The sequence below is a fragment of the Pholcus phalangioides genome, unplaced genomic scaffold (assembly GCF_987345545.1).
Source record: "Pholcus phalangioides strain wild (caught in Gottingen) unplaced genomic scaffold, Ppha-v1.0 ptg000017l_1, whole genome shotgun sequence".
Lineage (NCBI taxonomy): Eukaryota > Metazoa > Arthropoda > Arachnida > Araneae > Pholcidae > Pholcus > Pholcus phalangioides.
Window position 1 is genome coordinate 21,721,450 of NW_028301610.1, and position 144,179 is coordinate 21,865,628.

At 36.6% G+C, this 144,179-nt stretch overlaps 5 protein-coding genes, 1 long non-coding RNA gene and 1 other non-coding gene across 11 annotated transcripts in view; 1 reads left to right on the forward strand and 6 right to left on the reverse strand.

Annotated features, from left to right (window-relative positions):
* Positions 1-313: 313 nt before the first annotated feature.
* LOC149072541 (uncharacterized) lies at positions 314-27,455 on the reverse strand. 4 transcript variants are annotated; one of them, XM_089246297.1, is made up of 4 exons: positions 26,985-27,455; positions 24,933-24,999; positions 10,325-10,818; positions 314-3,870 (listed from the first exon to the last, which is right to left on the reverse strand). In XM_089246297.1, the coding sequence occupies exons 3-4, from the start codon at positions 10,509-10,511 to the stop codon at positions 3,644-3,646; spliced, it is 414 nt and encodes a 137-aa protein (XP_089102423.1). In that variant the 5' UTR covers positions 10,512-10,818; positions 24,933-24,999; positions 26,985-27,455; the 3' UTR covers positions 314-3,643. The 4 variants fall into 4 exon arrangements, with proteins under 4 accessions (XP_089102423.1, XP_089102420.1, XP_089102421.1 ...); XM_089246294.1 differs by having other exon boundaries at positions 25,114-27,455; XM_089246295.1 differs by having other exon boundaries at positions 24,933-27,455.
* On the reverse strand, positions 14,699-17,708 carry LOC149072542 (uncharacterized). Its single transcript, XM_089246293.1, has 2 exons — positions 17,647-17,708; positions 14,699-16,821 (listed from the first exon to the last, which is right to left on the reverse strand). Exons 1-2 carry the CDS (start codon positions 17,692-17,694, stop codon positions 16,408-16,410), a joined length of 462 nt encoding a protein of 153 aa, XP_089102419.1. The 5' UTR covers positions 17,695-17,708; the 3' UTR covers positions 14,699-16,407.
* On the reverse strand, positions 22,045-22,118 carry TRNAT-AGU (transfer RNA threonine (anticodon AGU)). Its single transcript has one exon. It is a non-coding gene; the product is annotated as a tRNA-Thr (tRNA).
* A 278-nt stretch (positions 27,456-27,733) lies between the features above and the next one.
* On the forward strand, positions 27,734-65,764 carry LOC149072544 (uncharacterized). Of its 2 annotated transcripts, none has more exons than XM_089246907.1 (10): positions 27,734-27,825; positions 34,396-34,473; positions 35,783-35,939; positions 38,212-38,316; positions 41,362-41,469; positions 43,797-43,898; positions 44,023-44,130; positions 44,259-44,360; positions 44,485-44,592; positions 65,550-65,764. In XM_089246907.1, exons 1-10 carry the CDS (start codon positions 27,801-27,803, stop codon positions 65,614-65,616), a joined length of 960 nt encoding a protein of 319 aa, XP_089103033.1. In that variant the 5' UTR covers positions 27,734-27,800; the 3' UTR covers positions 65,617-65,764. The 2 variants fall into 2 exon arrangements, with proteins under 2 accessions (XP_089103033.1, XP_089103034.1); XM_089246908.1 differs by having other exon boundaries at positions 65,559-65,764.
* An 8,513-nt stretch (positions 65,765-74,277) lies between these two features.
* Positions 74,278-76,123, reverse strand: LOC149072545 (uncharacterized). Its single transcript, XM_089247187.1, has 2 exons — positions 75,795-76,123; positions 74,278-74,582 (listed from the first exon to the last, which is right to left on the reverse strand). Exons 1-2 carry the CDS (start codon positions 75,886-75,888, stop codon positions 74,320-74,322), a joined length of 357 nt encoding a protein of 118 aa, XP_089103313.1. The 5' UTR covers positions 75,889-76,123; the 3' UTR covers positions 74,278-74,319.
* Positions 76,124-117,700: 41,577 nt separating this feature from the next.
* On the reverse strand, positions 117,701-118,567 carry LOC149072546 (uncharacterized). The gene has a single exon (XM_089247234.1). It carries the CDS (start codon positions 118,565-118,567, stop codon positions 117,701-117,703), a length of 867 nt encoding a protein of 288 aa, XP_089103360.1.
* A 23,418-nt stretch (positions 118,568-141,985) lies between these two features.
* Positions 141,986-144,179, reverse strand: part of LOC149072547 (uncharacterized) — an 18,713-nt gene continuing 16,519 nt past the window's right edge. Inside the window, exon 2 of the long non-coding RNA XR_016194407.1 lies at positions 141,986-142,244. This is a non-coding gene — a long non-coding RNA (uncharacterized LOC149072547). The remainder of the gene's footprint in view (positions 142,245-144,179) is intronic.

Sequence of the window (144,179 nt, forward strand, 5' to 3'; positions counted from 1 at the left end):
ACGACATACGGGGTTTATAAATGCGGTTGATAGAGTTTATGGATGCTGCTGTCAGGGCTACTTATTTTAGCGCGAAAAAAAGTCGCCACGTTAGCTCGGACTCCTCCCGTAATTTTCAAAGAACAAAAGCAGTGAATTCGCCCCCACCCGGGGCACCCGATTTACCATGGCCGTAATACGATATTTTTTCTGGAGAGGAAATGTAATTTTACTGCCCCTTGACTGTGAAATTCGATAATTTTGCAAAGGAATTTATTTCCTTTTCTTAAATATACCATTCCATCAAAAATTCCATTCGAGGCATTGCCCCCCCCCCCCCCCCTAGTTTTGGATTTGATCACGGTATGTAGCAACCCGGGCCGCAAGTACGAACGAAAATTTACTATCGCCCGGGGCCGGTATCCATTTTTAATAACGGAAAAAAGAGTAAACTCGGCACCCTTCCTCGTTCAACACCCGTGGAACCAGACCCCGCCCTTTCCTATTGCGGTCATAACAGCGACTCGAGACAAAAACGCTGTAATAACTTCCGAGGTCTGAAAAGGGGATTTTTTTTACACAACACCGAGAATGGAGCGCAATATGTCGATATTAAGTCAACAATCAGCATCGTGAAGATGCTCTAAATTAAGTTACGGCCAGAAGCGGATAAAGGTCAGTTGTTGACGGCCCCGGGCATAAAAAAAAATTAATATTACGCCCCTTAAATTATGAAAAAAGTATAAAGTAGGGGCCAAAGGCGCGGTCGCTGTGCCCACCGTTAAATCCACCTCTATGTACGGCTCGCATGCACGTTAACTGAGTTTTCATCAGCCTGATGACCAATTTTCATCTGATTTGGTTAAATAAACGTTGAATCCGAAGGTTTTTAATAACTGGCTGTTGCGAAGATATATTTTGGAAAGAGAGAAAATTCAACTGCCCCTGCGGGGAATCGAACCCACGTCCTTTCACTTTCCGGGTGAACGCACTAGACTACAGAGGCAACGAATCTCTCAATCTTTCCTTGGAGCTCGTGTACACTGAAAAGGACCGTACATGGACGGCCAGACCAGACTCAGGCCAAGCTCACAACTGCTGACGCTCCCAATCTAGATGGAGACTTATGGAAGGATGACGTCACTCTCCGCTACCACACGAAGGTTTTTAATAACTGGCTGTTGCGAAGATATATTTTGGAAAGAGAAAATTCAACCGGAAAGTGAAAGGACGTGGGTTCGATTCCCAGCAGGGGCAGTTGAATTTTCTCTCTTTCCAAAATATATCTTCGCAACAGCCAGTTGTTAAAAACCATCGTATGGTAGCAGAGAGTGACGTCATCCTTCCATAAACGTTGAATTGCAGGATTCTGTGATCTTATAAACAGTTCTCCTTTCGATCATATCTGGGGCTACGGTTTCTTGCTGAGATTTAAATCCAGTTAGAAAAATAGTACGAATTTTATTTCTAGATAGATCGCGATTTTCAGTCGGATGATTTTTTTTTTTATTCTAAGTAAATTCAAAATACTTGCGAGCTTCTTTAACGTTGGCCAGCTACAAGAGTATTCTCCAAAGCGTACTAATAATACGCTTAATACGTATTAATAGTATGCATCTTTAATATGCGCGCTTTGGTATTCTCCCGCTGCGCGTAAGTTAATTTCTGCACGGGCTCTCTTTATAAACTCGCTCAATGTAAATGAGCCTTTAAATCATCATTTCAAATGTTAAAAAAAATTAATAAAAGTAACGATAGAACAAACAACAAATGTAACTTGCTCGATGCTCCAAGAAAGGAATTCGGCCCTTAGGACAAACTTTTTAAAACTAATAAAATAAAGGATCAATTTTAAAATAAGATGAAAATGAAAGAACGAGTGGGGAAATAAGAAAGAATGGTAGTAGAGGAGGGGAAAAAATTCTTTGTTGTAAATACGCTATTTTTTTCCGATCGGCTTTTCCATAAAATGACGACTCTTAACTATAAGGAGCTTTCTTTCCAAGCGCCTTGAAATCAAGTTATGCTGACGTCACACGGTATGCTCCCGGGAAGATAAAGACGCCTTCATATATATATATATGGGTTCCTTGTACGATCATAGTTCAATGAAGGGAGGGAGAAAATTAGCGACCTTGAACCGGTAAAGTTCGTCCTTGAAGAAAAGAAAAACACTGACACCCGAAAAGCGCGCGAGACCGAGGTTTTTTTGCTAAAAAAAGTGGAAAAAGTGACCTGGGCCCGAAAATAGGTAATAAAAGTGACCAGCTTCTAAAAAAGTGACTTTTAGGGGAAAAAGTGACCCGTGCCGAGCCCTGCATTGTTTTACAACTAAAGTAAACATTCCAAACCCCATGGTTCAGGCCCATGAAACTATTGCACTCAACCTCCAACACTTTTTTTGTTTTTTTGGCTAGCTCTGCTAAACTTTAACACTGTTTGGTATATATGCATAGTCATGCATGGTCAAACAAGCAAATAGAATGATTGGTTTCAGTTTCAAAAAGGTCTCTTCGCGTTCTCCTAAAGTCATTCTTCCACTTTTCTGAGACTTCTTTTTGTCCTGGACTGGAGAATGCTACAAGGTTTTGGAGACCATACCTACAGAGGGACATAGATTTGGCTGACGGGGGGGAGAAGAGCTACAAGTGCTCTTGTTAATGCACAAGGATTGAGCAATGAAGGAAGACATGATTTCTTGAATATTTTTAGATTGGAGGAACGCAGTTGTTGGGGGTTATGATCAAAGTGTTTAAAATTTCCAAAGGGATGGATAGGATGGACCATGAGTCATTAATAGACCCTCAATCAACTGCTTTGACAAAGGGACATCAGTATCGTTTAGTGAGGGACAACTACAGGTCATGGTATAACAGGGAGTTTTTCCCATAATAGGGTTATCAATAAACAGAAAAATAGCTTACCTCCGGGGATGGTTAATTCCAACACAATTGACACGTTTAAGAAGTAGTACGATAACATATTGGGATAAATTGAGAAGCTATCCGTACTTAGTTAAGACAACCATAATCATCTTTTTTATGGACAGTGTTTTATATATTGGTAATTTTTTTTTAGTGATATATGCTTTTATACTGGATTGTTATATTTTGGTTATATTTAATATCCATATTTTTTGTGGATAAATTTTTTCAGCCACCTCGTTGGGCAATTTGCCTATTGTGGCCCTTGTGTTTTTATAATTTAATGCAGATTAATATAAAATTATTTCGAGAATGTACACACAGAGCATATAGAAAAACCAATGATACATACAGATCATACATACTACTTTCTAGCAGGGTATGTCAATTTAAATTTGCTGGAATTGAATCATGAATAAAATTCATGATTCAAATCAATAGTAAATATAGAACTGTTTTTAAATTGCACTCATCTGTTGCCATAAATTTTTATTTTAATTTGAATAATTTTGATTTTTTTAGTTATATATATCCTGTTTTCCATATTAATTTTTACTAGCATTTACCAGAATGGGTAATTTTTTTGATTGACTCCTTGGTGAATTTTTCTTTTTTTGTACTATTATATGATAACAATAAATTTTATTACTGAGACCCCAACGATTGCGTGGGATGAGCTGAACAAATAGTATTTGGTAAAACCTGACACGCAGCAATAGAAACAAATTTAAGAAAGTTTCCTATGGTAGAGGTGAGTATACGAGTAGGAATAGTGACAGCAGCATACTTCGAGTGTCTGCCATGAAAGAGTAAGAGATTTTTATACGTCTAGGCCCCAAAGAGTTGTCACCATTTGGCACTTCAGATCTTTCTGGTCGCTCAAAAATTTGAGAATGTTCCATTGGAATGGGTGACGAATTTCCACTTGGTGTCACCGCAGTCTTCATTTGTCCATTGCAGTCATGCACTGCAAAATAAAAATACAAAACATTAGCACAGAAGGCTTAGGATCAAATACATTGACAGTGACCCAGTTATAAAGTGCATACAGTCTAACCTCGTTGTAGGCCCCTCCCGCACAACGATTAAGTACCTGAATTTTTCCGTGAACAAATCTTCCATATGTAGAGATTACACATGCTAATTTGTGATTCAATATAATGCCACACTCGTTGTAGTGCCAGAAACTTGTGAGACATGGTGGCATTACATCTGGGTTTGACTTTCTTTTAAGTGAATTCAAAGGTAAAATAATACCAATTTCAGTTTTCAAACAAATTTTTGAAAAATAAATTGTTTCAAAAACAATTAATAAACAAAATTATTTTTACATCCTGGCTATAGGATGTACCTTTGCTTCCCTTGGTCTGTTACTTTGCTCGAGGGGAGACCACTGATTGTAACTTAATGAAATTATTGTATATAATTCATTCTTCTTTTATGATTCTCATGGTATAATACATATAAAATGTTGCAAATATTGTACATATAGTGTCATTTATAGTGTCTCATTAGCTTCAAAGTGTATGAACTGATCACAATAGGCATGAAAATATTTCACACTAATTAAAAGGAGCCTGGCAATTTTTCAATTAGTTGGATGCATTGCAATAAGGCAGGCTTTCCAATTCGCTTAACACATATGCTTGGATAAGGTTACTTGTATACATAGCGTATTCTTCTGCAACTTTTTTTTCTTTGTACATTAGAACCTCGTTATAACAGACTGAAAGTTATCCATTGTAATGAAAGTCCAGTTTACATAGGCGGAAATAGAACTGAAAGTTTGGGGGCATGTAATGTCAATTTATTTATATGCATATAAATTAGGTTAGTTTTCTCCCCCATTGACACTGGGATTGATGGGGCATTCCTTCCCCCCCCCCGTATCTTTACTCCTGCTGGTTTATAACATAATACTTATAGGGGTGTAATGCTACAGGGCGTGCATCAATGAAAGAATAGTAATTATCTGTAAACAGTGTTTATCATGTATCAAATAAAAAACAGCCTTAAAAATAGGTTGAAGTTGAAAAAGATGAATACGTGTATGAATCTTAATGTTTCTAGCTGGCAAGCGGTACAAGTCATGTAGAGGTAAGCACATCCGTATTTATGTAAAACAATGATAAATGTTTAATCGCTTGCTTGGAAATGCCTGTTAAAACAAGTCAATACTTTTTTAGAGATACTTAGAACAAGTTTTATACTCTTCAGATAAAAATTTCACAACTTTTTAGCTCTGTCGGTTATAAGCGAAGTCTGTTATAGTGAGATTTCACTGTATGCAGTTTTAATTACCTTGACCGTCTCATTATTTTTCACAACCATTGTAAGCAATAGTGACAACTTTGTCTCATATGCATACTATTAAGCCACAGTTAAGATTTGAGTATTCCTGCACCTTGTTTGTAATCAAAATAAACACTACAGAAACACTTGTTTGATCTCTAAAAAGCATTGGTGTTGTTTTTTTCCTCAATTTTAGCCATCCGCCACACTGTTAAAAATTTTTAAAGTAATTTGGCCTTCATGTCAGTAAATCGATCATTTTTGTCGCACCACGGTCATTTTCTGCACACGAGGGCTAATTAGACCGGGACCTACAATTTATTGCTGACTCTGAACGGCAGGTTTGTTTTTTATACTCATCGAGAGGTTGGTGCGCTAACCCCTCGATGGGGGACTCCCTGTGGTAGCAATTTTTTGCTGCGGTCAAGTCGCCATTTTTTGTTGTACCCCTGTGTCAGGAAAGTTTTCTGACAAGGACGAACTGGGTATCAAACTCGCGACACCTCTAAACATCGTTTGGTATTTTAGGTGAGTATTTTATTGACCGGGCTACCGCACCCTGTCAGTAAATCAGTAAATAATGGAATCTCCATAACTCTGGCGTGTCCATTAACATGTTGACCCAAAGTGGATGTTAAGTTAACAGGGTTTTGTTTGATCTCACCCTCACTATCATTGATGTATGCATCACGGTTGCTTGGTTTAAACCTTGGTTTTAACCAAGTGGTTTTTTTCAAAAAATCAAATAAAAGTGGCCTAAATATAATTTTTTCCTTGAAAAATATCATATTGGTACATTATTAGCCAAAATTTTTCATTTTTACTACATTTTATATTCTTGGGGTACATTTTGATGGTATAAGTGGTTTTTTTCAAAAAGCCTCATAAAAGTAGCCTGAATATATATATTTTTTTCATATGAAGTATCTTAGTTATTTAAAGTTATATATAGAAGCCAAAATTTCTCATTACCATATTTTCCAACCTTTGGCTACATTATGATGCTCTATCTTTAGTGAATTCATGAATAAAGATTGCATCACACATCTAAATGTAATATATCTCACAGGGTTTCTTTTTCCCTTCACAAAGAAGCAGCAGCAGTGACACCATCATGCTAGGGACACACACACGCACACAGAGATGGTCCTATAATCCAATAAAGACACCAGCTGTCCCTAAAGGACAAAGACTAGTGTACTAGTAGTTACATTACCTTCACAGACATTTTCATTTTCTTTCCCATAAGAAGTAGCACATCTCCTACTGTATATCACCCAGCCTTAATATTCAACAGTTTTTTTTTATACTTTCATGGTTAAGTCCAGTTAATCAAGGTTCTACTGTATAGTAGTAACAGATTTATGAAAAATAATCAGCTATATACAGGGTGATTATAATTAAAGTTTTGATTCAAAAACTATACAATAAGTGCTGGTCAGAATGACTTGAAAATTTACATGGATACTCCTGAAGCAATTGAATTTTCTTTGGCGAAAGAAAAAAGTGCAAGTGGTGAAAAAAGTGCAAGTAGATGATGCTGTACTTGGCCAGCAGTATAATCTATTTTGTGCAACCACATCATTTCGGAAGAACAACTTTTATCAAGATGCACATTGCAATACCAGCAAAGCAGCTGCTGAAAACCCATTTTGACAATAACAGGATTGCACGACACTTGGCCGGCCATCAGTTCATTTGACCTTAAACCTTGCAACTTCTGGCTGTGGGGGGGGGGGGTACCTCAAAATGTTATGAACAGTGGTCGGATTGCAAACTTTGGTGAACTGCAAGCTTCAGCACATCCCCTATATGTTAGAAGTTCCTCAAGAATATTAACGTGGGGGCGCGTTTGGTTTAATAAAGGTGAATTGCAAGCGCATCCACATCATGACCATGGCATACTCTGATCTGTTGTTGAACAAGAATTTTTGTGCTTTCACCTCATAGCCAGAACACGGTGGACAACATATTTAACATTTCCTGAGTAAGTTGCAGTTATTTGTTCAATTACTTCACTTTTTTGTGATGTTTCCCCGTGAATTATGAAATCGTGTAATGCTATAATTAAGTTATTTTGCCATGACTAGCTATTGTTTCCATTCTGTGAGCAAATTTCCCATGTGTTGGATAATGTCATTAATTTTACATTTTTAAGTATTTTTTCCCCTTTACAGGAAATTATTAATAAAGGAATATGCATGTCAATTTTCAAGTCATTCTGACAATCGTTCTTTTTTTACAGTGTTTTGAAATCAAAACCTTAGTTATAGGGTCAAGTGGGGTAAAGTGGTCAAGTGGGGTAAAATGGTCATACTGAACATAAAATGGCATAACTTAAGAATTTCAATTGATATTACTACCAAATTTCTGTTTTAACTTTCACTTGCTAGTAGCAAAGTTTTTCACCTAAAATATAAAGCCAAGCAACATTTTAGTGGAAATGAACATTTTTTTTGTTGTTGAAGCTCAGGTTCCATTTTTTGAGTGCCTGAATAACTTCTCTCTACCATTTTAGTTGCTAAAACGTTTTATAGATTGGCTGTACAGGGCACTCCAGAAGTATCTCAAGAACACTATTCCATGCACTGGTAAGTTGTAATCATTATATTTCATATTTTATAGTAATTTAAACAATGTGGGGTAAAGTGGTCATAGCATTAGGCTTAACTAACACTTAGTTGCTAGGAGCTATTTTGCCTAACATATAATTGAACTTGTAAGATTTTTTTTACTTAATTTACTTTTTACTTAATGTAGTTCAATTTTTTTCTTTTCCAGAGCAAACATGAACTTGGAAAGTAGGTGTTTGAACCTATATGTGAAAAGAATATACAACAGTACTCTGACATTCTTCCATTAGTATTGTTAGCTGTTGGAAAGAGCATTAGAGTATCATGTGAGCTGCAAGAACATGAGTTAAAGATTCCATATGACTTAAGGAAGATGGATCATTAACAAGTCAAGACAAGAAAATCCCGGTTACCATGCAAAGGAGACTAGTATTGAAGGCTTGAAATCTCTTGCTGAATGTGAACAACTCCCCCCCCCCACCCCTTTTGTAGATGTTGAACTTTCACAATTCACAACCAAGGGAAGTAAAGATACAGAATCAACTTCATGAGTGGAGTATTTGAACTTAGAAAGTGTTAAAATTAGCTAATATCAGTGTTGTGTCTGATGAGAGACTTGAAACGAGCCATATACTGACTACCTTGCCCTCGTTAATCTCAGCTGTAAACGAAAGGGTAATACAGAACTAAAGGGCAAAATGAAAACATGTTCAGGATAGGATAGGAGAAACCTTAATTAAGGAAATAGTTGAACTTTGACCGCCACAAAATAAATATGCAAAAATTACATTAAACTCCCATAGCCAAAGAAAAAATTTCTTGAAGATCTGAGGCAAATCTATAACTATTCAAACTTTATGAAAGATGTCAGAAGGCCGTGTGTGTGGGGTGCTGGTTTATTATGAAGAGAACAAAAACCAATAATGCAAATTATCAGACAAGTGATTAATAAGGATTTATTATCTGTTGAATATCTTGAAAAAGCCTAAATAATGAATTTTTATACCTTTCCAGAAAATAAGGACATAGATGAAATAAGAGATCAGTTGTATTTGAAGATCCTAATGAAGCCAAGATTTATAACCATAGAGTACATTAAAAGTTATAAATTTAAAAGTAGAAAATGATTGTTTTTGATAAATGTGTTAAATAAAATTTCAATGCCCACTGATTATTCTTAAAATTTCATTATTATTTGGTATGACCATTTTACCCCATGGGGTAAAGTGGTCATAAAAGTGAGGTCTAAAAAGTTGTAGGGAAAAAACTGTTACACTCAAAAAATATTTTTGAAAAATGTGCTAATATACTCTCTAAGAATGTAATGTAAAATATTAGCCAAAAGATATCCTATTTTTGAAAAAGTCATATGGTTATACCTCTTCAAAGATAAAAACACCTCTTTTTGTGACCATTTTACCCCACCTGACCCTAATCACCCTGTATATCGTAAATAATCATTAATTAATCTGCATTATTTATGCTTCATTAAATACATTATATTCACCTAATTTTTATTATAGTTTTTGCAAAATAGCTTCCTAATTAAGCATACTGAAAGTAACTGGAAAAAACATCTTTATATTATATGATTAACATTAAAAGAAATTTCAAACACACACAAAGTAATCCATTGAGTTAAGCAAAAAATAATTAAATTGCAAAAGTTGGTTTTTGTTAAAATTTAAGAAATATTTATTGATTAATTAATATGGGAATAGTGTTAATTACATTGATAAACATTTTATTTTAATTAATTATTAGAAGTTTGAATGATTTTTCAGAAATTTTATTGTTTTTAATGTTAATGCTATTTAAAACAAAAATCCGGTTTAAACCAAAAAACCCATTTTTTTTTTACCAACCCTGGTATGCATGTATAATTATGTGTATAGTTCTATCTCATCATCAAATAAACAAAATTATATATTTTTTGCAAAAAAGTTTCCAAATAATCTCAAATTGGAGTGAAAAAAAACCATGGCATGTGGCAATAATTGTGTTAAAAAAAATCGGGCTACCTATTTGTGATTTGTAGTCCACAGGTTTATTTTTCAGGTTCAAAACAGTGGGAAGTGACCCTATTCCCAGGTGTGAATTATCCATGCAAACGGGCATCAGAAGTGTTTCAAACCTGTGGGTGCTCGTCTTGAGCTTTACGTAAGAAATTTTAATTTTTGAATAAATTCTGTCTGTGTTCGGACTCAGGCCACATATTATCGTGGGTGATGGAATACCCACAGCACACTCCCAGCTCAGACGCCACTGCATGTAAACACAATGAAACCAATGCACAGGTAATTTGAAAAATTAATGGTAATAATACAGCACAAATTTTAGTTTACTTAAACAGGGTTTAAACATCTTGTGTTGAGTATATATAGAGGTTTCTCCCCATTGAATTTAGTTTTGTGCCAACTATGAGAATGTCATCCAAATATTGAGTTATCAGGGTAGTCACTTATCGAGGACCTACTGCACACACACACACACACTCACATCTGGAATTTCTCACGGACCCCATTGTTTATTATATGAAAAAAAAATGCTACATACCTGACAAATTTACTTCCTTGCCTATTTCACTCCAGGCTTTCTCAACAGCATCCTTCCTGGAGTAACTGGCCCTTGTGTAGTCATATAATTCTGGATACCTCTCAACCAAACCGACAAAGACCGATTGAAGACCTCCATTTTTTCTTGACCATTTGGGTGATTCGATTAGAATCCTACTTCTTTTCATGTCGCTCAAAACACCAATCACTCACTCTGCAATCGTCATGCGTAAAAATTGCCAAGCAATCGCGCCATTGGAGATCTCCAATGGGAATCTCGTCAATCAATCCACATGCATCACTAATCAGATGACAAGGCATTAAGAGACCGCAGGAGAGTCATAGTAACTCCAGCTGTTTAACCTGCACTTGATCACAGGCTCATCAGAAACATACAGCAACACATCAACGACAACAACCATACAGGAGAAACCAGCATGTCTTTCCGATGAGACAAAACTGTTCTCAGATGCATTCAAACCTTCAGAAAGTTCCCTAGAAAAATATTAAAAATAAATTAAGCGAAATGGTCAGGATTTGCTACAGATGTCAAAACACTGTCATAGCAAATACACCACGCAGTAGGAAATAAAATCATATGCACTGTGCAGCAGTGTTTTTCAACTGGGCCCCATGGGCCCTGGGACAATTATTTACTATTATTGCATGAAGAACACATTTAGTGTTGTGAAATTGTAATTTAGTACTTCAATTGTTTTACAATATATAAATTATTAAAATAAACACATTTTGGATTTCACGTGGAGGCATGGAAATTGCCCTTCGCTACAGGAGTCCTTGTTGTCTTGACATTCACTAAGTGGTCCACTTACATCAAAAAGGTTGGGAAACACCACTGCACAGTACAAATACATGCACTTTCAAAATGAACAAAGTATAAACGTATAAAACGTAGGCTAAGTTTACAAAAAATATTCTAACTTATTTCACTGTTCATTGATAAATGATTACGCAAATGTGTATCAAAAAATGGGTATGAATGAAATCTGCATGAATATAATAGTGTAACTTTTACAGTGCGTTTAACTGAAGCGTTGATCAAGTGCTCGTAAGCATGAAATCAGACATGAGCATTGAGCACCTGAGTGCTTCTGAGAAAAAAATTGCTAATGCATAACTTTTGCATTTGAAAACCTACTACACTTTATTGCTTGGACATTGTAATCTATACAGTGGATCCTGCTTATAAGGTTTTAAAAAATCTGGCATGAAAAATATTGTAAGTGGGAAAACACTTTGAATGGGAAATCTTAATAACAATTACAAATACAACGCCACAACAGGCAAAATGCCCAACGAGGTGGCTGAGAAAAAGATGCCCATAAAAATATGGATCTCATATATTTCAAAAATACAGCAACCCAATTAACAATGCAATTAATAAAAATTATAAACAATACATACACGTGATAAAATATTATACAATGCCCACATAAAGAATACTTATGGTTGTCTTATTCTAAGTATGGATAGCTTCTCGATTTACCCCAACATGTTTATCGTATTTATTTTTAAACGTGTCAATTGTGTTACAATTTACTACCTCCGGGGGTAAGCTAGTCCAGCTTAAGCAGAGGTCAAGTTAGTGAGGTTTCACACATTTGAATCCCTCTCCCTCCCAATTTTTAAACTTGGTTAGTTTCCCCTCCCAATTTTTAATCATTTATGTCATGTACGTGTACTTATATTTAGTTGCAAATTGCAATTCATTATCTATAAATTTATAAAAAAAATATCTGCACTTTTCTACAAAAAGTTTCCAAATAATTCAAATTATGGTCAAAAAGCATAGTGAATCAAAATATCTGTTAGTTGTGAATGAGCAGTGTAATTGCCGAAAGTTAGGAAAACCATTTTCTTTTTTTTTTAATTTCGAACTTTTCTATATCTGGAAAAAAGATCTGGAAAATTTTTTTTAGCTTATTCATCTGTGACTTTTGTAGTCCTCAGGTTGAGTTTCCAGGCTCGAAAAATGGAAAGTGACCCCAGGTCACGACCACCTAGATAACCGGCCTTTGCGTAGGGTTGTGACGTCACAAGAAGTAGTGCTAAACGACCTCGCCTAACGATCCTATCGGCCACTGGGAGGATACTTTTTTTTTTCTTCCTGAAGATTGAATTACGAAACCAGTCAGGATATTTTGTGAAAATGTTGAAAAATTTTTTTCAACTATATTATATGCTAATGATTTATTAAAAAAATAGCTCCATTTTCTTTTTTCTCTTAATTACTTTTTCTGTCAGTGATGAAATTATAATTTCAAAAAAAAGTACCATTCAATTTTCTTTTTACTGAGAAAATAATTTCATAAATCTATATTTTAGTCACCCCAATTTTTTACTTGACCGTTCACTTGAGAACTGGCCAGAATATAAATAAATTTAAAAAAAGAATCCAAGTTGATCACACATCTATTAACTTTCTATGAAACAAGTTAAGAAAAGCAAGGTCTCTCAAAACTCCAAAACTAAAGACCTTGAAAGCTGAAAAAAAAGGAAATTTCTTTGTTCCTTAACAATATTTGACCGAAACCAATAAAATATACCATGATGTGCAATTAGGAAAACGTTTATTTACATGCTTGAAACAGCTTTATTTTACATTTACATGAATACAAATCATTCCATTTACATGAATACAAATCATTCCATTTACATGAATACAAATCATTACATTTACATGAATACAAATCATTCCATTTACATGAATACAAATCATTCCATTTACATGAATACAAATCATTCCATTTACATGAATACAAATCATTCCATTTACATAAGAAAATCCGATCTTGTATACATGAAATAAATTCAAAAATGAAAAACATTCAAAGTAACATTTAAAAAAATCAATTTATTTTTCACAAAAGGCAGTGATTATGAATAAAATAAAACAATTCATCCTGATCATTTGTGGTACCTATCATGAAAGATATCAGAATCACGAAAATACTCATGTTGCTATACAAATATATATATATTATCATCCTCCTTACGCCAGAAACATGAATGTGTAAATTTCAAAAGTTTGGGAAAGCTTTTTTTCTCTGTCAGATGTCCACTCTGTTACGTCATTATTATGAATAATTAAGATTTTTTTCATCTATACCAGCATCTAATGATAACACGTGGAGATATGCTTCAAAATATGATAAAAGTTTTCACAAATCATTTAAATTTATAATGAAAAAAATAATTTAGACTAATTTGTCCACTCTGTTACGTTTTCCAAACACACAAAAATATTAAACTTCAAGTGATTGGCTATAACGTGAGATCAATTTCGTTTCGAAAATTCAACTTTGAATTTTTCATCTCAAAAATGTGAAATGCACACCTTTTTTGGCCAAAAAAAATATACACATTCTAATATTTCTGGCAAAACTTTGCAAAATAAATGATCCAACCAGCTGATAAACCCAAAGTTTGCACATTCATATTTCTGGGATAAGGGAGACAATATATAAATAAATTAAATTGAAACTGGGTATCTCCCAAATCACAGTATATTACATTAAGGAGCATTTTTTCATTTAGTGGTTATGTTTCGAAAGTGCACAGGTTGTTTCGTTTTGTCTACACAACATCTCTGCAACATATTTGAAAAAATAAAACCTATTTGGATAGTATGAACAAATAATGATTCTTTGCCTGATAAGCATAATTGAAGAAGGAATTAACGATAAAGGCAAATAGCAAAGCATAAGCCATGATTTCCTACCTCTGAAAACGACACCAATAGCATGTGTCTACACACATTTAGGAATTCACAGCTTTCTCCTTGCTGTCTTCATCGTTGGTTACTTCTTAAACTACTTGGAAAGTGTTTGCATTTTTATAATATCTTTTGCTTTGGATTGTTTTCTACTTTTTTGTTTTGAATTCATTACAAATAAGTCATTCTTTTTTTTACAGAAATTGTTCAAGTATGCATTAGTAGATGCCCATAGAATTGACTTTATATTATTATCCATAGAATGTTTTTCGCATCTATCAGGTGGAAAAATTTCTCTTTCAATCAACAAATTATACGTTATTTCATGTGCTATTCTCCTATGATCATCTCTCTTTAAAAACTCTCCCTCGAAAACAGTGCAGAGCTTATCAACAACAATATAATTAAAGAGTAGGGCATCCACAATTTTTTCTGGATACAGAAGTTTCCCATGACTAATTGCACGACTAATTCCCACTATTTATCAAAGAGTGGTGATTAGACAAGTCATTCACAATTAATGCTTCTATACAGTTCTCGCATTTAACTTTCTTTAACACATTTCTCACACAACATCCACCTATGTAAGCAATCACAGGAAGCTTTTCAACTGAGTTTTCTAAATCTTCATCTGATACAGAAACATTAAAACAATCAACATCAATGGGACTGGAATGAGAACAATTTTCTTCAACTACTTCATTGTCTAGAAATCCAGCTTTCAACAACGTTTTATTACGTAATTTTTTTTCCTACCTCAAATACTTGCCTTAAAGAGACATTGTACTAAGCTCCACTGAATTGTCTATACTTGCTAAAGCGAGACTCTAAGCAGTCTGTTTGGAATTTCCCTAAAAGTACATACAACATTTTCAACTCATCGAAACAATATTTACAAATTTCAACCAGCGAATACGTAGTTAACCTTAGAGCAGAATGAGTCTCTTTTGTCAATTTTCCCTTTTCACAACCCATTGCTTCCCAAGCATCTAACCAATCTATAAACATATGAAGAAATATTATTCTTTCGTCATTCTCAGATGGTGTGATAGGTGCCTGACATATGTCATTTTTTACAATACCTTTGAGTGGTGTTTTCACGTTCATTACATTCCACCACCTTAAAATAATCTTTAAGAAATGAGAAGTGCTCTCACAGTCAACAATGTTTGTTTTTTTATTAAGTTCTAGCAACCCCTCCGCCAATAGATCATTGAAAATCTGTAAAGCAAGTTTCACGTTTTGTTTCTCTATATTGGTTGGGTGCAACGCTGTGTAAGATAGACTGTAACCAAATTTTAATAAGCTTTCAGCTTCTGATGTGTGCACTTTTTCTAAAACAAATAATGATGCTGTGCAAAACTGCTGTGCACCTGTCTCTGTGAAACCTTCAAATGGAGGATAATACAGAGCTCTTTCAGGGTATTTTTGGTTAACCCAATTATTTCTGATGCACTTCAGCAAATGCACAGCATCAACAACATAAAATAATGGCCTATTCTTATCAACAGGGTGACAATGTACTATCTGCTGTTTAGGTGGACTAGTAAACATGGCCATTGCACTCCTATTAATGCTATTATTATCAGTGATAACTGCAATGACAAAAAAACCAACACCTTCTAAACCTAGGATTATTTTTTTGATATAAAAATGTAAAAATTCAGCATTAAATGATTTGACTGGCAATATATGTACAACATCTTTGAATGGAGATAAAATGCTGTTAACCATAAATACATGGGCGCTGGTTGCAGCAGCGTAGTACCATCAGTAGTAGACCCACCAATATTTCCTCCCTTGAAATCAAAACATTGCTTTATGTGTATTTCATCTACCATTAACACAACATATCTATCGCTGTTTGTTAATGATTTTGACTTTAGTTTAGCATACCCAAGAAAATGGTTTTTCTGTTCAAACTGTGGGTCTGCGTCCGAGAAACATATGCGTTGCAACGTGCTGGGGTGAGGTAATATAAGAAATCCACTGTCTCTAACAAACTTATAGGCATGAGGTGCCATGTATAGAAAAAGGGAGGAAAAAACTAACAAATCAGTGGAATATCTAATCTGTTTTCGATTGTCTTTCAATGCAAACAGTTTCAATTGTTCTAAAATAAAATGAAACATGTCTGTACTTTCCCCTAAAGTTCTTTTTAACAATAGTTCTGCCAATTTCAAGTTTGAATCAAATTTAGATACATCCCCTACATCACAAGTCTTTACAATATTCAACAAAGAGTTAAGTTCAGCGATGTTAGTGATTACGCATGCATTACATACCTCCTCAATTGGGGAGTTTTCAACAGCAGCGGAAACAATCAGGTTGTTGTCAATGACAACAGATCATTGTATTCTTGGTTTGGAAACATCCACTATATGAAGAAACATGATGTTGTCTTTGTTTTTTATTGGTGTCCAATATTCTCCGATATCGACAAGGTCAATTTTAGCCAATATATCAGCAATATTTTGAACTTTTCGGCTGGTTTCATAATCTTCATTTTCTTTCAGGCTGTTCTCCAATGCTTTTTTTACATTGGAAAACTCTCTTTTCTTTCTCTTCATCTCTGGACTTTCTCTGCAGGATGACAATGTAGAAGCAGACATATATGCAGGACAATTTGGATATAGTGATGGAATTGCACCATTCTGCAGTTTAGGGTGCTTCAAAGACGCAGTAATTATTTTCCCCAATTTTTCATCAAAATATCTTGCTTCCCTGATTATTTCATTTGGTTTGAAATGTTGTTCACATACCTACAAGACAAGAGAAAAAAAATCCTTATAATATTTCGTAACATTGGCCAAATTCATACATATAAGAAAATCTCATCTTGGGACACAGAGGGATTTTGCTTTGGTTTCGACAATATCAATAAATGTCCACATATTTAATATCATCTGGAGACAATTACAAGGGTTTAAATGCTTTGATTATATCTGACATGGCAGCTTATGTACAGCATATTCTCTTTGATAAGAGAATATTCTTATCAAAAATAAGAATCATTCTCAAGTTATTTATAGAGATCATTCATTATAATATATATATTATAACGGTATTCTTGAGAATCTTCTCGAATATTCTCTTCAATGAGAATGTTCTCCTAAAGATTATTCTCGAGAATATAACATCACTATGTATAACTAATCTTTATCAAGCCAATCATCAGTGGGAAGTTAAACCAATGTAAACTATCAACAATTATGAAAGATAAAACAATGATAAAATTGCTGAAATAGACAAAAAATTAAATAAGCAGAAGTATGCTATCTAAAAACAGCTACCTCATGGTAAACATGTTTGATGGAAAATCAGTGTTCAATGTGCTTAATCAATAGAGCTAATCATAAAACAGCAATACCAAAAAAATAATAATACTAACTTCTATTTTGTTATAAAATTTTTGTATTGAAGTAAAAAAATATATTTCATTCTTTAGACACATCCAAATTTATTAGTTGCATGATTAAATTTTGAGAGACTAGCCTTCCACATCATAAAAACAGTATAATAACGCTTTTCAACATAATCAATAAAATTGATGATTAATATTATAAACAATACAAAAGCGTTCTTACCCTACTACTGCTGGTAATTTTGAAAACTTTTCTTTTGATGGCGTGCATCCATTTGGATTTTTGTTCTTCTGATGAGGGGAATCTGAACACGGCAACTTTCGGTCCATTTCTATAATTGCCTCGACAATTCAGAACGACACACGTGTATGGCATCAGAAATGAATAAATATATATATATATATATACTTGTATATGAAAATATTTATGAAAAAAAACCGGGAATGTAAAGAAAAAAACGAATGTAAAAAAACCGGGGTAATCCAAATGAAATTATAAAAACAGGTGCGAGAGAGAGAGAGAGAGAGAGAGAGAGAGAGAGAGACGAACGGAAAAAAACATGTTCAAATCAATCATGCTAGGCTACGTAGGGGAAGAGCAAGATATAGCACTACTGTTGCTGACGTCACAGCTCACTTGATCACGTGTGCAGAGGCCTGTGTAATTTAGGTGGTCATGCCCATGTATGAGGAACTATGAGGTCTACTATAACGTCACTAGGGATACTCACTATTATTACAAATTTGAAAAAAAACCGTTTAAAACACCAGTAATCCAAACTTTTCATTAATCTGAGCAGGTCCCGTCCTAATTAATTTGGAATATCGGGGTTCTGATGTATATTTAAAAAAACTACTGTTTAACATAATTATAACATTATTCATATTTTATCAAGGAATACATCCAATTAATTTTACCTTAAAATATAATTTGGTGTGAAGATTTCAAAATTACAAAAAAACTTACTTAGAGTTGAGATCACGAAAACAAGTCGTACTAAGCAGAAAAACATTATAAGCGTGATTGACTATATACAGATAAACACAAGAAAAAAAAATCCAATATTGAATTCGAAGGAAAATTGCTTACTTTATTGTGACCTCAGAGGCTCCTCGTTTGGCAAGCAAATCATTGTGATATGATCGTCCACATGGTAATTGATCACCAACTTGCCACATGCATCACTTGGGCATTACAATGTATCTATAAACAGAAAAAATAAAACCTATTAGCCAATATTGAATTTAAAGAAAAATTGCTTTTACTTTATTGAAATATGCAATAATAAAAAAAATAATGCTAATATTGATACACAAGAAAATGATAACTTTCCTTAATATATCATTACACTTTAAATTCATAAACCCACTCATCTTGTAAAATTCTATTTGCATTATACTAACCATAGCCATAATTTTATTTAAGTGATATGAGCATATGTGCATTTTATTTACAATATACTCTCATCATAGGCAAAAATTTGTACCATACAACACTCTTCCCGATGTTTTCAATAATACTTATTAGAGAGTTTTACTGTATTACAGAAAAAAAATGAGTGCACGAGTAATTGGAGCAGAACGCAAAATAAGTAAAAGTAGAAATTGGTTCAAAATCCTGTTTGCATTTCAGTGCACTTCACAGAAAAATACCCACTAATGCAAATGACAAAAAAAGTTATCGCAAGCTTAATTAATTTTTATACTCTACTGAATAGTTAAATCATGCAATTTCCATGCAAGAAATACGAACAGCTTTGCACGTGATAACATACACAATTTGATTTACTTTATATAGACAAATATGTTGAATTAATAATAACAAAGATGGTAGAAAATGTATTTAACACTCACCTGTATTTGGATGTTTCTCAGGAGCTAAAACTGACAAAGATAAAATATTATTCAGCTGGATTATTGGATCGAATATTTGAAGTACTGAAAAAATACCTTCCTCTCAGCTAAAGCAAGCAGTAACATGAACGAGCAAACAAGAAAAAGTAGGACCCAGTTGGTCACTTAACTTTTGAGTGCAATAGCCGTCTATTTCTCGTTAGCCCCAGAGGTCGATAAAGGGGTCTAGAGAATGAATGAAGAGAAAAAAATTTTGTTCATTATAAATTTGACTAAATTCAATAAGTAGAAAGAGCCTCTGCCCTAGATAAGAGAAGGGTACCACGAGAAGAAAATATGGCCCAAAAAGGGTGATGGGTTGATTGTCCATTACAGTCTCGTTCAGCGTATACAGGGTGTCCCAGAACTAACTACTGCCAAAATGAGTGCGCTTCTGCAGCGTAGTAGTCTAGTGCAGTGTTCCCAACTATTGCGGTCCTGGGATATTCAAAAGGGGCCATGGGTGGAAATAAAGTAGAAAAGAAGGCATGACAACTGATTGAGGGGACAACAAAGAGCTGCAAAAAATAAAGCTTTTGAGTGATATACACTGGAGAAAACAAATAATCTATAAATAAGCAAATAGTTTCAGAATTAGTGAAAAAAACAACTTATAAACCAATGAGAGAAATAATTTCATAATTTCTGATAGAAATTATTTCAGAACCAATAAAAGAGTAATTGCATAATTATTGAAAGAAATGATTTCAAGATTTCCTTCTCAGTATAATAATTACAGATATAAATAATTAAAGAATCATTTAAAGTGATTTCAGATTAAAATTAATCTCAGAATCAATTAATTTAATCAGTAATTAATAAAAAAAACTTTTTCAGAATTAGTGAAAAAATTATTTCTAACTAATCAAAATTGGTAGTAAATAACGAAATAGTTTCAGAATAAATAAAAGACTGATTATTTTTATCCCAGTTTAAAAACTCGGGACCCCATTGGCCCCCTTCTATTAAGATGTCACTAAATTACTTGAGTTGGTGGTCTGCAGGCTTCGTGAAAAGTTTCATTTGGCCCACTGTATCTGGAAGGTTGAAGACCCCTGCATTTATGATATGACTATAGTAGACTGATATCAACATGCCACGCTCAGCACAGTAACAGTGGATAGATGAAGGCTAATGTAAGGGATTTGCTGATTTATAACCATTAGGGCAATGAAGTCATGGGTAAATGATCGCCAGTATAAGAGAACCACGGACATGGGTGGTTTTCTAGAAGAGTGAGCCGCGAGATAGCTAAAAAGTTGAGAACCACTGGATGGGAAAGTCTGCAGAACATCAATCACTTTGAAATCGTATGAGTATAGTAATAATTAATATAATTCCATAATAATTAATTTCAACACAACCACCATTTTAGTACATGAGAAACTCTAGAGCTTGCTGTTGGGAGGGGTGATTTTATGAATTGCTGAAAATTAGTAGTTATAAATAGGGTGTCCATATGCTCCGCATTTTCTCCTGTATTTTCCAGGCATTCCCGTTTTTTTTCTCAGTCTCAACTTTTTGAAAATATTTCCTGTTTTTTTAGTTGAAGTTTTCTTGAATTTGTTATCTAATCAAAAACATTGACACAATGTTTTTGATTAGATAGCAAATGTAATTTACAATGGATTTATCAAATGCAATATTATCAAGTAGAAGTTCATAAATTTCATGAATTACCACATTCCACTTAGGGTGGGGGTGATCAGCCAACCCCTTCTCAGATATGTGACTGTTTCAGTAGGAAATGAGTATGATTTTATGGCAATAGACCGGGTTGTGTACGAATAGTAACGTGAAGTGAAGGTTCTAGGATGTGCGGTTCTGGGTTTATTAGTAGGTTCATTGGCTATAAATGAAATTCCATTTTTAATGATAAATACTGAAAGTGCAGAATGAGACAAACCCCCCCCCCCCCCCCCCGCTGAGGCAGACACAAACAAAATGTAAATCTGACACCAAATCTTTGCTTCTTTGCCAAACTGGAACTCGTGCATAAAGACTATATGGGGGGATCCTCATGCATATGGCAATATTGAAAAGGGACCCCTCCTGTATATGATGATATTGGAAACAAAACTTGTTTAAATATATGTGAGAGGGACCCTCACGAAAATAACCATGTGTGTGGGGGAGTGACCCTCAAGTATTTGACTATATTTGAGAAGAGCTCTCACGTTTATTACCCTGTGGGATCATAACTTTGTGCAGAATCACACAGTGTGCCAGGCAAATTGATGTTGAAACTGTTTCAACATTCTGTAAATCTATCCCGGCTGTGATAACACCACTAATGTTGCACACAGTGGCTGACATAGAGGATTGAGTCATGGAGGTAGTATTGCAAATGGTAAGTGCCTGTTCAAAACTTTCTGTGAGCTCCACAGAAACACCTTTACTATCAGAAATTCAAAAATTAAATTAGAAGAGATTGACAAAATTTCCTGTGGACGAAGCTATAGGCCTGACATTAATTGTATCACACAAGAGCGCATCAAAAATTTTGTGCATTCAGATTGTATAAGAGGCTGATGAAAAAAAAAAACATGAAGATTCCCAAACTTTGGGCTCACGACATCAAGTAGGAAACTGGATTTTTTAAGGAAAAAGTTCCTTTTTGAAAAAAAAGGAAAAGAGAAAGCTGGTTAAGATAGGTTCTATTGTAGGCCTATATCAAAGTAAGTAACAACAGAAAAGGCTAAGGGAAAAATATTCTGTTGCATTATCAAGGTGCCAGTGGGACTTGAACCCACGATCTCCTGTTTACTAAACAGGCGCTTTGACCTACTAAGCCACAGCACCAACAATTTATGCAACAGGACATAGAGAAGAAAATAAGAAGGCAACAAATTGGAACAGGTCAGATGGCAAGAGCTCATATAATGATTGGTCAGGGCAAGCACTGATTTTACCAAAATGTGATTCAAAACAGATAAAAGATCAAGTAAACCAAATGAACATAAAAATAAAAAGTTGGCTTTAAATTGACTAATGCAGCCTAGTGTTTACAAGCCTCTGTATGAACCATACATGCTCAACCCGTGACCCTCCAAGTGATTTTATGATGCCTGTAATGATGAAAACCGTGCGAGTTCAGTTACCCTTATTAGATGCTATAACCTCAGGTTGTAACTTTCGTGCAACTCTGACACATAATTTAAGAAAATAAAAAACAGATTTTATTTATGGTTCACCTGCTTTTTTCTTTTTTTTCATCCTCCTTTCTACGTGGCACAGTAATAATCCACATTATATATCGGGATGATCTAAAGGGCACAACATGTACTTTATAACCACAGAATTGAACAGATGGTACACTGATACTACCCAATTTTCAAAAAAATATGAAATGAAATTTAACGAATATATAAATTCCACAGGGTTTGAAGTCATTGCAAAGTCTCAAACCCAACAGCAGTTTAACACCATACAAAAATGGAAAAAAATTGATGCCTGAAATGTGACTGTGAGCAGAATATGCAGCAGCAGCACCACGCGATGAAAGCGAAATGTCACAAACAACACAATAGTGCAGAAAACTTTTCATCTAATTGCTAACATACCTGCATGTAAATATGCAAATGAGGCATAAAAAGAGGGAACCTAGTAAAATTGCTACAGCTACAACCACAGATATAATTTTGCTTTTATTTTGTTATGACAGCTCATCTCCAAATATAAATATAAAAAAATTATAAGAAATGCAGCAGCCTACCGCAACGCAAATGTATTGGAATATTTGTGAATCAATAAATAATAACAGGGCCTAGCTTCGCGAGCCGTTATTATTGTCAACTTGATGTACCTGAGCTGCATTTGAATTAAATCAGAAAAACTGTTATTGTTATCACATCAGTATTATTATTATAATGATGTTGTTAATAATATTATTTCATTAAGCAGATTTATAAAGCCCTAATAGACAAGATAGTAAAATCTGGAGAAGGCAAGTGCAGAGATAATAAACAATAGTAACCAAGGTGCCACATCTGGCAAATTTCTGAAGGGTATCTAAACTCCATGCCACCCAAAAGTGCTATGACATTTGGAACAAGCATCTATTTTGGTATCCTAGTTTAAAAAAGCAACAGAGGCGTCTTAAAACACAAACCGGGGTTATTAATCTTAATTTATAAAAGATTTAGATGTAAATATATATGTAATGCATTCACTTATTTTCATTATATCTGAGAAAAGTATCAAAATTAAAATATGCAAAAAATAATTATGATCATTTTTGATAGTAACTAACTATAGTAGAAGCTTCCTTATCTAGACTCCTTGGGACCTGGGGTGATCTTGGATTTGGAAACTTTCAGGATTATATAGATCAAGTTTCATTTATTTCCCATGTTTTCATATTTAAAGCAATAATATGCCTCTTTAGGATATATTAATTCATATTTTCTACCAAAAAAAGAATAATGAATTAAAAGTACAGTTGAATCTCTGTTATATACCAGGTTGGCGCAAAATCTGCTTAGCGCCAGAAATTCAAAGAAATAAATCTCCCATAAGTAGGTATTACCCTGGTTCAACAGTGATTTGGTGTAATGCCAAACTCTTTATAGCACCAGAATTCTTTGAAATAAATGGAGGAGTTTAATCAAGGTTCAACTGCATACATATGAATATGTAAAATTGCATGGATTGCAGAATGGCCATATCCATAGTTTGCAAACAAGAGTGCATTCTAGTGGCTAATTCCCCCTTCTCTTTTAAAAACCAGAATATTTTGAAAATATTTTTTCATTGTTTCTATTCAAACAAAAAACGAATACGTACTAGAACGATAATGAGTAAGTAAAAAAGTGGAAATAGATTTTGAGTAAAAAAAAATCATCAAAGGTCTAAGTTAAACCCTTACAGCAGCAATACCGAGATATCTCATCTAACTTGATCCGCTTTATGTTGGCAATCCCAAAATATATCACTGGTTCTTAAAATACTCTTATTTTGACATTGACGAGCCCAGCTAGCTCTGTACAAGTCTTTCCCCCTAATAACATATTTTCCTTTTCCCTCATCCTGTCAATCAACTGCCAATGGGCGGAGTCACTGTTTGTTCAAAGTCTGATAACAGACAGGAAGACAGACTTTTTCTTTTCCCTTTGAGGTTGTATAATATTCTTGCGTACAGCATATAAATGACAGAAAACGATAGTTTTTTCTCTTCCTTGTTTTTATTATTATTAGTTTTGGTGTTGGTGAGGGGAAGCATTTATCCACTCACGCCCAACCAAAAAAAATTATTCTTGAAAATAGGTGGCAATTCCTAGAAGTGTTTCTCAAAGTGTGCATCACCCCCCTTTGTCAGGGAAGCTACGGTGAGCTGGAGACATTGATTTGGGTACTCATTTATGCTTTGAAGTGATTCTTATATATGTGAAAATATCTATTAAACTATTCTAGAGAGCTGCAGATGAATCATGAATTGGGCAAGGGAGCAGCGGCTGACAAAAGTCGGAGAACCACTGTTTGTCAAGTCCATAGCTTCACCCTTTTAATTATTTTCTCATGGTTCAGACTGCACCTGGCTCATGAATTGCACATAAACATGACTTATCAATGGTAAGCAAAGAACACAATATAAAATATGAACATCAGAGTACTTACGCATCAAAAGCAATCGGAATACATATAGGCTAATATCAATGTTCTGAACCTTGGCAACAAAACAGAACTATGAAGAGGGGAAAAAACATGAATGAGAAAAATAACATACAATTAAAAACTCCCATTCATATAGACAGTACAGTGAAAAGAAAAGTAAATATACACTGAAATCCGTCTTAACCTGAATCACAAGATAGTCCTGTCAATGATCTGTGCCTTGATGTACACCAGAACTGGACAAATCATTGTCCGAGGCATGTGAAAATTTCAACCAATCATGTATTTTTTTTCTGTCCAATGATAGAATATAAAATATGATTATAAAATAACTTGTCTTAAATTGAAATTTATTTTGGTCTCTTGACATTTCCTTTCATACAGAATCCACTGTACAAGAAAATTTATAAACTAAAATCAAAGAAAAATTAACATGATAAAAAAACCATATACAATGAAAATTTTTTTGACCTCATGATACTCGAGACCAGAGAAATGATCTTTTCGATTGTCACAGAAAAAACTACTAATTTTTATATAATAGCATGGTTATGTCTATCGTTCTGTCATTTTGATTGCCCTCCGAAATAAAAACCTTTTAAATGAAATGTAATTGGAAAAAGCACTAGTTTCAGAATCTAGCAAAAACTGTTCATAGAATCAGGACTAGCAGTGTATTAACAAAGTGTGGGGGGGGGGGAATAAGCAGGCATAGCTCAGGATGGAAAGTTCTGAGACGGCAAATTTTAGTTATTGCGGTCAAGAACATCAAATTAGAATGGGAGAAAAGGGCAAAATTTAAATAGCCCGCAGGTGCAAAGACATAAAACCGCAGAAAAGTAACAACATAACATATGACCCAGGGGAAGGACCTGATGTTCCCCAAAGCAGAATGTTTTACATTGTTTTGCAATGAGTCCTTGGCTGATTAGAAATGTTCTGACGAAAGACGTCACTCTCCCTTGTTAATATGACAGATACATAAAACTAGCTGAGTGAGGAGACATCGATGTTTCAGGAAAGGAAAATTAATCACTCCCCTCACGGGGACTCGAACCCAGGTCTCTCGTTTGCCAGACGAGTGCTCTACCGTCATATGGTGGCCCTGATGTCATCTGCGAGCTATTAGCAGAATGTTTCCACCGTCCATTGCATGGAACCATTCAGCATATAGGCTACATACCCTCCAAGAAGGGGAAATTCTGTCTTTACAGCTTAGTTGGTAGAGCACTCATCCAGCAAACGAGAGACTGGGATTTGAGTCCCGTGATGGCAGAGCACAATCACAAAGCGAAAACTAGAAAGATGTTGAAAAATACAGCAACCCAGAGGCCCATTATGACAGTCTTGGCGACTTATCGTGAGGAAAAAGTCACCAAAGTCGTGGCGGACCATACTGCATCTGTTCCCTCCATCGATTTGAATAGACAGTAGCCCGCATGCGTCAGTTGCTCTTAACCTCCATAAAAATTATGTAATGAGCATCAACTTGATCACATATCATAAGGGACACTTCATTGAACAATCAGTAACTTAATATTTAATTAACAATTAATGCGTGTAAAAGGACCTTTATTTTAATAAATTACTTAATCTGACTTATGAACTAAACGACTTGTAACCAGTCCTTATCGTCCACACACATTTTAAAGAACTTGATAACGGCTGTCTTAAGAGCATCATGAGCCCCCGGGCCAAGTGATTTTTCTGAGGCCCTACCAGGCAAATTCTTGAAAATTTCAACCAGATTTAATTTTTGTGAGGTGCCTGGGCCGTGCCTCGAGACGGCACTGCTTGATAACTTTTTAGTTTTTTTTTTTAGTTTATTTTTTAGTTACCTAATTTATCACTAAAGCCGAGTTTTCCTAGGAGCAGGTTATCTGTGTTGCATGCAGCATGAAAATGTGGATTGGTTAAAAAAAAACCCTGAATTTCAGGTTTTTAACCACACATTCCATCACGCTGCACACAACGTGAAAAACTTACTACTAGGAAAACCCAGCTTCAATGCGTCTAAACAGGATTTCAATTGTGAATAGGTAAATCATTACTTACAGCAAAGTATGAAAAATCCGAATGTTTATGGTTTTTGCCCCTAGAGCCCATGATGTTGGGAGGACCATGCATAGCACCAGGACAAGAGGGAAGCTCGCTAAATTGTAGCCCGAGGAAGGGGGTCCGGAGATCAGGGGCGGATCCAAGGATGCTCTGAAGACAACATTCCCTCCATGGAGTAGTCGGGGTCCAACTCATTGAAGCCTCAAATCTATGGATCTCTTGAAATCCATCCACAATAACAACACCTTTAGATATTTCAGCGAGCACCGCGTTGCTCGCGAGATATACCTTCGGAGTGACTAACTACCGCAGAGAGTCCAAAATCAAGGGGTTAGCGGACCAGCCACTCGGTGAGTGCAAAAACAAGTTCGGAACCGGCAATAAATTGTAGGTCCCGGTTTAATTAGCCCTTGTGTGCAGAAAATGATCGTGGTGCGAAAAATATGATGAAGAGAAACAAAAATTACCTAACAGAACGTAAACATTCGTTTTACTCGGTTACGGTTACTTCGATAACTATCATTTCGAGTATTTCTCTACTGTTGAAAAGTAAACTTTAAATTCCGGTGCGCATTTTCTGAAAAAGTAAAGTTTAATAATCCGGAAATTGCTAAAATTTCAATCATAATCATAAAATATATTTTTTATTTTTTAAAGAAACGATTTTTTTTGTTAACAGATAATGACAATTCGAGTGGGTGTTAGCCGTTACAAAGGCAATTTTCGATCATCTACTTTTTCCCGCCGTGGGTACTGTCATTTCAACACTACAGATCGTCGTTGTAACACAGCTCTTCCTCTGCTTAGTTCGAAATGCCACGCACTCGAGGTAACAAAAGTGAGTATGCCGTATTTTATTTCAAATTGAATATTTTGTATCATCCTTTTGAATATTTTGTAGTGTAGAATGGATTTGATTATTTTTTTTTTATGAGTTTCTGTCATGCACGTGTGTGTGTGGTTCACGTCGTTTCGTTTTATTTTTAAGATCGAAAATTCAATCAATCTCTTGATTTTTTTTGTGTATGATGTATTTATTATTTATTTCCTTTTACTCTTTGATTTTTACAGCATGTTGTATGCATTAAAATAACTACTTTCTCATTTCCATTACTTTCTTTATAAGTTCTCTGTCATGCACGTGTGTGTGGTTCACGTCGTTTCGTTTTATTTTTAAGATCGAAAATTCAATCAATCTCTTGATTTTTTTTGTGTATGATGTATTTATTATTTATTTCCTTTTACTCTTTGATTTTTACAGCATGTTGTATGCATTAAAATAACTACTTTCTCATTTCCATTACTTTCTTTATAAAATCACGTTGTTTCGTTTTATTTTTAAGATCGAAAATTCAATCGAATCTCTTGATTTTTTTTGTGTGTGGTGTATTTATTATTTATTTCCTTTTGCTCTTTGATTTTTACAGCATGTTGTATGCATTAAAATAACTACTTTCTCATTTCCATTACTTTCTTTATAAAATCACGTTGTTTCGTTTTATTTTTAAGATCGAAAATTCAATCAATCTCTTGATTTTTTTTGTGTATGATGTATTTATTATTTATTTCCTTTTACTCTTTGATTTTTACAGCATGTTGTATGCATTAAAATAACTACTTTCTCATTTCCATTACTTTCTTTATAAAATCACGTCGTTTCGTTTTATTTTTAAGATCGAAAATTCAATCGAATCTCTTGATTTTTTTTGTGTGTGGTGTATTTATTATTTATTTCCTTTTGCTCTTTGATTTTTACAGCATGTTGTATGCATTAAAATAACTACTTTCTCATTTCCATTACTTTCTTTATAAGTTCTCTGTCATGCACGTGTGTGTGGTTCACGTCGTTTCGTTTTATTTTTAAGATCGAAAATTCAATCAATCTCTTGATTTTTTTTGTGTATGATGTATTTATTATTTATTTCCTTTTACTCTTTGATTTTTACAGCATGTTGTATGCATTAAAATAACTACTTTCTCATTTCCATTACTTTCTTTATAAAATCACGTTGTTTCGTTTTATTTTTAAGATCGAAAATTCAATCGAATCTCTTGATTTTTTTTGTGTGTGGTGTATTTATTATTTATTTCCTTTTGCTCTTTGATTTTTACAGCATGTTGTATGCATTAAAATAACTACTTTCTCATTTCCATTACTTTCTTTATAAAATCACGTTGTTTCGTTTTATTTTTAAGATCGAAAATTCAATCAATCTCTTGATTTTTTTTGTGTATGATGTATTTATTATTTATTTCCTTTTACTCTTTGATTTTTACAGCATGTTGTATGCATTAAAATAACTACTTTCTCATTTCCATTACTTTCTTTATAAAATCACGTCGTTTCGTTTTATTTTTAAGATCGAAAATTCAATCGAATCTCTTGATTTTTTTTGTGTGTGGTGTATTTATTATTTATTTCCTTTTGCTCTTTGATTTTTACAGCATGTTGTATGCATTAAAATAACTACTTTCTCATTTCCATTACTTTCTTTATAAGTTCTCTGTCATGCACGTGTGTGTGGTTCATGTCGTTTCGTTTTATTTTTAAGATCGAAAATTCAATCGAATCTCTTGATTTTTTTTGTGTATGATGTATTTATTATTTATTTCCTTTTACTCTTTGATTTTTACAGCATGTTGTATGCATTAAAATAACTACTTTCTCATTTCCATTACTTTCTTTATAAAATCACGTCGTTTCGTTTTATTTTTAAGATCGAAAATTCAATCGAATCTCTTGATTTTTTTTGTGTGTGGTGTATTTATTATTTATTTCCTTTTGCTCTTTGATTTTTACAGCATGTTGTATGCATTAAAATAACTACTTTCTCATTTCCATTACTTTCTTTATAAAATCACGTTGTTTCATTTTATTTTTAAGATCGAAAATTCAATCGAATCTCTTGATTTTTTTTGTGTGTGGTGTATTTATTATTTATTTCCTTTTACTCTTTGATTTTTACAGCATGTTGTATGCATTAAAATAACTACTTTCTCATTTCCATTACTTTCTTTATAAAATCACGTCGTTTCGTTTTATTTTTAAGATCGAAAATTCAATCGAATCTCTTGATTTTTTTTGTGTGTGGTGTATTTATTATTTATTTCCTTTTGCTCTTTGATTTTTACAGCATGTTGTATGCATTAAAATAACTACTTTCTCATTTCCATTACTTTCTTTATAAAATCACGTCGTTTCGTTTTATTTTTAAGATCGAAAATTCAATCGAATCTCTTGATTTTTTTTGTGTGTGGTGTATTTATTATTTATTTCCTTTTGCTCTTTGATTTTTACAGCATGTTGTATGCATTAAAATAACTACTTTCTCATTTCCATTACTTTCTTTATAAAATCACGTTGTTTCGTTTTATTTTTAAGATCGAAAATTCAATCAATCTCTTGATTTTTTTTGTGTATGATGTATTTATTATTTATTTCCTTTTACTCTTTGATTTTTACAGCATGTTGTATGCATTAAAATAACTACTTTCTCATTTCCATTACTTTCTTTATAAAATCACGTCGTTTCGTTTTATTTTTAAGATCGAAAATTCAATCGAATCTCTTGATTTTTTTTTTTTTTGTGTGTGTGGTGTATTTATTATTTATATCCTTTTGCTCTTCGACTTTTACAGCATGTTGTATGCATTAAAATAACTTCTTTCTCATTTCCAAAAGTCGTTAATATAACATTTTCCAGATATTTAATAATATCCGTGATCGTGCAACTGAGGATGGTTTGCAATGGTCTTTCCGCTTTAAAGCACAAATGCGAGTCAGTTTCCGTTTTTAAAACAGAAAGTCGCCACTGGAAGCAGTAGGCTAGAAATTACTGCAGTCGATCATCATTGCGTCAAATCCCGATGTTTCGTGAGAAAAAATTCGGTAGTAAAAAGAGCGTGTTCTGTCGAATTACGAATGCTAATTTAGAAACTTTGCAGAATAACGAGTGTTAAATCGCCAAATAACGAGTGTCAGTTTTATTTTGAAAAGGGTTGAGGGTTAACGAAAATATTCTTGTAAGTTAATTTTGCTGTTCCAATTTATCTGTTCCGAATCCTATATTTTGCTGAATGTAACTCATTCTCGGATCATTAAATAATAAAATAAATGCAGTGAAGCCTCCGATAACGGATACAATTGAAGCCCATGTAACAGGATTTCAATATACAGGATGTCCTGTAAGTAATAAAGAGTTCTTTATTTCACAAACCGTTCGACATAGATGTATGGTTCTAATTTAAAAAATGCTCAAAATGTGTTCAAAACTCACTCTGTACCAGTTCTAGAGTGAAAATACAGTGTTATAAAATAAAAATCTAAACTTTCATAGTCCCGTCCGGTCTTCTAACTTCCAATTAAAAAGTTGTTGCCCTGTCTCTCTAGAGGTCAACAAAAAAAAAATCATGTTTATAAGTGCAATATTCACTGAGATATTCGAATCCGAAAAATGGAGGAAAGTTGGGGAAAGAACAGCATAAATACCAGAAAGGAGCGTTTATGCCGTTATTTCTCAAATCTTCTCCAATTTTGAGTTCAAATGTCTTAGCGAATATTTGACTTGGAAAAACATGGATTTTTTTCCTTTTTGTAGGCTTTAGGAGATACAGGGCAAAACCTCTTTAATTGAAAGTTAGAGGAGACAAGGACAAGTCGCTACTGAAAGCAGCAGAAATTACTGTAGTCGATCGTCAAATCCCGATGTTTCGTTAAAAAATATTCCGTGAGTGAAAAGAGCATGTCTGCCGAATTATGATTGCTAATTTAGAAACTTTGCAGAATAACGAGCGTTAAATCACCAATGTCGCCGAATAACGAGCGTTAAATCACCAATGTTGCCGAATAATGAGTGTTAAATTGCAAAATAACGAGTAAGATCGTCAATCTCGCCAAATATTGAGTGCTGAATTGCCAACCATCGTGTTCCCATTTTGCAACAATTTCTTTCTGAGTATAAACAAATTGAAAACTTGATATAGAAAATTTATAATATCTATAAAGACTAGAAAATGTTTAGCCCATTTGAAGGGCTGCTGTTCCAGACAGCACATAGTGCCCTCAGTAAGAAAAAAATCATGTTAAATAGACTGGTGCAAAAAATTTTATGACAGCCGCTCTTTCAAACAAGGTGTCAAAAGCCTGAAACACCAAAAACAATAAACAAGCTGATGAAAAGATTTTTTTTTAAACGGGGTGAGGGTTAATGAAAATATTGTTTATTTCGCTGTTCTAATTTATAAATATCTGCTCCGAATCCTCAATTTGCTGTTCTGAAATGGACTTTGTCACTTCCCACCCCTGAAGGAGCAGTAATAATTGAAAATTGATCTGGTTAAGAGGAAGAGATATCAGTCATTCTGAGTATTCATTACTCTGGAGGTGTTTTAAACTTAAGCCAAATTTGTCTAAATTAGCCATTTTTGGGAATAAAACTATAGAATAACTTGAATTATCAGTAAACATAGATGTCAATAACATTCTTGTATATTAATATCACTTCAGCAATATATTTTCTTCCATAAATGAGTTGAATTTGAAACTTCAAGGATCAGAAACAACTGGTTCACTCTGGCTGAAAATAATTGAAGATGTGGGCAACGTGTTTCAGTCATACTCGGATTATATTATGGAAGATGACTTGCATTCAAGCACCTCTATTCCAGATATTATTGAATCACATTTAAAGATGTTGCCATTGTTGTTTGAAAAATATTATCCGGAAGTAAAAAAACGAATTTGCATGAGGTTGCGGCAGTGTCGTCTCAAGGCATAGGCACCGCGAGAAATGGGGGCCTCGCAAAAATGAGATCTGGTTGAGATGGGCCCATGATGCTCTTAAGATGGCCTTGGGTGGAGATGAGACTTATTCTTTGTTTTTTTCTACCAGATATGTGTGTGAAACAGCTTTTTTTACTATGAATGTGCTCTAAATAAAACAAAACGTTTACAACTTTTTGATTATCTCAGTTTATCTGTTATTTCAATTCAGCCCAGGATTAACGAGATAACAGGAAAAAACAAAAGTCTCATTAGCGCCATAATCCATGGTAAATCACTTTTTAAAGTTCTAATTTTTAACTGAAGTATTTCGTTTTTAAATTGAAGTATCAATTTGTGCTGGTAGTATAGCAGTAAATTCAGAGATATTCCAATCAATATATTCATTTTCCTATTTCTAAAATATCTAAGGTGGGTGACGTGATAGCTAGAGTTTACCCTGACATCTTTCTGTTGCTCAGTTGATTTTTTTGGAGGAATTACTATATGCACAGATTTTTCTCATTGATTTTATGTCGTAACTGAGAACATAAATGCTCAATCTAATTATACTAAAGCGACCCTGGTATAATATGAATTTTCGATGATTAGAGAGAGAATGTATTTTTAAGCTATGGAAATATGCTTAACATAATTCATCTTTCTTAATAAAAACTTCGAGCTCATTAACATCCCTCACTAAACACATAAATAATGCAGAATTACTTATTAATAGTTGATTGTTACTATAGTAAAAGTTTGTATAATTACATATTTTTTTTAAATATTTTAAATTTTGTATGACCATACTGAAGTCCAGGTCTTTTCGAGTCATAAAAAAATAATTTGTGGGGCTGTGATGTCAAAAAGGTGGAGAACCATTGGTGGGGAACTTGGCATCAAAAAAAGTAAGCACTGTGTTGCCAACATTAATTCTCCCTGGTGCCTTTTAAAACGTTATTAGGTGTTCTTGTTGTCTTGAACCTGAGCAGAGTGACAAAGAAACAATCACCAAACATTGGTGCCAGAGCTTTCCAATTCTGAGAATGGACTGTCTTTTTTTTCTTAATCTAAATTCTATTTCAGAGAAATTTGGCTCTCGTCTAAATATGTTTTTTAGTATACAGCAAGGCTTGAAAAGCCTTGTATTGACTTGAAAAGCCTTGCTGTATACTGGGAATTTACCAAATATCTATATGTGTTAGGAGTTATCTATAGAAGGAGTGTGACTTAATTAAAACACTTTCACACAATTTAAAGATATATATTTATTATGAAATTGGAGATAAAGAACCTATAAGAACAGGACAATATGAACAGATCACTCCAAAGCAGAGCATGCAAAAATGTGGGGCATGGGTTACACAAAAATTCGGAAGAATTTTAAGAAAAGTAGAAAAACTATTATGGGAATCTTTACCACGGGAAATTTCCAGTCGGCCGAGGGTTCGTCGCAGAACAATGAAAAGCATTCTGCTTTGGAGGCATATCACGTGACTGCGGGGTTTGAACAACACAGCGTAATTGATCTATCTCCATGCTTCTTTCCTTTAGCTCAGACAGTGCCATCTAGTAGTTGACACTCACCGCAACCCAAATACACATTTTTTATGACATTGGGATTAGTTTTTCCATTTTACTTTTCAGAAACAAGTGGAGCAAAAGCTATGAAGACTGGAGGTTCTGCTCCCCCAAAACCTACCAAAGCTCCAACTCGCAAGTCAGGTAAGGTAGCTCACTTAACCCTTAATACCATGACCCCCACCACACATCTCTTATCAGTTTTTTTTTGGTGCTACTTCACCGAACACCAACTCTAGCCATATCACTATATTGCAATTTACTGCCATTAATGAGATGGGTTGGAAATGAAGGCTTTGTCTATCAGTGGTCGCCTCAAGTTCGTTAGGGAAAATATCTTATCTATATCCTTCCTCAGGTTCGAACCCAGGACTGTGACAGCAACCTTCACTGTGGTAGACGAGCATCTTTCCACCACGCCACTCTGGCACAGTTTCTTTGGTACTGGTACGATAACTGGCGTTCTCAGATTTCTAATAATGTTTAACTCTTACAGGGGCAATCCCGAACTATCTCGGGGGTATTCTCAGATCGGCCAACTCTCCGGATTTTTCATCCCCCTGCTCTCTGGATTTGTTAAAATTTTTCCGGATTTTGGATAGATTTCATGCGAACTTTCATGTTGTTGTGACGTCAATGACTGTAGTCGTCGTTAGGAAGAATGCCCAGAGGACAGCTGTGGTAATTTCTATCGAGCAACCGGAAAAAATTGTGGTGACCGTATTTAAGCAACTGGCAAAGAAGTGACTCTGTTTACGTAGTGTGTATCGGCAATCATTTATCAGGGGTAAGCTCTTGGTTGCCAAAATTCCTGTGTAATCGTTATTGCATTCCATTCAAGTTTTTGTTTCCTCTGATTAAATATGTCTTCAGAAAGAAAATATACAACTTTAAGCTATATAAAGCTTTTAAGAGTTCATATACCCAAGATTATCAACCACTGATAGCATTCACGAAAGAAAACATATTTTCTGAACAGTATTTAGATGTGATTCCTCTATTCTGCATGGAAAGACCGACATGGAATTATATTCTGCTCGGGTGCGATCCCGAACTTGCCGTGTGGGGGGTGGAACTTTTTCTTAATTGATTAAAAAATATATATCTAGTCTGAGTGTCCCCCCCCCCCCCCCCCCCCGGGAGAATTTGTGGATTTCAGAAGTTGGCACGTCTGTGTTCTTAAAACTCTCTCAAAATGGCGATCCCAGATGAAATTATTTAAGTTTTCTTCCGATAAAATGTTTTCTTTCTCTCTCTATCTCTCCTCCCCCCCCCCCCCCCCTTGTCAATCGACTGTTGTTTCCCTTTACCTTCAAAATTATATAGGATTATGATTACAGTATAAAAAAACGACAGGCTAGTCCTGTCCATCCAATAATCTGGTATTTTAGGCAGGTTTTCTTTGAGCGAAAAGCATGCTACTGCCATGTTTATTTTGTATTTTTATACATAGGCAAAGGCAAGAAGAAATATGGGAAAAGGACGTATGTCACCTGCCAAAAAACTCCTGCCTGGCAACAGGGTATAACCTCATACATTGAGGATTCCCGGAAGCGTGGGAAGAATACACCATCTGCTGCTGCTGGAAGTGCTGAGGATTTAGGAAACAGGTAAATACATATCCCTTTGTGTTCGATTTCATATTGACATGTTAGACATTTTAACCTCTGAAACGGCCACTAATGGGACCGAGCAAACACCATCATTGTTGGAAGGTTACCGTTGCAAAGACAGAACTTTTTTAAATTTTCTATTCAAAAATTTGTATAGCTGTGCCATAATCCTTGTACCTTAGAACATGCATTCCTCGGATCAAATTTCTCCTCTGATGCAATCAGCTATTTTTTGTTATTTAGAGCAGTATTTTCAATTACTGTGGCCCCCAACTTCTCAAACTGTTTTTATGAAAGTTAATCGTAAAAGAATTCCTCACAATTTCCCTTACTCTATAAACAACTCTTTGATCTCTGAGGTTTCCGATTGTAAATACCTGGGCGTTATAATCTCTTCCAATCTTTGCTGGAACATTCAAGTTGATTATATCTTTAATAAATGTCTCCAAAACCTCTTTTTTGTTTGTCGTAATCTGAAAAACTCCACCCATCATGTCTGTCACTTGTGCTACCAGACATATATTCTCCCTGCTCTCTCCTATGCCTGTGAAGCTTGGGATCCCCATACCCAAACCAACATAGACAAATTAGAATCTATCCAAAATAAGTCCACTCACTTCATTTTTAACTGTTGTCTTCATCTGTCTCCATATCAGAACTCAAGCGCCAACTCAATATCCAACCGCTCTCGTTTAACTTTTCTGTATAAAATCCTCAACCATTCTCAAAAATGACAGCCCATCTTTGCCTCTTCAGATTGTCACAAATTTAGCTTCTTCCCAAGAACTATTATCGACTGGAACAACCTACCACCAAATATTGTAGATTGTACTACGATTTCCGAATTTTCCTGTTCCATCAATTGTCATTTTTGTCATTCATAACTTCCGCAATCCTCTTGTATAGGCCTTGGCCAAACAATATTCAATAAATAAATATTCTATATCAAATGCTCTAGGACGGGCCAAATGCATAGATATTCTAGTATATATGTGTAATAAGAGAAGAATGGCTTCAGGTAAAAGAATAAAAAAATTTTAGATGTAAGAACTCCAATAAAACACATTAAATGACAAAAAAAATCATCTATATCCTGATGGTTGTAGCTCTCATATGCCTGTGAAATCTGGGACCACCATCCCCAAAGCAGAATATGCGGAAATGTGCGAGTTACATCACAGAACAACGAGTGCTGTTGCAGAACAATCTGGAAGAATTTTAAGAATAGTGTAGAAAAATGCTATTATGTATATGCACATTTTTTTACCGCAGAACATTTTCAGTTAGCTGGGGGCTTGTTGCAGAACATCGCAAAACATTCTGCTTTTGGGACCACCATACTCTCTCCAATATAGACAAATTGGAATCTATTAAAAATAAATCCACCCACTTCATTTTAAACTGTCGGTCATCCTCTTCCGTTACTGAACTCAACCACCAACTCAGTGTGCAACCACTTTTCGTAGATAGACATATTTCTCGGCCCCCAGTGCGGTTCTGTATTACTCAAGTTACCCGTGGCACATTCTCAGATTATTTAAGTGATCCACGCATATAATTACGGATCACTTGAGTGATGCTGGGCACAGTTCCAGAGCACTTGAAGGATCCGTGAAACATCAGATCAGAGATCATTAAAGTGGCTCTGTAGGGGACTTATCAATAGGTAGAATGTTGGTTCAGATCATAGGCGGAGATATACTTGGAAGTGGGGGGGGGCCCACGATGATGATGATGTCAATTCATATATACGTTAGATCAGTGGACTCCACCTTTAATGCTGGGGGGGGGGGCACTGCGTGCAGGTGCTCAATAACTATTGAAAGATTTTTTCCCGTTTTTTCTTTATTGGTTTGATTTTTTTTTTTTTTTAAAGCTTTATAGAAGAGATTTTTATCAAACTTCTATAGTGTAATACCGGCCTAATACATGTAATTTGTTCACTGTTTATCATAAAGTCAACTGTATGTATATATTAAATGATTACATAGTAATCTTTATTAGTAAATTAAAAACAGTTGCTCTAAGTATTAATTATCATCGATAAATAAAAGTTCTAACATTGCGTTATTCAGAGGTTAACCTTAATGATAATCCAATGGCATGCATTCTGTTTCAAGAAAATATGGCTGTTGTTCTGAGGTAATCATTGTGAAATGTTTTATTCTAGATATGTTTGTCTTCAAAATTTTTAGTTCATTAAATTTTTCATATTGCACATAAAGGTCATTTGTGCGAAAATGTTTTTTGAAAGTTTTGTTGGTTTTAGGTTGTTTGAAGATGATGTAGCTGAACCTAGCTGTTCATCGGTGATTCCAGAAGTTGTACTCCCTACCCAAGATGAGAATGGCAAAAATTGTGATGTAGAAATCAAGTAAGTGGATGGGATTTGTTGTCTTGATCAAATGCTGCTCTGGTTTTCTCGATTTGTGCCGCAAATGCCCTGCAACGATCATATTCGGTTTCCGAGGGCGGTCTGCACAATGTAATTCATGAGATAAATAAGGAATTGGATGTTATTGCTATATTTTGAAGAATAACATTGGCCATCTGAAATCAATTATTGAATCTATGGATTCAAAATATGATTTATTCATTGAGAAACTCAGTTCCCTTAAATGTGAAAATGCCCAGCTGATAGAAGGTGTTTCATGACTTGAGAATAACACAAGTTGTAGCTGTCGTGATGATCTTCTCACTATAAGAATACCTGTCCTGCACCAATTCCAGCTAATAGTATAGGCTTACTCGTCAATTCTGGAATGCCAACAGCTTGTCTGTATACGTCCTCACGCAAAAGCATATTGCACTGTCGTGTCGAACAGTGCACAAACTGTCAAATTTTTTAGTTTCATCTGTTTAGTAGGAACCTCTCCACCCTTGGTACTGTCACATATTGATATTCCTACGAAATGAGTATCTGGTGTTTTCTCTCTCTCTCTCTGTCCTTGTTGACCGATGTTGAACTATTGGTGTTCTGGAATAACTTGGGACACTGGAACTTTAAGTGGCCCACATAATACCACATCAATAACATCTTACTTGACTTCGTCTCTTGTTTTTTACAGTTCATCTGTTTCCAGGCATCCATCTTTCTACAGCGTCATCTTCCACTTCTTTGTTTCTGTCGTACTTGTCCTTGAAATTTCGGAATGCTGGTTTCTGGAATTTTTGCCATTCTCACTCACCAGCATGTGATGTCTTACACAGGTCTCTTAACACTTTCGTAATCATCAAGTTTTTCTGACAGTTTGAAAATTACTTCATTCGTCTAAATGATCATTTCAAAAATCCATTGGGCTTCGCTTTTTAATTTGATTCGTGATGGTCAAATCCCTCAACTGATCGAATGTTATTTTTATAGCTGATGTTCAGCCATCGAAATATGTGCATAATCCGCTGTCAATTTAAATCTTTTCATCAACAGTTCTTTTACAAGATGATAATTCTCCACATTCTTTTCGGCTTCTCGAGCAATCATTTGATTTATTTCATAAGGTAGTAGTCTTAGAAGATGAGTACACCCCATTCCTCCTCTGGTAGTGATACCCAATGAGCTTGTCGCTCAAAGAGCACTAGGTAGAGACTTCATCACTCATATCAAACATTTGCATCAGATTTTGGAATTCTCTGCTTGGACTTTTAGTGTTTTCAAACTGGATTGGGATTCTACCTCAATTTCCAGTTTCTCTATTTCCAGTCTCGTACGTTGTTCTTCCATCTCGTTTTTCCTCCATTGCTCCTCGATCTCATCTTTCCTCCGCTGCTCTTCTATTGTCATTGCGTCTCTCCTCTGCTGCTTCTCCTCTTTTCTATCACCTATGATAGTTTTCAGCAACTCTTTGCAAAACCCCTCATCACAATCTTCGCTTTCAAGAATTGCCTTCTTGATATCTATGATTTAGGGGAACCAACCCTAATTCACTCGCGAGCACCTTCAAGTCCTCTGATACCCTATACCAAATAAAACATGGCGACCTCATGTAAAATGCTGAAATCGTAAAGATATATGCGTAAGAGTTATAGAATAAATGAAGACAATAATGTATTATGCGTATACTCAAAATGCAATTGGGAACATCAGCATAAGGGAAACTGAAGTCACACAATTGCATGTAAATGACACTGCAATGCGCTTTCTGTCAGAAACACTTTTTTTTCTCATGGGCGCGAAACAGTTACCGTGATTCACATTTATCATGGACATGCCTTTTCGAATCTGGACGATTCGCTGCAAAGATGAAACCAATCGCGAAATCTCCACCACAGAATCGCGAAGACGAAACTGATCACAAAATATTCAGCACAATCTCGTGACCATAAAACCGATCGCGAAATATTCAGCACAGTCACGCGAAGAAGAAACTAATCACAAAATCTTGAGTCGGGCTGACTCCAAAGAAGACTAAACCTTCCTGCAACGTCAAACCTTTGCGCGTGGGTGACTTACCTGAATCAGAACGATTTGAAGACGGAACTCAAATCAAGACTATTCACCATCATATCCAAGTCAACCTGGACGAGCCCCCATTTTCTCTGTGGGCTCTTCGCAGAGAAAAACACAGCATCCATTTTTTGTACATTTATTACACGTACAAAAAATACAAGATCGCAAACAGGCATAACAAAAAAGTGGCCTTTTCTGGCAAACTCACTGTTGCCACACACAACTAATCTTTACAATACTATTTATTTTCCTGCGTGCCGCAGCACCATCTTCTGATAATACAAAGAACTAAACTAAAAATCTCACGTATATGTAAATGATCTTGGTCGCCTTGTACGCAGATGACACAAGTCTTGCATCCTCTTCCCCAGTTGAAGAGTTAGTTTTTGTCACTAACCATTATGCCAACAAAATTTACGACTGGTTATGTTGCAATTCTTCATTAATGAACCACATAAAAACCAAAAGTATCGTATTTGGACAAATTAACAAGCTGATTACTCTTGTTATCCAACCAGTCTCCCTAAATAACTTTGAAATTGAATACAAATTCTCAGTAAAATTTCTGGATGTGATTTTTAATTCACACTTTTACTTACTACACTCACTTAATGTCACATCGTCAGAAATCCTGAATAATCTAGCCACGATCCAGAGATGCTTCCTGGGAACAATTGCTCATCAATCATTTCCCTCTTCCCCCCCCCCCCATACTACTAAGATTCTTCCTGTTCATATACTTAACGATTATTTTTCAATTTTTATGTTCAAGGCAATAAAACTACATTTTCTCAGATATTTTACAACTGACTTCTATTAACCATGAATATAATACCCGTAGATGTAATATACTTTACCTCGCTACAGCTCACACTGATTTTTTTCAACAATAACTTGAAAAAAATTATTGATCCTAAAGTGAAATTTTTGTCATTTGTGTGAAAATGAATTCAAAAACTTTGTTGGTTTTAGGTTGTGTGGTGGGGAATTAGCTGTTCCTGTCCGTTTGACCAAGGTGTCAAAAGTTGTTCCACCAACCAAAGATAAGAATGGAGAAAATGGTGATGTAGAGATGGCCAGGTAAGTGGATAAGATTTACTTTTTCCTTTTAATCCCATTTAAAAAGTATTTTAAGTCTGCAAATTATAAATGCACTTTGTAACAACAAAAACTTTCTTTGTCCTGAACCTTATAATGGCCAATGTACCCAATTCGGAACGTACTTATGATTAATTTTAAAAAATTTTCTTTCACGAAAGTAGTTGATTTTTTCTTCCCTGAACATATAAGGTCCTGAACTTAATTTAGAAAAGAGAAATTTATTCAGTTTAGCTTTTATTGTATCAGTTTATTGTTCTAAAATTGCCAATTTTCAAGGCAAAATATCTTAAGTTTGTTTTAATTATTAAAATAGTTTTTTGTGAACATACATGCATCTTAATTTTTTTTAAATTGTAGAATAGTATCAAAAGTGAGAAATGCTCAATGAGACAAAAAAAAGTTCAAATTCTAGGGAACTTTTCCTATGATTGTTCCCAATTAGGAACATTGGCCACTACTGAATATTCAAAGTGCAATGCAGAGAAGTGGCATTCCAAAAACAATGTATTGCTTTTTCCCTTTAAAGGTGTATCTCAAAAGGAGGGAAAAGGATCAAATTTCACATTGCATTGTTTACATACAGCAATCCCTTTTTTCTGTGACCTTTTCCCTGCCCACCCTCTGTTTTGGGTGATTTTGTTGGTGCATACCTTCCAACTCTCCAGATTTTGCATCCTTTCTCAGATTGTAATAGAAATTAGATTTGGAAGGAATTTTTTTATTTTCCTTGAGCTTTCATGATGTCGTTACATCAATGACTAGGTCGCTGTTCTGGGAAACACCTATAGAGGGCAGCCATAGTTCATGGAACTTGCCTACTCAGTTGAAGACGTCACTTCCATCGAGTAGCCATCAAAAAATGTCTTGGTGACAGCATTTAAGCAAACTGGTGACAACAGGACTTCATTTACTTATCGACAATAATTTATCCTGAGTGATCTTGATTGCTGTATTATTATTATTATACTCTATCAACAACCGCGCAGCAAACACAATAACAGCCAAATATCAATTTTCTTAAAATTCATCAATTATAAATAAAATTGGCATTCTTAATTGAAAATAAAATTATTGGTAATTTCCAATGATTGAATTTTAATTATTCAAATAATTATTAAAAACTGGTAATAGAAAGGTTTTTATTGCCAAGATATTGGCAATCAAATTTAACACTGATATACAGTATAGTATTATAATATTAGTGATACCTCGGCTAACAAAGATGATTCGTTCCGGAATCACATTCATTAGCTGGAACATTATTTCCCATAGCTTTCTATGGAGAATTGTTTGATTCGGGGGGGGGGGGAAATCGGGAAAATCTCTGCATTTCAAAAGGTGGCACGTCCGCATTTGTGATTTGGTTAGCTCATTTGTGTGTCTGATACATGCAGATTGAAAAAATAAGCTTTTAGAAAGTTGAGACTGTGTGTGTGTTCAGCTTAATGCTAAGTCTTACAATCAAAGAACGCATGCTCTGAAAACATAGGCTCCCCTTTCTTTTCAATGCATTTTCTATTTTGGCTTAATCATTTATTTTATATTAAATGGTTCAAATAATACATCAGAAAAAAAATTTTTGAGATGGACATGAGTTAATTGGACTCAAGAGACTAATTCTGATTGGTGTAAAAATTTAGCTCCGGATGCAGCTATTTTATGATAGTGCATGCATTCATATCATAGAAAATGTTTGTTAGCTAAATCAGTATTCATTAGTAGAGGCAGAAAAACAATGAGAAAAATCTTTTAGCCGAAAAATTCTTAAGCTGAGCCATTCGTTGGGTATCACTACTTACAGAATCTTTTTTTTTTTTTTTTTTTCAAACACTTGTTACAATTTTACATCTAATTAAGAAAGTATCAGCCGTTATTTATTCTCAAGTATTGATGCATCATAAAATGTACGACTTATTTTTCCACCTTAGATGTTCTTTGCCACTTTCAGTAGCTCAATATGTTTCTTGTCTGAATATTAAAAATGGCAAAAAATAACTTTTTACAGTGATAATAATTTTAAAAACTGTAAATAACTTTTTAGAATATAAGTCACATATATCTGGACCTTTCACAGAAAATAAGAGTTAAAATAAAATTTGAAACTTACAAAATGATGGAACTTTTTTTCGATCTTTATTCCTATATAAACTTCATGTTCAGCACCCAAAAACAATCATGATGTTCGGAGGTGACTGTTATGAGATATTTTTATCTTGATAATGTTTAGTTTATTAAATTTTCCATATTGCTCATAAAGGTCATTTGTAACGAAATGTTTTTGAAAATTTTATTGGTTTTATGTCAAGTGATGAAGATGAGTTAGCCATCAGTTCAACTATGATTCCAAAGGTTGTTCCTGCCATCCAAGAGGAGAATGACAAAGATAGTGATGGAGAAATGAAAGCTATGTAAGTGAATGAGATTTTTTTTCCCCCTTTTAAATCCCATTCAAAAGTTTAGTTAATAAATTTTTCACATTGCTCATAAAGGTCATTTGTAACGAAATGTTTTTGAAAATTTTATTGGTTTTAGGTCAAGTGGTAAGGATGAATTAGCCATCAGTTCAACTATGATTCCAGAGGTTGTTCCTCCTACCCAAGTTGATAATGGCAAAATTTTTGATGGAGAAATGAAAGCTATGTAAGTGAATGAGATTTTTTTCCCTTTTAAATCCCATTCAAAAGTTTAGTTTATTAAATTTTTCACATTGCTCATAAAGGTCATTTGTAACGAAATGTTTTTGAAAATTTTATTGGTTTTATGTCAAGTGATGAAGATGAGTTTGCCATCAGTTCAACTATGATTCCAAAGGTTGTTCCTGCCATCCAAGAGGAGAATGGCAAAGATAGTGATGGAGAAATGAAAGCTATGTAAGTGAATGAGATTTTTTTTTCCCTTTTAAATCCCATTCAAAAGTTTAGTTTATTAAATTTTTCACATTGCTCATAAAGGTCATTTGTAACGAAATGTTTTTGAAAATTTTATTGGTTTTAGGTCAAGTGGGGAAGATGACTTTGCCATCAGTTCAACTATGATTCCAAAGGTTGTTCCTGCCATCCAAGAGGAGAATGGCAAAGATAGTGATGGAGAAACGAAAGCTATGTAAGTGAATGAGATTTTTTTCCCTTTTAAAACCCATTCAAAAAGTATTTTAACCAGGGTCAACAAGGTTTTGGACAGTACAGTATTTACCATGGTCTTTAAAGTACTGTCCAAAACCCTTCTATTAGTTATTTCTGTGTTTGAAGAGCTCTTTAACGTTTTAACGCCAATTTTTCCAATTGGGAACATCGTTTTTATTAATTAGAAAAAATATTTTTATTAAATGAAAGCACTTGATTCACAAATAAGGCAAGCATTTTGTAAAAAGTCCCATTCATTCGTGATAATGATCAGTGCTATTTGCAATATCTCTGTAGCTGATATATTGAGTGCAATTTGAAATTTCAAATTAAGTCAAGTATGCTTCTATCCACCTCATGGAGATAGACACTCATAATGATGAAAAAACATTATGATTAAAAATGTTTCTAACCATTTCAATTGGCTGTTATATCTGATGTCTCCCAGCAGCACTTTGGTCTTATTGCATAGAGAATGATGCCTGTCGATCATACACAAGTCCTATGATAATTCCTAAAATACTTTTACATTTTTGTTAAATGACTTATTACTCTTTATAGTTATATATTGCCAAGTAATTAGGTAAATGTGCTGAAATATGAAACTAATTATTTTCTACAAACATGTATTAATTATACTTTAAATTCTATAATATTTTTATACTGAGATTAATATTTGAGTGGTAATTGAAAAAAACTGTTTTAATGTGTGCTTTACTGGAAAATTAAATATTGCCTATCTTGGAAAGAGATATTTATAATTAAATGTTTAAAACAATATTGTTTTTAAAACATTTGATCTTATTTCACAACCAATGAGGTGAAATAACAAGCATTAATTATGTGCACTTCAACTAAAGGGTAATTGATGCACATTTTTTTTTTTTTCCCCCAGTTTCTTCCGCTGTCCCAGAAGAAACATTTCTTCTGAGAGAAACCCAACCCTTACTCTAATTTACCTGGGTCCATCAAAAAATCTAGGTCCTTTTTGAGTGAAAGTGAGTCCCTCTTGAAAAAAATTATCTTGATAAAAAAAACGAATGCCCCCCATAATTATATTGCAGTCGAATCCCGTTATAACAAACACCCAAGAGACCAGAGAAATCAATTCGTTAAAATGGAATTTTTTTATAAAGGAATTCCAGGTTACCTAGCTTTGTTCCTACATAAACGTATTTGAGGGATTAGAAAAGTGTTCATTAAAACAAGATTTTCGCTATAACTGTATTCTTTAAAACGGGATTTGACTATAGTTTCTTCTCAATTATCACCAATTGATATAAGTTTGGTTGCTTTTCTTGGCGTTCAAAATGTTTTCTGAACCTTATTTTGTATCTTCTGATGATTACATGAAAATATAAAGCTTAATTGTAACAGAATAAATATCATAAGGGAAAATATTTATTGGCCCTCGTAGGAGGCCAGTGTGCAAGAGATAGTTTAAAAATATTTGGGACAATGAAAACTTAATCACATATAAAAAAATAATTTCTGTTTTATACACAACTCTGCAGTCTCGAAACAAACTTTAAAATTTTTACGTACATCACATACATCAACCTTTAGATGAAATCATGATGCTATTTTTTGTTAATAAAATTGATTACCTTTATACAAATACAACGCCACAACAGGCAAAATGCCCAACGAGGTGGCTAAGAAAAAGATGCCCATAAAAATATGGATGTCATATATTTCGAAAATGCAGCAACCCAATTAAAAATGCAATTAACAAAAATCGTAAACAATATATACACATGATAAAATATTATACAATGCCCATAAAGAATACTTATGGTTGTCTTATTCTAAGTATGGATAGCTTCTCGATTTACCCCAACATATTTATCATATTTCTTTTTAAATGTGTCAATTGTGTTACAATTTACTACCTCCGGGGGTAAGCTATTCCATTTATTAACAACCCTATTAGAGAAAAATTCCCTGCGACACCATAACCTTGCATTGCCCCTCGCCAATCGATACTGGTGTCCCCTTGTAAAAGCAGTCGATTGGCGGTGTATTAAAATTTCATGGTCCATCCCATTGGAAATTTTGAACACTTTGATCATATCTCCTCGACACTTGCGTTCATCCAATGTAAACATAGTCAAAAAATGAAGTCTATCTTCATAACTCAAGCCCTGTGTGTCAATAAGGACACGCATTGCTCTTCTCTGTATCCCTTCAACCAAGTCTATTTCCCTCTGTAGGTATGGTCTCCAAAACCTTACAGCATACTCCAGTCCAGGGCGAACTAAGCCTCGAAAAAGCAGAAGAATGACTTTAGGAGAACGCGAAGAGGTTTTCTTTTAAAATGAGACCAGGCATTCTATTTGCTTTTTTGACCACCGCTGAACAATGTTCAGAAAACCTAAGCCGCTCGTCAATGAGAATTCCCAAATCAGTGACCCCCTAGTTGCCTCCGGGATAGTGATACCATTCAACTTGTGGTTCAGAACCGTGGGTTGTTTGAACCAAAATGGTTGGTCATGCTCCATTCATTTGCCCATGCTGCAATCCTGTTTAGACTGGTCTGGAGCGACTCCCTATCGCTTTGATTCCCAATTACCCCCATTAACTTCACATCATCTGCGAATTTGCTAGTAATCCCATCGATACCCTGATCGAGTTTATCGATAAAAAGTATGGGGCCAAGGACACTTCCTCGAGGAACTCCACTTGTGACGTCTGTCCAACCAGAGAATTCCCCGTTCACCATAACTCGTTGCGATCTCTTAACCACGATTCTATCCAATTCAGCAAGTTGCCCCCAATTCCAATCTCGTGTAAACGCTTCAAGAGTTTACCATGTTGGACCCGATCGAATGCCTTCTGGAAATCAAGGTAAACAACATCTACATTTTTGCTCTTACCCAAAGCCTTAGTCACGTGATCATAGAAGCAAAGGAGGTTAGTTACACATGACTTCTCCTTCCTGAACCCATGCTGATTATCTGACAATACATTATTCTTGTCTATCCACTTCACAAACTGCCTTTTGATAATTTCCAAAATTTTCGAGAGGGAGCTCGTCTGCTATTTTCATTAAAATGTTAACAATTACTGCAATAAAAATGTTTTGCATATCTAAAACACCTCATGCTTAAATTTTCATTGCACAGTGAACTGAATAGTAATGTGAAATGATCCCAAAGCCAGGCAAGATGCAAATAGATGAGTTCAGTCTGGATAATGGAGGTTCTACTGTATGTGCATGTCGTGTGGATCCGGGACAAATTGTGCAAGTTCTTCGAATCATTCTGTATTTTATAGGACAGGCAATTTTTCTCCATATTTTTCAGCTATTCGGAGGGATGATCGTTCCTTCCTTATTGGCGAATACTGGTGGACTGTTCCAGAGGCGCCGACATGACGAAAACACCAATGGGGGTTGAAAGTTGGAAATCGTTCCGTGTACATAGGGATAGGCTGAAAGACTCAAGCACATGAGCAGGAAAGGATGGGGGGGGGGGCATTGCATTCTATATTCATTACTTATTTGAATGGCTGTAAAGCAGTGATTTTCAAATTTTCGCTCCCTTCCTATAGTAATGTTTATCCATGGCTCCCCAGAATAGTTCAAAAAAAATATAAAGAACTGAACAGCCACACATTAATATAGCCAACTCACTATGGCGCCCTTGACAAATTTTACGTATATAACTTTAATTATTTGTAAAAAGATTTTTGGAAAGGATGGTAGTAGAACCAATGCATTTCAAATACTATAAACTACACCAGATTCTTTAATGGCCTTGGAATATTCTAAGGGGGGCTGATGGATGAAACCAAGCAGAATTCAAGCCACGGCACATGATTAAGGGAGCCTGAGAGACCTGTGAAAAAAGCACAGATGTGAAGCATTTAGGTGGTAATATAAAGAGGAAAAAGGTATAACTATTAGAATTCAGTCGAACAACCTGTAGAAATCCTCAAGAGGGAGGCTGAGAGAGGGTTCATGGATTCACCTTTACGTATAAATTTTTTTTTACACATATTCAAAAATCAAATCGATGAGTAGCAAATTTCCTTGCTCGTGGATCTCTTTTATATGTTGGGAGGGGGCAAGAAACACTTAAACAGTGCAATCTTAATGCATGGGCCCACCTGGGCACCTCACAAGTGAGATCTGGCTGATATTTTCTAGAATTTACCAGGCAAAGGCACAGGAAAAATCACTTGGCCCGATGCCCATGATGTTCTTAAGACGATCCTGTTGTTAAGCATTCCTTCCTGGAACAGCTCTGAAATTTCCCGAGAGAAAAAACACTCACACTCGGGAAATCAACTCTTTGAAACTCAGTGATTAGCTTTTATTTAGCATTACTGTATCTTGATAAATAGATTTATCATATAAAATCTATATGAGTTGCCCAGTTTCAAAACTTGTTAAATGCCAACCCCTAAAGATAAATTAAAAGCAGAATGAATTTGAAATTAATTGAATGATTTGCAAAAAAAATAAAAATTTTGACAATAAATATACTTTGAAAATTATTATTACCACTGCCTTTGTTTATGTGATTGTTTCAGGTTATAGTGACAGTCTATCATCAATATCTTAATTCTTTTTTTCCATGTCTTGTTAATGGTCTTTTTTTTTACAGAAGGTTAAAAAGAAACATATGGAGAGTGCATTTTTTGAGCTGACACTTGTTAAAATGTTAATGTTATGCTGCTAAAATTTTAAATTTCAAGCAGTCAGCTCGAAAAATTCTTTTTCACTTTCTGTAAAAAAAAGTGATTGGCACTTAATGAGTTTTGCAACTGGGCGACTCATGATAATAGATTTATCAAGATCTTCAGAGCATACACAGGAGCGAGAAAATTTCAGAAGCTAGTAGAAGCTGCAAAAAGTTGGAAAATCACTAATTCAGATCATTTCACACTATCACTGTCTAATTGGTGACCTGTGGAAACCTGGGATTCCAGATTTGGTATTTTTTCCTTTTGGGGGTCAGTGTGTTCATTTGTGCTCATTTCTATATGCTCATATGTTAATTTTTCATTTGTGCAGCATCAATGAAAATAGTGTTTGTATTAAAGAAATACTATTTAGCTTGCTGCATTGAATGTTTGGTTTGGTTCCGTTGGGTAGTCTATTTTCCTACTTTCGTCGCAGTTGCCCTATTTTATTCCAATTCTCTCCTACTATTCCTATTTTATCCCTTCCTTCCTTTTATTTATGGCCAATATCTCACTACGAAAATTCCGAGAAACCGCAAAATGTCACTGCTTTTCGTCCCTTTTTGATGTGCTTAAAGCGTTGTCGTTTCGCTCTGTAGGAAACTGCTTTTCTTATTGGTGACGGCGAGTCGCACTGGATGATTCACGTTGCTCGCGGCATAGAAAACCCGGCTTTACGGGACAGAGCCCGAGCCCCGTCTGGCTTTAGGGGGGGGGGGATTAGCAGCACGCCAAACCCAGTTTTTTTTACCTTTCAGAAATAACTTTCAGGTTTCTTTATCTTCGGAGTAAGTATTATGTCAGCATCGATGGTGGGGGAAGGTGTTCTGATTTACTGACTTTGATGACGGAGAGGGGTGTTAGGATGATGTTTACTTCAGCACCCACCCTTTATACAAATATGAAATATTCTTAATGGCATCTTACTCGGTGCGCCAAAAACGAATAAAACTTTTCGCTAGTTTGTGGGCACCTGAACTAACATTCTACCTATCAAGTCTTCTACAGAGCCACTTTAGTGATCTCTAAATACTTAGCGGATCCAAGTGCTCTGGTCATGTGCCGCGCGTCATACAAGTGATCCGTGATTATGCCGCGGATCACTTAAGTAATTTAGGAATGGGCCTTGATATGGGAATGATAACTTGAGTGTTATAGAACAGCACTTGTGACCGCGCCAGTGCTCTAAAACTGTGCCACATGTCACTCAAGGGATCTATAAATGTGCCATGGATCGCTTAAATGGTCTGGAATTATGTCACGGGTCACTTAAGCGATCTGTGAATGTGCTGCTTTGTTCATTTTTACAAAATTAGGTTTGAAAGGGACAGGCCACATTTGGGCCGTACATGTCAAGGGTTACCTATGGGCTTATGGGTAGGGTCGCAATGAATTTCTTAAAAAATTTGAGTTCTTGGCCTTCCAATAACATTGAAATTAACTGAAATTCATTGTAATAAGATATTTCCTTTCAAAATTTTAATTATTAAAAAAATATTTTTTTGTTCGTCTGGCGGGGGGGACCACGAGCCCCACGTACATCTCTGATCCACCCACTATGCGTTAGGAGGTGGGGGCAGAGCGCTGACGAAATTTTGCTGAAAGGGGGAGGATCAGAGTTTTGCTGACTTTTTCTAACAAGGGCAGAAGGGGTCAAAAATCGCTAAAAATTTGCTGACATAATGCTTCAACGGCCCCCCTTTTTAAGCATGTGCTCAACCCATGGCCTAAATATGGCCTCAAGTGGCCTCGGTACACTTGCAGATAAATTAAGTGGTTCGCAGCGCATTTAAATGACCCGCGGCATATTTCCAGATCACCCAAGTGGCCCGCGACACATTTACAGATCGCAAATAATCTGCGGCGTTGTTCTAGATCACTTTTAAGTGGCCCGCGACACGTTTTCAAATCAATGAAGTGGCCACACTGTTTACAAAAGGTTGAGTTAAGTTGTAATGTGCCGCGGGCCGCTTGAGTCATTTGGAAATGTGCCACAAGTCACTTGGATGATCTGAAAGTGTGCAGCGGGTCACTTGAGTGGTCTAAAAATGTGTCAAGAGTGCCACTAAAATAATCTATAAAAATGCATCAAGCCACTTAGTGTTAATTTATTGCAGACCATTAGGCTATATATGTGCCGCGGGCCACTCAAATGATATGTAAATGTTCCTCCAGACACTTACAGTAATCTGCAACTGAACTACGAGCCACTTAAGTGAACTGGGGGTTTGCTGTAATCTGGAAATTAGTCCTACTTAAATGATTTGATGGTCGTTCGTGAGCCACTTGTGTGGTTTTGTTATTTGTAATGGGCCACATAAGATAACTCTGAGGTGTCATTGGTTAGCATGTCTGTTTTAAGGCATAACTAGGTTCATGTGTATGCTATTGACGACTGCCGTTGTCTGAAAAAAAAACTTGTGAACATAATATGCAGGCGATTCTAATCGTTGTATCCTTCGGGTGTAACGTAACTCCAGGAGGTGTTACATCAGCGGTGTTCAACATTCAGTGGAGTGTTAACCATTTCATTGATTTCGAAATGTGCTGCGGGTCACTTGAATGACGTGTAAACATGTCGCAGGTACTTGAGTGGTCTGGAACTCTGCTGTGAGTCACTTAAGTGATCTAGGAATGTGCCATAGGTTATTTAAGTGAAGTGGAACAGCAGCAAGGGTAACTTGGGTAATCTGGAACTGTGCCGCAGTGATCTGCGAAAGTGACGCAAGCCACTTGAATGGCATGAATCTGTGCCGCAGGGTCTCTTGAACGATATGGAAGTGTCGCTTGGTTCATTTTTACAAAATAATTTTTGAAGTTGTGAGCCACAACAGATGACTCCGGGCCACATTCGGCCCGTGGACAATGGGTTAAGCATGCATGGGTTACATTTTTATGGCACCTAGACAGGTTTTTTCTCTTTCTTCGAAAAGAAGGGGGGGGGGGTATGGATCACTATCGATAGTTGGCTTTTCAAAAGTAACAGTAGCAATTTGATTAATTTCTTTTTAGTTTTATTTACATTGTTTTCGTTACCAAATTCTATGGAAATGAAAGATTTTTAAATTCATTAGAACTTAAGTTTCCTTCCTAAAATATCTATAGATAATACTATAATTAAAGTATATAAGGTGTGAATCTTAATGACACAACATTTTTAAATGCCACGATAATTCGGGAATTCCATTTTTTTCCTACTTTTTTTTTCAAATTTTCACTTCGAGGCCTGTAACCATCAATGGCTCTGTGTGACCTAACATGGTGGAAATACTGGCCAATTCATCAAACGGGACTCACACAATAATAAAATATACAAGTTGCATAGCAAACGGGATTGGAAAAAGTTTGTAGTACTAAGTAGTAGTACTTGAATAAGTAGTACAAGTAATGTGTAGTACTCAGATACTCTTTTGCAGAAAAAAACGAAGCACACCTAAGAAATAATCCAATCGTCTTGAAATTTTGCATGCAAATTCCATTATGCCAAGTGTGCTAATGATTAAATTTTGGAAGTCAATGAATGTTAACTTCACCCATTGCTCGTGTTTCTACTGGCAACTAGCATTGTATAAAACGATAAAATCGCAGGTGGTTTATCTTTTCCTGTTGTCAATGTTACAGCGTTGTCGAAGACCTTATAGTCAATTGGACAATTTCAAACAGGGTTGCATAATTGAGATGCGTGAACCTGGCTGGTCATACCGAGCGATAGGCCGCCACCTGCATCGTACGGACTGTGCGACAGGCCCAAACTGCCTCAATGGCATAATTGTCCACTATCCAACGTGCTACAGACTCATCCATACCACCCGTGGCACCTTCCATCTCACGGCACTTGGCTGAGGTGGAGTTATGCTCACTGTGGCCTTTAACCCCACAACATCTGCAGAGTCGTCCAGAGGGTTGTCGCAGCCAATCATCATGGCAAACTGCCATCACATGGTGTTCAGCAATCAAGGTGTTTACCACCATGGGAAAGTCCTGGAAAAGTCACGGAATGAGAAGAAAGTTACAGAAGTCCTGAAAAAGTCACAAAATTTGAGTGAATGTCACAGATGTGGCATTCAATATTTTTCTTCTTTCTCAGGTTTTATTCATTCTGCTTTTTGCCCTGGGCGGACAGTAAAGAACAATGCCAATGTGTAGCCACCCTACATTGGGGCAGACATTATATGGGTGGGGCTAGCTATATATACCCTATAAAAAGCTATTAAGACTGGATGAACAAAGAATAACTTTTCCTTCGCTTGTCTGGACTTTTTAACATCTATTAATATTCCCCCTAAAGCAGTGTTTTCAAGATCACGTGACAATTTCTAGAGGAGGGGGGACTGAAAATAGACCACGGCAGTAGGGAGTCCTCTTGGGAACAATATTGGTTTTCCATAGAAAGGACATGATCTTTCTCTCTTTCCCCCCCCCCCCCCCCACATCGTGGAGCAGGGCTATTGGATCTTTGGTGGGTCCACAAGACAGAGTTTTCACTGGGGGAGGGCTCTAGAAAATTTATAGCATGAAAAAACTATAATGGTGATTGTCCCGGACCTCTGGGCTACATCTCTATTAACCTCATCCTTCTGGGGGACAGGTGAAAGGGCACCCATTTTCCTCCCTCTTCCCCCCATGAAAGAATTTTTTAAAAATTACCATCTTTTTTTTTATTATTTTGATTGCGTCTATCTTTACCAACTAGCTATAGCGAACAACGAAATTGCTCTGTATACACATGCAAAAGAATGAGAGAGTTCAAGAGAAGACCGACATCGCACTTGTTCGCCATTAATTGTATTGCAACACGACATTTAGGCCAAATTTAAAGGAGTACTGCAGTGTTTCCAAAAGTGTGTCGTGGCTTCTAGGAGTGTTGTGGCAAGCTAAAAATATTTATTTACTCACCTATTTATGCTTTGAAGTTGTTTTATGTGGTGAAAATATCTGCCAAACTTTTTTGGAAGCCGCAAATGAACCATAAATTACGCAAGGGAGGCGGCTGACAAAAGAAACTGTGATGCCATCATGTGCTTTCGCATGCTGTCCAGACTGACACCTAGACATGACTATGAGCAAAAAACAAACGCCTGATATTGGACTTTGAAAAAATGTGGAAAAGGTAGGAAAAGAAACATGTGAAATCCGTCCTTCGGAAGGGCCCAGCTGAGTTGGTCTAGTCTGGCCCGTCGTGATTTTTCCCATGTAGTAAGAGGGGGAAAATTAACATCATGAAGGTCCCGGTCTAGTGCAGTGTTTCTTAACCGCCGGGCAGTGAGTGGTTTATTTCATTTTTACCCATTTATTTCTCATTAATTGTCTTATGTTATCACCAGTAGTTATGTGCACCTTGATAACTGATTCAAAACACTATTTTCTGTATACAGCAGGTGCTTCACTGATTAGTCGCTGACATTTGCCACGCATATGTAAAATACTTCGTTCGTTTCTGAAAACACGTACATACTAAATCGTTATAATAAGACTGCTAGAGGTTTTTACCACTGGCTCATAAATAACGGGTTGAAGGTGGTTTTCTATTGCCTGGAAATTCTTCAACTGCAAATACGGATATCTTCAGTTGTCTAATTACTTTAAAACCCTAAACCAGAATATGCTGAAATCTGTGACGTATGTCGCTGAACAATTAGTGCTACTGCAGAACAATCTGAAAGAATTTTAAGAAAAGTGTAGAGAACACTATTATGGTGATTTTTACGGCAGAACATCTCTGGTCAGACATGATACATATAATTTTCAAGAGCCATTACTATTGATTGTGAAAAAGTTGTGCAGGCCATCTCAGTTTTTGAAGGTTATGGTTTAATATCCCCTAACATTTTCAAAATTGTTGAACTTTTTGTTTAGTTAAAGTATTGTTCAAAATTAACTTTTTTTAAGGATTGGTGAAACAGAATCGGAAAGTGATGTTGATGCTTCACAGGAATTTTTTGGAGTTGAAGGGTATTTATATTTTTAAATTCATTTTTGTTGCATAGTCTTCCGGTAGGAAACCAAATTCTTCAGATTTTCTGTATCTATAACATAGCTGCCAAGTCTCCCGAATTTTTCGGGAATCTCCCGAATTTTAGCTTCATTGCTCGACCTCCCGAAAAGTTCTTAAATCTCCCGAATTTTTACAAAAATCACAAAAATCCCTAATTGTCCTTAAAAATTCCCTACTTCATTAAAAAAATCCCCGCTTATGAAAACAATCCCTAAGGAATTTCTTGTGGAGCATGAAGCCTCTTTTTTTTACCCCTTTGACGTCACACGACATAAATGGGGAAATTCCCTTTTTAAGGAAGTTTTAGAAACCCTTTGATGGTAACAAGAAAGTTGTTTGTCTTATCGTGCAGGGAAATGGCTTAGCAGCCAATAGTCCTGGATAATAATTGAAGATTATAGTGACGCGCATATGGTCAAAATTTCTTTTGTTGAAGTTACGTACGTGCGATATAACAAAGCATGAATACTGATAAGCAAAAAAATTTTTAATCAATTTTAAAGATACTTATTCCGATGAATTTCCTTTCACCAAACGTTCCAGAAGAGGGCCGATTTTTCCTTTTTGTACAAGTTGTGTTACGGGCATAAACATCGGTCATGGAAAGACTGCCATCATCACTGGTGAAATTTAAAAAAAACATCAAGCAAGTGTCGCAAAAAGTCAGTGTTCTTCAAAAATTGACGGTGCTGTTCATCTTCCGATGATTTTGGGGTCATTCGCGCAGAATGTTCGTTCGTTCACAGCGTTTCTGATTGAACACAATATTTATTTTTACATCATTGAAGTTTTGGCCTCCAATTTCACTTGTTTTTTTCGTAGGAAGTTTATTCCCAAGGGTTTAACTTCCATGTGTGTAAAATCCTTATTTTAATTTGACTTCAGTGTTTGAGTAGGGATTTTATTCCCTACATTTTAACTTTTATGTTTGGAAAATCCCTATTTTATTTGGAAAAATCCCTATTGTATTTATTAGGGAGTGGTTTTAGCATAAAATACGGGTTTGCGGGAAAATCTCCCGAATTTTCATTTTCAAAAGTTGGCAGCTATGCTATAAGAAATGTCCCTGGAAATCCCCTTAATTGTAAAAGAAAAATCACAGTTCTTGTAAGCATAGGCTATCAATGTTTCTTCGACAAAAATTGCAGGGTTTATGAGTGCCGGGGGTACCCCCTCGGGAGAATCTCTGGATTTCTAGATTCCAAAAGTTGGCACGTCTGCATTCTGCTACATAAATGCCGAAATTCTTCAATTCTGCGCCATCTTGTGCTAAAAACAAAATTTTTCCTTGAGAAACTTTGAAGTGGCTTCACAATAAAAGTTTATTTTTTTATGTCATTTGTCCTTCCCTCAATTTTATTTCTTGGGGACACAAATGGAATTAGCTTGAGGCCTCCCTTCTGAGGATTTGGCGACAATATAAAATTGTGGTCAAACTACACGAATTGCCGCTCATCCACGGAACAAAAAAATGCTCAATGGCTGTTTCCAAGTTTTTTTTTTTTTTTTTTTTTTTTTTTTGAAAAAAAAAGTAGGCTCCTTTGATTTATTCGTTCCTTACAGCTAGGGGCTTCCGCATCTGGGAATGGGGGTTTCCTAGGTCATCGTTATTTTCTATGGACACCCGGGTCCCAATGTTTCATAGATCCCTTTGTTAAAAATATATATAATAGCCCCTGTGTGCAATCATGTGAATTAATAGTAGGAAAGGCTTAAGACAAAATTCTCACATGTACAAAACATTTTGGTGCCCCTCTGGTATAATAAGTCATATGAGTAAAATTACCTGGTGGAAACTCGCAGATCTTTGTATATGCCACGAGTAATATAGTGAGAGATAACACATGGGCAGTTTAGTCATTAATTCTTATCCTGGGGGCTTTATATTCACCCACTTCGTTAACTTATGTATATTTATTGTATACTACCTGAGTTGTGATCCAGCTAGATGAAATAATACTGGTCATTCTTGTAGTTCTTTCATCTATTATTATGAAACAATGTTTTGAATACAATGATCTCTGAGCTTTTGAAGCGAACTGGTATGATATGCAAGGGTATTATATACAATTTGATTTGCGGTGTTGACTGTGCTTTTCAACGCTATATTACCGAGACGTAGTATAATTTAGTGATCTTAGACATTTTCAGATTATATATAAGGGGCCGTTCAAGTATTGCGTAAGCAAATTTTTTTGCCATTTTTTTACACCCCCCCCCCCCCCATTGTCAGCAAAATGTTGATATTTTATGAAACCAAAGCATGCTGGACCCATTTTTAACCATTGTATTCCCTTTTACATGTGCAGTATTGGGAGTTTGAATGGAGGTGGTTTGGTGAATATAAATCTGCTCTGCACTTTTTCCACTGTAGCCCCATTTAGAAATGAATGAAATGGAAAATAATTTGATCATTTTTGTCACACCACGGCCATTTTCTGCACACGAGGGCTAATTAGACCGGGACCTACAATTTATTGTCAATTCCGAACGGCAGGCTTGTTTTTTATACTCGTCGAGAGGTTGGTGCGCTAACCCCTCAATGGGGGACTCCCTGCGGTAGCAATTTTTTCTGTGGTCATGTCGCTGTTTCTGTTGTAATCCTGAAGTCTCCTGAATTTTAGCTTCATCTCTCAACCTTCCGAAAAGTTCTTAAATCTCCCGAATTTTTACGAAAATCACAAAAAGTCCTTAATTGTCTGTAAAAATTCCCTACTTCATTTAAAAAGGGTCTCCGCTTCTGAAAACAATCCCTAAGGAATTTCTAGAGGGGCAAAAAGTCTTTTGCATCATTCGTGTAGAATGTTTGTTCACATCGTTTCTGATTGAACGCAATATATATTTTTTTACATCACCATTGAAGTTTTGGCCTCCAATTTCACTTTGTGTAGGGATTTTATTCCCTATGCAGGGGTGGGAACTCTGCGCTAATTGCGCCGCACTGCGCCAAAACTAATATCTTGCGCCATCCTGCTCCAATAGCGTATTTTCGCATTTTTCTGCGCCAAATAGCGAATTTTGCTTCAGTATGCCCGGAATTTCGGAAAGGGCGCCAAAAAATTTTTGTTCCTGCTAGCCACGAAACGTTTCTTTACGAGAATAGCGTGTTTTATTCCACTATACTTAAACTATCGGCCCCTGATCGTGGAACTGAAGATGGCTTGCAATGCCTTTCAGCTTTAAAGTGCAAATTCGAGTGTTTCCGTTAAAAAAAAAAAAAGTCGTCACTGGAAGCAGCAGAAATTACTGTAGTCGATTGTCAGTGTGTTAAATCCCGATGTTTCGTGAAAAAAAATTTCATTCCGGGAGTAAAAAGCGCATGTCCGCCGAATTACGAATGTTAGTTTAGAAATTTTGCCGAATAACGAGCGTTAAATCGCTAATTTTGCCGAATAACCAGCGTTAAATCGTCAATCTCGCCAAGTAGCGAGTGTCAGATCGCCAATCTCGCCAGATAATGAGTGCTGAATCGACAAACATCGAGTTGATTCTTCCGAAATTCTCTCCCATTTTGCAACAATTTCTTTCCAAGTATAAAAAAATTAAAAACTTATAAAAAAATTTTTAGCTCATTTGAAGTGCTGCTGTTCAAGGCAGCAAATAGTGTCGTCAGTAAGCAAAAATCATCTTAAATAGACAGGTGCAAAAAATTTTATGACAGCCGCTCTTTCAAACAAGGTGTCAAAAGCCTAAAGCACCAAAAACAAAAATCAAGCTGACGAAAAGATGTTTGATAACAAAAGACATGCTGCAGTTTTATTTTGAAAAGGGTTGAGGGTTAACGAAAATATTCTTGTTAATTTCACTGCTCCCATTTATAAATATCTGCTCCGAATCCTATATTTTGCTGCTCCAAATCTTATATTTTGCTGCTCCAAAATTGCTCCAAATCTCGAATTTGCTGCTCCAAAACTGCTCCGAATCCTGAATTTTGCTGCTCCGAAATAGACTTAGTCACTTCCCACCCCTGCCTATGTTTTAACTTTTATAAGTGAAAAATCCTTATTTTATTTTGAAAAATCCCTTTTGTATTTAATAGGAAGTGGTTTTGGTATAACATAAGGATCCCCGCGAAAATCTCCCTAATTTTCATTTTCAAAAGTTGGCAGCTATGCCTGTGTCAGGAAAGTTTTCTGACAAGGACGAACTGGGTATTGAACTTGCGACACCTCTAAACATCTTTGGTACTTTAGGTGAGTATCAACCTGGGCTACTGTGCCCGAAAATAAATTGAATGAGACTATTCTCTTGGAGTAGGGTATCCTGCTCACATACTTAATTCTGCAAAGACTGCTACCATAATTAAAAGACCCTATGTTAAAGTAGCCTACAGGCAAAACCAGTCATCAGAAAATTATGAAATTTTGTGGAGGACTTCATGAAGTAATGCGAATTTGTTTCAGGGGGGAAAAATTAGTTGCACATGTTGCCACCATGGGGAGTTTTATTAAGAAATGACACATCTAGGCAAATGTTTACAATTTTAGCAATTGTTAAACACTTTTACAGTTTTTACTGTTACAAAACATATTCCACATGATGGCCATCATTTTCAGATACCATGTGAAATCCCAAGAGCAAGATGGCGTGTTCCACAACTGACCGAAATGTGCAGCACGTGGCGGGAAATGCTGCCTTTAAGGTTAGGTAAAGTTCTTGAATTGTCACGACTTACCAGATGTTTCAAATGATCTCAAAGCCAAAAATTGTGTGGATTAAGGTCTGGGGATCGGGGAGGCCGTAGATTAGGGAAGTGCCAGCTGATGACACGCTCTTCTGTAAAATGTGTTTTAAGAACATTCTTAACACACTGCAATGTGTGGAGGAGCTCCATCTTGCATAAAGATTGTCTACTAGGCAGTGAGGTGTTTGTAGAGCCAAAACAATCTCGTTCTGTAACAGCAATGCATATTGCATCCCGGTGATCGAACATGTCACTGGACCTAAGGAACATAACTCCTCGTAGAAGTAGGGACCGAGAATAAATGATGCAGTGAATCCACACCATACTGTCACTTTTAGTGAATGCAACGGAACCTCTAAGATAACGTGCAGATTTTCTGGTTCCCAAATTTAGCAGTTGTTAGTATTGACTGCACCATCCAAGTGAAAATGTGCTTTGTATGTGCAGAGGATATTTCAAGGCCATTCTGAATTGACCTCAACGCGAGCTAGAAACTGCAGTGAGAACCGGAGTCAAGCGTCATAATCATGTGGAAGCAACCGCTTCACAAGTGAAAGTTATGGACAGTTGAACGTGACCTATCCCAGTGGTCAGCAAACTCATTAGTCAACAGAGCCAAATATCAACAGTACAACGATTGAAATTTGTTTTGAGAGCCACATTTTTTTTCAAACTTAAACTATATAGGTAGGTACATGGTTATTAACTTAGTAACTTTATTAATTGAGGTACTCCTCAGCTGGAATTTGTTAAAAACGTCCTCGAACAATAGCAGTGTTGCGTATAGCTCTAATCTTGGTATTGTAAGCGATTTCAGGAGTGCAACCCTAGACTTACTACACAACAGCCTGACGGTTATGTCACCTGAACGAGAAATGCATCTGATGTAAACAGCTGCGCCATAGCGTTTTGAGATGCAGCAACGACCGGGCCGATAAGGCCAAGTGGGTCAATTATAGTAGCTATTCCTGATAATACAGCTCGCTTTGTGTACTGAGAAGATTTAGGGGTTACCTTGAATGAGAAGTAGTCCTTGGTGGTGTTCCAACAGAGTCCCAAGGTCTTCACTGTAGACGCAGCTCCATCTGGCACTGGATAAACCTGGGCAGTGGGTTTTGATGATGCCGGCATCAAGTCTTTCACATTTATACACCACTTGCGCAAGTTCATTTGTGCACACTGGGGTAGTTCCATCAGCTCCGATTGTAATCTTTTTAGATTTGGAACTTTTTCCAAGCGTCTCCAAAGGGAGTCTAGACTTCTCTCTACTGTCATCTTTGAATGACCAAGATGTGGATGCTGGTCTACCTTCAGCAGCATCTTGACAATGCTTCCACCATCGTTGTTGCAGGTGCAGAAATGCAAGAAGTCTTCCTCACATTGGATGGCTTCGGAACTAAGGCAAGGGGAGAGGTCATTTACCTCTTCTATTTCCCAGAATTTCTTTAAATAAGTGACACGTAGAAATATATTCCCATCTTGTGGGACTCTGTTTTCGGCGGGATCGCCACTGGCAGTCTCTTGAAGTAACAGCCCGAAATTTAAATTTATTCTTCCCTCTCTCAGTCATTGGAAGAAGTTTTCCGCTCCGAGCAATACATCAATCTTGCCAGGAGAGTGAAAATTGGCATCCGCATACTTGATGTGGTTTCGAAGACGGAGGGAGGCAACGTTGACGGGCTTCATTGGAGTTAAACCAGTGATCTTTGGAACCAAGAGAAGCTCCATCTCCTTAGCAATGGTTCTCTCCTCGTTAACAATAGTAGCTCGTATTTTCCTGCTGATGATGTTTGTTGCTCCGTTCAACCCGGACACGGAGGTGTGTGTTCTTTCTTCTTCCAGTCCCAGCGATCTTGCACATGAGGTGGTAATAAAATTCGATTGTGAGGCAGAATCGAGTAGTGCTCTGCAGGGTCTCTTTTCCCCGTTGACATCCATGATGCTTATCACCACCGTGGACAATAGCGTTTGCTTGCAGCTATCCGAAACAAAACACCCCGATGTTGAACTTGGAGGGTCAAGCTCAGCTGAAGGGATCATCTTTTTCTCTCTGCTATCCTGTTCCTCTTCCCAACCTCTTTCACTTTCTTTTTTCCCCTTTGAAGTATTGTCGCTTACTTCTTGCCTATGGAGAAGGGTGTAATGTTTTCTGTTACACCAGCTGCAACTATGCGATGTGAATTCGAGAGGCAATTGAAACATAGCCCTTTTTCTTTCACTAATGAAAGCATTTCAACGTTGGCATGTTCAGAAATTTCCGGCATTTGTAAATTGCATGCTTTCCGGAGCAAACTCTTCCGGCAAGATTCACGCTCTTTTGTTTCCAACACAAAATGTTTTACTCCGGCATATTTTGGTGCTTTTACTCTCACCGAAGAAGAATCGATGTTTGATCTTTCAATGTTCTCTAGCACAGCGCAACGTTTTTGGAGAAACTCTAGAAAGTCCTTCCACTCATGCACTTCATTGAAAGATAAGGACATTTCGTAACTCTTTCTTGTTTCCTTATCAACCCTTTGAAGCATGATGTTTATCAGAAGCGACTCTGAGAGCTTGTCGGTCTCCAATCCGACGAGCTTAAGTGCTCTAAGATGTTTGCAAAGTTCATCCACTAGCTTTCTGAGATCCTTCGAAGATTCTCTTTCTAGCCTCTGGAAACATATAATTGCATTGATGTGCCATTTCACTATGAATCGCTTGTTTTCATATCTCATTTCCAAGGCCTTCATCAGTGATGAGTAGGTATCGTCTGGCGTTTCCACGTGTTTTGCCTCTCCTTCTAGCGATGATCGTAGGTAAAGCAGTTTCTGTCCATCCGAAAGTCCACCGTTGTTGCCAATGACCGCTGTAAAGTGGCACTTGAATGTGTTCCACTCTTCAAATGAACCAGAAAATTTGGCTAACTGGAGCTCGGGGAGTTTCATTTGTAGCCCTCGCCTGCCTTGAACCTTTCCAGATGATTGTTTCTGAGCCTATGCTCACTTCATCTAAGAGAAATCTATCTAATCGAACTTTGATTCCTTCTATCCTGTCCTCAAGACAAAGGAGTTCTTCCTCTTTTTCTACCTCCTCGTCCTTCAGCACTTCAAAGAAGTCGTTTCGTAGATTTCTGGTGTCAGCCGCGATTTCAGCGACACTGCTCAATTTGAAAGATGTCCATCAGTTCAGCATCATCAGTTAGCTGTCCTTCAAGACGCGAGACTTCAGCCTTGATAGTCCCTCTTTTCCTATTTAGGACGGTGATGCGCTCCATAGTGGTTTGAATGATGTTTTTCCTCTACCTCCGGTGCTCCGACGGACCAATGTATTTTCGTGGACTGTATGTTTGTTTTCAATAGCTAACTAGTTCTCACCAGAGACAGAGGATCAAGTCAAATAAGTTCGCACCACTATGGAATAACAATATTAACAGTTTAATTCCTTAAAAACAGCTAAGAAACAATCATTAAGATGGGCGAACAGAGGCCCCGTAAAGTATGTGCGTGTCTCTCAAGAAGAGAACCTGAAACTTAACTTATTGAGGAGCGCTCTGTAACAGAGAGAAGAAAAGACCCACCTTCCCCTGAGAGGTCGATTCCCCCCACTCTCTCCCAAAGCGCCTCCCTACGGCGAATCACAAATACATGGATACGCACTGGCTTTAACAGTGCCGCAGATGAATAAAACTGACAATAAAATTTTGAGAAAAAAAATTTTTTCTTATGAAAAAGCTTTTTATTAGTGTCCCAAAATTTTTCCCATTTTAAAATGTCCACTCTGTTACGGTCATTTGGGAAATATATTTTTATACCAGATTAAATCTGATAACACTTGGGCTCATTGAAAGGTTTACTTTTGATGCTTGATCAACAATTTTGGATTTTACTTTTGCAAAATGACTTAATATTTTATGTCTGTAGTATCAGATTTTTCTCTCAAATGTCCACTTTGTTATGTCATTATCATAAATAATTAAGATTTGTTTTTTCATCTATATCAGCATCTAGTGATAGTATGTGGAGATATGCTTCAAAATATAATTTTTCACAAATTATTTAAATTTATAATTTAAAAAAAAATAATTTAGACTATAATTTGTCCACTCTGTTATGTCTTTCAAAAATTCAGCCAACGCAACATAATGGAAACTATGATTTAAATTAATGTTTTCTTAGTTGACAGGTTTTAACTTAAATTTAATAAGTTATCCCCATCATGGTTTTTTTTTCAGTTAAATACGAAAGTTATAGTACAGATCGTCAAAATCACTGCCAGGCACAGATCCAAGGAGATGTGGCATAAGTGGCATTTTAGTATGAATAAAGGTTGTTATATGACAATACATTCTGTATTTTATGGGGCAGAACAATTATTTTCCTATAAAATTATTTTTGTTTCTTGGCTCTAGCCTTCCCAACCCCCACCCCCAAATCTCACTGGATCACTAATGTGAGACACATAAATGCAAGATTTATACCAACATCAAATTACCATTCATTTCAACAAAAAAAATTTGAAGTAAAAGAAAAATCGTCCTGATGGTATAATATATAGGCCTAGCAGAGCAAGACCATTGTCTACTCTGGCCAGATTTTAAACATTTTACCAGACCAAAGTTCAAACTACGAAGGGGGGGGGGTTTAGAATTTGCTAATAGGGTAAACATTTTTCAAAGGTTATACAGTAGTCTCTGGGTCACCCCTATCGCATTTCACCCTGTTATGTCTTGAACGCATGTCTCATGTCTTTCTGACATATTGTTCTGAAAGACTGGCATGCATTCAATTCAATAAATCTGTTTGGGAGGATGACAGAGGCACCTCATCTGGTCACCCTACATGTTCTCTTAGTATAGGAAGAAAGGGGGTAAAAAAAAAAAGCAACTTTTCCCCTTAGAGATAGTTACTATAAAACTTCGCAATGGTGAAAAAAGGAAAGGATCACAAAGAACGTGTTTGGATTTATTCCATTGGTGTTTGGATGATATTACGCCCATGATCGTAAAGAGGTCAAGATGGCTTTGGTGGGGACTATGAGGTAATACTTACTAAAAGACCACAAATGCTCAACGTTATCTAATTACAACTGTTAATTAGTTACTGTCAAACCTGAAGGGTGGAGGCTATTATGCATGGCTTATGCTCATCCCCTTTTTTTTCTTGGTAAAATATCCCACTTGTTCTACTTTCTAGATTTTGTCTTTTCCTATTTTTTTTTTTTACAAAATACTGCCCACAAAATATAACTTTTTTTTTTAAATGAAGAGAATCATCAAAATATTACCAAATATATATAATACAAATGTAATAAATTGCAGTTAATTATTCTGCCAAAGCAGAAATTTTATGGTTTTTCTAGGTTATTTGAAAGTGTGTATGGACCATTTGTAGAATAATTTTTAATTTTTCTTTAGTTTGAGTAATTAATAACATCTATGTGGATGGAAAAAATAGTTTTGTATTTACAATGTCATAAGGTCTTGTACTACTCATTGTACAATAACATTCGGTTTTTTCCCGTAGCTTTTTGCACAGCTCATTCAAATACTAAAAGTAATTTTGTTGTTCTAATGCTTATTTTTTTATTTAAGTGCTTTCAGGGATGTATGGTTGGAAGATTTTATTCCTGACGATGAAGAGACACGTGACTACATATGATATTTTCTGCTCAAAGAATTTTCAAGAATTTTCTGAACTTTTTTCTTTTGTAAAATTTAAAATTCTTTCTTCAAAAATTTTCTTCATTGTCATTATTCACTTAAAAGTTTTGTATTGTGTGTTTAAGGAATAAAAAATTTGTGATTAATTTTTGGTGCATTTTGTGAGTAATATAAACTTATACAATCAAAATACTTTTCTTGAAATTTTATTACATCCATTAGTAGTATACATACACATGATCATTTAATAGAGGCCCCCCCCCCCCCAGATATGATAATGATCATATCTATATGGGGCTTTGGACTTGGTAGCAGATGACATGAAAAATTCCACTGGATCAGGATGAGCGCTTAGTTCTTTCTTTTCCTAGGGTGTATGACCCAACATCTTAGATCCGGGTCCCTCTATAATGAATTTATATTTTAAAAAAAAGGGAGATTTGGCTGAAATGGCCGATTGCAGCCAATCGGCGCACAACACATCCACACAAGCCAACCAATGCAGTTCTTCTGCGGCCGATCAAGTCTCAGAAATGCATATATAGAACAAGTCGATGACAATAGATGTACGAAGCCTTTCTCGCTTGACATGGAGACTTACGTCCAAATAACCTCAGATGTGGGCGAAACGTCAGGAAGAAAATCTCCTGGACCATGGCCTAACATAGGCGTAAACTTCTATAGGGCCCATGGGCCTGAGCCCCCCCCCCCCCCCAACATTTTTGAAGACGCGGCTCAGCCCCCCCAAAAATTCGTATGAATATGGCTTATTCATTTTGCAATGATGAAATTTTTTTTTTTAACCAAAAGTTGTCCTAATTATGAATTAGTTAATGGAAAAAATCTGCACAAAATTTTAGTTCTTTTAAAAAATCTGGATGGTCTTTGGCTTTCTTGTTCCATGACAATACGTTTATCTTATTTCTTCCCTGCCGTTCAATCCCCAATTGCACCCTCCATCGGTTCCAATCCTTACTGCCAGAAGGCACAGCTGAGAGGAAGATTCTTTGAGGTGTTGAGGGGGCTCTTTCTTCTTTGCCTGTGGCAAAAACTGAGTGTCTCTTCTTTTGTTCACTGCGACCGGAGGACGGCCATGGCGCCAACATGAAAATAAGCCCAAAGATGCATGGTGGGGGGAAGGTTGAAAATTGGGAAGCAATGATATTGAAACCGAAATAAATTACACTCTATAAAGAATAGGTGCCAGAACCTAGAGGCTGAGGCCATTTGAGCCCCCCCCCCCCTCTCCGCAATAAATTTTGTAAGGGGACTGAGCCTCCCAGTAATTACTGAAAAAAACCATTGTGCAATGCATTCTTCCTCTCCTTCGTACACGTTTGAGTCTGGTATATGCGGGAGGACCAATAACTTTTAGCCCCCCCCCCAATGTTTTTTTGAAAAATATTGGGGAAAAAAACACATTCTAAATGCCCATTCATAACAGATCTTGAGGACCGATGCCGAAACATTTTTCAAGCCCCTTTACAACAAAATTTGACTGGGGGTGGGGGTAGAACATAGGCGTAAACTTGTATCCGGCCCATGGGCCCGAGCTCCCCCCCCCCCCCCCCAACATTTTAGAAGAGCCGGCTCGGCCCCCCCAAAAATTCGAGTGGATAAGTTTTTCACACTTGGCTCAGAAAAAAATTTTTGACAAAAAATTTCTTTCAATAGTAGAAATCCATCTGCTCGAAATTTTATTTTTTTACTTTTCTTCAGAATCTCAACGCACTTGTTCTGTGACAATAGTAGTCTTATCTCCGAATCAATCCAGCATCCATTCATCCTAAATTGCGTCCTCCCAGAGTGGTGCCTGAAGGCACCAGTGTAGATAACTTGGGGGGGGGGCGGAACCTTTCTCTTGCTTGCACTGTCGGTAAACTCAAGAGCATCTCTTCCTTCTTTTGTTGAGTGTGACCCTTGGGGATGAGGACCCTTTGCAGAGTAAAGTGAGCCTATTGTTCTCAGGGAAAAACAGTCCCAGAATCCTTTGCGTTAGCTCCAGTCAAGGTTACCACAATAAATAGCTTATCGCATGGGCTCTTGTCGCCAAGAAAGATAGAGATGATTTGTTGCCAACTCTTAAAACAAAAACTTGCTCAAGAAAACTAGATGACCATATTTTCTGTATTTTACGGTATAAAAATTTATTTCATTTCAATCAAAATACGGGATTACACTATAAAAGTTTGATATGATAAAAGTCCTTTAATAAAACTTGAAAAATGCTACCAATGAGATCATGGGTTGCATTTTCTAGAATGTAACCAATAATCTTATTATTGGCATTTTTCAAGTTATATAAAAGTATTTTTATTAAAATTTTGTTGTGTAAGGCCGGTATTACACTATAAAAGTTTGATAAAAGTACTATTATAAAACTTGATAAATGCAGCCAATAAGGTCAACGGTTGTATTTTCTAGAATGTAACCAATAACCTTATAGGTTAGATTTTTCAAGTTTTATAAAAGGGATTTTATGACATGAATGTCGCTCTCCACTTGTTAATACAAGATTTACAGAAGACTGGATGTTGTGAAGATATTTGTTATTTGAGATGTTAATTTTTTAAGGAAGGAAAAAACTCATATCTGCCTCTACCGGGAGTCGAACCCGGGTCCCTCGATATAGCCCTCTGGTGGCTCGTCGTCCATGAGCTATTAGCTGATCGGTTTCACCGTCCATTGCACGGTTCCGTTCGGCATATATACGCTCTAGCGAAGGAAAATCTCTATCTCCTCTGTAGCTTAGTGGTCAGAGCACTCGTCCGGCAATCGAGGGACCCGGGTTCGACTCCCGGTAGAGGCAGAGATGAGTTTTTTCCTTCCTTAAAAAATTAACATCTCAAATAACAAATATCTTCACAACATCCAGTCTTCTGTAAATCTTGTAAAAGGGATTTTATCAAACTTTTATAGTGTAATACCGGCCTAATCCCGGAATTAGGGGGAATTTGTTTGCACTATAAAAGTTTTATAAAAGGGATTTTATCAGAGTTTGTAATACCGGCCTTAGAGAAATGTGTTAAAATATTTTTTTTAAAAATCATTCACTGCCGCGTTTTGGGAAATATGGTTGCATTACATCAGTACAGATCCGTAGCGTGCCTTATAGGGCGCCCCCCCCCCCCATGCAGACTTTTCTTACGACTCCCTTAAAAAGATCTATTGTTATGCTAAATATGTGTACATTTTCTGGCCCATTTGGCTTGGGCCCTTAGGGCAGTTCCCCGGTTGCCCCAGTCTTCTTACAAGCCTGAATCAGCGCCGAACTTACAAAAGTCAGCGGTCGCACATATATTACTAGGCCGCAAAATATCAGGGGTCGTAAAACGGGCGATTAAATGAAATTAAGATCTGATAAATGAAAAAAATTTGTTCCATTATGAGTTCAAATGCTTGGCAAAGATTTTTACATCATAATTTTATCGATTTATAGAAATGCCGTATGGAAAATATGTCGTTATAACCAAAAGCGGATTAAGGTCGTTTGAGATCTCGAGCGCAGAAGGAGGGGCCCAAAGCGTATCAATAATAAAGCGTCTTTAATACGCTTTGGAGGGGCCCCTTTAATCAGAAAAGGCATGGGTATTTTGCAGTTCTCTTAAGTCGGGCCCCGGGCGTGCCACTGCCATTAAATCGGCCTCTGCTCATAGCATACTCAAATACAGTAAAACCTCGATAAGTCGTCACCTCAAGTTAAAGAAAAATTATGACGGCTTAAGCGGAGTTCCGTCAGATTTAATGTGCAACGTTATGAAAATCGTATAAATTTAAAGTAATATGACATTTATTAAAGTATGAATCAAAATAACAATATTAATAAAATTTATAGATTGCGAAAGAAAAAATAATAGAAATTTTTTACCTTTTTTATCTCTTATTACTTGTGTAGTGAAATATACTGTACATTTAGATTTAAACTAGTAATTTTTAATTTATAGACTAAAAGAGCAACTGTTTGAATATGTAGCTTTTCTTCATAACAGAACTCTCAATTGCACATTAATTTTACATATACATCTGATTTAATTTTAGTGTTTGAATTCTTCATCAGTAGTTCATGATGCAACTACAAAGTAATCTCGAACACTTTTGACTTGGTGGAGGGGCCCTGGGCAGGGAAAAGTAAACAGAAGACCTCAACTTGGGAAAGCATGTCTAATTTTTTCAACAAAGATATTTTGTTTTAAATTTCAAGTCCTAAATTAGTAGATTCCATGCTTTCTATGATTATTTATTTCCCGCGCCTGCGTTGCACTTTGACTTTAACTTGATTAATTTGATTCTTTGATTTATACATAATTTTTGATTTCCTTGCACTATATGTAATCTTTGACATATCAATAAATTTTGGTTTTTCCAGAGATGCCCCCCCCCCCTCCCCGAAGTGCTTACGTTGCTTCTTGCGACAGAGCTTGGGTGTCTCGGGGTTTGTCCAGTTTCTCTAATGGAGCTCAGGCAGAAATGAGATCTAGCCTGAACAGTCCCCAACGTTCCAAAAACCTTATTTGGCAAATGAACTTCCCCAGCGTAACTTTTGTTACTTAAATTGTTCCGTTTGGGTATATAGGATTTTATGGTGACTTTTAAGCATATGGCAATGCTGTTAACAAGCTCTTTTTTTAATGGGAGCCATAAAAATATTCTGTTTCTCTTTCTCATAACTTTTTCATAGTACAACTTAACCGAAATTAGCAATGAGTAAATGAGGGTTTAATAACATTGTGGTCTATGAGAGCTGGAAGGGTCTGAAGAAAAATGACGATTTAACCGGAGTGACGACTTAACAAGGTTTTATTGTATGTTCGGAATATCATAGTGGAAGCTCCCATCACAACCAAGTCAACACGAATAGTATTAATTGTGGTAACTTTTCATGTAAAATGTGTATATTTTAAGCACAGTTTTTAACAAGCTCATTTCCCTTAGCAACAATAACCGAAAAATAGTATATGCTAAAAGAATTTGCTTTTTTAGTGCAAAAACATATTCAAAGGTTGTTAACCAAGATCTTATATAATGTAGCAAATTTAAATTTATTTCAAGTTATTTTTTTTAGAACTATCCCCATGGAAGTAAAAGTAAACATTCAAATTTTGAATTGCAGTCAAATCCCATTACACTGAAAAAATCAGGACAGAGACCATTTTACTGGTAGTTGCATTATCTCACAGATATTTTCATTCCCATAAGAAGCAACATTATCTGGTTCTGTATATCACTCTTAATATTCAATAATTTTTTTTTCATACTTTCACCATTAAGCCCAGTTAATCAAGGTTCTCCTGTATAGTAGTAACAGATTTATACAGATTATTATACAGGTTGATTATAATTTAAAGTTTTGATTCTAAAACTATACAATAAGAACTACTGGTCAGAATAACTTGAAAATTTGCATGGATACTTCTGAAGCAATGAGAATTTTTTTTGGCAAAAAGGAAAAAGTGCAAAATGTGCAAGTCAAAGACACTTGAAACGTAAGCGTATTCACTGAATGTTAAAGAATGGCAGCGCCATCTGCGAAGCGGAAGGGAAAACTTTCAGATTAATGGCCGTGGCTCCCCCTTTCCTGTACTGCTGATTACGTCATTTTTCCACGGATTTTCGCTGCTAAATCAGCCGTCAATGATGTGAGAATTAACTCATCACCAAAGAAAACTTTTCAAGCGGCGTTACTATCGAATTACAAAGGAAACCGATTCATCATTCAAGCATCGTGATTTAAAAATTAATTAGTCATTATTATTTAATATAGCTGAATTGCATTTCATGACCTCTATCTTGGATTGCAAATGGTGAAATCACCATAAAAAATAAAAAAACGCAGATAGACTATTTATACTTTAACTTTCCGTCCATAACCTTGGAATTATGTTATGAACAGTGGTTGAATTGCAAGCACATCCACATCATGACATACTCTGATCTGTTGTTGAACAAGCATGTTTACGCTTTCACCTCATTGCCAGAACACAGTGGGTAATATATTTAACATTTCTTAAGCAAGTTCAGTTTTATTTATTCAATTACTTCATTTTTGTAATGTTTCCATGAATTATATGAAATTGTGCAATGCTAATTAAATTATTTTGCTCTGACTGGCTATCATTTGCATTCTGCTAGGAAACTTCCCACATGTTGAATGAGTACAGTGTCGTTAATTTTATATTTTTAAATATTTTTCCCATGTAAATTCGAGTCATTCTGATACTGGCTTTTCTAAAAAGTGTTTTGAAACCAGAACTTTAGTTATAATCCCTAAAGCAGAATGTGCCAAAATCTGCGACGTACGTCGCAGAACAATTAGGAAGAATTTTAAGAAAAAGTGCAAAAATGCACTATTACATGTATGGGGATTTTTACCGCAGAACATTTCGTCAGCTGATATCTCGCCACAGAACAGTACTAAACATTCTGCTTTGGGGGTTATAATCACCATGTATATCATAAATCACTGCTAATTAATCTGCATTATTTCAGCTTCATTAAATACAATATATTCACCTAATTTTTATAGCAGTTTTTGCAAAATAACTTCTTAATTAAGCATACTGAAAGTAACTGGAGGAAAAACATTTGTATTATATGGTTAATAACATTAAGAATTGTCAAACAAAGTAATTTATTGAGTTAAGCAAAAAAATAACTAAACTTCAGAAGTGGATTTTTGTTACAATGTAAGAAATATTTGTAGATTAATATGGGAATAGTGTTAGTTACATTAATAAACATTTTATTTTAATTAATTATTAGAAGTTTGAAAAAACCTGGTTTAAACCAAGAAAAAGTTTTTTTCACCAACCCTGTTCTCCAGTCTCATGGAGTTTGCTAAAACAGGATTTGACTGCATTTTAATTTCGCCACTATAAAAACTATTTTTGCTGAGTTTTTCTTTCTCCCCATGATTTTTACCGCTACGGCAAACATTTGTCAACCCCACTGGCTATTGATGAACAGGTTGGGAGGAGACAAAACTATCACCTGTTTAGACTTTTTAATCCTTTTCTGGCACATACATGAGGGTGAGATGAAAAAAATTGTTTAGAATACCGAATTCTATTAAGGCTCAAAACTTACATATCTGCATGTTAATTCAATGGAAAAATAACACATAAAATCACCGATTCGCACGAAGGGTACAAATTAAAGGTATTATTGGCATGCATTTCAATCTTGACTTACTTCTTCGGCTTAGTTGTGTTAATATATTCTCTATCCTTGGATTGGGTCTTGGCAGCTGCTTCATCCTGGTGGGTCTTCTTTCATCTTTTTCCTCCTGGTCTTTACACATGCTGCCAGGATGTGTATTGCCTTCTCCTTAAGATAGTGTCTCGGGATGACCCTGTGAAAGAAAAATTCATGTCGATAAGAATCTGAATATGGTGCATAAATTATAATAGCTGCATTGTGTTTATTGGCATGCATTTTAATCTTGTATCTAATGATGTATTTGTTTGTGCCGTGTAGAATCAATAAAAATTACCTCTTCACCATATATTTTATGTCTCCTCTTGAGCTTCATTCATGTAGCCTAGGATGAAATCACCTTTAAAGTCTGGATAGTCTGAATTGAACTCCTGTGGCAATTTATAAACAACATAATTCGTTATTTCTGAGCCAGTGAACGCGAATCGTAAGTGGATGGCCCTGAAAAGGACAGAGTCTTTTCTTCGAAGGTTGACATGACGAAAAAAACTGAAAACTACGAAAAATATGAAAAAAATTGAAGTATTAAAAAATTAAAAATATAATCAGCGGTACAACCACCGGATTACAGAAAATAAAAACGTGGATGAAAATATAATCAGTGCTGTTGCCAACTTCAATAACGAAAAAAGGCAATAATAAATAATAAGTTAATCGCCAATAGTGCCAATCAACAATCGCGCCAAAGACTATATCGTGTGCTTATCTGTGATTGGTCACCTACTTTCAGAGCATCGAGGGACCAAGGGCAACTAAGCACTGGAATAAAATAAAATTTTACAATGGTGGGGGACAGCAAAATCATGTTTGCTTCCTTCCTCACGCAAGTCCCAGTTATGGCCCTGTAAATAATAATCTTCTCAAGTTATTTAAATAAGTCGTCCTCCAGTATTATCCTCAATGAAAATATTTTAGAGTGATTTATAAAAAAAACTAGCCAAAGCTTGAACATCTATATCAGTGACAATTTGATCGACAAAATTTTTGTAGTCCAAAATTTCATGATTCAACAAAATATTAGCTGTGCAAGCAATGAAAGTGTTTATAATGTTCTGGTCGAATTGACTGGCCATGGTTCCTTTGAATAGAACTAAGAATATCTTGATTTTATTTTTTAAACTGTATAAAGATGAACACCATAATGTTTCAGTATTTTTATGGAAAATATGAAACACACACATAACATTCTGACATGTACAGATTTGTTAGAAATTCTGAGGAATATGTATGATATGCATGTAGGTCTAGTAGTAGTTTTAGAAAAAGTTGTATAATTTCAACATTCTAAACAATCTGGTTCATAATGAAAATGAAGCGAGATCAAAATGATTGGCTTGGTCCTTTGATTGTTCAAATGTCAAACTTCCCTTCATAGGCGGATACAAGGAGAGGGCAAATGAAATAAAAATACATGAAAGAAAAAATGAATATGAACTCACTTGCAACTTCTTGCCTCTCTGCTTTAGTAAGATTTGGATCTTCTAAATCATTAGTATCTCCAGTGACTTTTCCAATGCTGTACTTGAACCTTTTCAGAGCTCACTAGAAGTATTATTTCTGCAGGACACCAGGCATCAATCTTTCTGCTACCTTGACTTTTACAACATCTCTGGCCAGTGGATTTGCTAATGAAATTTCCCGACCTATGACAGACAAAGGTCTTCCGCATTCCTCCTTTTATGCTATACTGATGGTGCCTTCGACAGAAACATTTCGACTGCTTCTCCATTTCCACTTTCCACAAATCAAAATCTGCAACAAAACAAAAAAAACCCATCAGTTTCAAAATTATAAATAACTTCATACCTGTCACTTTTAAATACTAGATTGATAACCTTGACAAAAATTACCAATGAAAAAACAACTTTGAGTTGGAGTATTTAGATTAAGGGTCTTAAACCTTCCTGAGCAGTGAGCACTATTTATGCCCACCATCAAATGAAGAGCACCTTCAAGGCAATTTTGACAAACATACCTGAAATTAACATAATTATAATCCTTGGATACAATTTTCAAAGATGTTTAATTTAAATGCTTATCAAACGCCTGCAAACAGTGAAATCAGACATAAGCATTGACATTTAGGTGTTTTGGGGAGCAACAGGGTAGAGATAGCTGGTTGTTTAGATGATTGAAATGAGCTGAGCGGTTCCAGAGAAAAATCAACCTGTGTGGGACTAATATTTTTGGCACTTCTTCTCACCAAAAAACTTTGAACTCCTTCAACTGGACTGGGATTTGACATCCCCTCGTAGACCGAACACATACTGCAGCAAAACGGTAAGAGCTAGAGAAGAGCATCAAAAACAATTGTTTTGTTGTACACCTCACATACTCGAGCAGAGAGACAAAGAGCCCACTCAACAAGGATTGGAAGTAAAAATAATACTTGTTTCCCTCGTGAGGTAAGGTTTTTCTCTATCTACTGTTTGGTTTGTTTCTCCCTCCCTCTTCTGCAGAGGTATCATCACCTCCTTACATTTCAGAACACTCCGGTAATTTTTGCTCTTCCCCACTGTGTTTACTATGTGTGGGCACCTCTTCCTCTGCCCTAATGCATTTTCTCCTTCCAAATCACCTGCTTATCTCTTCGCTCTACTACAACTCCAGCCTTAGGGCTATGCACTGTGCAAGAGTCTACACAGTCCAAGAGTTGCCTTTGGAAATGAGGATGGCATTTAAATCAGACACGGCAGAGTAAATAGCTGTTTACATAAATTCAATATTTCTCTAGTTATCGAGATGGATGCAAATAATGAAGGGAATGTGGGTCCTTGGGACAATTACAAGTTTTAACCTTTTGGGAGTGTAACAGAGAAATCACCTAGTCGTTAATCATAATATCCAAAATTTTCAAATGGTTTAGTGTCAGTAATTGTAATTAAATTTCTAAACTAAGAGCAGAGGCACACCTCCCTGCCTACGCCTCTATATATAAGGAACACCATCGACAAATAAACTCACCTTGGATGGATGAAAATACGTGCTCCTCATACTCTATCACCAGACCATGATTTTCATGCAGATGATTGCGGAGAACATGGTGCCGACCGAACATAGCTTCACATTCGGGGCACTTCAATTTTTCCACGGCTGTATCCGAAATTGAATGGATTGTTCGCACATGCCTTTTCAAGGTATTTGCCCAGGAAAACACCGACTCGCACAAATTGCATCGTAATTCTGAGCGATTCCCCGTATTCTAACGTATCAGAAGACGTATTTGGTCCTGATAAGGGCCGTTTATTTCCATGATCGGATGACATAACAAAGACGGCAACAGAAAAATAAATAGCAGAAACAAGCAAGAAAACAACGACAAACACTAGACAAAAAAAAATGGCTGAACGAAAAAAAGCAGAACGCGATTTTCTTCGCCAACCTTCAGTTCTACGCCTTTTCGCCAATTTTAGACGCCAATTTTAAAGCAACCTCGCAATGCTCACTTTGCTCTCTAAACGCTCCGTTGGGGATGGGGACATGATACAACACAAAAAAGAAAAAAAGTGGGAGGAGGTAAAGTGAACAATGATTAAGCTTATTAACAAGTTCTTCACAACAGAGGCGCTGACATGAAGAAATTAACATTGGGTGGGGAGAGAGCGCTGAAAGTTGCTGGCCGTCCCCTATATACGGGGGTGAAGTGCTTGGACCTGTCGTAAGCGTAACTTGTATTAAGTCGTGTGTTAAGTGCATTAAGTCGTAACTTATATTACCTGTCGTAACTTGTTTTAAGCCAATGGGATCGAGACTCCCCCCCCCCCCTCTTATTAATTTCGGAGAGCTGGCTCAATCTTCCCCTCTCCCCCCAAAAAAAATCGCATGGATACGTTTTCCACACCTAGACTCGGAATAATCACGTCAGTACAGTGAGTTTCGGCCTTACACGAAGCTGTGACATGTAAAAAAAAAAGTGGCGATTTTTCCACAAACACTTTTTTCCGGCCATTTTACAGGATGCGACCTCTATTTATCGGAAAATACTGTAATTTTTTCTATGTTCCATTGCAAATTAAATTGGGGAAGTTTTCCAAAAAGGATGTAGTATTTCTTACTTATGTTATTCGAAAAATTGTGTTTATTTCAAAATGAAGAATTATTCTCAAGGTTTTAATAGGGTTCCTCCTTTCCCGATCAATTCTTTTTTACGGACGAATTTCTATTTGTCCAGCCGGTGACCGCAAAGAGGGGGTTTTACATGCCCTGTTTACGTTCGCAGCACTGTTAGAAATTTTAAATATCTTGCGGCATCACAGTCGATCTCAAGGAGGCATTTCGATGCTTCCCCCCCCCCCTTTCCCGACAATAAAATGATCTTCACTCCTAGTTACAGCCCGTCTGTGGCATCTAGTGGCGTGTTTCCCGGGGGGGGGGGGGCACTCAGCGAGCTATAAGCACGGCCATGGACTCCCACATACTGGAGAAGGGCTTCTAGCCTGGGAGCTTTGGCGGACTTTTTATTCCATGTATTTTTTTTTTTTTTCCATGATAAAGGGGCCGCACTTTCTGCAGCTGACAAAGAGCATTTCAATAGGGTTCAGTTTCGTCTGCTTCAATGCAGGTTTACTGAATACAATCACCATTTCCTAATTAGAAGGACGGGGAGTGTATAGCGTGTCGCTTATGTGGGGAATATGTCACCTGGAGGCATCCGTCCATATGGGGACCCCCCTTCTGATCCTGAAAACTACATTCTTCTTGACGCCGCCGGTCAAGGCTTTAAAAGCTTTTGTGCTTAATGGATGGCCATCCGTGAAGGACGCCGACATAGATGATCCTAATTGGAATATAAAGAAATTACAGTGGTGAAGAAAAATCTAGACGAGGTTTGTGATTCTGCAAAATAAGAATAGCTGTGTTTGGAGCCACTTGAAGTAAACTCCTTGTTTTTCCCCTGAAAAAAAAACCCCCACAAATGTTGAGATAGACAGTTCCACAGTATTTTATGGTTTGTGTGGACCACATTCGGTTGTGCACGTACATTATAACCTTCTGTTAGTAAAACATGTTGTATTACAAGAAAACGGAAAAGTTCCTCGTGATTCCGCACAGTTTCCTGACAGAAAAAGTAAGCAATATTAAATATAGCTACACATTTTTGATAAATTCATGCATTTTAAACATTTTCTTTAATGATAATTTATTCAGAATCTTCAAAAACAATCTAGATTTTGCAGCCCTCTAATACTTATAATCAATAAAGCGTAGTATAAAATACTTTTTTTTCTGTTAGACATATCAATAAATTAATAAAACTTACCATGTTTTATTTTTTTCAATCATATTTAAAATTTATTTAAGAAAAATTTAAACTCCATTTGGCTTGCATACTTGTAAAAGTGACAATATTTGAATCGAGTTTTTAATAAGAAATTTGTGCAACTAAAAAAATTATTATTTTTCTAATTTAAAACCTGATATATGACTCAATATATGAGAGCAAAATAAATCTTAAATAAGTGACATGTAATTTGATTTTGGGGGAAATATACACTGTATCATAAAATATAAATAAATACAGGGCTCGATAAAAATCATTAAAAAATCTAGGCACCAGCCAAATTTTGTAAGAGCCAAGCATGGTTTTTTCACGAGAGAAGTATCTTAAATAATCTTTTTTCAACCTTTCTGGGAATTGATGACCCCTTCCCAGGGCCGCAACTAGATACTTTGTCACCTGGGGCAATTCGGAATTTTGGCGTCCCTTGCATGTAGAATAAGCAGTTAAAGGGTGAATTCGACTCACATTCTGGTCCAGCGTCCGGAGCACCAGATCTACCTGCTTTCTCTAGTTGTGGCTCTGCTCCTTTCCATGTTGGAAGACAATTATGAAATCGGAAAATTTTGAGCCATCACTAGATTCTGATTTAGCAATCACATATACAAAATTTTAGGCGCGAATACAGATTTTCCAGTCACCATGGTGACCTGGCACTTGGGGTTTGTCCAACCCTGGAATAAATAAAGATGCATATACTGTTCTGAATATATTTTTTGTATATAGTCATTTTCATGACCCCGCCCAGGGGATTTCGGGATTCATGAGATCTGGGGGAATCCTGGGAGGATATACTCAGATTTACGGCATGACTAGATCTGAATAAATTGCCTATGGCGATAGACCGGAGTTGTGCTCGTTTCAATGAGAGAGAGGGAGAATGAAAGTATATTTTTACTTGGACCGTGATCAAACTAGAATGGGGCTCAAGGGCAAAGGCTACGCCCCCAACAATCAAATAAATTTTTGTTAATTAAATGCTTTTGGAAAATTGGCACCAACTCAAAAATTCTCTGGAAGAAATTCCGTGCCCCCCCCCCCAATAGATTGGTTTTCTTGGGTACGCTCATGCTCAGGGGTAGTCCCATTCCAAGGGCGTAGCGAAGAGGAAGACTTGGGGGTCTGGTCCCCTCGTCCGAAATGTGAGAAAATGACCGAAAAAAGGGGAAAAAGATGACCAAATCTATTGTTCTGTCACTTTGGTCCCCCCTGCCGAACGAAATTTCTGGCTACGCCCTTGTCCCATTCACTTTGGTGACAATACATTAAATGATTGTTATACAGTCGAATATCCTGTTATAACGAACTCCAAGAAACCGGAGAAAACACTTCATTATAAAGAAATTTCAGATTGTTTGCATTGTTCCTATGTATACTTATTAGAGGGATTAGAAAACCATTCGTTAAAACGATATTTTCGCTGTAACGGTATTCGTTAAAACGGGATTTGCCTGTAATTAGAGCCCGAATTTTCCACTTAAAAAAAATGGCTAAATATGAACTAAAACTGAGAAAATATGTGCTAAAAGAACAAATAACCAAGCAAAAAACGCAAATGCTTTTTTAAATGCATATTTTCTATTTATCTCGATGCATATTCATTTGCAAAAACATTCTCATGCAAATGATTTCTACATGTATTTTATTTAAGAATTTCCAGTTATTAGTACTGTAGCTGCTCACTAATAGAAAGAAAAAGTTGCTCGAAAAAGAAGCAAACTACACGTGCACACAAGTAACAAAACATGAATAATGTCAAAAATGGGCGGATTTTTCTCCTGAGATTTTACTTCTTTTTACTTGAAAAAAAAGAAATGACAAGCAAATAAAGCACCCGGGCTTCGGGTAAGGTCCATGTAGCTAGAAGGTCCTTGGAGTTGAGCAACCAAACTATTTGAAAATGTCGAATTTCCGATTCGATAGACGATGTTGCCTGATCCATAAATCCATGGAAGTGAGCATGAATGTAATAAGTTCAGACTTTTAATTGTTCAGTTGGTCATCTAAACCGCTTTGATGATACGAAATTCTATGGAAAACGTCTTATACTCTTAGAGAATCAACTGATTTGAGATCAAAAATCAATTTCACATGACTAGAGTTCCGTTCAATCGTTAATATTAGAACGAAATGATCTCAAAGACGTCCCAATGCAGATAAAGCAGCAATTTTCAATAATTTTATGTCCTTACAGAGCGAAACGTGAAAATTCGTTTATAATGAGAACTACGTTACAGCGAGAACTTTTCTTGTGGTTGTGAGCTGTTGTTATAACGAACGAACGAAGAGGTTAATTTATATAAATGCAACAAACAGGACTAATCATAACAAATTTATAAATAGTGCAAAAAAAAAAAAAAATGAATAAATCAAAATTAAAAAGGTCAATTTCCCGTGACCTTTCATTAAATTAAGTTGTATAATAACCAAGAATGGCCACTGAAGCTGTGCTTTCCAAAGTGTGAAATATCGACCCCTGGGGGAAGGGGTCGATGCAATTGTCCAAAGGGTCGATAGAAGCTATGGGTTTAGTATAGGATCCTATGGGTGGGCTTGAGTTGGGAGAAATGAGAAAGAAATTTTTTTTAAAGAAGAGCTATGGAACACAAAAAGTTTGGGAAACTTTTCACTGAAGCAGCGGTTCTCAACCGGTGCTCCGTGTACACTTCCCGGGGGCTCCGCACCCACTCGAAGAAAATAAATCAGTAAATTCGATAAATGAATATAAGGAGAGCGTAAGGGGCTCCACCATAGAAATTTTACGCCGAATAGAGGCGACCACTGATGCATATTTGTGTTTGAGTACAGGTGATCATTTGTGGAGATTTTACTGTATTTAGGAAAATGTAATGGAACCCTTTGTATATATCTCCCTATTACGTTTCTGACCTTACTTATTTGTACGAGGTTTTGCTTCAGTTGCTATACATTTCTATACATTATCCCTGTATACAGGGCCTAATTTCTTCATGGGCAAATGAAGCCTTTATAACTTTGAGCCCCCGAAATTCAAACAACATACATTCACTGACCAATTAACATCTTTGACTCTTGTCGCAAGAGCCTCCTAATTCCTGCTTTACCCAGGGCCCTGCCTGTATACACTTCAATTAATCGACGTTTTCACTTCGATTCGAACTCCCAAGTCTTTGGAAAACACCTTTTCTATCAATCGAATCACATAATTTTTCAATTGGTGAAAACGTGTCACTGAAATACAGTGTTTTACGGTTTTCAAAAACCCATCATGAAGAAACGTTGTAAGCGGAAAAACTAAGCGGGATCGACTGTAGTTTCTCATGCATATTTTTTACTGAAAAAGTAATAAAATTTAAAACGATTGACTGGTTCAATCAGGGCTGCAACTAGATGCTTGGTTACCCGGGGCAAGCGCGCATTTTGACGCCCCCCTTGTAATGTTGAAGGAGAGGTTTTAGAATGAAATTTGCACCCCATCCGGTCTAGCGCCCGGGACATGAGACCCGCCTGCTCCTCCCTAGTTGTGGCCCTGTGTTCCATGGCTTTTGACAGGTACTGAAATAATTATTGAACGGGCTACGGTATGCTGATAGCCAGGGCTGTAACTGGGATTTTAATTTTGTAACGGTGTTCTCTGTCAAGTAAAGGACGTTTTACATAACGTTTAAATAACACTTTTTTTTCTGTTAAATCTTGAAATGAATACCGTAAAATTGCTTGAGACTTTAGCAACAGTAATGTTACGATAGTATTATAAGTATATTTCTTCTCAAGCATAAGATTTTGAATCAAAACGACAGATTTTCCACAAAATTTTTTTTCGGAAACGTCTGTAAAAAAAAGGTGGGGGGGGGGGGGGGGTAATTTTCGGAAAAAGTTCGTTTTTCAGTACTGCTTTCGCATTTATACGACGCGTCGTATAAACGAGGTTCCATTAGAGCCTGAGCCCCCCCCAACATTTTCAATAAGTTTACGCCTATGTGGCCTAATAACCCGGAAACTGTTTGCAAGTCATCTGTCATAACTGTTTATTAATTTTGATTCATGATTAATAACTAAATGTTATTTTCATGGAAATATACACTAGTTGGAACAAAATACACTGCTCAAAACAATTAGGGGAGCACATGGTTTTAACAAAATTATGCAAAGATGTATACCGATAAGTAACATAAAATGAATCATCCATAATTTAAAGCCTAGCAGGAAATGGAAGAAGAAAACTTCATATGCAAATCAAAGTTCACGACGTCAAAAACCAGAAAAAGGAGATAAGGGCAGAAATCGGGATGTTGCAGAAATGTCTGTTTTACTGCCGTAACTGTGAAATTCGATTGCGCAGTATTTTTTTTTGCCTTGACACCCATTTCCTCCTCTCCCGTGGGAGCACACCTAACATTTTAAACATGTTTTTAAATTTCCCATTTCTTCCTCGTTTCCAGAATTTCTTTTTCTCTATCCTTTGTATGAAAAAAATCTCTATAATACCCAATGTAAAAATCAGATTTTGGTCCCCCACCGTCTTCCTTATACATTACTTTGTTCACAACTCAACTGAGATCCACAGTAGCCATCTGTAACACATACTGCAATTAGGCTAAAGCGCTAGTGAAAAAGTTGAATAGTAAAAAATAATGATTCTTCTCGTCATGCAACATTGTACCAGTGAATGGAATGCAATAGAAGTGCAGAGATCCATAAAAAGGCTAAATGAATTGAGTAAAGTATGACAACAGGCTTTTCAAAAGTGTACCTTTGAATAGTACCAAACAGGTACAAAATGGGTACCTTAGAAAAGCAAACACCATGATAGAACATCTGTTCTTCCAATGTTAATGTTCATATTTGCTGTCCATTTCAGCATGTTTTGCAATCTCATTCGTTAAATATATCTATAGTGGTCAAAAGGACTGCTACCGTCATTCTAGGTAGAACATCATTTAACCACTAAACTAAAAACCTAGAATATCCATACTTTAGAAATTTAAGAGCCTCAACAAGATTAACCCATGGACCGGACTGCAGCCTTCTTCACATTATAAATTCACTGTAGAAGGACCCTAAGGTCACACCAAAGATCCCAGCATAGGGGATGATGTGGGGGAAGCCATTATTTTACATTGTATCATTCTTATGAGAGAAAAATAGATTCTACTGTTGGTAAGAGCAGAGAAAATCTATGTTTTGAGTACCAAGTATGTACATGCAAAATTGAGATCGTGTAAAGGGGAAATTTCTGCTAGGAAAATTATGAAACTATATTGCTCTACCAATGAATACTGTTTATGTTTTCAACAAAATCAAATCATTCTCTCTCTGTGAACAATACAATTGGCATCAAAAAGCTGTTATACATATGCATTTTACATAGCTCAGGATTTGGTGGCTATTCACGGTTTTTTCAATGAGCACATGCAGTCTCTACAAATTTCTCAAGCGTATCATACTTCAAACTTTGTCAACAGCCCATAAAAATCATGGTCAAGCCTCTTTTTAAAGTAAAAACTCAGGATTAGTCTTTGTCAAATATTCATAACCAGCCCTTTTGTTCAAAATTGCAAAAAAAAAAAAAAATTGGTACATGAATAAGGACTTATTGCAAATTTTGCTTCTCTGAAATATTTTCAGAATGCCACTGGAACCATGTGCCAAAGAAACTATCTTTTGCTGATCTTTGATTCAATGCAAGTGTTACCTATATAAGCTATAGAACATACAGTAGCCACCACTTATATGAATCACTGTTAAAAGAATCAACCGTTTATAATTAAATCAGCAAAACAAAAATGAAATGCTGTTTTAACATAAGAAAATCATCAGTGATAAAAATTTGATTTCCGCTTATAAGAAGAATCCAAAAAAAAAAAACATTTCCTCTCAAAAACTGCCACTTCTCATCTCAGTGGTGGGAACTTGTTGAACATTTTTGGTTATTTACAATGTTATTTAGAGCAGTGGTTCTCAACCGGGGGCCACGGATGAAAATCTTGCAAAAGGGGAGCCACGGCTACTGATACGGGGGCCACGAAGAAATTTGTGACATTAAATTTTTTTAGTCAGAGTGACTAAAAAAATTTAATTTCAAACAAAATGTATAGAATATCTTTTTCGTAATTTTTCCCCATTCAAGTAACATTAACATGAGGAAGAAGGAAATAAAAAAAAAGTGGTTCATGTAATCTCGGTGGTTTTACGACTTCGGGGTGATAGTAGGCCCTGACACAAACTATAGAAGAGGTTTAAGCAAAATGGAATAACTGTAAAGACAGAAAACTGTGTGTGTTCAGACTTTTCATTCAAACAGGGCTGCCATAAAGAAAGCAGGCAAAAATTTGTTGACCATTCATTGACATTCTTTTGAGTGCTGGTAGTAAATGTAATCCAAGAAGTAGATGGGTGAAAAATGAAAGCTAAATTGTAAAAAAAACCCCATCGTTTTCATGCAATTACAGACGGATAGCCATCTAGTTTAGCACAAAACTATCTTCAGCCAGCACTGAGTGGTCTGATGGGGAATATATTTATAAAAATCGAATAGAGAATGATTGCTCTGGGGTATTTTTTTATGAATTTTGAAAGAGGGTGCCAATCCATTGCCTCTGCTGAAAAGAAATAAAGTCGAATTCAATTATAACGAACTCCAAGAGATCAAATCATACATGGGGAAAAATACCCGCGAAATTTAAAATTTTTTAAAACTACATTGCTGTGATAATGTATTGGGACAGGGGCGGCTTAAGCGAGGGTGTAAGGGATGCGGCGCACCCGGGCGGCAGGTTGTAAGGACAGAGCCGTCTTAAGAGTATCATGGGCCCCCGGGCCAATTGATTTTTCAGAGGCCCTACCAAACAAATTCTCGAAAATTTCAACAAGATCTCATTTTTGTGAGGCCCCTTTTCACTTGAGGCGCCCGGGTGGGCCCATGCCTTAAGACCGCACTGTGTAAGGGACGGCAGCGTAGACTTTACTTAAGACAACAAAATTTAACACAGTAAAAATTTACGACATCACGCTTTTGAGTCCTACTATACCTCGACAACGGAAACGTTGAGAAAATAGACAAGGCCTCTGATCGTAATACCAGAAAGCTATCTGGGCGGCTCGAGACAAAATATGTACCCGTGTGGGACATATTTTTTGCGCCTCCTACCTATTGTTCCCTCCATAGCCCCTACCTCCTGCGTCAGGGAATCTTTCGTAGGGCCCATGCCCGATTTTCCACGGGGGCCCCTTCTACAGTTAATTTATAGAGTGAAAAAAGAAAAATTATAAGGATTTAGTCCCGGGCCTCAAGCTGGAGCCCTGTCAGCCCTACCCTTAGAAGGTCATGCCACTCCTTTTCGGCGCTTCATTTCCGATTTTGCGCCCCTCCAGAGCCGACAGTTTGGTTTTTTTGGCAAATTGAATTATTTTTAACCCATTCACCCCGGATTTAGCAAGCGGTGCTCCGTGTGGCCGCAATGGGTCGCGTGGCCAAGCGCCACCCCTGTACTCTATTACAAGGGCCATTTTGGTTCCCTCACCCATGGCCCCCACAAGAGCACGGGATAATTCTCATAATTTTTTGGCTTTTTCAGGCTATAAATTAACTATAGCAGGGGCCGTGAGAAATCTGACTGGGAGGGAACCTGCGAAAGATCCCAGCCTAGGGACCCCATACCCTCACTCAGAATTTGATCCATAATAGTCAAATGAAGGCAAAGGAAAATTTGGTTTTTCACTTGTCCGGCCCCTGGAACACCAGAAACACCTTTGAAAAATTTTTCTTAATAAAAATTACCCCGTTAAATATCATCTTCACAGGATAAGTGATGATGGCTCACAAAAATAAGTGCTCTTTCAAGGATTAAGTTATCTGGCATCTATTAAGAATGGTAAAATAATTCTAGAACAAAAAAAAATTTCTACTTAGAAAGCGGGACGTATGGTCACGCACATTTTGCAGTAACAATTATGTGCGGCTTTCTTCTGGAAAAAAACCCAGGTTTATCTCCAGGTGCCCTTCACCGAATCCCTATCAGCCTCCTGACAGGGTCGCCAGTAGAGGCGGCACATGAGACTTCGCACCCGGCGGCAGGTAAGCTCGAGCCACTCCTGTATTGGAACTTCCTCCAAGATTGACTCCACATCTTTAAAGTTTTTTTAAACGATACTGTAATGCTTCCTTTTAACTGCCCTACTACTGGCCTGCAGCATCCTAAATAATGTCAATGCAATTTTCCTATCCTGCAAGAACAATGTTGTGGACATTGGAAAAAAAATTCTAAAAAGGCGTATGACTACATTTAAAGCAATTTAAATCCGTTTATTAGAGACTCACTGCATCTGCTGATTTCTAAAAAATAAATAAATAATAAATAAATAAATAAATAATAAATTCTCACGTAAGTCTTCACTTTGAAATGTCCATAACCCGCTTAATGCGTCTCTTTGTATCTGTTAACCTAAAATTTATGGTTTTTAGTGTTGATAATACGCATGCAAACCCAATTCAGCGATGCGTTTTCACAATCTGCAAAAACTGCTTGGATTCGATAGTTGGAAATGTCTAAATGCCAAAGATCTGGAGTTCGAATCAAAATGAAAATGTAAAATAATTGAAATTGTGCTTCGTATAAATGGAATATTTTAATATTGAAAGCTATATATATAGAGACTAATCTCGCGCCCGTAGTCATACGTCTCATAAATGTGAAATTTTGTCATAAAACTGAGAGTGAGGCACGAATCCCCTTGCGCACAAGTGGAATTTCGAGGCATTTACGCACAACCGAGCCCGTCTTGGCCATTTTTCTTTTTCTCCCCACCCTTTCTTCCTTTTGTTTCCTTCCTAAATTTATAAAAGTAAAAAGGACACAATCATTATAAAAAGGACTGTTTTCAGATCAAATTGCTGAAGTTCAATTACTTTACTGCAAAAATGTCAGATTGTTTTTGGGGGAAATACAGTCAAAGCCAAAGCGTATTAAAGACCCTTTATTAATACGCTTTGGTCAAACCCCATTAGACCGGAACTCCAAGAGACATAAGAAATCAATCCGTAATAACAAAATTTCGTTACAAAGGAATTCCAGATTTTTATATTGTTCCTATGTAAACCTATCCGAGGGATTAGAAAAGTTATCGTTAAAACAATATTTTTCCCGTTGTAATGGCATTTGTCACAATGAGAGTTGACTGACTCAAACTATTTTTTTACGTGTATTTGGAGGCAGCATGGGTAACGGCGTATGGCACATTACTGGTGAGCCTGTAAATAATTAATCTTAAAGACATACCCAACTAGAAAAAGTATCCAAATCACGTGTCCAACTCAGACATGTCATTCATGTTGTAAGGGGTTGTATAGCTATAAAATAAAATAAAAACTCTTTATACCGTCCCCGTGTGCCAAAGAAGTCAATTAAGAAGTTGTTGCTCTGTCTTTCCCGATGCCAACTAAAATAATTTCACGTTTCTAAGTGCAATATTCACCGAGATATGCGAATTAAAAACTTGAAGAAATTTGGGAAAAAACAGCATTCAATGCGGGTAAAATGGTTTCCCCTCATTTAATGCTGTTTTTTTCCAACTTTCTTGGAATATCTCAGTGAAAATTTGAACTTAGACACGTTAAATTTTTTTGTCGGAGACCAGGAAACAACTTTCCAATTGGGTTTTGGGGCACCGGGTGTCCGCATAAAATTTTTATTTTAATAACTCTGTAACCCCTGGCAACATGAATAAAATATCTGAGTACTACACATTATTCGGGTACTTTTTCCAACTGAAAGTATGCCTCTAGGACCAATGGTTCGCCAGTAAAATGTCATATGTCCCGTTACCTACGCGCTCTGTATATTAAATATAGTATGGACTGTTATGTGAAATATTGTGTTGTGTTTAAGCCAACACGCACGTTGCTTCGTTCGCCTGCGATAGAGCGGTCACATTATGAACCAAAAAGCCACTTGAAGGTAGCTTGTCATCCAATGAAATATCAGATTTTCACCGTATCGAAATTGAAGTCAACAAACTGATCATTTTCGTATTTGAAAATCTGATTATTTATATTTTCCGATGGGCTTGAAATCCTGATAATGAATCATTATTATGTTCACACGAACAGTTTTGTCACTGTGTACATGATTTCTCTGGAATGAATGGTTCAAACAAATATTTAAAAAAATTTTCACACTCATTTTAATTTATTTTTTTTAAAATTCATAGTAGGGCTACAACATGAACCTATATCCTTGATACATGTATTATTGTTGAAAACGATGTGAAAGGTTGAACTTTTCAGTTGTGGTTCATTTGTGTGGCTACTCCCTCATTACTACTTTTATCCGCACGAAGAGAATAAAATTAATAAAACTGCTTGCGTTACAACTTTTTGCGATTTTTATCATTATAAGAAGGCATATTTTGGAAGCTACAACTGACATTTCTCAATGAAACCATAATCTTTTACACAAAAAAAAAAAACTAATTTGGAAATAATAAAAATTTCATCCAGTAAAGAGTAACTTGGTGACATTGTGCCGTCTTCAAGCGCAGAGTTTACATTGATTAAAAATATTTTTTTTTTAATTGGACTGACACAACACATAAAACATACAAATCAAACTGAGAAAAACACAAAACAATAAACTTCACAAAAAGTAACATTACGATGACACAGACCCTTTGTGACCCCTAGGGATTTATTCTATTTTTACTGTATTCTATTATGTTTATTTTGCTTTTTCGTTATTTTCATAAATTAAAATTAATCAAATTAAATTCAAAAATATTTATACTTCAGACAATTTTTTGAATAACTATCTTCTAATTGGAAAATGGGGGGGGGGGAGAAAGGAAGGGGGCCTGTTAGCCCTAGTTGTTCTAGCCTGTTAGTGCTTTACTTGAGATGAAGTTACCCCCAGAGGTTGCTAATAATAAGGCTTTTTGTATAGAGCACTGGTTTTTTTTTTATCAAATCCTGACCGTTGCATAATTTAAAAGGGAGTCTTAGTGTTTTTATAATTTTGCCACGAGCAGGGAATTTTCTTCCATGAATATTCTGAGGGGAAAATGGACTACTTACTGACGTCACACGCAGAAGCCTTCTATCTCTAAAAGCCTGTTTACACGAGACAAGTGCTTTAGTTGGTAACTTAATTTTAACTTACTGATTCTTCTTGAAAGTGTCCACACGATAAGTGGTAAGTAGACGCTCATTGGATAATTTTTATGGAGGTGAGCGCAGTTAGCGCATGCGTGCTTCAGTCTACTCAAATCCACTGAGAGAGAGAGATGCACAACGCGCAGGAGAATAATGGTAATAGTTTTTTATTTATCTGTCATTCAGAGAGGTGCTTTTTTTTAAAGCTCATAGCAGAACGATGGATGAAGATGATCAGGTAGAACTTACGAATACTGTGATCAGAGACACATTATATGATATTTTTTTTAAAGAATATAAATGTATTCACTTTCACTTACCCGAGAGGGGGAAAAAAGAATACACAACATATAAACTTATATAAGTCAACGAGAAGAAATATAAGATTTCTCTATTTCTCCTTTAAATTGTAAATATCGATTATATGATATTTTAATCGAAGTTAGAGAGGAGATGAATTATGTAAGCCGAAAATATGGGAGAAGATTCTTGACATTCGTAGGAAATTCTAAGGGTTAAAAATTAAATAATAAAAATTCATTGAGCAAAAATTTTTTCCAAATTTTTGAAATTATTATTTTTTTAATTTAATCTATAGAGATGATATCTTTATGTTAAATATTTGATCATGTATTTTTACAACAGACGGCAGCAAATTCGTTCTGGACGAGAGAAATATTCGAAATCCCCCTCTCCAGTTTTTAATATATAAATCCTCTACATCTGATATATATTTTTGAATCTTCAAATGTTTTCAACTCCTAACATCACGTCGACAGAATATTCCATTGCTTTTTCCAACATCGAATAATAGCTTGTTTGTTAAGGTAATTTTCATTTCTATAGTTCAACAAACACTCATGGCGAAGATATTTTTCAACAAACTTGAAGGTTATGTCCTCTGGTCACCTCACCATCCAATATTTCCGCGGAATTCTAGCGAAACTTCAAGGACGACGGAGTATGAACAGGTTCACGCTTGAGATCAAAATAAACCCCTCCGTGAGAGAGCAAAAAGACCCCTCCAAGAGCGGCAGGTCACGCCCACTGGCGCATAGGTCTACTTAACCGGAAAAAATAGAACCGTTCGTATTCATTTACCAACTAAAGCCTTGTTAACGGCCCTTATCGTCTGCATACATTGTATCGTACTTGGCAACTTAATTTTAAGTTGCCAACTAAAGCACTTGCCTCGTGTAAAAGGGCCTTAAGAGGTGCTGGTCAGCATAATTCAAGGATTTTTTCCTAAATATCAGAAAAATTGGAAGAATATTGGTTTTTCGAAAGGAGGACTTGATAATCGTGAAGTATTGACATATGAAAGATATTCCTTCTTACAAAGGATATTTTAAATTATTACAAGAATGAAAGAAAACAAAGTGCTTTTGCATCGGACAATATGATTTCGAGATGTGTTCTCCAGCAATCTCGAAAATCTTGACAGGTTGTGAATTTCAAATTACGCGGTGTTGCGGCGGATCGTTCATGTTTGATGCGATGTAGTTGAAACGAACCGTTCATATTATGTATAAACTGTATAGAAAAGACCCGCTCACGAAATAGCCGTTCTTATTGATATGTTGCGTATGACGTCACACACAAAATGGCATATTTTTCACATCATCTGACCATAATATATCGACCTTATCAGTGGTACATTGCGCCAAATTATGCCAAAAAACCGCGAGTAGTTGCCATTTATCACTCGTTGGGGTTGTAATACAATTTTTTATGAATAGGCTGGGAACACAACCACGCCAAACATAATGTCGCCAATTCGGACAAAAAAAGCGTGAAATTTCATTACAAACGGTAGGTTTGGTTATATTATTTATTTTTGATATTGAATTTCAAAAACAACTACAACGATGGGTAAGGCGGGTCATATTATATTTATTTATATTTACATCCTAGAAACATGGCCTATCTGGAGAAAGGAACGGTTTAGATTTGAAAAATGCATATCCAAAAAAAAATTCCATGATAGAATTAACCGACTGACGGTTTGAGGGTGTTGAGAAAATCGAAAAGGTTCAGGTAATTGTCACAAAACTACTTCGAAAAAAATCCAACCATTTTTCCTTTCCCCCGTACAAACAGCGGGATATCGGATTTAGTATTGTGTGGTTTAAAATTTTTGTTCCACCCACTGTTGAATGGTTCTTTGTAGGAAAGGAAAAGAAAAGGTGTGTTCTCTCGTAAAAGGATTCAAACTAAGTACAATACTTGGCTTTTTGTGGGCTCGTCTTTTTTTCCCATTCCTCTGCCGACGTATTTTTTACGTTTCAAGTAAAGACATGGGCAAAATGGAACTGATTACACTAGCGCTGATTTGAACAACTTTCAAATTATTTTACTTAAAAATTATAATAAACTTGCCGTATTCCCACGCATTGGCCGGCATGCCGTAAAACACGAGGGGCACCAGCTTTTTGAATGTTGCGGTCTTGGCCACTTTCGGCATGCCGGAACAAGTGAGGTTATAATAGGATCACAGCATGCATTCAACTTACGTTAGGTTACTGAAATTTCTAATTACAGTATATACATAGATTGTTCATTTACTTTGTTCACCTTGACTTTGTTATCACCTTGTTCGTTTTACTTTGATGCACCTTCGGTTCTCTACCTCATTTATTTCATTATTGAATTGTTTTTATAATTACACTAACACTGTTTGCTTCAAAAATTTTAATTTTTTTATCTTGGCGATTTTTTGGCGCCACACGTCTGATGGCCCGACGAAGAGTCGCCAAGGCCGTCAGACACTACGGATGCCGAAAAAAAACCATCAGCGTGCAAAACATAATAGAAACCACCAAGCTCAAAAATAGAAAAAAATATCAGTTAAAAAAAATTACACCTGGCCCATATTTTTAATAATAAAAAGATCGGGGCATAAGGAATTCCGGGCATAAATATTCTATGCATTAAAACTAAAACTCTGACCCTTTTTCTTAATAAATGGATCCGGGCATGTTGAATAAATAAATATTCTATGCATTAAAACTAAAACCAGGACCCTTTTTTTAATAAACTGATCTGGGCATGAAAAATTCTGTAGGTTCATTTTAAATAATAAACTGATAAAACACAAGGCATGGCAATGGATGAATAACTAATAAATACAATGAAATAATAAAACGGTATGATACAACCTGAGCAGTAGATAATAATCCAAATGATGTAAGCTACAGAAGGGAGGAATAATAATCAAAGAGAGAGAGACGCGCTGGAAATGGAACAACGGCTGCTTAGAATTTTTGAAAAAAAAATCAAAAGAAAAATCCTGTTTGGCGAAGCCAGTGCCATCTAGTATCACCCAGTGAAAACTGAAAATATGTTAAAAAATACGGCAACCCAGAGCCCCATTATGGGTGACTTATTGCGAGGAAAAAGTCGCCAGAGTCGTGGCGGACCATACTGCATCTGTTCCAAAAAGGAAGATATTCAAGAATTTTCCAGAATCTGTGAATGGAATTTATCGGCATTCTGGAAAATACGGATATTTTCAGCATGCTGGTCTGCCTCACTGTTTCCTGGCATGCTAGCTAATGTGGGTTAGTTTTACTAAGAAATTAGTTTTTCTCACTAATTGAATTCAATTACCGTGGCCCGCGTTTTTGATCATTAAATTTCTTCCTAAGTACATTATTGTGCAAATAAATGTTATGTTGGGTTGTTTGACCTCAAGACCTGTCAGACCTTTCTATTATGTGGACAATGGTACTATTGGAAGAGCCGTAGCCAGAAATTTCTTGCGGGTTGGGGAAAGGGAAAGGGAACTGACAGTGCAGTACTTAGTCAAAAGATTCCACAATATATAAGTAAAATTTTGGCATTTAGGAGGATGACTGGCAGTGGGGGGTGGAGCCAGGGGGTGCAGTGAATGCTGGAGTACCTACAGTATTCTATACCACTGATCTGAGCAGCCCCAAAATTCATTCAGGGATCAATAGTTTCCATGTAAACCACGGTTTCGTAACTCTTCCGACGTATCTAATGGCTGGGCCACCAGATCACTATCTTAGGTGGGGAAAAAAGAAGTCAGTCAACCATTTGGATGTTTCGTTTGTACACTGAGCACACATTTTATAAGAAATGTGATAAATGACCAAAAGATACAATAAAAAAATTGTATTTTTTTTAAAAATTTAAATGTACTTTTTTTTCGTTCAATGTTGAGGCATTGTGCTTGAGTAACACGTACAAGCTTATTATGTCCTGTCACATAAGTGTGAGGAATTGATAGATGAGCTGAACATTTTTTTTGTACGGAATGCTTAATCACAAGCTGTGGCTCAGCTTTTACAGCACAATACTTTTTTTACTGGATTTTCACCCGTGGCCCCTTAGTATATTCTAGGGCTACTGTGTGGTAGTGTGGACATCCTTCTGGGATCTCATCATGAGCATCCAGGTTTGTACCTCACTGGCGGCAGAGTGGTGGTCTACTGAAGTTCGTTTTCTGCGGTTTTTCAACTTATAAAAGCATTGTTGAACGGTTACAGCAGCGGTTCTCATCCCTTTTGGACTCTTTTCAGTATATAATTTCTATGGTGGAGCCCTGTTTCACTCGAGGAGCTTTTTTTTTGCATATAATTTTTATGGTAGAACCTTGTAGGCCTCTTATTTTTTATTTATCTATCAAAGTTACTGATTTGTTTTATTTTCCTCGAGTCACCGCGGAGCCCCTGGGAAGTGTACACGGAGTACCGGTTGAGAATCGCTGGGTTACAGGTTTTTCTTGCTTGAAAGTATGAATTTACTTATGACCGGTCAACAATGTAATGACATGCTTATATTTATTTCCACTTCCAACTGCTTTTTTTTAAATTCTTATTATAACCGATTAAATTTTTAAAAAAAAGCCACACACCCCTATAGTGCCCTTGCCTTATTTATTCTTTTAGAGCATTGCTCAGCGAAGCGATGAACAATGATATAAAAATGTATATATTTGTATAAGTATTGGTACTAGCTGAAAATTATCAACTAAGCAATGAAATGTTGCAAAGATTGGATAAATGCGTGGATTTAGGTTTTTTGTTTTTTTTTCAAACCGAGCACAACTTAGGTCTATCGCCGTAGGCAATTTCCTACCTAGTGAGTTGTGCCGGAAGTTTAGTGTGTGTACCTAACAGTTTGAGTGCGTGTCTAGTGTTGTGTATGATTTTTCAGTGCTGCCATCTATATCTCAGAAGTGAAGTGAGTGATGTGTAGTGACTGAATATTTGTACTGTTTGTAGGACTGTTGCTCTCTGTGGCGAGACTTTTTAATGGGGAGATCGGCTCGCATTTGCGCCTCAAAGTTGGGAACCACAGAAAACCAACTTCAGCCGACCACCATTGTGGTGACGGTGGGGCTCGAACCCGGGTCCCCGCGATGCGAGTCCGTCACTATGACCACTCGACCACCACAGTGGCGGATTTAGGTATTGCAAATGAGCCGCATTCTCGATTTCACTGAACATTATCATGGCATAGTTTGCAAAGCTAGTAGAATTTCATACATGTTATGTACGGCTTACCACAAATGTGATGCGCATACGTTCCCATATGCTTTCTCTGTGTACGTTCGCCCAACTCTGGTTCACAAGTATGGGCTGATCCAGGCATAGTCCGGGGGGTATAATGTCTTCAAAAAGGGCCTACATGATAAAATTCTGGCACACTATTATTTTCGGGGGGAATCCTGTTTATCTCTATCTTGCATTCAGTGTTTCGCAGTCAATGAGATGTAATACGATGTAATTTTCATGCCAAAATAAAAGTGAATGCCAGTACATATCCTACAACCAAGTGATAAGAATGTCTATAATAAGCTAAAAACGTGCCTTTTAGGTGGGGGCATTTGTTGCTGAAGAGCAGCCTTCTTTATACTTTCTGAAAATTCCTCTTCGTTTACAAAAGGATTAAGGCTTCTTTGAACTGACTATTCAAGAGCTGCTTGTCAAACGTCTGTATCTGCTAAGTTAATTGAAAACTTCCCCTCCCGCCGAAGAGGCAGAAGCCATTTTGTCATTTTCAACGCCCAGCGCTGTTGCGAATACAACGGTCATTTTGTGGAGAACGGAGAGGGGAGTATGCTAACCCAGCTTAGTAATTCTGTATGGGGGGGAAAGCAAGGCAGTATATTTACGGCCAGGACTATTTGGAAGTCGAAAAGTTCACACGTAAAAATACGGCCAGGACTATTTGGAAGTCGAAAAGTTCACACGTAAAAATACGGCCTGGACCGTTTGGAAGTCATCAACTTCACACGTACACATATGTGCAGGACCGTCAGTCGGTTAACGATCTGGTAATTTTATTCTCAGTTTAAAATTAATGTCAATTTAAATTAGTGCTGTTAGTTTTGAATTTGAAGTGAAGAAAAATTCAAATAATTGTAATTAATTTTTTAAATACATGTTTGAAATATAAATGTTTTTCATTTCTGTGATGTCAAATTTGACAAGTGGTATTTCTTGAAAATCACTGATCTTTGAATTATTAAAAGCAGGCATTAATATTTCCATTGAGATATAGAGATTCAAGCAGGAATGTCGGATGCCCCGAAAAAAAGCGGATCCTTACCCTTGTGGGGGGAGGTAGATATTCTAAAAACGGAAAATGGCACTGAAACAAAGAAACGGCTCAGGAGGGAGGGCATGGGCCTCAAGAATTCCCCCTCCCCCAATATTTGCAACCATAGAAATACTATACCTATAGAAATATTAGGTTTGGAGCCCTTGGCATGTATTTAATAACAAAGTGTGTGTGCACCAGGGATTTTGGTTTTCATGTGAGGTGAGTATATGCATATGTATGCATCTTGGTTATATAAATGTTGCATATCTTTACATATACTTTCCTTCAGAATGAAATGGCCAGAAAAAAAGAAATTAGATAGACGAACAAACAAGCCTCGCCTTTTAGGCTCGTTGTCCAGTGGAAGTGACTTGAAGCGATAATTCTCACGTAGTTGTCTGTATTTGCAAGACTGATCCCATTGCACAGAATGTAAGAGAATTTTGTTCACTAGAAAAGACTTGAGAGTGACATCCATCAACAGCAGCTGACAATCGACCAAATTAGAATTGAATGGGATTTACTTGTTTTGTCCCATCTGTGCAGGTGCAATACAGTTGTTTACATTTTTTTGCATCACTCACTTCATTGTGTCTCTTCCCTTTTCCTGCATGAATGTGAAAGTTGAAAATTTGATAATTGTCGTTCATGGGTTGTAATGATTAGCAGTAATTAAATATTATTTATTTATTCACAACACGCCTTCTCAAAATTTGTATCAGGTGTCTCACATTAAGTGCAGACTTGATAAACACAGTTCCTCTGTATGTATTTCTCAAAAGTTTTAGTTTTTTAATATTTCCTCAAGATTTTCTGCGAACACTGCATGGAGCGCGGTAGGGAACAACTTAGTAATGTGCAAACATCAATTTCAGTGGATGGCATCAAACGCTCCCTAGACATCTGACTCAATGTCAGCTTTTGTCTCTCCCTTAAACTTGTCGTGTGTTATCACTTTCAGCAAACAACCAGTCATATATAGATTTCTCTCATGCAAGCACTACTTTTTTTTTGGTAAATTCATAAGAGGAAAACCCAGAATCCATTGTGTTATGTTCAGTGAAGGTTATCAAAATAGAAAGTTCATCGCTTGGACTTCAGCAACTCATTAGCAAACTCGAAGGGTCGGTTATTGAGTAGTTAACAATTTTACTTTTATTTTGTCATGACGCTCGTGCATGGTGCTGATTCATCCAAAGATTGCAGAAAAAACGAAAATAAAAAAAAAGATCTTTCGAGTGGGATTTGAACCAGCAACTTCAGAATGATATTTTAACATTCCATCTATTGCACTCTAACAGGAAGTGCCTATTTGAATTGCAATTAAATATATTAATTAACAAAAATCCTTATTTTTGAGTTCAACTTTCAATTCTCAGATTTTTTGCCAATTTAAAACGCTAATTTTGAAGCAATCTTGCTTTGAGAAACTTATTCCTAAGGTGCTCTCTGGTTTTGCCTGTGTGTGGAGGTGGGCACATATATTCTATATTAACTACATGGCTCCTTTTTTGATTGAAGCTGGTGTAAACAAGAAACAAAATAAATATTATAAGATGAGTATTTTATCTTTAAATCACTACAGCAGGCATCTTCAACTGTTGATACAGCATAGGTCACATTTGACATTCATTGAGGTCTGCAGGCTATGTATTGAATATTCCTGCCCTACAGTGTTCGGGTTTCTGTTCAATAGTTGTCCCATCAGTTTGTCAAACAATCAGCTATCTTTAAAGCTATTGAATGTTTCAGTCACATCTGTTATTGTACAGGGTTCTGTCCAGTTTTTTTATAAGGTCCCTTTTTTATAAAAATGTTTATTTTTGTGAACATAATTGATAATTGTGTGAAACAAGTAATTTTGGAAGAACAAAGGAATCTAGTTTTAAAAAAATAAAATTTCAAATTTATGGTTTGGTGAATTTGTATTTTGCGAAAGGTCTGTTTTTCAAGTTTGGAATTTTGTGAAAACTCTGGAAAGGAGACCAAAATTTTTGCTGGACCTCTGTCCAGAAAAAATTTCGTCAAAAGGGCACTCTATAACAGGCTAGTGTTGACACCTGAGGTCGGTCAACACTAAGCCTGTGATATATTGCCCTTTAAGTGATTTGTTGAGCTTTCAAGTAATGTGAATGGGATTTCATGGTATACAGGGTATTCTCATAAACTGTTGAGAAAAAATTTGGCGGGATGATAGTGCCCATAAAGATGAATAATATTTACAATGGAACTTATGGTCACGAATCACTCGAAGCATCAGAAAAGTGAAGCTTAGAGAAACACACCTAACAAGCAAAAGTTCTAACTTTTGGCACTCACCACACAGAGGAACATATGGTTTTGGTATGATGATCCCAACTGACTTAACACTGCTACCTGACACATCTTGAATGTGAGATATCCTTGAAGGGGATGTGTGGTGTGATGTCCATGCTCACCAGACCTAAATGTGATGGACTTCTTTTTATGGGGGGCACATGTAGACTCTGCAGAATCGAGCTCATCCCAAGAATTCTTGTTGCAACAATTTGTGCTTTTCTTACACTGAGGGGATTGCACCCATTTAGGTTCCATTATAAATATTTTCATCTTGGTTAATATCACACCTCCAATTTTTTCTAAACAATTTGCGAACACCCTGTATTAAGATATAGATTGCCTTTAGAGATTTCATTAATCATTATCAAGCTTCAATTTGAAATGACAAAATTGCAATAGACAAGTGAAGTGAGTCCAATCTGTGTCATGGGGCTCAGAAGTTTCTTGATAATTGAGATCTGGTTATAATTTTGGAACGTACGTATTTAAATTGGCAGTCAGGTATAAGGCGCTGTCTTCAATTATTAAAAAGTGAGAAATAAAAAATCTTTTCCCCCACCTTGAAATTAAACTTTTGTCTCATCTGTGTAATAATAAGCCCAAAGCAGAATGCTTTGTATTGTTCTATAAGGAACTCTCGGCTGACTGGAAATGTTCTTGTTGTTAATCTAGTAGACCCCCATAGAATTTCACACTTAATCTTGTGCACCCCTCAGAGTGTGTATTCAGGGCCGCAACTATATGCTTGGTCACCCGGGGCAAACGCGCATTTTGCCGCACCCTTGTAATACAAATACAACGCCACAACAGGCAAAATGCCCAACGAGGGTGCTGAGAAAAAGATGCCCATAGCAAATACGGATGTCATATATTTAAAAAACACAGCAAACCCAATTAAAAATGCAAATAACAAAAATTATAAACAATATTATACACATGATAAAATATTATACAATGCCCATAAAGAATATTATGGTTGTCTTATTCTAAGTATGGATAGCTTCTCGGTTTACCCCAACATGTTTATCATATTTCTTTTTAAACGTGTCAATTGTGTTCCAATTTACTACCTCCGGGGGTAAGCTATTCCATTTATTAACAACCCTATTAGAGAAAAATTCCCTGCGACACCATAACCTCGCATTGTCCCTTACCAATCGATACTGGTGTCCCCTTGTAAAAGCAGTCGATTGGCGGTGTACTAAAAGGTCATGGTCCATTCTATCTATCCCATTGAAAATTTTGAACACTTTGATCATATCTCCTCGACACCTGCACTCATCCAATGTAAACATATTCAAAAAATGAAGTCTCTCTTTATAACTCAAGCCCAGTGTGCCAATAAGGACACGAGTAGCTCTTCTCTGCATCCCCTCAACCTAGTCTATGTCCCTCTGCCGGTATGGTCTCCAAAACCTCACAGCATACTCCAGTCCAGGACGAACTAAGCCTCGAAAAAGCGGAAGGTGGTTGTTGTTGCAGGAGAGGTTTCAGAATGAAATTTGTACCTCCCCCCCCCCTCGGGTTCAGCACCAGCGGCACGAGACCCGCCTGGGATCTCGAAATGTGCCACGGATCATTTAAGTTTTCTGGAACTGTGTTGCGGGTTACTTAAGTAATGTTTGAAGGAGAAAGTGATCTTTGAGGTCTACTTCAGTGATCTGAAAATGTGCCACGGGCCACTTAAATGCTCTGGAATTGTGTCACGTGTCATTTAAGCGATTTGTGAATGTGCCGCTTAGTCCATTTTTACAAAATTAGGTTTGGGGGGGGGGCAAACCCCATCAGATAACCTTCAGGGACACAATTGGTCTGCGGGTCAAGGATTCACCATATTTGGCTTAAAGGGTGGGTCGCAATGAATTTCTTAAAGTGAAATTTTAAGTTCTTATCCTTCAAATAGCATTAAAACTAACAGAAATTGATAATAATAACATATAAAGGTATTTTCTTTTGAAATTTTATTTTTTTAAAATATTTTTTGCATTAAAATTTTTTTTTTTCGTGTGGGGAGGAGGCGCACGAGCCCCCTATGCCCCCACCCTCCGGTGTACGCGTCTGATCCCACCAATTTACGTTAAGAGGTAGGGGGCAGTGCTGATGAAATTTTGCTGACAAGGGGGGGGGGTCAGAATTGGCTAAAAATTTCCAATTATTAATTATAAAAATGAAAGAAAACAAAGTGTGTTTTAATAGCACAATGATTTCGACATGTGTTTTCCAGCCATCTGGAAAATATTGACATAAAAGTTGTTGCGAATTTCAAATTACTACCGGCTAAAAATCTGACATTCCCTGGTGAACTTGGCCAATCACAGAGGAGCGGGAGTGAGTTAATCTCAAACCGGTCGTTACTTCGGAAGCTGTTGTGACTTCGGAAACTGTTCGGAACTTAAAATGCGCAAGCGCGTTCTCGTAATTTTGTAATATTCTGCGCTCTTTTCTAATTTTTTTCTGGCTCTCATCTTTATTTTTTTCCATCAATATTTTCTACATAGTTCTCTTTTTTTCAATTTCCTGTTGGTTTGGGTTCATGTATTTGAGGTTAATTGATTTTTCTTTTATAATTATTTTTCCTACATTGTGTATAATTCTGTTTTTATTTTTCCTGCGTTACATACATTTTCCTGTTATTATTTTTCCTACGTACATTACGTATATTTTTTTTATTTTCCTACATTACGTATATTTTTTTTATTTTCCTACATTACGTATATTTTTTTTATTTTTCCTACATTAAAAGTACATTTTCTTGTAATTATATTTTCTACAGTAAGTATACTTTCCTGCAAAGGATAAAAAATCTGAAAATCCTCTCCTTGAGAAAATTCTACGTACACCTATGCTTTCCTGTGATTAACTATATGTTCAATTTCTGTCAACCCCTTTTAAATATGAATCAATAGAATTAAAGAAATCTTTGGGATGAAATAAAATAGAATTTACAATGTCTAAGTCTCTTCGCGCATGCCGTTTCCATGATTTATTCAATGTGGGAGAAAAAAAAAGGAACCAAAAAAAATAAAGCTGTCTAAATTCATTAACATTCGAGCACTTTCAAAGTGGTTTACTACAATTTCTGCTTGTATCGCTGAAATTTTGTGACAAGCTTATGACTTTTGAATTTAGAAAATTAATCATTTCCACAACCCTTAAGGTTTTTTCTTTACTTGGTACACACTGTGGATACAACACATCCTCAGACCAATATTTTGGGATTAGCTCATGATTAGTGGTAAGTTATTAAAAGTTGTTTTAGCCCCACTGTTTGGGATGGTCAGCTCAAGTTGGTTTTTCAATTTTAAGGTGCAAATCTAAGCCAAACTCCCATTTAACCCTTTAAGTGGTTTTTGAAATTTTCCTGATCAGCATTATAATTGCCACATTTGAAATTGCAAAACCTTGCCATTACGTGTGTGGCTTTCTATGAAGAGAACCTTTTTTGTATTATTTATATATTGAGCATATATTTCTCTTTCTTTTTCTCGCTTCTTCTTCTTATCTAACCTAGAACAATAGCTAACTCTGCCCACTAACAGTTGATTGGTTGGAGGGGAATAGAAAACATTTTATTGTAAAAACAATTTCACTGCATTTTTATAGAAGACAAAATATTTCGGGGTGACAGAAATAAAGCAGATCAGGTTTGACAAGATATCTCAGGATTGCCACTGAAAGGGTAAAAAAGGTCTCTTTCGGCAGAGCAACACTGTAAATATTAAAAATTTAATTCATGATCATGTTTATTTTTAATATTGTAGAATCGTGTCTGCAATGTCTTATTGATGGCCTTATCCTCTCGACTGTTAGAATAATTGTTTATTCTACAGTTTATATCTGTTTATCTACTGTATATATATGTTTATCTTCAATGTTATAGAATGTCTTATCTCATATTGATTTTGATGGTCTAATCCTCTCTGCTATATCAGGAAATTGCTTATTCTATAATGTATAAAAATTCAAAGCACCACGTACATCTGCACAGTATTACAGAATACTATGGAAATACAAGGAGCAATTAAAAAAAAAATTTAAATTTCAAAATATATAAAATCATGTTTATTTCTAATTGCCTTTGGGACTATGACATAGTGTGTGTAACTTTGTTTATTTATGTTAAACGTCATTCAATAACATATGACTTAATAAAAAATTTTGTGTTCAAAAATTTTTTCCCTCTCACTGTGTATAATTATTTGTGCATTTCTATTCTTACAACCGTTCAAATATTACGTAAGCACCAATAGGGAAAAATAGGGTTTTATATTTGCTTTTAATAACAAGGAAGAGAGGGATTGGAATGAAGATTATCTAAGCATTTGGATGAGAACATATTGGCATGGCTTTATTCAAATCGAATTTGAAGAAAATTGAATATATCAGTTTATCGAGGATATATAACTACAGTACCTTGGCTAATAATTTTTTTTTCATAGTTTTTCTGCCTTGGCTAACGGATGCAATTAATGAACATTTTCTTTGATACAAATGCAAGCAATGACATAAATCAGCTGCATCATGAGTTGAATTTAAGCTAATCATTGTCAGAATGTCACTTGAGCATTGATTTACTCACATCCCCTTTTTTGTAATCTTTTCTCCAGATGTACCAAAACAGAAATGGATGGGGGACACCTACACACTTGACTGTGTTAACACTGGCTTAAGCAGAATAAAGCTGGTGTTTGTGTGCATAGTTTAAAATAAAAAGATCTGTATCTTATACTCCTATAAATTCTCATTTATAGCTCTCAAAGCTATTCATTTTAGCGTTTGGTCAGTTCTTATCGTCTTTATAACATTCCTTGGTATTTTAAATTTTGAGCCATACCTGGAATAAACAAACAATATTCCATAGAAACTTATGGGAAATTGTGTTTCAACAAACAAAAGTGATTCTGGAGCAAATTTCTTCATACAGTACTGTATCCTCATTCAGAGCTGCAACTAGATACTTTGTCACCCAGGGCAAGCTGGAATTTTGGTGCCTCTTCTGGTTCAGCACCCAGGGCACCAGACTCGCCTGTCTTCTCCCCAGTTGCAGCCCTGTCCTCATTTCCAACCAAATCTAATACAGTATCTCATACTAATAAAGACATAATTATCAAAAATTTCCTGTTAATTGAGCATTCATCGCACTGATATAGATTTTTAATAGAATCATTTTTCATCCTTTTAATCAAAGCATTGATGTGATTTGGAAAATGATGCATCAGTACTTGGACCAGATTTTGACCACATTTGACATTTTAATGAAATGAAACTCACAGGGCACTTAGATATGCTACACATATTAGTAAACAGCTCAGCAAACCATGCATTGAAGATGAAAGGGGTGGTTGTTATTGTTTAGATGATCAGGGGCGTCGGAAGTATTTTCGACCAGTGGGTGCTCTCACAGGCGTTCGCCGATGGGTCACCCTCTCCCCCCCCCCCCGAAGGATATCAAAATTTGGAAACGCAATTGTAAAAATAAATATTTAGAAAAACACAAATATATTTTTGTATAAATTCTGTATATCATGGGTGACTTAAGCCACGGGGCAAAAGTCTCACCATGCTAGACGACATTGGTTACGCGTCTTTTTGGCGTATAAGGCGCATCAGTGAAGCGATGTTGAAAACTCGCAACTGTGTTTCTAGCTAGATAAAATGCATAAAAAATTAGTTTTCTCCGAGAGATTAATGCACTATAGTTCGAGTATTTTTAGACACGAAACACATTGTATCTTTCTCTAAACTTTTCTGCAATTATATTTCTTTTTACTCCTAATTTAATACTTTTTTTTTTATAGTAGTGCTCTGTGCCGGTGGCACAGCCGAAGAGACATCGCTGTTTATATGCTGCTGCAATATATATCTCATCATCTATTTACTACTCTTCGGCTCCCGTACTTAATAAATTAATTTTTTATTTTTTATTTCCCGTGATAAGATACTTAAGTAATAAATTCTAAGAATTCATTATTGGATTCTTATATAAACAAGTCATTGTTTTTTTTATAATTATTTTTGCTACGAGCCTAATCTATGAAAATATTTTATTACGTAAATCTTTGAATTTATACAAAATGCTTTCAATGCATGCTTACTTGCATGTAATTATGATAGGGTTAGATGGGTTAAAGTTAGATGGATACTTTCGGAATAACATTCAATAATTAAAACCTGAAAGTGTTGACTGTGAAGAGGTCAACACTAAAAATAGGGTCTTTAAGTAGACTGTCGAGCCAACGAGAGTAAATTAAATTTCAAATAATTTGGCAAGTACCAACCAAATTTATTGTGGCACTAATCATAACCAATTGAATTAGTATTTAGTCCTGCCAGAGCATTGGTTATAAATTTCTTCTACAATCCTATGAGAGAGGGGGAACAACAATTAAAATGAATTTTTTTTCAGTATGCGATAGGCAATGGTGGCTCAAATGAGGCGTGACTCACACAGACCCATGGAGCCACAGAAGAGGCATCACATCAGGGTTAAGGAAAAAAATAATTAGAGAAAAGTTTGAAAATTTTTTCTAAGGGTGCCACGAAAGGGGGGGGGGGGTTTGGCTGTTCTAGCAATTTTCACGCTGTCAAATGCACCAACTTCAGGACCGTAACTAGGTCTTGGGTACCGAATACATCATTAATTTATCATCATGAAAATTTATACCGCAGTAAAATATTTCATTTCGTACTTTGAACAGGGCCGTAACTAGGGGGGCAACTGCCCCGGGCGGCAGTTTTAGGTGGGAACAAAGAACACCATTACAAAATTATCGAATTTTAAAGTTGTGGGGGCGGCAGAATATAATGTTTGCCTCGGGCGGCAAAATCCTGGTTACGGCCCTGCTTTGAATAGTGATATAAAAATTAAAAAAATTGAAATACATATAAGGAAATCGTCGGGAAAAATAAATTTGACATGCAATATAGAATTCTTTGCATTTTATATAACCTTTTCTCCTCAATCTTCGTTGGAGTCAGCTTACGCACCGCTTATTTTTCAAATAACAGCATTAATAATGAAAATTAGAATACACAAACTCACCCCTGATGTATTTTCATTCGAGAAAAACTTTTCTTACACACTCGAGCACGACAGTTTCAATTGTAAATCTATCGATTCAAGTCCGGTAATTAAGAGAAATAACACTCTGCCGTTACGTTTCGAAACAAGATCCTATGAGAAACAGTTTCTGTACGAAAAATCGACAAAGATGTCGCTGATAACCTTTTCGTTTAACAACGAATTATATGAATCTTATCACTATCTAGTGAATTCGCCTGTTGGAAATATGAAATGCCTAGATCTTCGATAGAGTAATTATGTTTGTACTTCATCTTCACTGTTCACACCAATGGTTCTCAAAGTGTGCGTTGCGGCTACTAGGGGCACCGCGCTGGGCCGTCGATATTGGTGTGTGTGGCAATCATTGTGGCCAGCAGTAAACATACGTAGTACTGTACTTTTACTCCCTATCTAACATGCAAAAAAAGAAGACGATGACTAAGGCAATTAGTGCAATGCCGTTGCTGTAGGCACAACCATGCTAATAACATCCAATCCCAATAAAGAATTGGCTATTGGCAAAATGGGACAACCAAACAAAATCTTCTCACAAGCTTCTGCAGCTGGTTGTCGGCAAACTTTAGTGATCGTTTGATAGCCTTTTTAGCGTTGGGGAAAATAAAAGAACTTCGGAAAAAAAAGAAAGAGGAACATCAATGGTTTCAAAATCTTCTTTCCTTCCTTGGAGTTACCTCCACCTCACACAAATGTATCCGCTGCTACTTCCGCTTTCTGGCATCCAAGTGTTATATCGAACCACTGGAAGAATATATATATAATTATCTAGATTAACCCAGGCTCCTAGTGGTCCAATATACATTTAGAATAAAACGATGACTCATGAAAGAAAGAATCAGTTAAATTTCATTAGCATTAATATTTAATCAAATGATCATATGAAAAGAACGAGTTATATTTACACAAAATAAAAGTCAATTAGAAAAATCCATTTTACACGATATCAAATTCTGCATAATACATAAACAAAATACTGTATGTTCAATTATAATAATTTTAATTTGATGTTGGAATATCTCTCTTTTAATCACTTTTTATACCTAATTTCACCATCTCTGCCCCCTGTTAATTCCTCCTAATTTATGTTTTAACTAAACGTCTATAATTTACTAGAATTGTGGTAAGAATTTCTTTCCTACCTTTTCCTCCATCCCTTTCATCACGGATGATCGCCGTTCCTGATGCTACAGTTGAAAAATGTGTTTAAAAAAAATTCTGCTCTTTCTACATTTTTTTTCCAACTTGATTTCTAGTTTTTCACTAATCAATCTGCTTTAATTTTTCAAAGATTCCAAAAAGTAAAGTTTTGAGGGGTACCAACCCCCTATTTCTAATTGGTAGTCCGGCTTCAAAGAAAGATCCTTCCATTGGGTGATGAGGATTACGTAGGTACAAATAAATTGACATCATTGGTCAAGGGGTAGCGAGTCAAAATCGGACGGGACATATGCGGACAACATGGAAATAGGGTCAAAATCGGACAAATTTTGCCGCGCCCTCCATGTTGGCGCTGTATCTCCCATTTGTTTCTCCAACTTGTTAAATGGCGACAAAATGGATGCAACAAGAAACCGGGTCAAAATCGGACAAATCACCAAAGGAAGTTGATTGTTTCATAAGAGGGAAAATTAGTAAAATCATACATAAATTAATGAGCACTTATACGATCATATACATAAACGATATTGATTGATCGTACATGCAAGATATATCGTGGGAAAAGAAAAATAACTACATTAACTGAACTAAATTTAATCAATAAAAATCACGGCAACTCACAGATGCCTCACGTGGATAGAAATATGATAATATAGAAAACATGTGAACTAGTTCGACAGAAACATTAAAAAAAGATTTTATTCTAATGAAGTGATCTAAAACTATGCACACACACACTTATTCCGATTACAGTCAATCCCGTTTTTAACGTTCCCGCTTAGTACGACTTATTTCTGCGGTCTCAACTCTAAGTACAGTGGATCCCGCTTATAACATTTTTCAAAAAACCTGTCACAAAAACATTGTAGCGGGGAAATGCTTTAAATGGAAAATCTTAGAGTGAATTAGTGAGTTGGAAACACCAGAATAAGTCGTACTAAGCGGGAAAACTATATAAGCAGGATCGACTGTAATTCCCATTAAGATTTCCCATTTAAAGCGGTTCTCGTTTACAACGTTTTCCATGACAGTTTTTTGGAAAACGTTATAAGCGGGATCCACTACATTATTTAATATTTATGCATTTGCATATAATAAGTAGTCTATTAAAAAATCTTTAAGTTGAGCTTAATGAATCGAAATGATAGATATCAAGTAGATACATGCGATCTTCATGCTTAATTGATTCAGAATTGAAATTCTATTAGTGTCTTATTAAGGATGGGACGAATAGTGATTTGAGCGAATAACCGAATACTCGGCGGCCGAATATGTATTTTCTTAAAATTCAACACAATCATAAATAAAATTGGTGTTTTTAATTGAAAATAAAATTATTTGTAATTTCAAATGATTGACATTGAATTTTAGTTATACTATACGTCCCACGTTTAAATAAACTTACCCGTTTTGTGGTCCAGGATTTTTTTATTGTTCTTGATTATGCTTGATAACTTGATTCATATTGCAGCTCTTATTGATGAACCATCATTAGTTACACTTGTCCGAAAATGGGTAAAGAGCACGAATAACTACATTTACTAAGAAATTTATTTCAAATGCTCCAGAGGAGTATGGACCGGAGGAGGAGGCCAGACACCCTTTGCTTATATTAATCGTTCGAGAAAAATTACTTGTGTCACTGGTCGAAAATCTGGGGTGAATGGTACCGAGACTACCTCAAATTACCAAGGACTAAGATCAGGAGTTTCGGAAGTGTTTCGAACCAGTAGGTACTCATCTTTGTTTTAAACAAATAAATTTGCTTTCTGATCGATTCTGCAGGTGTCGGATGCATGCCAAAAATTACCATGGGTGCTCAGAACCCACAGCACCGACTCGGATTATCCGAAAAACTATAGAAAACGTCTTTCGAGAGTGGGGGGGGGGGCTATATTGATTTAAAGGTAAATATAATAAAAAATGTTTAGAAAATACTACGTTTATCCTGGGTCACAAAGCTGGAGCCCCATCCGCGTTCTACTTGTGTAGCGGCATTTGAAACATGAACAGTTAACGGCCATAAGGAACTTACTTCCATTTGATGACATACTGTATAATAATTACATTAAAACAACAATTTTTTAGTTTCTCTTCTTTGGACCTGCCTATTCAGACACAATCTCCCCTGCTTTGTTATTAATTCAATAACATAATTCGTTACAGATTAGGACTGCGAAGACCCATGACATTTTTATAAGGGAGACTGACATAGTTTGCAGATATATGAATGCTATAGTTTTTGTTTGATTGCACAGTAAATTAACTATAAAGATGCTTGTGAAAAATTTTAGCTAATCATTATAGGTACACCGAAGACCCCAGTTCAGGAGAAGACTCCTTCTGTCCCAGTCTAGTTCAAACGGGAACTGTAAGTACATTGTGTGTGCAGTGAATTCCATTCAGTAGTGTACGGAAGATTTTCTCATGAGTGGGGGGGGGGGGGGTAAACTTTTTCTTCGTCGAAGGAGAATGATAGTTAACCTACTAAATAGGATGGATAGATCTGTTGGTTTTACATGACAATCTCGGTTTTTGTCCAATTCGGATCCCGCTTATAGCGTTTTTGAAAAAAAGTCATAAAGAACTTTGAATAAACTAAAAACGCGCGAATTCCCTCAGAGAGAGACAGCCAGACTGGGGCAGACACAGGGAATGCCTAATTTCGTTAGAAGTGTTAAAATATCCTCTATAACACTGCTCAAAACAAAAAAAAAATCGGTTTACCAAAGAAACTTCAACGGTTTTAGGGTAAAGGTTTTAGGTTTTAGTGGGCTGCTGATTCCAAAACTGGTGTTGGTTTTGACGAAATGACTCTAGTTTTGAGATAGTACATATTCCCAACATTCCAATGCAGTCTGTAATCACTATTTTTTGCGGCAGATTTTTACTTTTGTGTTTTTTCATTTATTTTCGTAACTTATTCTCAATATTATTGCATTCATATCATCATTAAGGAAGCGTAATTTTCATATTTACGGAATAAATGCGATAAAAGTGAAATTAGCCGATGTAGATGAATAAATACGAAAATTTTGATTTTTATAACTTTTCCTCAAAATTTCGAAGATTTACAATTTTAAGCAAAAATAGGTCGTGATTTTGCTGAGCAAAATGCTTTTGAATTCTAACTCGTGAATTAAGAGTTCAGTTGCCTTCCGTTTCTGAGTTCTATCCGAAAATTATGGATGTTATTGACTATTTATAGAAGGACCAAACTATATATCCATTTGTATATATTTGTTTATAATTTGTGTTAATTGCATTTTTAATTGGGTTGCTGTATTTTTGAAATATATGACATCCATATTTTTATGGGCATCTTTTCCTCAGCCACCTGGTTGGGCATTTTGCCTGTTGTGGCGTTGTATTTGTATTATTTGTATTCGCGCAAGTTTTGCGCATCAAGATAATTTTCTCATGAACGCAAAAGTCAGAGCCATTTTTTTCGAAAAGACAGAAAAAAGTTTGACAGCAGCAGAAGAGTTTAAATACATTTATTTTTTACACGATATTCGACGCAACAAATTAACCTCTGCAGCATATACAGTGGTTTTATGTTGGGCCTATCTGACGCCGTGACAACACTTACATCAACTTTGCACCCAAATTTTGTACTTTGGAAAGCTTCTCCAAGGTAATATTTTTTGCAACGTTATGGCATTGTATGAAGTCATTGATAAATAGAATCATACTACTTTCAGTAGTCATCTAAAAGACTTCTGTTGATGGTCATGCACATGAAATTCTACTACCTAATTTGCAAAGGCAGTTATTCAAAGTCTTCGTAGTCCCGCTAATAGCAAGAATGCTGACACAGTCAACCTTCGGTTTACGAACGTCTCGGTTTGCGTATAATTCGGTTTACCAACAACAAAAATTGATTCGGTTTACGAACACGCAAGCAAGAAAATATTTGACTAAATTCGAAATGATAATGGAGGTATTGAAGTGTCTACGGCCGCATTTCGATTTTTTCAAATTTTTTCAATTCCTCCGAATTCGACTCCTTTTATCCAGCTCATAGATCAGCATGTCATTTACAATTTTGGGACGGTTTCATCAAAGAAATTTTTGAAGCACGTTTTGCAATAACCTCTGACACATATATAATTACTACTATCTATTTCTAGAAACATAATTTTAATGTCCCACATTGCTCATAGAACTTATTGATGAAGTTTGGCAGCAATTGACTTATAAAACCATGAATTCGGTTTGGAACGCATTGTAGCCAGATTGCTTTGCAGGCAGAAATTTCGAGAGCTTTGACACTGAGATTAATAGGTGAAATTAATCAGACAAGACATGGGTACAGCTCTGCCCATGTATAGCATATATGCCCGTTTTCTCGAAAAGTCTGGATTTTCTCTGGAAGAAAGTGTTTTTAGTGTCAGTATGATTATTTCAATAGGTTTCGAGTTATTCACTTGAGCGTGAAAAAGTGTAAAAATTGACACTGGAGGAATCTTCGGGGTCTTAGAAACGAATGAATCTATTTTTACATTAATTCCTATGGGCAAATGTGTTTCGGTTTGCCAACCTACCTCAGGAACGAATTAACTTTGTAAACCGAGGGTCGACTGTATTATGTACCTAAAACGCCGTTACTACTCGCAGGGGGAAGTACTATTGAAGGAGATATGGGGAGACTACTGAAATATTAGCTTTTAATTAAGTACTTTATTACTTCGTTTCAAAATGAAACCTGAAGGAAAAATGTATCGTTAGTTTTGTTCATTTTTGCGAATAAATGCAAAATCTCCGATTTAGAAAATTTTATTTTTGCGAAATTTCGAAATTTTATGCGCAAAATTTACGTATATCACATCAGACATTCGTTATTTGTCATGATCTTGAGCTGATGAACCTCTTACTGGGACAACAAAGAAAATATTTTTAGAGAGCCAGCGGTTCATAGACAAAAAAAATGCATCTCCTAACACTTCATAAAACTCTGCTTAGTGAAGCAATTCGATAAAGCTGCTGAATAAATAAAGTGGCGAGTGCTTCCAATTAATTTGTAAAACATTTCCTGGACTGAACAATGAAAAGCTGTGAGCAGAGATTTTTGATGGTTCTCAAACTCATAAATTTCTTAAAGATTCAACAATTTTCAGCATTTTTGACGGATATTAATCAATATCCGTCCAATCCGGTCGATCTTCAGTTTGATCATGTTTCGTATCGGTTGTTGAAAATTTTTTGACAAAGCAGAGAACGATGAAGAATTGCAGTAAAATACGATTAATTTTTAATTTGAATTAAAAAATTTTCAAACGTTTGAAAAATAGACTGTTAATATGAGCACAAAGGCGCATTTTCTTCTTAGTTACTTCGTCCAATTTCACAGACAATCTGAGTCATTTTAATGACAAGAGAGGCGGTTTCATCAAGATATGAAAGTAATGGAACAGAAGTATCAAGGCAAGCTCGAGCCTCGCGTATGATGGCTGATTACTCTACCGAAGCCTCCTATGAAAGACATTTAAAACCCATAACAGAAAATCATGCAAGTGCTTCTCCTTGAATTAATTTAATATCATTTTGTGTTCATTTTAGTGGACAAAATGCAACATTATAGAGCATATCATTACTGCATTGATCTATTCTGATATCCTAAGTATATTCCCTTATTTTCATTCCATATATTATACGATATATAAATGTATAACGATATGTATAATGTATATTATACATACATATATTGTTTTACTTTTATTCTGAACATAAATGTACCACAAATTTCGTGTGACGTGCATTGCCTGCATATTGAAATCTGATAATTGAGTGGAAAAGTTTTTAAAGATGTGCATTTATTGATTTACAAATACGCATTATTTTATTATCAAGGGCGAGCTTAAGCATTTTGTGGCCCTCGAAAACGGAGTTTCCTAATCCCTGAGTAACCATGAACACCCTGGAGCACGCCAGGTTTACATAGGCAGAATGAACATCAAACTACTATTTCATGGTAATAGAAAAAAATTATTCGACAATAAATTTAAACGATATTGCACGCTGCTCCCAGACATTTAAAGGTTGGAGAGCTGTCGGGGCCATTGAATCGATTACCTACCCAGGACCTCAACTTCATACTCTTTCAGCCGGGCAAGTATGCATTATGTATGCCTTTTATGTGTAATTTTTTAAATTTTAAAAGAAGAATTTAGCAACCCATCGTCCGAAGCACTAGATCCACCTCCATCCTTTACTTGACTTGGAGGAAGGGGTTCTGTGAAAACCCTAGGCAAGAGGAATAGGGTTCGATGTCTGAATTTTAAAGATTTTAGACAAAATTTTAAGCTACAGCGAAACCTCGATACAACGACTCTGCAGATTAAGAAAAAATGTCGTTGTAGATTATGTAGGGATTATATATCGTTATGTCGAGAGGTAAAAGTTTAACATTAGAGTATAGGCATTTTCAAACAAGGCTTGAAAAAATATCGTTATAGAGTAATTTATCGTTATATTGAGTATTGTTGTAGCGAGGTTTAAATGCATTCGCTTTGTTGAAAACGAAGTTTTTAAATTAAAATGCAATCGAAGTATTTTTTTTCATCACGTTTTTGCGGCCCCTAACATTTAACGCCCTGGTTGCGGCCAACCTTCACACTTACCCAAGTCCGGCCCTAAGTATCATCAGTATTGACTTATATTACGATTTATGTATTGATTTTCATGATTAAATTGCTTACTTTTCATAATTAAATTGATTTATTCCATTGATTCAAGCTTTCTAGTGATGTAAACTCTGCTCACAGATTTAAATGCGATTTGTGTGCTGCTTATGTAGTACTACTGAAATTTAGTTTTCACTTTATGTTAAAAATTAGAGCATTTGAAAAAAAATGCCAGATTCACACACAGAATGAGCACTCAAAATTACGCTGAAATCACTAAAACATTTTTGGCAATAAAATTAGTGTTGAGCAGTCTACGTGTCAAAGCACTCGAAATTTCTGCCTGAAAAGCAATCTAGCTATAATGCGTCCCAAACGGAATTCATAGTTCTGTAAGTCTAGAACCGCCCTTAGAGGTGTGCGGCAGGTGCGGTTGCACCGGGCCCCGCACTCACGGTAACTTATTGGAGGCTTTCATCAATTCTTAAATTATTTCTCGCATTAATTCCGAATTTTCATCAATTCTAGAATTTTTTCTTCCGTTCATTTTCTAATTTTCTAAATTTTTCTATTTTTCTAATTAATTCTGAATTTTCATTGGTGTTGGATCCATTTTTAGTTATTTTTAATTCCTCAATTCTGAAATTTTCATCAGTTTCTGGAATATTGTTTCCTCTCATTACTTTGAAAGTACCTTTAAGTACTGAATTATCATTAATTTTCTTTTTATTTACATTTTATTGCGTATTTAAAATTTTTTGTTAGATATTTCTCAGCATCCCTGCATATTCTGAAATAATAGCTGATGATATCCCCCCCCCCCACAAAATATATAAAATCGGGGCTAAGGGTGCCCTAAACATTTTTGATGCCTCGAAATTTTTGAGATGGCCCCGTGTCTGATAACGGCGTCCCTGTGTAAGTCACTTTTTGCAAAGCTTCATGAATAAAAATTATGAGGAATGTAGTGTATTAGTGTATTAAATTATGTTTGCAGAAGTCAGCGATTGTTAATTCTGAGGCAGAGATTATTGCAAAACACCTTCTTAAAAGTCCTTTGATTTAAACCTTCTCTCAAAGTTTTAAAATTACTTTTTTATCCATGGGCTGGATAAGAGTCGTATTTGGAGGTACGGACGGCAATGTTAGAAAACGACGTTTCTCAGAAGAAAACAAGGCGACAACTGACTCTGACCCTCCCAGCTCTCAGTCAATTTATTATTCTTCATAGTACAATCTCCCATGGGGTCGGCAGCCGACATATATTGATTCTTCTTCAAACTTTCCAGGAACTTATTCTTCCCCCCTCCCCTCATTCAACACATTTAGAAAATGTAGCTCGAAAAATCGCCAGAATCATTCGCCAATAAGTGTTAAATTATCGGTTAACATAATATGTCCGATTTTGACCCGATCGCGACCAGAGAACGTACTGTTACTGTCCACTTTTATTGTATCATCGAGAACATAACATGTTGAATCAGCGTTATCTTCAGATCTGTCTAGTCACAAAAAATTCTCTCGCGCAGTCCCCGCACTTGGCGACCGTTGGCCACAGTCTTTGGTGAGCCGCCGCACACTCCCCCCCCCCCCAGTAGCGAACTTACGGTTCGAAACGGTCCGGGAAATGGACAGTTCGTCCGGAACGTGTTTTTCTTGTCTGAGGAACGGGAGGCGTAGGTAAGGTAATTCTTGTTGGTGACGGACTGGAATCGTTCACGTCTGAAGCCAGGAAGGCGGGTTTCAGTCTGTCCAGAGAAACTGTTCTTTTTTTTCCACGGACATCGATGTCGAATGTCTTTTCACGTCGTTGAATCACTTGAAATGGTCCGTCATATGGAGCTTGAAGCGGCTTTCGCACTCCATCGTGCCGAATGAATACGTGTGAGCAGTCTTTCAAATGAGGGTGGACGAAAATACTTTGTGGTGCATGACAAGATGTTGGTCGCGGTCGTAATTTTGTAAAATGTTCTTTGATAGTCTCAATAAGTTCTTTTGATGATGTTTCCCTCGGAGTGGGATCGAATATTTCTCCGGGAAGTCTGAGACTAGTGCCGTATACCAATTCCGCGGTGGTAGCTTTCAGATCTTCTTTGAAGACGCTACGGAAACCGAGTAATATAGTGGGCAAAGCAGTACACCAGTGTTCTGTGTTATAGGCTTTGATGGCAGCTTTGAGGGGTCTGTGTAGCTCCTCTACGAGGCCATTTGCTTGCGGGTGATATGGTGAAGACCGTATTCGTTGAATTCCTAGTACTCTTGCCAGTGCTAGGAAGAGGGAGCTCTCGAATTGACGGCCTTGATCGGTTGTGATTTTGGATGGCACCCCAAAGCGAGATATCCATGTTGCGTAGAATGTGCGAGCTACAGTCTCGGCGCTGATGTCTGGAATCGGGACCGCCTCCGGCCAACGTGTGAACCTGTCGATCATAGTTAGACAATAGGCATTGCCACCAGAAGGAGGAAGAGGACCAATGATATCAAGATGGATGTGATCAAATCGCTCAGTTTGGTCAGGAAATAAACCTAATGGGGTTTTCGTGTGTCGTGTTATTTTGGACTTTTGACAAGGTATACATTGTCTGGACCAGTTATTACAATCTTTATTTAATGAAGACCAAATGAAGCGAGTCCGAATCAATTTAGTTGTAGCTTTAATTCCTGGATGGGAAATATTATGAATGGTCTCGAAAACCTGCTTACGAAACTGTTCTGGTATGTATGGTCTAGGTGTGCCAGTGGAGAGATCACAAAATAGTGAAGTATTTGAGTCTGGCAAAGTCACTTTTTTGAGCTGTAATCCTCGTGGATTTTGTAAAAGATCAGTTAAAGTTTGGTCGCGTTCTTGTGCTTTTGAAATTTCGTTATAGTCAATAGGATTGGGCATTGAAATTGATGTTATGCGGGAAAGTGCATCTGCGGGTATGTTTTCGCTACCTTTTATATAGTGTATGTCAGTAGTGAATTGGGCAATAAAATCTAATTGCCTGCATTGACGAGGGGAAGCCTTGTCTAATTTTTGCTTGAAGGCATATGTTAGTGGTCTATGGTCCGTGAGTAAAGAAAAGTCCCTAGCTTCTAACATATGCCGAAACTGCTTTATAGAAGCATATGCAGCCAGCAATTCACGGTCGTACGCGCTGTAGTTGCATTCCGCGGGAGATAATTTCCTAGAAAAAAATGCAAGAGGCTGAAGCTCGTTGTCAACCACCTGAAACAGTGCGCCGCCAATGGCAAAATCGGATGCATCTACCTGAAGTACGAGTTTGGCATCGGGTTTCGGATGTGCTAAAAGGGTTGCGTTGGACAATAGTGTTTTGGAATTTTGAAATTCCTTATTTGCTATGTCAGTCCAAGCAATTTCTCTGTTGTCGTTTTTTTTTTACCCTTTCAAATAATTATTCAGTGTAGTTTGTGTATGTGCTGCGTGTGGTAAAAATCTACGAAAAAAATTGAGTAGTCCAAGGAAACGTCGTAGTTCTTTAATTGTTCTTGGTCTTGGATAATTGAGAATCGGCTCAACTTTTTCTGGCAAGGGTTTGGTGCCTTGTTTGGAAATGGAGTGGCCTAAGAATGATATCTCCGCAACACCGAAGACACATTTGGAAACATTAATTGTGAGGCCATAGTTATTGAGCCGTTGCAAAACAGTGCGTAAGTGAACCTTATGTTCAATTTCACTGTCACTGAAAATCAAAATGTCATCTAAATAGACATAACAAAATTTCAGATCACCAAGAATCTCATTCATAAATCGTTGGAAAGATTGGGCAGCATTACACAAGCCAAAATTCAGGTAAGGAAATTCAAATAAGCCGAAAGGTGTGCAAACAGCTGTTTTCGGAATGTGGTCGGAATGAACAGGAATGTGAAAATACGCGCGCACAATGTCAAGTTTTGAAAAACAACTTTTACCGTGTAATGCATTTGAAAAGTCCTGAATGTGAGGAATGGGGTACCTATCTGGGACCGTGCAGGCATTGAGTTTGCGGTAGTCACCCACTGGACGAATACTGCCTGAACTTTTTGATACGACATGTAATGGTGATGACCAGGGCGATTTAGAAGGCCTACATATTCCTTGATTCATCATAAATTGGAATTCCTCCTTAACAGCATCATAGAGCTTGGGATTTAATCGCCTGGGTTTGCTATGTATAGGCGGGCCGGTGGTTTCGATGTAATGTACAGTGTTATGCTGAACAGGCTTCACTTTGTGCGATACTTTTGTCAGTTCAGGAAATTCTGCCAAGATTTTGTGATATTCCGAAGTTTCGGATATTACCTTAATGGAATAGTTTTCAGAGTTATATTCAATTTTTCCAATTTGCGAAAGTTTCGTGACACTGTCCATTAATCTGCGGTGTTTGAGATCAATTAAAAGTCCAAAGTTGAGAAGAAAATCCGCGCCTATGATCGGTATTGGTACGCTTGTAATGAGAAACTTCCACTCAAAACAACGTCTTAATCCAAAGTCAACATTGAGAACTTTGGTGCCGTAAGTGTGTATCTTAGAGTTATTGGCAGCAAACAATTCAAACGAATCAGGAACTATTTTTGTGTAATGTTTTGTGAGTGGAATGCAAGAGACGTCAGATCCTGAATCAATTAAAAATCTCAAATGGGATCTTTTATCAAATACATAAAGGCGACAAGTTTTCACGGCCATCGGTGTTGACGTCGCCGATATATTATAGTCGACGGCCGTGTTTAGTTTCCCTGTTCCTTGGTTTGAAAAGAGCACGGTTGTTGACATCTGAAGGCGTTGTTGCCGAATCTAGCATGGTAATAGCAATAGCCGGTTGTTTGTGATGAGGGAGTGAAACGACGATAAGGAGATCTGAACCTCCGTCTAGTATAGTTTGTTTCTCTCTCTCTAGACAAGCGGTCGAGTTTTTTGCTAAGAGAAGCTATCTCCGCTCTCATGGCACTCATTTCTGTCAGAGGGGAGGGATTATCGGGTTCAACGTTGTTGACATGTAGCTGCGGGGTCCCTGTGCGTTCCGCTCTCCGAATGGCATAGATGCTGTTGTTGTATGTGTCTTTACTAACTTCTATTATTTTGTCGGCCATTTTCGCTAATGTCTCTAAGCTCTCTGAGCTAACTGATAGGATGGCCTGTGTTTCTGACGGCATACGTTGGAACCATAGAGTTTTTAGAAAATCGTCGCTTACAGATTTGCCGGCTAAATCTCTCATTTCCCTTAATAGGTGTGAAGGTTTTTTGTCCCCCAACTGTAGTTCGGACAACAACTTGCGTACTTGACAAGTGTTAGAATCAGAGAATTCTTCGATTATCCGTTGTTTAAGAGTCTCATACTTGTTTGTTTCGGGTGGGTTCAATAAAATATCTGAAACGGAAGCGAGCGTTTCTGGATCTATAACCGCAATCACGTTATTGTATTTGGTAGCGTCGTTAGTTATTGCGGATATTGAAAAACAACTTTCCACTTGAATGAACCATAACTTTATATTTTGCCGCCATATGGGCGGGAGTTTCAAGGCAACGCGACAAATTTGTAAGTTTTCTGGTGATGGGTCAGGTGGCGAAGGGTTAGGAGAGTTATCGTTAGGCATTTTTGGATACAGACTTTTATGCGAATCTAGTTATATAATTGCGAAAATAAAAATAAGAACATTTGTTATCCTGACCAAACAAAATAGAGCGATCACAAAAAGGTCCTACCCTGATCTTAATGGCATCGGCGGTGCTGCACACATTGGGCTTCGGCTGAGTAGATTCGTCATCTTTATGTCATCAGAAGGTTGCTTCGGTCTAAGTCACCACTGTTACTGTCCACTTTTATTGTATCATCGAGAACATAACATGTTGAATCAGCGTTATCTTCAGATCTGTCTAGTCACAAAAAATTCTCTCGCGCAGTCCCCGCACTTGGCGACCGTTGGCCACAGTCTTTGGTGAGCCGCCGCAGTACCTTAAAAATCGCCAGAATTACTCGCCAGTAACGTTTGATTATTGGTAAACATAAAATGTCCGCATATGTCCCGATTTCCGACATGTCCGCATATGTCTCGTCCGCTTTTAACCGGTCAAGGTTCACCCCCTACGATCTTTCGAAGCATATGGGAGGAAGATGTTTTCTGTGGGGGGGGGGGGGGAAGCTGTACAAGAAAAAAAGAGAAGGAAAAGAAAAGAAGAGAGGAAGCAAGAAAGTCAGAAGGCACATATTCCCAAGAAGGGATGCGTACAATAGATGAAATAAAGTCAATCGCCTGCAGGTGGCAATTACAAAGGTCAAGAGGCTTCAGTATATAGGGGAGAGAGAGAGAGAAAAGAAGAATACGGAGCGGCTATTACGCAAACTTTGAAGGGGCCCTTTAAGTAAGTGGCCATAAAATTAAGGAGTGTTGATGAAGGCGAAAGAGCATGTTTTTTACAATTAAATGGCTCAAGTCCCCTTTTCCCTTTTCTCTTATTATTATATTATATTGGGCTGGAAATTGGACCTCTCCCGCTTCATCTGATAGCGATGGCTATTGACGCCATAGCAATGCACATCCATCTTGCGGAAAAAGAAAAAAAAAACGAAAAAAAAAAGAAAAAGAAAATATAAGTCGGGAGATTACAATACTGGCAATAAAATTATGTTTGCTCTTCAAAACATGAATGAAAATCTGATATGTACAAATGTACATCACTTGACACAAAGGTAAGCAATGTAGGAATGCATTGAAAAGAATACTCGTACCTAGATATACATATGCGAAAAGAAAAAATATATACATGTAATATAAAAATTAGAAGTGAATATACATTATGTGTTGTAGATATATACATGTGCTTCGATATTGTCGTAAGTGAATTGTAGAAAGATAATATAAGCAGAAATAAAATAATATACCAAAGAGCTTTGCAAAAATCACTGAACATGAAATACACAGAAGCTTTTAAAAATTTCATGAATTCATAACGTAGATTACCTATCATCTCTTTCGATGATTTATCGGAAGTACTTTTTTTTTCTTTTTTTTCGGAATAGCGAAGATACGTATAATTTCTTCGTATAACGTCACAAAAATATATCAATAATACGTTTAGACACAGCAACAAGAAAATCACTGTTGCATTTATCACTGAAATAAATGTAACATTAAGTGTCGCAGAACATGTTTCCCTGAAAATGCTGCGCATTGATTCTAGATAAGTTACAGCACATTCATTACTCTGAACTTCAACGTACTTGTTCAGTGCCTCGAGTGTTATTAGTTCGAAAGTGTAAATTTTCAAAAATCCAGCTGTACAGGAAACAAATTGGCTTGTTGTGGCTCAATCCGCACTAGACCCAATGTCAGGAATCAGTCCTCATGATGTTCAGCGTGGGTTGCACTTTGCAGCGAATGTGTATAGAGCGTCGAATGTGTTTGTTCTTTTCACATGTCAGTCACTGAATAGAGGACGACGCTGGAGTACTGTCGAAGCGAAAATTATTAAACGAAATATTCGACCGTTCGTTCGTGTTCAGACGTGCAGTCAGTCCCGAACACTGTTTGTTACGCAGACTACTGAGGACAACCAAAGTGCGACACCGGCGAAGCATCTCGTTCCGTAGGCGTTTCCAAGAGAAATTGCACGTAAACAATTTCAGTGTATGGTGTCTGGAAATGGCAGTTCAATGTGAAGTTTTGAACACATTAGTGAAGTTAGCAAATTTCTTTGCTTGAAGATATCACAGCCACATTACTCGGTGAACCATCGCATCAACGAGTCTGAGTGATCGATGTCGTTGTTTGCTGAAAAGGAATTTGCATCGTTCGAAGGGAAAGTTTGAAACAGTTGATAACTGTCTCCTCTAAGCAGAGATAATTGAAATTTGTGAGCGGTGTCCTGAGAGTGCGGGCACATTTCACTTATGAATTATGAACGTTGAAGGGATATAGAAACATAGTATATAAACCATTTGGCAGAGAAAGAAAAAATCTTACCACAGTGTGATCATTTATAATCATTCCCAAATTAAACTTGTTTAAATGCTCAATATAAATATTATAACTCTGAGGGACTATAGATTCCAACATCAAATTATACTACACTAATACGCAGTATGTTGTATTCTTAACACAAAATTGCATATATGCTATATGTGGATATTTACATGAAAGTACTTGCATGCATAAGTGCACAACATTAATACTTTTGTTCCTCATGCACATTCTTAACATTTTGACAATTTTTTTTTTCTCTTTTTCTTCACTTCCATTTTTTTCTTCTTTCATAATTTCATTTTTTTTTCTTAATTTCATTTTTTTCATCCTTATTTTGTTTTTGTCTTTTTTGTATACTTTCATTTCCCTTTTTTTTTCTATACTTTCATCTTTTTTTCTATACGTTCAATTTTCCTTTTATAATTTCATTTTTTTTTCTTTCATCTTTTTTTTTTCTCATAGTCTCATTTTTTCTCACACTTTCATAATAACTTTTTTTCATAATTCCATTATAACTCTACTTTGTTTTCAAGGTTTTAACAATTTTTTCTCAAATATAATAGTGCGAAATTGATTACGCATAGAAATGAACAATGTAAATGCATCCATTAAACATATAGTTTTCAATATAAACATAATTTGACAGTCATTGTTGCTGAATGCTTCATCTTCTGCTTCTTCAGAAATAGAGATATGTACATATATGAATTTTTTTTTTATTTTTAAATAAAGTGGGACTTGATCAAACTTGCAGTGCACTTCAATGTCTACCTCAAATTTAATTTGTGAAGGAGAGATAGTGAGTTTGAAGAAAAATTTTGCATGAAAAAAAAAAAAATTGGAAACAAATAAGCGTTCACCGTCCAATGAGGGGCCCTTCTCACTGAACAATCAACAGCATATTTGTATCCACGACGGAATTCCAGTAATAAAAAAAATCTTTATCACTGAATACGATTATAAAATTCGATGAATTAATTTTCGAATAATCGTTATAGAAATTTTAAAAATTTTTTATATTTTCAAGTCCCATATTATTTATATATATTTACATACACAACACTTGATTAATATGTTCCAAAAGTGAAAGTGTTAATTTGTGCCGGCCGGTTAGAGCGCAAATTGTATCGATGACCAACGGAACGCTGAGGCAATAAATTACGGGACATATTATCCAGAGCAGGGGGTGCATCACTTGCTGTACTTGTGGATGGCCTTTGGGCTTGACATCCTTGAATAGAAGATTGTGGTATTACAACGGCAGGGTTATCTGTGTTTCGAGAAGGCTCCTCGGAATAGTGCCCAGGGCTACTGCTGGGTGGGTTCCCCACCGAACGTGCGGCACTAGGAGAAATACATTGAAGCCATTGAAGGTCAGACAATTCATCGAAACTAGCGTGTGGCCTTTGTTGTACAATGGAGTCTGCCGGATTTCTACTATTCCTGTTTTCCCTAATAGTACTGTGCATATAATCCAATTCTTGACGTCTTTCTTTGAATGGGATCAACCTGTTTGCATGTACTTTAATAGGTTTTGCTTTTGGATTTCTTGTATCAATTATTGTAAAATTTACAGGATTGTGAACTGTGAGAATTCTGTAGGGACCGACGAAATTTCTTCGCTTAGGAAGCGAAGCGTGTCTATCAGCGTCGGGTTGATGCAAGAATACTAATTGACCTGGGTGAAAATTCCTATCTTTCGCGAATTTTCGTTGGTAATTTTCCTGCCTCTCTGCTGATGTAATTAGACTTTCACGCACTTTGTTGAATGTGTACTGCAGTTGTGTTGTTTTTTGTGTGACAAAATCAGAATATGAGACACGTGTATGTGGAGTTGTCTGATTAAGAATGTCTGTTGGAAGTGTAGGGTCGTAGGAAAGATGTAAATATGCTGGCTTTTCCTGTGTTGCTTGATGAATAGTTGAATTATAAATTAATTCATAGTAATTAATGTATGCATCCCAATCAGTTGTTCCTAGTGCAAATATAGAGAGGGACTTCTTCAAGTTAGAATTTATCCTTTCACTTTGACCATTGGATTGTGGGCACATCGCCGTTGTTTGCAATTTCGTTACCCCTAGGCGACAACAAAGTGTTTTAAAAAGGTCACTCACAAAATTTGAACCTTTGTCTGATAATAATTTCTCAGGAAATCCAAAAGTGCAAGCAAAGTCAAGGAATTTCTCTGCTGTTGTTTTTGATGTTTGGTCGGGAACTGCGTACAGTTTCACAAATTTTGTGAAATGATCAATGAACGTAAGTATATAGCAGTTTCCACGTGAGGTGTTAGGCAATCTTCCGACAAAATCGCAAGAGACATATTCCATTGGTCGAGATGGAATAAAATGACGTTGCAATGGAACAGGTGGTACTCTACGAGGAGATCGGAAAGATATGCAATGTGTGCAAGATTCTACGTAATGTTTTGTATCTGTGTATAAATTATCCCAGAAATACTTCTCTTTAATGGCGTGGTATGTTTTTAAGTGTCCAAAGTGTGTCAAGTGGTTGGCTGCAAGAATGTGTGGCTTGAACTTGTTAGGTATAACTATTTGTAGTATGATCTTCTGACCCCCTGAGCGAGTGATAGTCCCTTTGTGCATAAGAAGACCATTCGATAGGACATACTTAATCCTGAGCTTTGAGTGTTGAGTGTTATCGTCTTCTAATGTAGAGATTATGGTTGAAATTTAGGATCTTCGCGCTGAGCAAACTTTATCTCCTCTATGGTAGGTAAAGTGATCTGTACTGTATTCACATGAAAGTCGCGTGAAAAAATATCGGCGACTTGGTTTTCCGAAGATTTGATTAATTCAAAATCATAATTAAATTCTGAGAGAAATGCAAACCATCGAGTGACCCTGCTTCCTGGTGAATCCCATTTCGATAATTTGGTCAAAGCAGCATTATCACACCTAATAGTGAAATGTCTACCATACAAATAGTACTTGAATGCTTTTACAGATTCCACAATGGCCATTAATTCTTTTTCCATAATAGTGTATCGAATTTGTGTGGGATTTAACTTCTTGGAAAAATATGCAATTGGATGTATGACATTAGAATTGTCTATTCTCTGCCCAATCATTGCACCTAATGCAACGTCACTGCTGTCAGTAGAAAGGATAAATTCCTTGTTGAAATCCGGATGAATCAAAATTGGAGGTTGCGAAAGTTTTTGTTTTAGAATGTCAAAAGCATTCTGGGCCTCTTGAGTCCAATGAAATTTTCTACTCTTTCTAGTGAGGTTAGTAATAGGTGCCGTAATATCTGAAAAATTTTGTATGAAACGCCTGTAATACCCAACCAGCCCAATAAAACGGCGAATTTTCCGTACGGTGTTGGGAACTGGAAAGTCTTGTATCTTTCTAATGTTTGTCTCAATGGGGCGAATGCCTGAACTGTTCAAAGTATGACCTAGGAATTCGATCTGAGGAACAAGAAATGAACATTTAGCTGGATTAAGTGTCAAACCAAAATAGCGGAACCTCTCGAATAGTTTTCTCAATTTGTAGAGCATTTGTGAGACATTGTCGGCACCCAAGCAAAAATCATCAATATAGTTGGCAATTTTCAAATCCGAAAGAGGAGCTAAAAGTTGATCTGAAAGATTGGAAAATGTTTCCGGACTAGCATTCAAGCCTTGAGGCATAGTTTTGTAACGGAACGAGCCAAATGGAGAGCTAAATGTTGTCATGTCACGATCCTCGGGTTTCAAAGGAATCTGCCAAAAAGATGATGATAGATCAAGGGAGCAAAAAAGATTAGATCCCCGTAGCATTTCCAGTAAGTGATGAATGATTGGTAGAGGATATCTTGGATATTTTAAGTGAGCGTTCAATTTTCTATAGTCTACTACCAATCGCCATTTCTGTTGCTTCGGGTCTCCTGAAGGATTTTTCTTCTTTATCATGATCAAAGGGAAGCTTATGTGACTGTCTGATTTTTCAATCAAATTTGCTTGTTCTAATTCATTTAACTGACATTTTAATTCGTCTCTCAAAGCGTAGGGAACATTGTAGGGGCGAGTAGATGGTAGTTTTGATGAATTTACTTGTAAAATAGGAGTGATTTTATCTGTACAACCTATGGTGTATAAGCGTTTACTAAATATATCACCAAATTCAAAAAGTAATTTCAATAGCTTCGAACGAGTTGGACGGTCTAAGTGGCTCAGCTCAAAATCATTTTCCGACAATTCCTGCCTGCGTAACTGTTTGATTTCCTCCATGTCTCTGATTTCTACGTCATTCGTGATTGTACCTACACGAGTGTTTTTGTTTAGAGCCACTTTTCGAGCGGTCAAGTTCGAAAGCATAATGGGGATCGTTTTATCTTTAGAGATGGAGCACACGGCTCTATGTACTTCTATAGCATCGTTTTGTAGTGTAGGTGTCAACATTATATCATCCCCTTCACTAGCCAAAATGTCAGTTTTCAAATACACTACCCTGGATTCGTGTGGCAAAAGTGTGATTTTCGTTGCTAGTCGGGCGTACTCTGTGGATAATGTGTTACAAGTTGGAGAATTGGCGTCTCGTATTTTAATTTTTGTATTACCAGCTTCTAATATATCATTATCGAGGTTGAGTGTGAATTTGTGGGCCTTCAAAAGGTCATAGCCAATTATTGCTTGGTATTGTGTAGCCAAATCATTTCTGACTATAAAAAATGAATGAATAATGCATTTATTTCCCAAAGTGAGAGGGATTTTGAATGACCCCAAAATATCTAGTGGCTCTCCTGAAATAGATTTAACTCTGACATCAGTGTTAGCTTTTTTTATCCGTGCGTCATTTCTGATTTTCTGAAAAACAGAATACTGAAGTAATGAGACTGAGGCACCAGAATCAATCAAACTGGTTGTTTGGCAACCAGCAAATTTCACATCAGCAACAGGAAGGTAGAAGTCATTTTCTTGTGAATCCAGAATCTGTGTGTTTATCGTTTTAACTTGTGTAATAAATGTATCTTGTTGCGGCTCTGTAGAAGTTGAAGTGGTATTCATGTTGGGGGAACGGACTCTAGCCGCGGAAGTGGAAGCACTTTCGTTCGTTCCCCTAATTAGTTTAAATTACCGGAATGAGATGTGTTGTTGTTCTCAAATCTTACTGATCTGCCTCTATTGCTTCTTCGAGGATGTGGTGAATGATTGCGTGTATTAAAACGTCCTCGATTAGAATGAAATGTCTGATGAAAATTTTGAGTGCGTGGTGCGTGTGAACGTTGGTTGAAACGGTGCTCAGGATTATAAGCATAGCATTCTGAAGTTGTATGAGTGTTTCGACCACAGTTTTCACAAAAATTCTGAGCATAATGAGGGTATCTATGACCTTCAAAATCATTGAGTGGAAATCTGTGTGAAATTGTTTCGTTGCAGCAAGTGTTTCCACCGCAACCTGCGGTCCACGCCTGTGTGTGAGTATGTTGCTGTGGGGGTGCAGAGAATGCTTGAGTTGTGTAGGGGTTATTTTGAAAATGATGTTGTGTATTGGTTTCGTGCCTGGGCACGGAGTGCAATTGAAGATTTTCCACCTGCTTTTGGATTGCTGCAATTGTTTCATGAGTCTGCTTCGCATGTGACTCTATCAAGTTGACCATTTCCTTATCCGTGCTCCCTACATTGCAAATGGTTTCGTGTTGTGTTGATGATTCATTAACTTGTAAAGTTTCAATGAAATTCACAGCATCTTGAAACGATTGTGGGTCTTTCACTAAAATAGAACTTTTGTATTTTGGTAGGAGGCCTTCCAAGAATTTGGCTAGTCGTGTTTGTTCGTAAAGTGATTTCACTTCGGGTTTACTGATATCGGCATTGCCGAAAAATTTTTGTGTATTTGTGGAAACACGAGCAGCGTAGATTTTGACCCCTTCGTCGGAGGACATGCGACAATTCGAGAAAAGTTGCTGTCGTGTAGGAAGGCTTGTTTTGGTGGAGAAAAAATCCAAAAATTTCTGTTTAAAGTTTTCATAATTCTGCTCATTTTCCAAATCAACATTGTTAATGATCTGTGTCAACGCATCTCCCTGAACTCTGGATTTTAGCAACAATAATTTCTCTGATTCAGTACAATTTGCGGTTTTTGCGATTGCCTCTAACGTATCAACAAAATATCGGGGAGTGACAGCGGATACGTTGTCAAAATGGGGAATTAATGCCTGGCACCCCGCTAACTTATTAAAATTGCTAGGATCTTCAGCCATAGTGCAATATATTCAAAAGATTTCACAAAATTATAAAATCAAAATTCAATGAAAGTAAATGTAGAAATTCCCAAAACACAAAAGTTTCTATACAATAATAAATTTCAACACCAACTTAATGTTTCTTTTTTTCCTTTTAAATTAACATTATGACCATATCAATTCGAACATTCTCTCAAGAGTCATCATTTGTTCATGTTTTGACATTTTTATCTGAAGGTGAAAAAGGGTAAATTTATGAATTAAGAGCAGTATTACAAAAATAAAATTTGGAATAATACTGTAAGGGAATGGTCACGGTACCATTGTTATATCGAACCACTGGAAGAATATATATATAATTATCTAGATTAACCCAGGCTCCTAGTGGTCCAATATACATTTAGAATAAAACGATGACTCATGAAAGAAAGAATCAGTTAAATTTCATTAGCATTAATATTTAATCAAATGATCATATGAAAAGAACGAGTTATATTTACACAAAATAAAAGTCAATTAGAAAAATCCATTTTACACGATATCAAATTCTGCATAATACATAAACAAAATACTGTATGTTCAATTATAATAATTTTAATTTGATGTTGGAATATCTCTCTTTTAATCACTTTTTATACCTAATTTCACCTTCTCTGCCCCCTGTTAATTCCTCCTAATTTATGTTTTAACTAAACGTCTATAATTTACTAGAATTATGGTAAGAATTTCTTTCCTACCTTTTCCTCTATCCCTTTCATCACGGATGATCGCCGTTCCTGATGCTACAGTTGAAAAATGTGTTTAAAAAAAATTCTGCTCTTTCTACATTTTTTTTCCAACTTGATTTCTAGTTTTTCACTAATCAATCTGCTTTAATTTTTCAAAGATTCCAAAAAGTAAAGTTTTGAGGGGTACCAACCCCCTATTTCTAATTGGTAGTCCGGCTTCAAAGAAAGATCCTTCCATTGGGTGATGAGGATTACGTAGGTACAAATAAATTGACATCATTGGTCAAGGTTCACCCCCTACGATCTTTCGAAGCATATGGGAGGAAGATGTTTTCTGTGGGGGGGGGGGAAGCTGTACAAGAAAAAAAGAGAAGGAAAAGAAAAGAAGAGAGGAAGCAAGAAAGTCAGAAGGCACATATTCCCAAGAAGGGATGCGTACAATAGATGAAATAAAGTCAATCGCCTGCAGGTGGCAATTACAAAGGTCAAGAGGCTTCAGTATATAGGGGAGAGAGAGAGAGAAAAGAAGAATACGGAGCGGCTATTACGCAAACTTTGAAGGGGCCCTTTAAGTAAGTGGCCATAAAATTAAGGAGTGTTGATGAAGGCGAAAGAGCATGTTTTTTACAATTTAAATGGCTCAAGTCCCCTTTTCCCTTTTCTCTTATTATTATATTATATTGGGCTGGAAATTGGACCTCTCCCGCTTCATCTGATAGCGATGGCTATTGACGCCATAGCACAAGGGGATGTTGGCCAAACTGCAAGACCCCGTCTTTGCATATGCTCTTTGGAATTCCTTCACTAATTGTAATAGAAACGAGCACTTTTTGATGTTATCAGGGTTTGAAACTAGAAGCTGTTTCTTCTCCCACGAAATGTGAGTTTCAGGAGGGAAAAAAAATCATGTTTCCCATTTCAGAAGAAAAGGATTTCTTTTACGAAAATTGCGGCCCCCTAAATTTTGCGACCAGGTGGGATCACACTTTTCGCAACTGCCTAGGTCTGGTCTGCTTCAACAAAATGGAAAATGAAAAAACAGCGAGATTTCTATCAGTTTGAGAAAGGGATCTTCCTTCTGTCACGCGGAACCCATGTGATGGTCACAGATGCATACCCCTTTAAAGAATAATATTCGGTATATAATAAAAGAATAAAAAGTGAATCGTTTCCTCATCCAAGATCACTGAACTTCCTGAAATCCTTCGATAGAACCGAAATAAAAAATGTTCGAGCGCACGTGATCATGGGCAGGGCTACCTTTAAACAAAGATCTAAAAATCATACCCCGAACTGATAGGGGAGGGGGGTAACAGGGCTCCTACCAAGAATGAAAATTTGTTTTGGCACTTCCCCCAAATTTCCCACCACGAGCCGCTACTTTGGAAATACTGTATACAGCGGCACCCTGTCTTGGCCGATCTCGTGGCACACCCCCTTTCACTTTCAGGTAGGAACCGTGGCTGTACTCGACATTGTTTGATTTCCAAACAAAAATATTGCTCCAAATGGAACCATGGCTCCAGAAGAGTGCGGAGGAAGGAACAAAGACTGGGCTTCCATGTGATCAGAAATAGATAACTGAAAAAATTGAAAATATTTAAGAAAATGTAATTAAAATATCATATTGGTATATAGAGAAAATACCCATATATGATATTTTAATTGAATTCTTTCATCTTAAAATGCTGATTTTTTTGGTTAGTACCGCAAGCTTTTTCGGAAGATATTCCCTGTATCCTCCCGCAGCGGAGCCTCAGACTAAACTTTTCATGTGGTCTTCTATAGCTCATTTGCAATGTGCAAGACAAAAAATTAGAGAATCGTCTCCGGCCCCCCGGACTGAAACCCTGTTAGCGAGCTGCTCCTGCCCAATATAGAGTCTTTTGCTATACATTAATGAAACGAAGTTTTTTTACATAAACAAATTTAAATATCAGTGGTTCTAAAAAGTGCACCTTGCGGTTCCTAGTGGGTTCACTGTGACTTTGCAACATTGATGCGTGCCTGTTCCGTGCTCTAAATTGATTTCTTTCAGCACTTCTAAAAGGCGGAGGAGAAACGATGGCTAGGACCAGGGCCCCCATAAGGGTGAGGCTGACAGGGCTGCAGCCCTGGGCCCGGGACGATCCTCACCATTTTTTGTTTTTCACGCTATAAATAAATTATAAAGGGGCCCGTGAATATCAGGTTGCGGCCCCCCGCAAAAGATACCATTGGCCTGGCATCTTTTGAGCCCTCACAATCTCATGGTTTCCACATCCTGGAGGAGCCATGCACGAGGGACCCATGGTTGGCAAACACTTGAGAACCACTTGATAACTGTATAAGTGGAACTATTGCTAACCTAGCTGCTTCAAATGAAAGAAGGTCCAAACACTCAGAGACCTTGCCTTGATGAGCAGTGTAAAGCAGTGGATCTTAACCTTTATCTTCTCGCGCAGCCCTTTTTAGTATATAATTTCTATGACGGAGCTACGCAGATTCGTCTCTTTTATTTATTTATTAAATTTACTGATTTATTTTGTTTTCTTCGAGTGATTGCGGAGCCCTTCCTGAAGTGCACATGGAGCCCCAAGGACTCCGCGGAGCACCGATCGAGAACCGCTGGTCTAAGGAAATAAATGCACGCACAATTGCACCACTGTCAAGACTTGTAAGCAAATTATCCCATATCTGCCGGCATAGGCATACGCTGAATTTTCTCGAGGGGGTTTTTCCTTTCGGGGGGTTTACGTTTTTTTCTGCAAAATAATACTATAATCTTGGCTCAGTGGGGGGTTAGAATCCCAACACCCCCCCCCCCCTTACGTACGCCAATGTCTGCCGGTATCAGTCGCAAACAAGGAGACAAATTTTCCTTAAAAAATCTTTGCAGGCATTCATTTATTCGAGTGAAACGTGTTGTGTCTGCATCACCCCCCCCCACCCCCCTCAACACAAAATTTCATTTATTGTAAAATACTTTTACCCTGAGGTAAAGAAAGGACACCTGCGTGCAGGGCCGCAACTAGATACTTTGTCACCCGGGGCAAGCCGGAATTTTGGCATCCCTTGCATGAAGAGGAAGCAGTAAAGGAATAGATTCGGCACCCCTCCTGGTTCAGCGCCCAGAGCACCAGACCCGCCTGCTTCCCCGTAGTTGCGTCCCTGCCTGCGTGGACAGAATCGTAAAAAAGCGGGTGTGGGCTCCAAAAATACCCATCGTAGGTGCCTGAAGCTGTAGGAATAACCACTAGATGATAAGTAGAGCAACACGACAAAACAAGAGGATGAAGAAAAAAAATATTTTTCATTTTTTGTTAGGTTTTTGTTTACTTCAAAACACTGTGGGTGTTCAAGCAGCAGCAGCACCACCGGGTTCTGACACCACACCAAAACATATGCATCTGGATACCCTCCATCCTTTAGGCAAAACACGGAACATGGGCACAAGCAAAAATGGGAGAAAGCGGGGGGGGGGGGGACACTACAGTAAAATGTTTGCTGTATCGGCGCCTCAAAGCTCTGTCAATTGTGATGGCAGCGGGGACTATAGCAAGAATCAAGACTAATTTTTTTTTCGTGTTCGATATTTACGGGGAAAAAAAAATCAGAAATCTGTATAGGAGGTTTTTATTCCTGAATCAATTCTGTGGGTGCTCTGCCCCATTCTACAAGAGAGTGTGGGTGCTCGAGCACCCACAGCACCCCCGGCTCCGACGCCACTGGATGAAAGGGGTTTTGAAACCAACATGATCGATGTTCTTCTGGGCATTCAAAATGTACATGCACTATTAAGGAATCAAAAAGTTATTTTTTTAGTTTTTCTGGCAAAAGATGTTAGTAAAATATTATAAAGAACAATGGCAATTGATGGTGGTTTTGTTGATTGGTAGAGGTGCTCACCTCAGCATGTCCTGAAATCCCGATCTATTCTACTAGGTTGCTTCAGATCAACAAGAGAAGTAAAGAGGGCCCGGGGGGGGGGGGAGTGCAGGGTAAAATATTTCCTCTCATCACAAGCTTTTTTAAAAAAACATTTTAAATTTACAGAAATTAATGAAAACAGTACAGATATTTTTATACGATATTTCATTAAAATTATTTGAATTTAAATTTTTAAATTCATTAACTCAATCGTTCCCCAACCATCTTGATTAATAATTACTAGTGTGAATCACACTTATTGATGAATTAATAGTAATAAGTATTTAAGTAAAACTTATTTCGTCATGAGCGCGGGGGTGCCGAGCATGGGCGGAGATACGGCGGGGGGGGGGGGGAAGGCCGTTTTACCACCGGGGTTGAACCAGAAGGGGGGTGCCGAATTCACCCTTTAACTGCTTCTACATTACAAGGGGCGCCAAAATGCCGTCTTGCCCTGGGTTACAAAATATCTAGTTGCGGCCCTGCGTAGAAATAGCAGGTTTTTGAACAGTTAATACGTCACAGTGCAGGATAGGAAGTGCATCAGCATAACTCTTTTATTAAACATTGATGATGAGGCAACATCTGATAAAAGATTTCCCACCTGATATTGGTTTACTGTCAACTATCTCAGATGATAATGAAATAAATGTATCATCTATATGAACCAACAAATCCAGTGATGTGTCAGTCGAGCCCGGATATAGCGAAGTGGCACGTGAAAAAAATTCGACAGATCCGATATTCGTGAAAACCGATACCACGTAAATATTCGAGTTTAATGAAGAAAACTGACTCCTCAACCTATTCGCGATGAGGGAAGAGCTGGTCCTCCAACAGACTTAAAAATTAAAAAAAATTAAAATTATTTACGTATGTATCACAAACATTAAAGATGTTCACGTAGCTTTTGAATAAAATATTAATACCCGTGTACTGCAAGTCAGTTGTTCTCAAAGTATGAGTCGCAGCTTCTATGGGCGATTCACCAGCCTTTATCAGAGCCAAGCTACCTATATTGATGTGTAACTATTCAGTGATTTGAAGTAGTACTTCAAGTATTAAGGGAGCCGTGGGTAAACCATTGACTGAGACAAGGGAGCCATGGAATCATGGCTGTAAGTGGTCCATTGAATTGTTATCAATATTTCAATGGTTCTAACGTTTACAAAGACTTTCTTTCAAACCTAGCAAAACTCCGGTCTATCGTCATGGGCAAGTTACTACCGAATGAGTTGTGCCGGAAATGTGGGAGTGTACCTAACAGTCTGAGTGCCTATCTAGTGTTGTCTGATTTTCCAGTGCTGCCATCGATATTTTAAATTGTGAGTGAAGCGTAATGATTGAATATTTGTATTGTTGTAGGACTGTTGCTCTCAGTGGCGCGACTTTTTAACGTGAGATCGACTAGACTCCAGGGCTCAAAGTTGAAAATCAACCAACGCTGTGGCGCATTGGCTTACGAAGAGTGAGGAACTCTGACACAAATCTGTAGTTACGTCGATCCTTCTTTGAGTGGTTATATGGGAATGAACAGAATCAGAGCGTTATCTAAAGCTAGAGATCGCCATCTAGCTATCGCGTTGACAAAACACACCCGACGTCGATTCTCGCAATAGTACGGTAGTGCTTCAGAGAGATATTCGGGCTTTTTTCTTGAAATACAACTTTCGATTTTATGGAACTTAATCCATTGAAAAAAAATCGATCCACCAGTGTGGCTCCCTATGGAAAAACTTGGAAACAACCCCGCGCCCTAAAATTTGCGGACTCGTAGATTGTCACCCACGACATGTAACCTTCATTGACCCATCCAACCCCAATCTTGCTATAACCAGGGCCGGGCTTAGGAATTTTGCGGCCCGGTGCAAAAAAATTTTTGCGGCCCCTCCAAAAAAAAAGTTTATCAGTCACTCTCCAACTTGTAAATTTTTAGACTCACAAACATAAATCTTGAAGGGGAAAAAATTGTTCAGGAAAAGAACTCATTTTATTACACTTATTTTTTAATTATTTCAGGAACGCATTGATAGTTGAGATCGTAATCAAACACAATAAATTGAATGTAAATCGCGTTTTAATTAATTTGACGAAATTTATAAGTGACTAATAATAATTAGCACGTGGTCCACCTGCTTACACTTCTTCGTGGCTCGAATCATATTGAACAGACATACATTTCTGACATACTTTTAAAGCGTTGCATCATCTTTAGCAAAGATATGTTACAATTCGATAACTTTGATCATTTTTCCAATCTTTTATTGTTTTTGCTGAACTAATGTATATAATAGTAGTAAAGGAATCAAGAGTACTGGGATTCACTGGTATTCACAGAAATAAAGTGTATTCCGTTTAACGTTCCCACTTGGAAAGTTCTGTGACCAGGCACCCCTGGAAAGGTGTGAGTACGACTTTTATTTTCGTAATTCTACCTTTTACTAACACATAAAATTTCCCGTTTAGAGCATTTTCCTGCCTACAACGTTTTTTATGACGAGTTTTTGAAAAACGCTTCAAGTGGGATTCGTTATATATGAGCACTCCAATGTTATTACTTGTTTAAAACCAATTGCCACAAATAATATCTAAGATTGTAATCTCAATATTTGAATATTCAAACTTGAAATTCAAAAATTCAATTAATACATTGTATATCCGCCTTTCGGAATGCATGAGAGAATGATTCTCAGATGGTGGTGTTAAGAAATTTCGAAAAAGTTTTCAAGCCTCCCTAGCAGGGCCGTAACTAGGTTGGGGCAACCGGGGCACTGCTCCAGGGCCCCGAGCGTAATAGGGGGAACTCCAAAAAATTTAAATTCTTTTTGCTTAATAGAAACTTTTTCCGAAGGGCTCCAAGGAAAAGTCTGCCCCAGAAAGGCACACTACGGCCTTGCTCCCTAGGAAAACATCATGACAGTTCCCAGGAAGGTATGCAATTAACACTCCGAAGTTACCTCACTCCGTGGCAGTCATCATTTAGAGATGTCCATGCCACAGGCTACTATGGCTAATGGAGGCACCACCGGATGAAACTACACATTGTGCGCACTATTGGTACCTTTAGACCAGATGGTAACTCCAATGAGGGAAGGATGAAATTACTAGATTTCTTTTCTGGCGTCCCTTTTGTTTGATGCCCTAAGCATGTTTCTTTTTTCTTGGTTGATGTAGCCGTTATATCTTAGCGTTTTTCAACATTTCAGAACCCAAGGACCATTAAACTGTCTGAAACAAATTGGTGGACCACTTTTGTCCCGTATTACGGGACATTCCTGTAATTTTGGTTGTACCGGTTTTTTTATACATATTGTCTTGTTTTTCCAATTTATTTGAATTTTTAATACTCACTGAAGTAATGCATACACATCATTTTCATTATATATAAATTATATGATAATTATTGCAAAAAAATATATATTTATATTTTAAATATAAATACGTGAGATATATACCTCACATATTTGTCAAGTTCAACGTTTTTTCCACAATTTTTCAGCGTTTTTCACACAAATTGGTGATTGTGTCTACTTCTGGCGCGGATTTCGGTGACAATTTCCGATCTTCCGTATTTTACTCCATTTAAGAGATGCTAGTTACCATATTTTTTTCTCAATGAAATAAAGTGATCCGTTCATTTGAATAATTCTTTTGTGTACATTTTTTAACTGTGATTTTTAGCAGCCGTTTATTTTCCTCATTTTTCAGCAATTGAATTTTTTGGTAAATTTTAGAAACATCCCGAATTTAAGATTGCATTTTCATAGATCTATGGTGAACCTACATACATCATTATTACTACACGATATTTTATTAGATGCTTATACGTTATTACGTGTAACGCATGAAGGCATAATTTTCAGATAACTCCATATCGTTATTAGGCCTATCAACCACAATGGTTGAATAATTTTTCATTCAGTCAGAATTAAATTATGAAGTCTGCTTGCGGACCACTTCTGGTCCACGGACCATAGGTTGAGAAACGTTATCTTTAATGGCAGAAAGAAAAGCTAGAATGATTTTTTTAAGGGTAAAAAATGTGACCACCTGCATACTCTTTTCCTGCTTGAAATAAGCTAGTATATATACCTAATAACACAAAAAATGATATTATAGGGGCTTCTAACTGAAAGCCTCCTTTCACAATCAATAATAGTTTGATGGGGAAAAAAAATTACGTTTTAATAAAACATTTCCAGAACAACTGCTGAGAAAGAAAAGGGTTTCTTTTGGAAGAATTGCGGCCCTTGAAATTTTGCGGCCCGGTGCGACCGCACCTTTCGCACCCCCCCCCCTAAGTCCGGCCCTGGCTATAACCCATATCTGTAAAACTTAAGAGCATCATAAGGCCCCGGGCATGGCCCCCACATCCTGAAGCGGGGCCCCTAGGCTGGGATCTTTCACGTTCCCTTTTATGATGAATTTATAGTTGAAAAAACAAAAAAAATGATGAAAATCATCCCGGGCCCCAGGGCTGGAGCCTTGTCAGCCCACCCCTTGAGGGGGCCACGGCCCCAGACCGAGTGATGTTATAGGGCTCCCACTACCTGATTGCAAGTACCAGAAGTATAGGGCCTAATTTACATAAATACTTTACTTTCGGAAATAATATACCATTTCATATATACCAACCAAATACCATAACCCAATTTCATATTTTCTTACCCCTCTATTTCTCAAACAATCATCACTCGAACTCCTTCCGCCCCCCTCACCTTGTCATTAAAGTCAGCAAACGCGAACCCCCCCCCCCCCACCACGAGTGGTGACGTATTACTTGAAAATATTCGACCCCTTGTATCCCATATACAGGGTGATTATAAAAAAACTATCCCGACATATGGGCCCCTAACTATCATACCATTCACAGAAACTGAATGAAATTTTGGCATAAGGTATTTTGATGTATGCGCTCAAGAATGATATGGAAAACAACAGTGTCACTCTAACAGTTACGGTTACAGTGAGAAAATTTCGAAAATATCAAATGGCAACACCAAGTTTTTTGTATTGGAATGTGATCTCCATTGTGAAAAACCCTAAATAGCGTTCGAACGGCAACTGTAGCATGAAAATCACCGGCGGTAGATAGGCTAAAAGTGAGGACAACCAATAAGGACAGAGAAGCAGCATAAAATAAAGCATTTTATTGTGTTTCACAAATTTTCCACAAGACCTTGTGGAGGACTAATCAGGCTGGGATCTCAGCCGAAAAAACGGTGTGACGAATGAAACGAACATTAATGCTCTGGTGCACGGCAAAGTCCTTTTTACTTTTTCCTTGCCTAGCTCCGGGAATTTTCGTGCTACAGGTGCCATTCCAACGCTATTTAGTATTTTTCAGTATGGAGATCGCATTCCAATACAAAAAACTTGGTGTTGCCATTTGATATTTTCGAAATTTTCTCACTGTAACCGTAACTGTTAGAGTGACACTGTTGTTTTCCATATCATTCTTGAGCGCATACCTCAAAATACCTTATGTCAAAATTTCATTCAGTTTCTGTGAATGGTATGATAGTTAGGGGCCCATATGTCGGGATAGTTTTTTTATAATCACCCCGTATATAAATATGACCATTCGTTATAACGATATATTCAACATTATTTTAGTATTGCATTGCAGGTTCACTAGGACGGAATTGAATTCGTTATAACCGATATGCATCCAACTGTTTGTTTCTGTTTTTGTAGGCTGATGTTCACATATACGGCATTAAGATATTTGTAGCTCCCACTGACTACTTTACAACTCATTTTCTAATTTCTTTATGAAATCATAAAGTATAGCCTATACGTAAACTTCAGCAATTGAAACTGCAGTATAGAAAGCATCAGCATTAATCTTTTTTCAAATATAGGACGAGGAGGCTAACTTTGATAAAATAAAACTTGATAAAGAGCGACTTTTATCGAAGTTGCCCATTACATTATGAAATTTTTTGTCAAACGTATTTTATAAATGATCTTTGACAAAGAACTTTCATAGTGTAATACCGGCCTAAGACACGCATTGCGAAGGTTGTGGGTTCGAATCCCACTAACTCGACTGAGGTTTTTTTGTTTTTCTCATTACTATCTTCGTTTTTTGGACATGATAGAATCAAAACAGGAGGAATCTTACTAGTTTTTTTAAAAATCATATTAAGTTATTGTCAATAGTACACAGCCCAAGAAATTTTAAGGATCAAACCCCTGTTAAAGCAGAAAAAACATAAAACTTAATTGTTTCAATATTTAAATTGCAAAGGTGATTAATAAACTAAAAAATTAAGGGTTTTAACGCAGATTTCGCATGAATAGCGAGTATGAAATGACTTATAAAATTTATTTTTTTTGTTTCATAGATTTTTCTTTAATTATAAAAAAATCCATGTTTATAATTTTTTTAAAGGAAAACTCATTTGTTCTTGATGATTATATCCTCGTAACAGAAATTCTATGTCAAGTTTACGTAACAGAACGCACTTCTTTCAAATGTTCTCTGTAATCACAAAATGTTCTAAACTTTGCATAAAAGTTCTCTTTAAAGCAAGAAATGGAACCTTCACATAAAATTTTGTGGACGTTTCTCACGTGTTTCCTTAATAAGGGGGGGGGGGGGATTTACTTTCGAAATCTTTTTTTACAGACGCCACAAATTTCTCTCGCCAACATGACAATAAGTCCTTTATATATTCTAGAAACCAGACGCACGTATTTTCATGAGGTCCCCATCTGCGCTTGACTTCCCCCGGTCTTGCTCGGGTGGGCCCATGCGTAAAGACAGCACTGTGTATCAAGAAGGGCGAATCAGTGTATCAGTAAAAGGCGAAGGTGTGTGTGAATATACGTCCCGTATTTTAAGGAACAGAATCATCATATTCCATTATATTTCTGGCTCTTATAAATACAAATACAAATACAAATACAACGCCACAACAGGCAAAATGCCCAACGAGGCGGCTGATAAAAAGATGCCCATAAAAATATGGTTGTCATATGTTTCAAAAATACAGCAACCCAATTAAAAATGCAATTAACACAAATTACAAACAATATATACACATGATAAAATATTATACAATGCCCATAAAGAATACTTATGGTTGTCTTATTCTAAGAATGGATAGCTTCTCGATTTACCCCAACATGTTTATCGTATTTCTTTTTAAACGTGTCAATTGTGTTACAATTTACTACCTCCGGGGGTAAGCTATTCCATTTATTAACAACCCTATTGGAGAAAAATTCCCTGCGACACCATAACCTTGCATTGTCCCTCACCAATCGATACTGGTGTCCCCTTGTAAAAGCAGTCGATTGGCGGTGTACTAAAAGTTCATGGTCCATCCTATCCATCCCATTGAAAATTTTGAACACTTCGATCATATCTCCTCGACACCTGCGTTCATCCAATGTGAACATATTCAAAAAATGAAGTCTTTCTTCATAACTCAAGCCCTGTGTGCCAATAAGGACACGCGTAGCTCTTCTCTGCACCCCTTCAACCAAGTCTATGTCCCTCTGTAGGTATGGTCTCCAAAACCTTACAGCATACTCCAGTCCAGGACGAACTAAGCCTCGAAAAAGCGGAAGAATGACTTTAGGAGAACGCGAAGAGACCTTTTTGAAAATGAGACCAAGCATTCTATTCGATTTTTTGACAACCGCTGAACAGTGTTCAGAAACCTTAAGTCGCTCGTCAATGAGAATTCCCAAATCGGTGACTCTAGTTGCATCCGGGATAGTGACACCATTCAACTCGTAAGAGAACCGTGGGTTGTTCGAACCAAAATGAGCGACCATGCACTTATCTAAGCTAAACGTCATGCTCCATTCATTTGCCCATGCTGCAATCTTGTTTAAGTTGGTCTGGAGCAACTCCCTATCGCTTTCATTCCCGATTACCCTCATTAGCTTCACATCATCTGCGAATTTGCTAGTAATTCCATCGATACCCTGATCGAGTTTATCGATAAAAAGTGAAAAAAGTATGGGGCCAAGGACACTTCCCTGAGGAACTCCACTTGTGACGTCTGTCCAACCAGAGAATTCCCCGTTCACCATAACTCGTTGCGACCTGTCTCTTAACCACGATTCTATCCAATTCAGCAAGTTGCCCCCTATTCCAATCTCGTGTAAACGCTTCAAGAGTTTGCCATGTTGGACCCGATCGAATGCCTTCTGGAAATCAAGGTAAACAACGTCGACATTTTTGCTCTTACCCAAAGCCTTAGTCACGTAATCATAGAAGCAAAGGAGGTTAGTTACACATGACTTCCCCTTCCTGAACCCATGCTGATTATCCGACAATACATTATTCTCGTCTATCCACTTCACAAACTGCCTTTTGATGATAATTTCCAAAATTTTCGAGAGGGAGCTCGTCAAACTCACTGGACGATAATTAGACACCACTTCTCTACTACCCTTCTTAAATATCGGAACAACGTTAGCCAGTTTCCAATCTCTCGGGACGATACCCTCAGCAACACTACTCCTGTATATCTGTGCGACTGGCCCCAACAATTCATTAGCACCTTCCCTGAGAACCCTGGGATAGATATCATCTGGTCCTGGTGCTTTGCTTGCACATACATTTCTTAGAAGATTTAGGACCTCCACGTCTTCCACTTGAATATCGTTGAGCGTTTTATTACCCCATGCAACACCCGTATATCGAATATCATTATCTCCATTAAAAACCGACGCGAAAAAGTCATTGAAAGCACTACACATGCCTACATTGCTCTCTACTTTTGAGCCTCCTATCGAGAGGGGGCCAACTGTCCCCTTACATCCATTATTGACGTATCGAAAAAATGATTTTGGGTCAGAGCCAATGTTATCTGCCAACCTAGATTCAACTTGCTTTTTACTATCCCTTATCGCTTTCTTCAACAGTCTTCTTTTATCAGTAAACAATGATAGGTCACCTCGTCCACTTTTATACTCTCTGAATGCTCTTTTCTTTTCAAGATAAAGGTTCCGCACGCTATCCGTGAACCATAGAGGGTGTGATGTACAAACACGCTTTTTTCGAACAAAGGGTATGACGTCGTGCAAAACAGAGGACAGCTTCGTACTAAATTCTTCCCATTGACTTACCACCCCTACTGATTCCAACCGGTCTTTGAAAACTTCCGCTAACCTTCTTCGCAAAACATCAAAGTTAGTTCTCCGAAAACAAGGAACCAATCTTTTGTTATCAACCTTACCCGAGGAAAAGTTACAGAGAAATCTGACGATACGATGATCACTGGAAGAAAACTCTTCCCCCACCGAAACATGTTCAACTAGATCCTCAGAACTAGTAAGAACTAAATCCAAAATAGCAGTACCCCTAGTGGCTTCTGATACATGCTGATACAAAAAATTTTCGAGCACCAACTTAAGAAAGTCTCTTTCATACTGATTTCCAGATGAAAGGTTCTCCCAATCAATACCCGGGTAATTGAAATCCCCTAGTATGAGAACCCTCTTTCGCTTACACATGTAGGAAATTTCATCATGCATTTTGGCGATATAGTTTTGATCCCTATTCGGTGGATTGTAACAAACCCCAACAATAAGCTTATGACGTCTTTTGTTCTCAAGTTCAACCCATATGGTTTCAATATCACTTCTCTGCACGTTACACTCTCTAGCCTTCAAACATGATTTCACGTATATCAACACTCCACCCCCTTTCCTATCAGATCTATTTCTCAAAAAAGTATCGTATCCGGAGATGTGTAAGAAAGATTCATCCCCATCGCTTGCCCAAGAGGGTCTTGGGAGGGTTATTGCCCCCTCTTTATCTGTGCCTGCATTCAACCCCGGATTCCACGATTTTTACATTCTAAAATGTATCCCATGAGGTCTAGTGGTTAGCATTCCTAGTTTGCACTGGGGTGGCCCGGAATCGATTACCGTCATGGGAATTTAATTATTGCTCCAGGCTCTACCTTGAAGTCTTGAAGTTGGGCTAGAAGAGATCTCAGCAATGGGATAAGTCCGGCCGCAAAGTTCTGCCGTTCATTCATTCAGCCCCAGATTTAAACAACGTATACACGATGACTAACCAAACATCGTTTTGCTTATGGACCTTTAATTAATGCTTTGCCCAAGGGCCCCCCGTTAAGCCAAAGCCGGGCTTCAGTAATTTTCGATAGAGAAAATAAGAAAAGTAACAATAGTAAAATGTAAAATCAAACTATATGTTTTATTTGAAACACATATTTAAAAAGCTCCACCAATCATGATTGTGAATTATTTGAGCTTATCGGTGGTATTGATTTTGATGCTCTCTTTGGCTTTGGTGGACGGCTCGAGATCTGGACGGATAAGAATAGCTACGGAATCGGCATCACCTGGATTAGCATTTCTATAACGTTTCCCGGTCCTGAAGCTTCTCTTATACTCTCTCCAACACACGTAGACATAGGCACCGAGGATGAATGTAGCCAAAGTGAACAAAGCAGTCATGCCAATCACCAGGACAAAGCATGGGAACTGGTTCGCTGTAATAAAAGATATTGCCATTTTTGCATGCCTAAGACCGGGATTACACTATAAAAGTTTTGTAAACGTGCTTTTATAAAATTTGAAAAATACAACCAATAAGCAGATCGGTTGCATTGGCTCGAATGTAATCGATCAGTTTATATTGGTTGCATTTTTCAAGTTTTATAAAAGCACTTTTACGAAACTTTTACAGTGTAATCCCGGCCTAATACTAATAAATAAAGCCCGGATTATATGCACTGAAAAGTGGCGAAATATGCTCTAAAATATTCAAATATGCTCCAAAAATACGCCCTAATACGCAAATATGTTCTTAAAAATGCCAAAATATTCATAAAAAACCCAAAATGTACACTAGAAAAATCCCGAAATATGCACCAAAAATGAGAAAATATGAATCAAAAATGGGAAAATATGGATTAAAAAAATCATCATGCAAAAAAAAAATGTTTTTAAAAAATGCATATTTTCTATTTCTTAGTGCGTATTCATTTACAAAAAAAAATATCTCTGCATATGCTAATTTCTACATATTTTCAATTTATTTAGGCAATTTTTAATTTCTAGTTTGTAACGAAATACCAGTAAAAAAAAATTTTCGACACACTATTTCCGAAAAAAATGAACGCTTTTGACATATCTCTAGAAATAGCCTTACAGTAAAACGGTTGACATTTGGAAAATACAGTATTACGAACATATCTATTAATTCACTAGATCCCACCTCTGGGGGAAAAAACCGATGTTATGAAAACATTATGAGAAATATTATTAATTTGAAACATAATTTTAAAAAAAGAGATATTGAACTTGAATAAAGCTTCTAAAAATACGCAGTTATTGAGGAATTTTTTTTGATTTTATGCATTAATGATAAAAAAGCCAAAATATGAAAATGCATGCGCACATGTGCATTTGCATATAATCCGAGCTCTACTAATAAAAATAATAGGCAATTATTATCAGAACGTGTCAAATAGATGAAAGTCAGAGTCAGACGCGAGAAGTATTACATGATTGAAAATGAAAAGCACATAACAAAGATCATATTGCTGGGCTTTAACATGAACACTTACAGGCATAATTTATATATAATATTTATATAAAAAATAATATATATATAAAAAAATAATATATATATAAAAAAAAGTTACCAATTTTTTAAAATTACACGTTTTACATGTTTTAAATCGCTTTAACATTACATTACTTAATTTGGCTTCAAAAAGTGTAAATTATTGAGATTCGCGGAAAAGTGGTGAAAATCAAATTTTCATATTCATTCATAAAAACTTGCACATTTCGCATTTATCACACCTATTTCTTAAATACGAAAAATTTCGTATACTTATTCATCAAGTATTGAGAGTGGCACACACACACACACAAAACAAAGCATACATCAAAAATATGCCTATAACAAATAAGCCTCTGGCTGTACTAGGTCCTAACAAATGTTTACGCTCGGCGAGCATGCTTTAAACAAGCACGCTACCTAGTAGCAAATAAGCAAGCTTTTCCAGGAGCAAGTGTATCACCAGTACCGTAGCGTACCTTCTTTAGGCCCCGGGGCAGACAATTTATTGCCCCTCCCCTTCGAAGGAAAAAATTATGCAAAATAAGTGTACGTTTTTTGTAAGGCCCCCCATTCGGCTCGGGGTCCCGGTTGCCCCAGCCTAGTTACGGTCCAGTGTGTCACGGGCCTAACTGATTACAAGGTTTGTGTAAATAAAGGCAAAGGAGGCCGATGCCAACAGTGAAGATACCAATGACAAGGAACATCATAGCAACGCACGATAACTGGTTCGCTGTAATAAAAGATATCACTATTTTTACATTTCTAATACTCTAATACATACTCTAATATTCTAATACATACTAATAGTAATAGAAAGGTTTCTCACACAGCAAAATGAAGATGTAAATTAAAC

What these genes read in the sequence shown, in the direction of transcription:
- LOC149072544 (XM_089246907.1), top strand. Translation starts at nt 27,801, where the DNA reads ATGCCACGCACTCGAGGTAACAAAA. An exon ending in AATTGTGATGTAGAAATCAA is followed by an intron (nt 38,317 to 41,361) that starts GTAAGTGGATGG and finishes TGTTGGTTTTAG; the next exon opens with GTTGTGTGGTGGGGAATTAG. An exon ending in GGTGATGTAGAGATGGCCAG is followed by an intron (nt 41,470 to 43,796) that starts GTAAGTGGATAA and finishes TTTTATGTCAAG; the next exon opens with TGATGAAGATGAGTTAGCCA.
- LOC149072545 (XM_089247187.1), bottom strand. Translation starts at nt 75,888, where the DNA reads ATGTTCGGTCGGCACCATGTTCTCCGCAATCATCTGCATGAAAATCAT. An exon ending in CGTATTTTCATCCATCCAAG is followed by an intron (nt 74,583 to 75,794) that starts GTGAGTTTATTT and finishes GTTTTGTTGCAG; the next exon opens with ATTTTGATTTGTGGAAAGTG.
- LOC149072541 (XM_089246297.1), bottom strand. Translation starts at nt 10,511, where the DNA reads ATGAAAAGAAGTAGGATTCTAATCGAATCACCCAAATGGTCAAGAAAA. An exon ending in CAAGGAAGTAAATTTGTCAG is followed by an intron (nt 3,871 to 10,324) that starts GTATGTAGCATT and finishes TTTATTTTGCAG; the next exon opens with TGCATGACTGCAATGGACAA.
- LOC149072546 (XM_089247234.1), bottom strand. Translation starts at nt 118,567, where the DNA reads ATGCCTAACGATAACTCTCCTAACCCTTCGCCACCTGACCCATCACCA.
- LOC149072542 (XM_089246293.1), bottom strand. Translation starts at nt 17,694, where the DNA reads ATGCACGCCATCAAAAGAAAAGTTTTCAAAATTACCAGCAGTAGTAGG. An exon ending in AAATTACCAGCAGTAGTAGG is followed by an intron (nt 16,822 to 17,646) that starts GTAAGAACGCTT and finishes CTTGTCTTGTAG; the next exon opens with GTATGTGAACAACATTTCAA.